Source organism: Tachypleus tridentatus, chromosome 1, assembly GCF_004210375.1.
Source record: "Tachypleus tridentatus isolate NWPU-2018 chromosome 1, ASM421037v1, whole genome shotgun sequence".
Taxonomy (NCBI): domain Eukaryota; kingdom Metazoa; phylum Arthropoda; class Merostomata; order Xiphosura; family Limulidae; genus Tachypleus; species Tachypleus tridentatus.
In genome coordinates this window covers 53,328,788-53,470,709 of record NC_134825.1, presented here as the reverse complement: position 1 = coordinate 53,470,709, position 141,922 = coordinate 53,328,788, and the positions used below count along the sequence as shown (strand labels likewise).

Here is a 141,922-nt window from a genome sequence, read left to right as displayed (position 1 = left end):
GGCTCTCTATGGATCCTCCAACCATGCATCTACTAAGATAGATTTTGCTACGTGTTTCCTCCCAAACTAACATTGATCCCGAAAACTAGATATTGATTCTGACTCATCTGATAATATTGACATCACTGTAGTTTTGGATACCCTTTTTTGTTTACTTGTGAATTTTCTTACTGAATTCCAGTGCTACAGCAGTATGTTTATTTTTAATTTCGTGCAAAGGTACTCGAGAGCTATATGCACTAGCTGTCCCCAATTTAGCAGTGGAAGACTAGAGGGAAGGCAGCTAGTCATCACCACCCTCTGCCAACTCTTGGGCGACTCTTTTACCAACAAATAATGGGATTGACCATCACATTATAATGCCCCCACAGCTGAAAGGGCAAACATGTTTGGTGTGATGGGGATTCGAACCCATGACCCTCAGCTTACAAGTATGTCTGCAGACCTACAACTCTAAAATCTAGGTTTTGATGCCCATGATGGGCAGAATACAGATAGCCCATTGTGTATCTTTATGCTTAATTATAAACAAATAAAATTGAATTCAAACCATCCTAGAATAAAAATTTATTAGAATTTACAAATTTTTCACAGTGTAAGTCAATGTGCTGATTTAGGTCATTTTTAATTATCTAATATTAAATGTAAGTGCTTTGGCTGTATTTTATTTGATATTTAAAGTATCCTTAACTTTTTTGTAATTTCCTATTTTTTTCTCTGGGAGGGCGAGCATGTTTAGCGCGACGCGGGCACGAACCCGCGACCCTCGGATTACGAGTCGCACGCCTTACGCGCTTGGCCATGCCAGGCTAGTTCTAAACCAACAATTAATTTTGAAATGAGAAGCAACTGCAGGGTGATTGTGTACCAATAAGACCCTTCCTATCTATAATTACGCTAACAATTACAATAAAACTAACATTTAACCATTAAACTTTAAATAATCAATAAGGAATTATCAGTTATACATAAAAACCTATACTCTCCCTAATAAAGAGAGTAGATAATGATTAATACTCTTAACAAAAACTCCCTTAATGCCCTACTAAATTTATCATTAATGTTCTTAACTTCAGACGTAACCCTTGATTACTAGTAATGAAATCGATATTTACTTATAAACTGTATTATCATTATATTATATTAAATGGTTTCCAGTGTTTTGCATATTTGGCTGGTGCAATGGTAAGATCTCATAGATGCATAGATAGGTATCCATTCCTTTGTGCACCATATTTATGATCACATCATTTGGTAATTCTTGAGTGAAAAGATTTACGCTGTTATGTGTTGGTGTATAAATGCCTTCCTTTGTAGGCATCAGCTCCAATGGATAGATATGCCTGAATCTTAAGGGGTAATTGGCCTGGTAATTTAAATTGAAGATACCTATGCCTACATATTTGTCACTGTCATTAAGTCAACAACAAATATTTTGGATAAATGTTACGGGTTTCTCGCTGCTAATGGTTAAATCAAAATAAAGAAAGTGCCAAGTGTGAGTCAAAATAAGCAATAACTAAATGGCTAGTATAAATTAGCATAGTATTACAGAAAAGTCAGTACAGATGAATACTGCACTGGTACTTAAATGTTCTAGAAGTATATCCGTAGGCTATAATATCAAACAATGAAGTTCAGTTTTAAAGAAACTGGTTTTAACTGCAATTTTTGTTATTCTAAGATACATGAATTTCCTTGAGGTTACGTGTGAAGGACCCACCAGAATAGGAGATTCAGTGGATGATATATCACAGCTTATAGATTTGTTTCTCGCTGACTCTTATGACTGAGTATAACACAAAGAATAGGGTGATGTACAGATATACATGAATCGCAATTTTTATCAAATGAACAATGGATATAACGTTAAAATGAAACATAAGTAAGTATTTACAGTATACATGTGTTGAATCACAAAACTTTTTTTTCTCTCACCAGTTCAGTGTGAACCTCTTAGTTCTGTGTTGTAACCTTGGATGTGACCATGTAATATTCGTGTAATGATATTATTTCGTACTGAAATACCTTCTGGGTCTTTAAATCTCGTAAGACATTTCAGCAATGCATAGTCCAGGTGAAAGGTGAACCTGATATCAGTAGTGTTTAATGAAGACTACTTCTGGAAACAGTTCTTTCTTTTCATTGTAGTATCAGTGGTCAGGAGCCATAAGCATATGCAATTCCGTGACTGCGACAACAGTCATAGTTCTATTGTCGCTAGCATCTGTATCCAACAGGAATTTAAAATGCTATTATACTAAACGTGGGGGGCATTTTTATGTCGCGTTCAGTGCCACTATTCGTTTGTAAAAAAGTATCCCAAGAGTTAGTGGTGGATGGTGATGACTAGCTGTCTACCCTCTAGTCTTACACTGCTAAAGTAAGGTCTGCTAGCGCATTGTTTCCTCGTGTAGCTTTGCACGAAATTCAAAACAAACAATTAAAATGCTGTTGCAAATGCTAATAAAGCAACTTTTGGTAAAGAATGCTTTAGGAAGAGGAATGCATGCTCACATTCTTTAGTCTACTTAAAATGCATTGATTTGCCGATCTTTGAAAAACTGATAATACATCATGAAATTAAAAAAAAAAAAACTTCAAACTTTTTATTTCGTCATGGATTGAGGTCTGTCTCATTTTGCTACTATCTTTACAGAGCCAGTCAAGATGCTATTTCTCCCGCCGATATGAGAAATAAATTCTACTCACATGAACATGAGCACACATTTTCTGACCGTTGTCTTCATTGTTAACATTCTTATCTGCTGCGGCGTCATGTTTAGATTGATTGCATAAAACTTAAACATATGGCTAAGTGTCAAATTATCATTCATATAGATAACACATCTTTTCCATTGTGATTCCTTAAGCATAAGTTTCATTATTCTCTCTAAAACGGCTGGAGCAGTACTTAGGCCAAATGGCAAGATTTAAAACTCGTACAAATCGTCTCGAGTGCTTAAAACAGTTTCGCTCTGTTCTCCTCATCACCTTGCTTTCCGGTATCTGGAGGCGAGTCCTAACTGACTAAATCATTGAAAACATTCCAACACATTCACACTGTTTATGGCAATTGAAATTCAACAACTTACAGTATGACATTTACCTGGCAGAATTCAACCAATACTTTCTTATGCCATCCTTTTTTACTGAAAACCATTATCGGAGATGAACACATACACACTCACTAAATACCATGTGGTTCCATTTTTTAACATCTTCTGTATTTTGGTGTTTATATCTCTTACTTCTCTAGGAAAGTCTCCACAGTAGCTACTTAACCATAAATGTCTCACAGCTATCTAGGTGGTGATGTGCCATTATTGTTTTATAAATAGTTTGATAGACTTCAGATGTATTGTGAGCCAATACTGCTTATTCGATATGTTGTAGCAGAAGCCAAAATACCACTATTGCCAGTATTAGACACTTCCACTTTACTTACAGTACTATGCAAAAGTATCAGGACAAAATAATATTTTGTTATTATTTCCATTTTGTAGGGCTAATTCTTCCATGTCATTACAATATGTAAATATTCAAAACAGTGATAATGCTTCACTGATCCCTATTGACAATTGAATGAATCAGGGTGAGAATATTTATCATTCTTTAGAACTTCCATGTACTTGTACTACGGGCATGTCATAAGGGTTCTGCTTGGTTGAACATGCTGATCAAACTTAGGGTCTGAAATAACTGTTGTGGTACTACATATAGTGTCTTAACTATATAGAGAGGAGAGCTAGCATATGGTACCAGTATATGCTAGAAGAAATTAATTTACTAACACTCCATAAATAAGGTTTTATTAAAAAAAACAATGCTTAACTATATAAAGTTTTGTTGTCATGCCGTGGCCCAAAAAATAGGTAAGAGAATTATCAGTAGAACAGAGAATTCACATCAGTTTCACATGATGCTGGTCTGACTCTCCAACAAATTTCTGAAGACTTGAAATGCTCCCCAAAGTTTGGGAAAAACACTGTAAGGTACACCCCAGAGCGTGCAACTAAAATAGGTAACTTTGAAAACAGGAAAGAAAGAGACAGAACGCATGAGCTCAATGTTACTGATATTAAGTATCTTCTTTTATGCAGCCTTCGTGACAGTAAAGAGACTGCCACTAATCTCGAGCATAAGGTAAACGACCATGCACCAAATGCCAGAACAGTGTCCAGGTCTACAGTATAAAAAAAGATTAAACGAGAATAGAGCACTTGGTCACAATTTGAAAAAAAACAACAAGAATCTTTAATTCGATCTCCAAATATTATCAAGAGACTGAAACTAGTTTTAAAAAAAGAAAACTGAATTCTTGGAGATTGGAAAAGGTTGTATGGACGGATAAGCGGAAGTCTGAAATATGTGGTTCAAAGCATAGGTTGTACGTCCAACAGAGGAAGGTGAAATGCATATCGCCTAAAATGAAGTATGGGGGAGGCAGTGTGATAGCTTAGGGGTGTTTTTCTGCTGAGGAGACAGGAGATATTTCCAAAGTTGATGGAATAATGGATCAGTGCAAGTACCATCAGGTACTGAACTGTCATGGTGTGCCCAGTGGTTTGCATATTACTGGTAAGGGATTCTACTACCAAGACGATAATGACCCCAAACATTCATTCGAGCTACTTAGAAATTACTCAGCTACGAAAGAAGCTGTTGGAGTCATTCAAATAGTGCAATGGCCCCCACAGAGACTCGATCTCAACCCATTTGAGCAAATATGGGATTTGATGGTTCAAAAACTTGACAAATAAAAAATATTATTTCCGAAGAAACTTTATGAGAGTGTATTAGTGACGTTTAGAGTAAAATTTCAAAGGACACTTTGATCAAATATGTTGCAACCATGTTTGAAAGACTGTCTGCAGTTATGAAGGCAAAAGCGGGACACATAAATAATAATAATAATAATAATAATAATAAATTTATTAAGCAATAAATTAGACACAAAAAATCAAATATCAATATAAAACCATCAACAAAGAGTTAACTCGTCCTGTGATGGTTAAACACATAATAAAGTAAAATCAAAACTTACAAAATCAATATAAAGTTCCCAGAATATTATCATCAGTATTTAAGATCCATTGTTTTAAGTATTTCTTTTGATTAACACGATTAATAGAAGATCTTATACTATAAGGAATAAAATTATGAATACGAGGTGCCAAATAAAGATATTGATGAAGTGTAACTGTTTTACGTGGTGTGGGTACATTAATTGGAAAAAAAGATTGAAGTCGTGTAAAATATGAAGTGACTTTAAAAGGCCTATTAAAAGAAACATGCAATGTAGATAAAGCTAAAAATATAAATAAAGTTTATCATATGAAAGAGGGAGTTAAATTTACTGAAATCGGTATCAAGCCTATGAGTAAAAATAAGAGAGAAAACACTTTTTTGCAACTTGTGAATAGGAATTAAAAAGTCTTATATGTGCCACCCAAATTGAAATACAATATTGTAAGAAAGATTGAAAGAGAGCATAATATACACTTAACAAAATATGATAAGGAGCACAATGACTAAGTTCAAAATTAGCATAGAACTATATTTTAATTTATTAACTAAAGAATTAATATGAAATTGCCAATTTAATTTTCGATCTAAAATAATTCCTAAATATTTAACAGAGGAAACTTGAGTCAATTTGGGACACTTACAATTAGGGTAAGTATAACAATCACTAGAATGATAAAAATAGAAGGAAAAGCTGGAATGACACCATAAAGGTTAAACTGAAGAAGAAAAGATTTAGATATATTTAAGGATAAGTCATTACAGAAAAGCCAATTTTAATTTTATTAAGATCACTAGAAATAATGGCTTCATTAATTAGATTTGGCTTACTATAGACAACAGCAATATCATCGGCATAGGCTTGGATATCTCCAAAACTGTTGGTAAAGAATATCATTTATATAAATGAGAAATAATAAAGGGCCCAGAACAGAACCTTGTGGTACTCCAACATTAATTGTAAGCCAATCACTATAATTATTATGGATACAAACCGATTGCTTTCTATTGTGAAAGTAAGAAAAAACCAATCAAAACAATGCCTCTAAAACCATAATAAGATAATTTATTTAACAATATTTTATGATTAACAGAATCAAAAGCTTTGGCTAAGTCAAGAAAAACAGCAATTGGATGAAGATCAGAATCCAAAGCTTCTGTAATACTTCCCACAAGTTTAGCAACAGCAACCTCCGTTCCAAGCCCAGGCCGAAAGCCAAATTGAGAAGGAGACAAAACTGAATGTCTATCAAGAAATGATAAAATTCTAATCTTCATAGATTTTCAAATAGTTTAGAGAAATGTATTAATAAGGAAATAGGTCTATAATTCGTAAAATCAGAAATATTACCAGATTTATAAATAGAAATGACCAATGATAACTTTAAAGCATTAGGAAACTTCCCTTGAGTAAAAGATAAATTAATTAAAAAGTCAAAATTGGTGCAAAAGATTAGCATTAGCTTTCAAAATCTTAACCGAAACACCATCTACACCATTAGAAGCTGAATTTGATAAGGAGAAAATATTATTCATAGTTTCAGATACAGTAACAGGATATAGATAACAAGAAGAAGAAGGAGCAGGAGGCATGCCCTGAGAACAAAATTTAGGATTGGAGCAAGTAGATTTAGCAACATTAACAAAAAAATAATTCAAATCAGATAAATCAGTAGTACCAAAATTACAAAATTTCTTTTTTTTTTTTTAACATCAATAATAGAGTTAACAATATTCCAATTCTGTTTAATAGTTTTAGCATTCTTAAACAGGTTATGATAATAAGTCCATTTAGTCTTACGGGTCAAGCTAACAACATAATTCCTTAAACACTTAAATCTAATCTTTAGATAAATATCATCAGGAAATTGATGTACTTTCTTTTTTAACTTATCTCTTTTAATCATTAACAAAACCAATTCACTGGTAATCCATGGCTTAATTTTTCTAAACTTTCGTGACACAGAAACAGTAGTAGTACAACTTTGAATACAATCAGTTAACACTTCAGCAAAATTATCATAAGCAACATTAACATCAGAACAATTCATAATACAGGACCAATCTGAAAAATTCAAACAAGAACTCAATTCATTAAACTTAATCTTTTGAACATTTGAGACATGTTCTAGATCCGATAAAATGTCTATACATAAAACAATTGGAAAATGATCGGTCAAAAACTCTCAACAATATAAGAATAACAATTTTAACAGTATTTCCACTAATTAAAAATGATCAATACAAGAATTAGTAACATTGGTTATCCGTGTAGGAGAAGAAATAATAATACGAAGATTGTTCTCAGACAAAAACTTAAAATATGCATTCTTATAACAAACATCATCAAATGCCAAAACATCTATATTAAAATCACCAACAAGTATATTAATATCATATTTGTATAAATTCAATTCTAATGAAAGCTCATCAATAAATTTCAATACAGGCAATCTAGGAGATCGATAAACAACAAAGAGATTAAATTTCTTATTTTGAATCATACAAAATAAAATTAAAGCATCAGACTTAATGTACTGTACTTCTTTTATCATAAAACATTAACATTTTGCTGAACTTAAGAACTTCCACTGAGTTCCTGATAAATATTAAAAATTAATAAAATGTTGATGTTTCGCCTGTTATTTACCTTCCCATGTTCTTTGAAAGTAGCTTGAAATCTAATCTTTCAGTGTCATCTTAAATTTAACAAATACAAAAAAGCCTAAATTTGAAGCCCCCTTTAATGTTTAGGCTCGGGCCATGTGGCCCTCTTGTCTATTTCCCTTTAGTTGGTCCTACCTGTAGGAACCTTTATTTATTTTATCTCACAAGTTCAGTACAAGTTTCTTAAAAGCTAAAACTACAATTTAAAGCAAAAATCCAGAAATCCTCTAAATTACAAAACAAAAGTATAGAGTGGATGAATAACATCTTAAAATTTGTATTTTGCATAAAACTAGAAAATGTTCTTAAAACTGTCATTACAGGGAGCCCTTATTGGCATAGTAATATATCTACAGACTTATACCACTTGAAACCGGGTTTCGATACCATTATTGGACAAAGTACTGTGAAGCTTTGTGCTTAACTAGAAACAAACATATTCTAAAGGGAAGTGTTTGGCTTTATGCACAACACAAGCAAAGCCAAACTGCTCACTTCACATACCCAATTCATGTGACTCAAGACCACTCCAGCTTCACACAGAGAGAATCTCCAGACTATTGCCTGATTCACCGATATAAAAGGGAACTGTTTATTTTGGGACATTACGAATAAAATTACAGCTATCTTCCCTGCAAGAATGCACGCCTAATGACCAAGAAGGTTGCTCCAGAGTCCATGCATAACGTGAGTAAAGATAATTTAAGTTGATTATTTGATTAACTTTCTAGGCAAAACTCAATAAAATAAACATTTTAACAATTATTTAACAGGTAACAAACATGTATGGCACCGTCCTGTACAACACAAGCAAAAGCAATCATAATACAATTAATCAACAAATATTTTAAAACGTATAAAGCTGGGTCCGGCATGGCCAAGCGCGTTAAGGCGTGCGACTCGTAATCTGAGGGTCGCGGGTTCGCATCCGCGTCGCGCCAAACATGCTCACTCTCCCAGCCGTGAGGGCGTTATAATGTGACGGCCAATCCCACTATTCGTTGGTAAAAGAGTAGCCCAATAGTTGGCGGTGGGTGGTGATGACTAGCTGCCTTCCCTCTAGTCTTACACTGCTAAATTAGGGACGGCTAGCACAGATAGCCCTCGAGTAGCTTTGTGCGAAATTCCAAAAACAAACAAACTTATAAATCTGTGGTTCTGTTTACTGTTTGTTTTATACAAAGGGCCGGCTGTTCGGGCATAGTTGTTCCTAACATTGAACTAATAGACTAAAAAATTGCAGATAGTCAACGGCTCTAATCATAAACTCTTGAGCTACTCTTGCATGATCAAATATCGAGGTTTGATCATTACTCTTACAGTGCACTTACGAGTCAAAAATATGGAGCACATGTTTTATAGAAACAAGTTGCGAACCAAGAACCCTTGGATTCACAGTCCGACATGATAACTACTAGATCCCTCTCGTCCATGTAATCATAGACAGTTACAAAGAGAAGATACTACCTGTAGTCCTGTTGTTATTCCTGAGAGTATAATATATAGTCCACATAATAAATTGTTTTTGTCTAGTTTTTGCAGGAAGGGCTATTTGCATTAATTTGAAATGATAGAATAAAGGTAAGTTAGCTAGTCAACAGCAACCCTCATCAACTCATGGGCCATTTTAATCGATTAGTCATAAGTGGAATTAAACCTCACTCTCATAACGCACGCACGGCTCCAAAGAGCACAGGATTTTTTTTTTTTTCTAGACGTAACGGAAAGCAAACCGTAGAGACGGCATATTGATCTCTGAGCTACTTACTATTCGCTCAATATTTTTAAAATGTTTGTATTGGTCATCCCATAAGTAATGTCTGAAAATTTAATACAGAAAGTGCATCATCATTTCTTTCTTTGTAGAAGGCTTTACTGACTAAAATATGTAGTAGGACACGTAAAAAAAACGTTCAGACAAATAAAAGAAACTAATCCAACTCCACTTTTTCAAATCATCAATCAAATAAACCCTTATGAAGACGGGTGTGTCTGAGGACACATTAGGCATGTAATGCTTTATGAGTTTATAAAAGGCAACAGTGGCATAATCTCCAAGAAACATTCAAGATGTTTATGGTACAGAGTCTTTCAATGAAAGAAAATGTCGAAGATGATTTCAGAAGCTCAGATCAGGTGACCACAGCTTAAGTGATGCGCCACGTTCAAGTCATCCTGTTGAGTTTAATGATGACTTGCTGCTGGCTGCACCTGATGAAGATTGTGCTATAGCACTTGAAGAACTAACACATTAATTTAACCAATTTAACAGTTCACCGTCATCTGAAAAACCTTGAGAAGGTGTCAAAATTTGAAAAATGGGTCTCCTATGATTTGACAGAAGCCAACCTTAGAGTAGAGTGGACATTTACACTTCTTTGCACTCTCGTGAACGTAATTCATCTTTTTTGGACAGGTTTTCTGGAAAATGGATATTTTATAAAATGTTAAGCGCCACAGACAATGGCTCAGTGCAGATAAAGTGGCTAAATAAAGCACATCCCAATTGGACCTTCACCCTAGGAAAGTCTTGTTAAGCATTTGGTGGGATATTATTGGTGTGATCCACTTTGAGTTGCTACCACCCAATGTAACGATTACACCAGGCTTTTATTGTCAATAGTTAGAGCGCTTGAATGTCGCAATGAAAGAAAAGAGGTCTGCTTTGATCAATCGTAAAGGTGTTGTGTTACACCAGGATAATGCATGGCCCTATACAGCAAGGATCTCATCTGCAAGGATTGAAGAGCTGGACTGGAGAAAACTTCCACATCCTCCTTAATCTCTAGACCTTGCCCATCTGATTATTATCTATTTCAAAGTTTGCAGAACTATCTTGATGGAAAAGAGCTTGGAACACATGAAGATGTCGAAATTATTCTCTTCATACTCTTTTACTCCAAACCCCAAGAATTTTAAATAAGTGGCATTCAGAAGCTTGTGAATCGTTCACGGGAAGTAATTATTAATGATGGAATGTACATTAGTGATTAAATAGCATTAAAAGCGTTTGAAATTTTTTCTCTTTTTCTGAATCTAAAATTAGACATTACTTAAGGGATGACCTGATATAATTTTTTTATTGAAACAAAAACTGAGAGAAAGAGAAAATCACACAGTTATTACAAACAAAGTCAGTTATTTTTCAGTAGTAACCGAATGAACTATTTATAATAATGATAAGTTTGTATGTGTATAAATTCTAATAAAACACCAGAATATTGCGAAAATGTTATTTGTGTTACAAAGTGAAGGTGTTATGTATTCTGGATGGTTGTCTTTGCTAATCTGGTGGTCACATACAGATTTACAATAATTTAACAGCTGTTAAACCTAACTGTAGATGTAGTACAACGAGTAGAGAAGTTATAAACGTTGTGAATATAACATATTAGAAGATTCTTAGTTTAATGTAACTGATATATGCAAGAGATCTGTTAAACTATTGAAAATAAGGTGTGATTAGTATTAAAAGTTAACACGTGATTATTTTTAGCAATTAAATTTTTCACGTAAAATAACCTGTTCATATTATTAATTAAAAATGATAAGCGCAGCTTCTACCCTGTTTTCTGCGTATTGTTAGCAATACTACAGCTATTAATATTGTTATATCTGCGTTATATACCAGAGATTATTATTAATCATACTACTAGTACTAAGGAATCTAGATTTTAATGATATCTGTAGTTAAGTAGTTTTTGATGACGAGAAACCCACTTGAAATAAAAATGCCTCTCAGAACGGCTGGAATGAATATTAACACTTATTGATAAGGAGAGAACGTTTCGGCCTTCCTAGGTTATCTTCAGGTTAACCAATAGAAGTGTTAATACCCATACCAACCATTCTGAGATACATTTTTGTAGTTAAGTAGTTTTTATATTTATATATTAAAAAATCAAAGTTAAAACTCATTTTGTTCTGCTTTTACTTATTAGTATTAATCCTGGAGCATAAACTGATCAAAGATGCAGTTAAACACAGATATTAAATGTACTACGTAACTCTTCACATGACTACAAATGTACTGCTGGTTACTTGCCCAAATATCAGGCTAAGTACTTGGTGGTACAAGAAATTATAAGATGGGTACTTAGTCAGATATTTGGATTACACATGAAAGTTCAAGTGTATTTAGATTTTGCTGCCAAAGAAAAAAATGTCAATGCCTATTTATGGTCATTCTTCACTTTTGAAGAAAGCAAATACAAAAATGAAATGCAGCTACAGTGCTATACATCAATGAAATATTACTATAAAAATATAATGAGGTAAAGCAGTGAAATATTTCTACAATGAAATACTTGATTCACATAAATTGACATTAAATATTTTACTTTTAGTTCTTGATTTTTGCAAGACTATTGACATGTATACTTGAGCATAAATCTTTCTTTAGTAAAAATTCATACATCTGTTACATTTTTATTTTATTTTTCCATAAAGAATCTCAAAATCCCTTCATTTCTAAGAATGGTTTCAGTAAGTTGTGAAGTCTTCCTTATTGGCTTCACCCATAGATTAACAGATAAGACTGATGTGAAATTTACCACTATCTTTTACTGAACAAATCTATTGTTTTGTTCATTCTGAGCATTTTCTGGTGGTGGATTTTTTTTTTATTAATAAGTCAGTTCATCTACTTTCTTATTTATGAATGAACTCTTTGAAAGGAAGAAATACATTATTTTCAATCTAATAAATATTTGAATATCAGTATTTAAGTGTTTAACTCTTAGCTTGTTCCACAGTCTTTCTCCCTCTTGAATTCACCAAAGAAAACCCTACCTTACTAATCTGTTATTATTTTTGTCTGAAATGTTACTTGTTATCTGGATGATTTTGTGAACTTAAATTTTCATATTGGTAGGGTTAGTTAATTGGAGTGTAGGGTTGTTGAATGGGAAAAAAACAACAGAATGTTATTAATGGAGAACAATCAAACAACATTTGTCACTAATGAAATACTTCAAGGGTCAGTGCATAGGTGTTTGCTTTCTCTTGCTTATATTAGTGATACTGGTAAGGGTATAATTAGTAAATTCATGAAGTTTGCTGATGAAATTAAACTTTTCGGTATTTCTAGTTGTATTAAGGATGTTAAAGTATTACGGAAGAGCTTGGATCAGTTGGTTAGTTGGACAAATGTTTGATAGATAAGGGATTATCTTACAGTAATGTGTTAAGATTGTATGAATGAATTGCTTTTGAGAAAAGAAGGATAAGAAGTGATCTCCTAGAAGTTTTCAAGGTTCTATGAGAGATTGATAGGATAAAAGCCTTATATTTCTTTGTACTATATTCTGAAATCAATAAGACAAGGGAACACAACTTTAAGATTTGAAAGAAAATGGGGTAGGCTCCAACTAAGACAATTTCATTTTTTAACAAGGTAACTGGCTTGTGGAATGATTTGCCATTGGTAGAAATGGAGGCTATAATTTTATAGAAGTTTAAAAGGAGAATCAATGGTTTCCTGAAAAGTAACAGGGGGTTTACATTTTTAATTATCTTGAGGATAGATGAGAAAGGATAGTATTGAAAGGCAAAAATAACCCTTGTCCATAAATATGTTACTTTACAGTTTCTGTAAGTTAATCTCAGTGTGATTGTTATGTAGAAACACTAATGGCCAGTCAAGTGGTTTTGCACAACATTTTAAAATGTAATCTTTTCATTAATCAAAACAAGGTCTAACATTCTTATTATAAAAGGCCTTTCACATGCTCAATGATTAATTTCTCCTAAAAACTTAAATTTTTTAGCCTCATAGCAAGAGCACAAAGTTTTGCACAAAGTAATACACCTGAACTGAATTTTTTAAAAATAAAACACGTATTGTCAGAGGATACTTTAAAAAATTATAACTCAAAATGTAGGTTGAACACCATCTTGATTTTTTTTATAGATCATATTCAGAGATGTAAGAATATATGGTAAAAATCTGAAAAGGCTGAATGACTGGTGACATGGTCAAACTGTAGCCTGAAGTAGGGCTATTTTTAGCTAAATCATAAAAAGTTGCATGCAGCTAAATTTTGTACAGGAGATCTAATAGACGTTTAATTACAACAATTGCTGATATATCAACTGATATGTAATAGGAAATTTGAAAAAAATATTCAGTTTTGTATCATATTAAGTCTTAGAGCTATGGCTTATTAAATAAACCAATGTTTTTTACAATTTTGGGTTTTGGGGTGATTTTATAGCCTCACTATAAAAATCCTGAGAGAGATAAACTTGGTTTGAGACCATTCTTGAATTCTGTGAGATTAATTCAGTCAGTGTAGCAAATTTCAGCCTTCTACCACCATTACTCTTGTAGCTTTAAGCAGCCAAAGTTGCTCGAAAATGAATTTGCCAAAAATAACAAAATATTAAATTTTACATGGCTGTAAATCAGAAACTATTAGAGATATTGATCTAATCTTTGGCAGTTTTTCATTATATGGGTAGATGAGTACATGTGAATTTTTTCAAGGCATTCTGAGGGGGTCACCTGCAGCTCCCTGGATGATTTGACATGGAATGACCCATAACAAACCTGGTTGCTACTATAGTATGTAGTTTGTGTCTCATTGGACAGAGCCTCACTGGACACTTGTCACCTCCATATTCACTGACTCTCACTGTAAAACAGAGTAAATTTTGATATTGCATTCCTATTGATAAATAGATTTTGTATAAAAATTTGGTATTTTGTTATAAAAAATTGACATTGCTTTGATAAAGCATAAGATGCATACTTTGTGGAAAATTATAACTAAATATAAGTAATTATAATCAAATTGATCACCAAAATTTCTCTACTTTTTATAAATATTCAAGAAGTTTTTGAATGATGTTTTAATTGTAGACAGTAGCTCTAAGTTTTTCTTTACATGAATTGAATTGTCGTATTTTTTGTTTTGTGTTCAGACAAAAAATTTTTTTCATGTCATTTATATTTTCAAGTCATTTTTTGAGAATTTTTAGTCTCTTGTATGTGACTGAAAAATGTGTTTGACAATTGTTTTATTGAAATGAAACCATTTCTTTCTGATGAGATCTCAATTTCATGTAACAAAGTGCAGAATTTTTTGCAACAATGTATAATTTCTTGTCTTGAAAAATACAAGCTCTAATTACCAAATTACTTACCTAATTAGATTCTCACTTTGAAACAAACTAACCTAAAATTGCAAACAAACAAACTTTCAAGATGTCTTCAAGAAAAGTAAAAAAATAAATAAATTAAAAGGTAGAATATATAAAAATATTTGGGTGAGACATGGTCGTTTTTTTCCAAAACCTGGTGAGACTTTCCATATCATAGTCTACACAGATAGAATCATCAGCACTATTTTAACCTTCGTTTATTTGCAATTGGCACCAGTTACTGTAAATAATGCTTTTAAACCAAGAAAGTACACAATACCATTACATAATGCTTTTCACCAGAAGGAAATAAGTTTCAATAATCAAAAATAGTGCAATGATTACTTAAATTTCAGGTATTTTTTGGAACACACAATTTATTAAATTATTAATATTTACTGAACAATAATGTGGATAGATATAAATCATTTAGCAAAACATTATGTTTTAGTGGATCATTAAAACAGTGATAATGATTGTATCTATGTGGACAGCATGCTGTAATGTAAATATATTTGTAGAATGCATGTTGTAGTAGCTACCAAATCTGTTTGTACATAGTTTTATCATTTTGAAGAAAATAACTTGAAATTTAAAAAAATACCAATTTAAATATTTTATTCATCACAGAGATCAATTAAAACACACAGTGTCCACCAACTTTGATATTATATGTTGATGTTTCATAAACATTCAGCCATACTCTAAGAAAAGATGAAAGACTGCCTTTTTAATTTCACAATTAATCATATGATTTTAAATTATTTTAAAGCCTCACTTATAAACTTTGTTTTCTAGCCAAGGCTCTAAATATCACTGATATCTAACAGCAACTAAAACATCCTACTCTACAAGTCGCTGCAGATATTAGTAATATTAATGTAAAAAATAAACTTGTTTTGTACTTGGTAAAATAAGTTACTAGCATTGTGTCCCTACATAGCCAAAGTTAGAAAGTAACTTTACAAAGACTAATGAAATCACTAGTCTCTTCTCCGAATGCAGGGTTTCAATAAAGTGCTTAAAAAGACCACATCAAAATCATAACCTAAAGGCTCTCCTGTACCTTTAAATTTTCTAACAGGTTTAGCCTACTTGCCTGAATATTTTGTCACATACTTCTTAGTGATATATTTACTATTTTTGTACTCTGTTCAACACTTCTAGTCTGCAGTTGGTTTGAGTAACAGCTTTCAAAAAAAATACTCATTGATTTTTCTGTAAATTATAAACTAACCAAGTAGTTGTTTTTTACTTTTGAATAACTCTTAATCTGCCACTACCAGTACACAAAAACATTTTGTTTTTTAGGAAACTTTAGGAAATAAATAATCCTATCCAAAAAAAACAAAGAAATTTGGATTTGTGTTTAAATCTTATATGCCCTACTTGATATATTGAAATTACCATTACTGATATAATCAATTTTAAAATGCAGTATGGTTGTTGTGCATAACTTTTCTCTACATGTTTTGTGTTTAAATCTTATATGCCCTACTTGATATATTAAAATTACTATTACTGATATAATCAATTTTAAAATGCAGTATGGTTGTGGTGCATAACTTTTCTCTACATGTTTTTTTTTCAAAAGTTTGTTATACCAACTGTAATAGGGAAAAGAAATTTGAACAGAATAGTTTTGCATATTGGCTCCCAAGTCTATTTTGCTGATACTTTCCAGGGTTTCACTAGTCATTTTACAATTACTTTTTTTAGGAACAGTGTATATGTAGCTTTTGTGTCCCAGCCAGTAAGTGGCCATTTAAAAAGAAAATAGAGCACAACCCATCAGTAGGTTGTGTGGGAGCCAACATGTTAAATAAAATTAAACAGTGCATTATGTAATGACGATAACAGTAGTTTTTATAATATTTAAACTTCTACTTCTGTGTAGATCTCAGAATTTGGTTTTCTTTATTCTACAGAACCAACTCTGAAGGTTTTATGTTTTTATACATGTATAGGTTATTTGAGAACAACAATAGGCTTGTTGGTCTGTCTAAGCTGTACCATTCATTGATCTAAAATGCAAATAAAATTCTCAAAGCCAACCCTTATAATTTCAAATATTTACCAAGCCTTTCCTTAAACCCTCTTAAATTTGTTCACCACCACTGAAGGTAAACAATTACAAAGACAGCCTACACTATAAGAAAAGTGAAATTGTCTTAACTGAATATGACTCCTATCTTAACAAAATTTATATTTGTGTATACTAGTTCTACCACTTTCACCATTAATTATGAAAAAGTATGAGGTATGAACACTGTCAATTCCTTTAAACACTTAAGTCAGGTCTTCACCACTCTCTTTTCAAGAAAAGAAAGTTTTACAGACTTTAAGCTGTTCTTGTATAACTAGTTGTTTTTGAACACAGTACTCCAAATATGTTCAAACCAATGACTTGCACAATGAAATTATAACCTTTTTAGACTTGTATTAAGTATTTTTGTAAATAGAATCTAAAATCCCATTTTCCCTACAACTAGCAACAGCATATTATTTGAATTGCTTAAGAGATTAATCAACTAAGACTTTTTTTTTCCCCATAACATTGTTAAGCTTATTCACATTAAAATTATAATTATAATTCAAATTATGATATTACTATTAAAATTACATTGCATTTATTATAATTAAAAGACATCTATAATTTATTTCCTTGGCTTGCCAGTCTTTCTTTCATGTAGCTAATATCAGTAGAATATGTTTTTATCAATAAGGTGCTTATTGCTGAATATTGAGCCAGGATATAAAGAATTAATAGCTTATGATTATTTTATAAGAACTTAGAATTAAAGAACGAGGTTGTAAGATGATTGTGAAGACTTATTTGGATCAGTGTGTAGAGTTTCAGTCCCGAATATAAAGAAAGGTTATTAACATGTTAAAACAAATGAAAAGAGAAACAAACAAAATGCCATCTTAAGTTAATTAGGCTAAATATTGGCTTAAAGCTTCAGACTTGTTGATCATAGAATGTAGAAGTGTTAAATGTTTGTTATGAATTATAAGGTGTCTCTTATGCTTTTGTTACTAATCTAAAATACATCAAAATATCTGTACGAAGTTAGTATAGTGTTCTGTAAGAATTCAAGCTAGATGTCAGGATCTGTAACTTTAATAATAATGCTATTATTCATTAAATACCTCTAATTTGTAGAAAATGTCAAGTTTCCCTAGATTATTTTCTAGCCTTTGTTTAAGGCCTCATATTTACATTTGTATTCACATCATTAGCTGTTTTTGCAGAGTTAAGCACTTGAAGATGGAAGTTTGATGAGATACCATTCAAATTACAGTCCTATTAACTTATAGTAATTTCTAATACTTCAACAAAAACTGATTTCACAGTGCATTTGTGAAGCAATTTTGGTTATATTTTCTTTTAACACTATTAAAATAACCATTACTGGAAAGATTGGTTATGTTGGAAGTGCATACAGGTTTATTAACAGACTTGTGATGTTTCATTGCTCTTTCAAAGAAAAGAGATTTTTGCTTTGCACTTTACATCACAGTGCTTAAATTGAATATTTCTCTTGGAAAGTAGAAAGGGACAAACCATAAAAACAGTGTGTACATGATTTAGGAATTTTGTTTGAAAGAAGTTCTGTTAACCAAAATCATTGTCTTTTCAAGATTTAAAACTTGCATGCTATTGAAAGCAGTATTTTCTAACATAAAGCAACCTAAAATCTGAATTCCATGAAATTTTATCTTATTTGCTTATTACAGGTGTACTTTAAATTATGTAGATCAGAAAAATTTTTTTGCACATTTTTATTTTATTTTTCATTATGGTGACTAAATTGATGAAACCTTGAAAAATCAAGTACTTATAAAATTGTTTCTTTTTTAATCCATTTTTATCATGGATTATAAAGTTTTATCAGGAAAAGATATGAACATTTTTAGGTTGAGATGACAGACAATCGACATAGAACCCCAATATTTCAAGGAGGAGATAACAATGAACATGAAAACTCTGATCAAAAACCTCATCCAGTCAGTGAAGGACATAAGTTTTGTGACAAAGATCATACCCAACAAATTGATAATTCATCAACTGTTCTGGAAAAAATTGCTGGTTTGTATGCTGAGCGGCTGCTATCTGACATCACTCTCGAAGTTGGAGGAAAGAAGTTTGCAGCTCATCGTTTAATTCTCTGTGCTTCCAGTGATGTGTTTCAGGTGTGTATGTTTTTCTTCAATTACAGTAAGTCACAGTAATAGTCACGCAGAATACTTAATAATTGCAGTAAGCAGAACTTGTACTTTATTTTCAAAAAGTCATATTTTACCTCGGATAGATTTTTTATTGTCATTTCTCTTCAACATTTTAACTGTTAATTACATTTGGAATAATTCTGACCATATTTATCAGTTAAATGAATGAACATCCATATCTAAAATCATCACACATAAAGATATCGGATGTGTCATTAGGATGGAAATTGGAGAGCAGAAAAGTTCTATAGTAGTTAGTTACTGTTAAAGCACCTTTAAAGGTGGCAGTAAGGACTTTATGAGAACTGTTAATAATTTTAAGTTGATGTGTGTGTATTAAGCTTTCAATCAACTATAGCTGGTTGTGAACACAATTAGATGGCTTTCAGTAACATAGCAGCAAAGAAACTAAACCATCTCAGAATGGGCTAAACAGCAAAACCTTTTACTGTGCCATATGATGTCTTTGAAATTTATAACCCGGAAATGGCAATAAGGAAATAAACAACTGCATTGGTTGAGATTTAAAATTAGCTATATACTACCAATACTAAAGTCTGTGAAATCAGGAAGAGAAATATAAAATAATGATATGATGTTAAACCATTTATTTTTGGTAGAATTATTCAGAACTACTAGATATAATAAAAAGGAAAGAGCTCTTCTGAAAAAAATAAAAATAAATCATCTTATTGCAATAACATAATTATATTTATGTCTTGTAATTTTGTGCAAAGCATAAATACATTTTTGAGTCTTAAGTAAAGATTTATTTCTAACAATATGTTTCGGTATTTTTGCACTAAGTGTTTTAAATGTAGGCACTACCATTTCACGTCTGTAACAAGCATTTAATAGACTAGTAACCTTCACATTAGTGTATTTTACAGAAGAGATTTTGGTATTTATGTGTGCTTAAAAGTAAATTATAACTTCATGTCTATCACATGGTTTAAGTTTTTATGTTTGTAATATGTGACTTATCATTGGTTTCATGAACTTTTTCTATAATATTAGATATTAGTCAAGATAACTTTTCCCAGATGTGTTTAAGAAACTTATGAATTACAGAAGTGTTATGATTGTTGTTTTTCTCATGTTTTTTCCTTCACTAAATCTAGGTGATGCTGATGAATCCTAATTGGACAGAGTCACAAGAAACAAAGATAGTTCTACAAGAAGATCCTGCTTGTGTGTTAGTGTTTCCAGACTTCCTGAAGTATTTGTATACAGGCAAGATTCATATTAACCACTTCCTAGTGCTTCCCCTGGTCACCCTGGCTGATAAGTATAATGTAAAAGATTTAGTGAGGCTTTGTGTGGACTACATGTGTCGCCATGTTGTTTCAGCAACTAAACATAATCAGCTGGTATGTACATAGTCTTGTCTAAATGAAATGCACTCAAGTTTAGTTAAGATTAAAGAAGTATATCTTTATGTATATATAGTTTGTTACAAAGTATGTAGTTACAAATATAAAATAACTTAATTGTAACTATTCTCAGTTCAGTAACTGTCAATATGTAGTTTTATCAAAATGAAATGTGCACTCTCTAAGGTGTTATCTTTATTTTATTTTAACACCTAAGCATATTTATTTAAAAATACACATACATTTAGCCATTTCAAAATTAAAATATCACTAACACCTTTTTACATGCACTCTCACCATCGGCTACATTGCACCGGAAATGAGATACTCACAACAGTGCACAGAGAAATAAACAATTCCTGGAAAACTGGATGACCTCATGATGTCACTAAACATCCTCTATATGTATTACTCGTTTAATCACACTGCCACTCTCACTTTGCTTCTAAAGAAGAAAGGTCTGCCTTTTGAAAGCACTCTTGGACCTACGTGTTTTTAGAACATCATGAATATTTTTTATCAAAATCATTTAATGTTTGTGCATTTTTTTACAAAGGTTTATCAATACCATGGAAGAAATTTTTGAAGAACTGGAGAAATAAGAATAAGAATTAAAATTTTATGAAGTGTTTTTTAGATTGTCCCACTTGCCTCACCACATGATTTTGTCTATACAACAAAGGTGAAAAACAATACTGCTGCTACTACTACTACTAATAATATTGGGTTGAGGAATAATTCGTGAGCGTTTTTTCAAGTTAAACAAATGTATTCATAAATGAAACGCTTTCGCAAAATATTTCATATCATTTGGTAGATAATTTTTTGCTCTAATAGATGGTGTGTTTGATTTTCATATGTCTTTAATTTTTGCTTTCATTTTCAGCTCATTAAATGGACTGTCAAGTGGACAAAATCGAGCATTTTTGACACCATCTGCTTTTCGAATTTAATTTCTTGCAATTTCGTTTAAAACAATGCATGCTATATACCTAGGTATTACATGAAATAAAGTATCATAATAAATGTTATGGGTGTAATGTGTTCATGCATTGAAGTATTGTATAGTCTTGCATGTAATGCTTGAATTAAATTATTTAAAAACACTCACAAATTATTCCACAACCTAGTAATATTTTAAGTTACTTCAATTTTGTGATTCTTATTGAATAAAAATTCGTGCTTCAATGTATATGAATCCTTTTGAGGCCTAGATGCTCCACAGGAGTTTTTCTTATCCTACTTAAATGACAAATGGAGGTACTTTGTCAACTGTGACCAGTGTTACTGGTAGTATACATCAAAGAACTATCTTTATCCTGCAGTTTTCCAAGACTCACTGCCTTTTATTTCTGTAGCCACTACTCAGTCTGATATGTCTTTGGACAAATTTTACTCTCTTTTCTTCCCACAGTCTGAATTTGATTCTGATTCTTCTATCATTGATGAGGATCAAGTAACTCAACTTTTGTTCTTCACTGTTCTGATCACTCAGGTGTATGATGCATGTTTTTCTGTTTCTCCAGTTGTTTCTGATGATTCATGAGTGGGGAATGGTACAGTTCTCGAATCAGAGCTGATAAGTCAGGTTCAAATCTGTGCAATATCCCAAAACCATTATTGCATTTTTATATGTAAATACATTACAAGGACAGTCAATCCATTATTGTGAATGGTGGATGGTTGTGTGTTGGTGCCTTCCCTCTTGTGAGTTGCAAAATTATGGATGAAAGCATATAGCTTTAGTAGATTGGACATAATCATAGGTATCAATTATTGCTATGTACAATATTCCAACAACAACAAAGCTTTACTGGGAAATGTCATACCTACCTGATCACAATAGTGCCTCAGTTTATTCTTCTTCTGAATTTGCCCAGTTAACTTTATTTCCTAGTTTCAGGGATTTGATTGGTTAGGATTCCCTCTTGTTTGGAGCTTGAGTCCATCTCTCAAGGAACACACTTTGGTGTACTTCCTTCAAGACAAAGTTTTTGTTTCTGAGTTAATCATCCTGCCCTTTTTTTTTGTGTGTGTATTCCCTCTTGACAGGTCAATTGTGGCCTCACTTTGTTGGGAACCCTGCTTCACATATGGGCTTTCTCTGTATTTCAGGGGTAATGCCCTATCTGAAGCTTCTAGTTTCCTGAGCCCTTACGTCTCCTTTTCTTCATACATCAGAGATATTTTATGTTCTCTTGTCTCTCTAGAACCCCTGCTTCTTTTGCATGTGGCCATTTGACTCCTTTTCAGTGATGTCTGTCTGATCAATGGAATTATTCCAGTAACTCAACAACTTTTATCATTCTTCTCCCTCCATATTTTCACCTGTCACTGTGATGTTGGCTCAGTTGTTTTCATCTGACCCTGAGTATCATTTTTAATTTGTCTTGCACAAATTTGTGTGTGTTTATGGAAACCATCTGTGGCTGGGTGAGATACAGTTCTGGGCAACTTCACTATCTGTTTCCATAATTGATTATACAGAGGAGCAAATTCTCCAGATCACCTTCTACAAAACATTGGCTCCCATCTTCTGTCACATTTGTTATAATCCATTTGTATAATTTCATTTTCATTTTTTTGCATGATTTGGCATGAAGGTACTTGAGATCTCTGCTTTCTTGCTCTCTGTTTCCTCTTTTTGGCTCACGACCACAATACTCTTTTTGGCCTACCATATTACAGAAGCTTTGTACTTCATAATGGATCAGCTGTCTTACCCATACTAAACCCTTTATGGAAAGTGGTCCTCACATCTTCTGGTGTTTCAGTAGCTTTGTTTCCTCTTTGAAAGTCCTCTTGTCATTGCATATGTAATTCCCATTCATGCCAAGTTTTCGCTCTTGGTCATCAGCTCAAGACTCTGTGGCCCCAGTGATAGACATTTTGTGTCTGGATTGGTCCAGTCTCTTTCAGTATGTCTGTATGTCTCATAATCCTCTTTATAGGGTGTTGTCTGTAATTAACAGCACTTTTTGAGAGTTCTTTAATTTTTCCCCTTCATGTTAGCTGGTTTCAGTCAAGGATTTCCATTTCTTCACCCCATATGATTCAGGAGTATCTTCTTCTTCCACTTGGACTTGGACTTTCATGTTTTACCATGACATGACATGCCTTTTTTTTCTTTCTTTTTTTTTTTGCATATGACTTTTGTGTGGATCCTTACAAAACAGGTAGGTTTTCTTGCAGAATAAGTTACTCTTGGTGGCCATCCATCCATTTGATTTATTAGTGCAAGTGAATGATTTATCAATACTGGTCCATCCATCACTCCTTCCCTTTTGTTAATCTGACTAATTACAAACTGGAACCTCTGTTTAGTTCTCAGTGCTGTCATATATCCTCTGTTTAAACTTTTGACCACCATTTTCCTCCTTCATCTTTCTTTTCAAGTATAATTCTTCTCCTTGCTCAGAGGAGATATCACTCAAATTTTACTCTTGCACTCATTTTTTTTCACAGTGATAGGTTGACTATATTCCTGGCTGATCCTTTTACCCCAAGACTTGGGCTACCTGGGAAGGGGATCAGAAGTTTTATTCAGTCAACTTCCCATTAGTTTCTCCTGAATATGACTTGTTGTAACCCTTGTGTCTTCTTTTGTGTATGTTGTGTGACGTTATTAACTTACCTACACACCACTGTTTAGAGGCAAGCAATATTTTCTTTTCATGCTTTGGGACCCCTTATTTCTCAAATTTTCTTTCATTCCACTTTAATTGCATAAGTTAAGGAACTCATCTCGCTTGTCTGTTCCATCACTTTTAGACTTTATTCATGTCACATAACATCATGTCAACATCCCCAGGTTGATGCTGTACAAGCAGGGATGTGAATGACCTTGGACAGTATTTTGTCACAACATGGTCCCATCATCCTCTGTATTTTGTCTCCCTCCATATGCCATTTACCTAGAGGCTCTGCAGTATGGTGTTGTTTATATGACAAACAACAACAACAAGAGAAGAAAAAGAAAGAAGAAGGGTTTCTCAAGTATTCAGTTTTACCTTATAGATTGCTCCTCTATCTCAAAATATTTAAATAGAGGATAACAGAAAATATTCATCCTGACTGCCTCTGCTAAGTATCTACTGAGATAGAGTTTACTAGATCAACAAGTAAAAAAAGAGTGGCTAAAAACTCTGTCATCTGAACAGCTCCTGCTGTTTCTATTCATAGTAACTAATATTACTGTCTTTTAGTGAGGAACCTTATGCTGGTGAACTGATTCTTATTTGGTCCATGAATCTGTTTGATGTTTTCCTCTGTGTGTCTTTTTCCCTCTTAATTTTTTTTTAGTGGAGTGAGAAAAACTTTGCTTCCCCAGAACCAAGCTGCTAGAGTGGTCTGTATAGAGTTCTTTGGGTTTGCATAATTCTCTTGGAATGAGATCAAATGAAAGCATTTCTTGACAAGAAATAAGGCAGAGGTATCACCCTGGAAGTTTAGGTCAACCCCTACATATAAGAACTAGACCATTCCTGGTGGCTCTGACTAGCTGGATAAGTCTTGAGTTTCCCTCAGGATGCAGATTTGGGATGATTCATCCTTAAGTCTGCAAAGTCCTGTTAGTATTTTTCCCATACCTTGAAATTACCATAACCATTCTTAATTTTTTATGGTATGCTGGCCACATAAGATTTAAATGTAGCTCAGTTAAGCAGCCTTCAGATTCTGTCTTTGTCATACTTAATGAACAAACAGAACTATTTTTGGAATGGATGCAGTGTGACAGTCTAACCAAGGTTTGATAAAAAGAAAACAATTTATTAAACTGTAACAACACTTGAAATAAAATTTATCACGTAAACATGGTTAATAAACATGTGCCTGGCTAGAACTTAATACCAGTATTAAGGAGCATGAATATCAACACTAATTATTTCAAATAATGGAATCAGGAAAAAAAAAACAGACAAAATAAAAACCTAATTCCAAGAAAACAAATTATTCCACGATATTCCAAAATCTATTTTCTATATTAATAACATTATTGAGTGATAAACAGCAATAATTCACCAGCTGTTTTGTGACTCAGTTTGTGAAGCTTATGGCAAGGTATTTATTTATTTACTCCATTAGGTCATGAGAGTACGTAATCATAAATTTACATGTCTTTTTGTACATGAATAATGTTTACATCATCACTGGGGAAGCTGGTCAGTTTCATAATATATATTTATTTACTCAAAATAAATATGATCACCTTAGAAGATGAGTTAGCATTTTAATGTACCTAAAAATTCATAGATAAACTAAATGTTAGAAGGAATTATAAATGAATTATAAACAAAACTATAAAAAATATTGAATTCACTCAGTTTGTCACCAAGTGCTGCTCCCACTACCCTCCCTTATCCCATGGGAGACACACTCCATGAGTCTTATGCTTGCTGAATTCTCAGAAATGGGATCATAATTTACATTACTTTCTTCTTACCTGTCTCCATCTTCTCACTGTGGGACTCATAATTATTTTTCTGTGGAAAGGTGTGTATCTATCCTAAGATATGCTTATAGGTAAGAAAAATGTTAACTTCAGACTATGTTACTTACCTTTCCACAGAAGAGATAGCTTGAATCATACACTGAGATGAAGGAAGAACTGGTGTATATAAAGTAATGTAATATAATGAAGAGGTGAATAGAATAGTCTGGATTTAGCATTTTATTTAACTAAAAGCATATTACCTAACCTACCCACTTTCAGTGTATCTCATTTGCTTCATCAAGAATGAACTTTTGGTTTACACAAAGTACTCAAGAGTAGTGTTGTTAAAGAAAGATGTGTCACCCTCTATGTAGGGTTAAAAGCATGGTTTTATACAAACATTTATTGCAGTAACACCAACAGCTAGCTCTTTGTTCTGTATATAGGTAATTATCTATCTGAAATATATTTTCAGATGAGGAAAATGTTATCTTTAATGTGAGATATCAAGTTAATTATAAAATGAAAAATTAAACATAATGTAGGTGAAAATTAGATTGAAAACGTAAGTACTCTACTGTATAATTTTTGAGCAATTTAATTTGAATTTTAGTTTTTAGATGTTTGTTTTATAAAAAAATGTTTAGTTTTAAATTGCCCCAAAATAAAATCTTGGAAGGGCTGTAAGAGAAAATTTTCATCCCTGGTTTGAATGGAATTTTATACAATCTAAATGAAATACATTGTTAAAGAGATGAATTACATAACAATTATTTTAGATATTGTTCTACACAATTCTGCAATTCTTTGTTTTACCAAACATAACAAGAGTAGGAGTCTGATTGGAATAGAAATTTAATCATGATTCCTTTTTATGGTCCTAATATTTTCAGAAATTAAAACTGTAGTTCCTTGTAATAGGAGGTGATTCATTAAATTTTAAGTTTTATTATTTCCACTTATTTTGTTCTGTACCTTCTTGCTTGATAATTCTAGGTTTCTTGGCTTCAGTACACCCTCAATTGTGGACATACAGCTGTTCACAATGCTTGTAGTAATTTCATCACATGGAATTTTGAACTTGCTGCACAAATGGATGATTTTGGGTGTCTTGAAACTGATGTTCTAATTCATTTTCTCCAGAAATCTGAACTAGTGGTTAAGGATGAGCTCACATTGTTCCAGTAAATATGTTTTTATTTATCTACTTTTATTGCAAAATTACTGTTTAATAGTTACCTTAAAGGAAAAAGTATTTTGATAATTCTTAGCATGAAGTTATGATTTATATTTACTTTTCTATTTACCCTCTTGCTATGGTCAGGACAGAGTGAGCACGTCATGAGTTCCTGAAGAAGTACATTCAAACTTTAGTTAAACTACTTTATCTTCATGATATAATAAATTTGGTATAAATAATGTAATTATTAAATCAAATTTTTAATGTTACATAAGTTTAATGTCTTAATTTTATAAGAAAATATTTAAAAAGTTTGTCAGTCTCACCCAAGTAGATGAATTGTGACATTTGCTTTCTAGGTATACCCTCTTCTTTAATTTATTTACCTGTCTGGCATGTCCAGGTGGTTAAGGTACTCGACTCATAATCCAAGGGTTGTGGGTTCGAATCCCCATTACACCAAACATCCTTACTCTTTCAGCCATGTAGGCATTATAATGCAGAGATGCCAAACATTACGATTTGAGCATAATCATCACAATTTTGGTGTATACTTTACGACTATACACTCATACAGACAAATATTACGACTTGTTGCAACTCCCAAATTATTATATATTATATAGGACTATACAATAAAGTGATAAATTGTTCCCCCCAGGGCTTGAAAGGGGTGAAAAGAAAATTTCTAGTGAAATACAGATAAATTTTGATAATAAATAAATGACATAGTCCAAATGGCTACTTGCTGTAATCATGTTTGTGCTTGAAATAATAAAAAAATTTTGTATCTTCGACATCTACCAATATTTTGAGTGCGGTGCTTCTCCATACTGGGTACGTGGGGGAATCCATAGTTACATCATCAGTGTTTGTCAGCCAATCAGCACTCGCGTAGATGGGTCTTTCTCATTTTCTAAGCGACATAGAAACACCAATGTGATCATTCACAAGATGGAAAAAAATAGGCGTCGTTCACCAGATTGTCTTGTTTCTGGCAAATCTAAAAGCACTAAAACTGTGAATCAAAAATTTAGGAAAGAGTATAGTGCAAAATATCCAGTCATTGCATCAAAAGTCAGTGATTGTCTTGTGTTTTGTACAGTTTGTCACATTGATTTTTCTGTGGCGCATGGCGGGATAAACGATTATTTCAGACATACAAAATCGGCATCTCACCAACAAAAGGCTGAGGAAAAGACGAAAACGATGCAGATTACAACATTTATGAGTAAGAATTCAGAATATGAAACCATAAATGCAGAAGTGATGTTCGCGCAATTCGTCATTGCTCATAATTTACCCCTAGCTGTAGCTGATCATGCAGGACATCTATTCAGAAAAATGTTCCCAAACTCTGATATAGTGAATAAATATGGCTGTGCTAGAACCGGAACTATAGCCATCGTTCAAATGTTGGGTTGTGAAGACGACAAAATGATTTCAAGCATACTTACTAACAGTGTTTACAATTTAGCTATAGATGGAACCACAGACATGGATGACTCAAAACTGTATCCAGTCATAAATAAGCAATCTATAGCAGTAACAAATAATAATAGTTATAATAATAAACAGCTTAGAGACATTGGTCAGGCCTAGTAGCCACAAATGATAAAGGGCTTTGTCTACAGTCATTACGCTCAGTTATTTGAAATAGTTGACATCTCTGATAATGTGACAGTCAATCCCACTATTCATTAGTAAACGAGTAGTCCAAGAGTTTGAGGTTGGTGGTGATGACTAGCTGCCTTCCCTCTGGTCTTACACTGCTAAATTAGGGATGGCTAGCTCAGATAGCCTTTGTGTAGCGTTGCACAAAATTGAAAACATAAAGCAATTTTTAAAGAAAATTATGTATTTTGTATTAATGTGTTCTATTGTTGGATGAGTTCATTTGGATTATTTGGTGAAAAATAATACCAAGCAGATAGCCCTCAAGTAGCTTTGTGCAAAATTAAAAACAAACAAACAAACAATTTATTTACTACCCCTCTGAGAAGTACAGAATTTAATGTAATTACTCATTATAACATCGTTATTACTCAGGCAAACCATAATTTTTATAGCTTTTATCTTATTTGTTTATTAGACCATAAAATAGGAAATCTAACTCCTCTTGCCATGCCCATCTGTCACATTCTCTAACTGATTGCCAGTATTTTTTTCTGATGTTTAATACAATATTACTTATAATCAATAGAAAGCCAAATTTTTAATCTATTAATTGATATATTATGTTCTTTTGTACATAGAACTGTATTTTATTTCCATTTCAAACTATATTCCCATGGAAAATACATTGATGAACTTAGTTGAATTATTAACAGCTCTTATTGCATGTTAGAAATCCAGAAAAATTATGATAGTTACAGGATGTTGTCTGTGTTATTATTCTGTGTTCTTATGTGCATTATTTAATAAAATAATTACTTAGTGTTGTAGTGACATTAGTATATAAAAATAGGGTTAATTTTCATCAGCAGTTGACAACAAAAAAGAAGACCCAAATAAATATTTTTTTGTTTTCAACTGTATTTTTCTATTATTATAAAACTAACTAAATTTTATAAATTGGAAACTTATTAGGCAATATTAGGTAAAATGAAGAAAAATGATGATGATAAAATTTCATGAGGTATGTTTTCAAGCAGCTCAGGAGTAGCTTATGCTACAGAATTCAAAATGGCTTGCAACTTTTATCGTGAGGTTATTAGTTAGACAAGGTTCAAATGGCAAATAAAATGTATGTAGCAATAGATGTATGCTGCTACTAGCTTTAAGCTGTTTGAGATAAAGAAGTCTAGTTACCTTCTAAAAGTCATTCTAGAAGGAAGTAACTTGTATTTACTGCATATATTTTTTTTTATGGTGATTGTGAGGTCATTCAAATTGCTCGACATTAGATAGGGTTAGGGTAAAGAAAAGAACTGATAATATATGAAGTTTTACTGTAAAAAACTTTAAAATTTATGTAGGAGGTTTTATAGATTGTGCAAATGAAAGTTGAAAATTTTTAGAGGAAGAAGAATATTTTTAATGTCAATATGAAATCACTTTGCACTTAAAGCAGTCAATGCTTTGACTTGGTATATTCACAGAAAATTTTGGTAAATGTACTTCATTAACATTTTGATACTTTGTCTGTAAAATCTTTAAATGCTTACAGAAAGCTTGCAAAAGTTTGTGAAGATACACAAAACATATTAGAAGTTATTATTGTATGGAATCTCTAAAGATCAGTTTGGTGTCAAGATTTAGGTCAAATCAACTGAGCCCATAGCAAGAGAGCTAATTTTGATTAAAATGTTTTGAATACATTCTTAATAAGATATTTATTTAAAGCTTTTGACCACATAAGTACTTGTAGAAAGTAATTTAGTAGTAGAATAAGGGATTTTTGCAGCTTTTAAACATAATACCACATAGTATTTCCTGTATTGTGTAATTGATCATTATTCAAGAAATACTGAAATATTGTTTCACTGGTTTTGAACAATAAATAAAAACTAGTATTTTTATATGAGTATGCACTTAACTTCATTTGTGTTCATGTACTATCTTTAGATTCTTCAGTAACCTCAAAATACAAAATTAGTTTAGATCAGCCAATTCTTGGGTTTCTCCATAAATGTAAAATTTTTGTAATCGAGACTTAAACCTTACTGTAATTTGTTTTTGAAGAAACCTTTTTTGTAAATAAAATTCACTATAAGTTAAGAATTCTATAATTAAAAACAGTTCTAGTTTCAATGAACTCAGTACTTATGTATTGTGGGTGGGCTGTTAGGTAAAACACGTAGTAATAATACAGTTTTGTGTTTCAGATGTGTTGCCAAGTGGCTTCAATTTCAAGAACACCGTTTAAAAAGCACATATAACCTAACAGAAGCTGCAGAGCACTTTGCAGACTTAGCTGTGGAGGTAATGTCACATATACGTTTTCCCATGATGACCCCTCGACATCTGGCTAGCCTTCTTATCCACTCTCTAACCAGCCGATTTAAAGACTTTTTTTTTGAGCACATGGCAGTTGCTATGTCTTTTCACTCTGGTGAGCAAGGGTTACGTTTCTGGAAGGTTCTGGAGGATCCAGATGGTCACCTTTTTTTCACTCCTCGTCTATACACCACTGAAAGATGGAGTGCGTCTCTGATCATTGAAAACTATCCTCTCCTTCCAACGTACAGTGTGAGGACTTTAGTATTTAATACTCCTGCCAGCTTTGCAGAGTGTCAGAGTGATCATACTTATGAATGGACAGTGGACATCTACCCTAAAGGAGTCTGGTTCAAGAAGTTTTATTTAATTGTATGGCAAGGAACCCTGGAAATGCCAGAGTCAGTAGACAAAACTGTAAGGCTTTCTCTTACTTCCAAGGATACAGAAGAAGTAGCTAGAGTCTCAGTGGGTATTTTGATTGGTGGAAAACAGGATGGGATGGAACACGTACGGAAGGTAGTAAAACGTAATTTTGTATTTTCAAAGGATGAGAGAATTCTAAATATAAATGATTTAATTCCCTATGATGACCTCAATAATCTTAGAACTGGACGGTCTCCATTTCTGGTTGGACCAAACTCTGATGTTCTGAAACTGCATATTGTCATCACGCCATTATGGTCAGTATGAATTATTTGTTTGTATATCTACTATTGACTAAACTACTGCAGATGTATAACCAGTATTTTTTGAAAAATAAAAATAAGTGATATAACAAGAGACATGATATTGATACTGCCTCTCAATACTCTTGTCTACTGTGGTATTAGAGATACCTTGGACAGTATAACAAGAGGTTTGCTTAATTTATTGGGTAAATAGTGTAATTTAAAAAGAACAATGTTGAATGATTTTGTTAGTCGAGAACATATTTAGTGAAAATTGACTTAGAACTATTCTATGTTCACTTGACTGTTCCTGTGTGATAGAGCACACAAAGCTTGTTTTATTGCTGCAGAACATGCATATAAATGTATGCTTTCTTTTCAGCATAATAAAGATTTATTGAGACTTTTGTTGCATTCTATTTTATATTAATAACTTTATAGGTAACACTTGTAACTACCAGATTAATATTACTTCAGTAATAATTTTCTATTACCACTCTGACTAAATATTTTTTAAATAAACAACTTGTGACAATATTGTTGTTTCGTTAGGAGAAAAAATGACTGAACTATATGGCATTCAAACCTAATTGCATTCTAGGCTGGAACTTATATAATGATGTAGAAAGAGGTATGGCAGTTTTAGTCTCTGCATTTAATAATTCACTTTTCATATGTTTTACACTGTAACTGACATTCTTTTCCACCTCAGTGATGTTTCATCTTCATTGTTCATGTCCTACTTCTCTTTGTTCATATCATTTTTACATTTTCTTTATCATCAAAGTGTTTCTTTACTTCTTGGGTGTCTTGTATTTTTCAAACTTGTTGTAATTCATATGCATATCTCCAATAGCTTCATCAGTCAGATTTATTAATGATTTTAGTTCTCCTTTAAACATTATATCTCATTCTTTGAATTCTTAACTTCTTGTCCACATGATGACAAGTCTTATGTTTCTTTCCTCTTCTTCCTGGTCTTTTAATTTTCTGTTTGTTTCTTCTAAATTTTTTTTCCTCATTGTTCTTCTCTGAATGCTCTTTCTGTTTCTGTTTGTTCTTTTTTCCCATTGTTTTATCCTGTGGCTTTGTGGTTATCTTGAATAAAAGTTGAACTTTAATCAAGGTTCTAATTCACTTTAATTAAAATATTACATTTCTGAACCAGTGTTGTAGCATTGTTGTTTTAAAAGTCTCTGAAAATAGTTCAAAGTCCAGTACACAGTATCATGATAAGGCATTGTAGTTCTACCTTGACATTTCTACAACTTGTAAGCTTAAGTTTGGAAACGACATTCAAATGGAAATACCTCTGCAGGATTATTTTAAATATTACTAAGAAACCTGTTGACCTTGAAAGAAAAACACTGATACTTGTATTTATAATATAGCCTTGTCTCTCAATATTCCACAAATGTATTAGATTTTCTCGGTGTACTCCCAGAATTGTAATGCACCCTTTACTTAACAACTGTATTACATTACAAATATAGGTTGTAATAGTATGATTTCACTTTTAAGAGAGGACACTTCATAGATTGTAGAAAATGAGAAAAAGACATTAGATGCCTTTATTGCCATTAAAATTTTGTTTAATCAGAAACAAATAAAAATATACTTAAAATAAATGTAACATGTACAATTTAAAGAACTTGTTGTGTACGTTTTGTCAAAAAGATAATTGTTTAAGATATAGCCCATATTCACAAATTGTAAAATTTGCTCTTCAAGTTTCACAATAAACCATCTCAACAAATTTTTTTTATAGAAAAAAGGATAGTGTTTGTATTTGCTAGTATAAATTACCTGTACTCTGCTGTACAGTTAAAAGGTCCCATCATGATTCACAGATGCTCAAATTAATATTAACTTTTAATCACAACAGGCTACCTTCTTAGAGTAAAACTAGTAGTTAAGCTGGTAATGAGTATAGCTAATTAAATGTACTTTTCTTTTGTTCTTACTTTAAGAACTAGAATGCATTATCTTATCATCTGGGTAACCTTGCTGTTATCAATTCCTGTTAGACCTGCTTAGCTTGTGATTAGGTGGTATGAACACAGTTTGAAACTTAGCATCTTGGGATCATGGGAAGAAACAGTATTCAGTGCAATATTTGTGTTCAGCAATTCTGAAAATGAACTCCTAGATACTCATTAAGCATGGGTGAAGTTTTATGTTTTAGCCCATATTAGTTTGCCTGTCAAGTTTGATTCTGCTAGCTCCAAGACTGTGAGAGAAGTTCATAGACAAACAAATTCACAATCTTAATTAGTATATGATCCTTATGTGTCTATGTACAACCTAACATCTTCAGTAGAAACCCAATGCGTAAGTTAATGTCTTGGAGGCTAGGTTCCATGAAAATGTTTACTATTTATTAATTTTTGATCAACTTTATTATTGGTAAATTAAACAATATATTTAAAAATGTATCAAACTGATATTCAGAGGTTATAAGAAGATAATTAGCACTAGAAGTGGCAAGCAAACCTTTGACAAGTCTTCTTATTTAGCTGTAAACACACCTGTGTTATCCAAAAACTTAAGTTTCTATTGGTATAAAAGTATAAGTGTCACACTTATATTCATTAGATAAACATGCCAAGACATAAACAATATAGTATGGCTATATTTTCTGTAACCTTTCATTTAATAATGCATTTCTGTGTATGAGTTTTGCTGTAAAACTTAATATAATGTAATAATTCTAACCTTTTTTTTTTCCCTGTATCTCCAACTGATGTATTTATTTCAGCTATAGATTTAAAAAGAATCTGAGGGAAATTCCCATGCTTTTTTATGGTTAAATGTTGTTTAGCTCACATGATTATGTCATGTAACTACCTTATATCTTGAGCAGGAGTAAATATATATAAATCCTGAGCTTGTACAATTACTTCTAAAGTTGCATGTTGTTTAGTCATGATAAAGTTGAATAAAAAAAGAAAGAATCAGCTATTTTTTCACTTGTATAAGAGGTTTTTCTCCTTATCATCCTAAAAATATAGGAAATAAGTTTGAATACTTAATACTAGTCAATGTATGTTGCATGTATTATACTGGGATGAATAAATTATACAGCTGAGAGCAATAGACCTAAAACCTGTGCAAGTGAAACTTTGAATGCTACTAAAAGGTGAACATGATATTAAAATAAATGATTAACTGTGAAAATACAAATTTGTTTTAGTGGCTTTGAAACAATATAGAATAAAATGCAGTGCTCTCAATAAAATTTCCAAAAGATAGAATTATTCAACACTACATTACTGTAGTGATGAGATTAAAGTTTAGTGTCATTACAGTTTTTCTTTAAAAACTAGAATCTGCTGTAATGGACAGGCCAGGAAGCTAGCCATTGGAGTTCAACCAGTCACAATTTATTTATATTAAGTGAGGACTGCAGTGGTGAATGGATCACACAAGCACTAACTTGAGAAAGTTTACAGTTAAAGAATGTGACTTTGAAACTAAGATTAAAAATAATAAAACACTTGTAATGTACTTTTCACAACATTCTGTCTTACAATCAATTTGTAGAATAATTTATATTAAACTAACAAAACTCTTTTAACATAACTAACAAACGTTCCTGAATTATATTTCCAGCTTCATTACTAAATTCAGTTGACAACTTGTTAACCATGCTACTTGATGCTATGAAAGATGGCAATATGTTGCTTACAGAGAGTTAGGTGAGAAACCCTGGATAGCTCTGTCACAAGGGTAGTTATCTTTTATCTGGCTGAATTTTCTGTCTTTATTAACTGCAACTAACTGATTTCTCTAGCTTCTTCTCTACTGCAGTTTTTTCTCGATCCTTCGACTGACTTCAAATCTTTTGAACCTCAAACGTGCATTTTTATACTAAACCCTTCTGGTATTCTTACAATCTTCCAAATAGTGTACATAATTGTCTGCAAGTAGGTCTGACACTTAATTAGTTATTTTGACTTGAATGTTTCGTAATTCTCAAAACAAGAACCAAAATCATTTATTCATTGGTTGCAGGTAAATTCAGTAAACTGGCAGCCTTCTCACTTGTATCCTTACACACGTTTTTGATGTGGATACTACATCAAAGTTCTGGCATATTCCTTTCTTGGCAATGTTTAAGCATGATAATGTAAACATTTGCTGTAACTTTCTTACTGCTGCAGTGGTACAAGTCTAGATAATGATCTAATTTCCCAACTCTAGTGAGGCTTTCTTGACCTTTCTCATGACCTCAACAGCATCATTTGGGAAATAATACAAACAAAGATGTTACTTAACATGTCTCTCTTCTTAGTCAATTGTTGTTATACAGTCTTTTTTTTGTGCCTTTGTGAGCATGTATCACTCTTCTCTGTATTGCATATAATTCCTCTATACACGAAGCATTTTAAATGCCACAAATCAAAAGAAATTGATTTATACATGACCATTTTAACAACTAGGGCACTAAAGTCATGTACTGAACTTGTAGGAAAAGTTGTATAAAACAACTACACATCTACTAAAAAGGAGTAATTCAGGACAAAATGGAATGCACAACTTTTGGTTAGGAGAATAAGAGTTTTCAGTACTAAAGCATCATTTGCATGCAGTAAGATTTTATTGCACTAAAGTTTTTTAACATTTGGAAGTAAAAAAGTCATACTGTAATCCAGTAAAAACAATATTGGTCTACTACTCAGTAGTATAATTTAAAATGCTTTGAATCAGAATTCATGCCACATAACTTCTTGAATCAAATAGTTAATTTGAACAAATGTGCAAAACAATAAACTTTTCTGTGTATTTTTATTCAGTCTAACTTATGGCTTTTTAACCTGCAGGATATGTTGTTAATGTAATAACTTCAATCATAATAACTGCTAAAATTCTAAAATAATTATACTCAATAATAAATAATTTTAATTATAAGTAAGAGGCAAATTACAAAACGTTACTATGACCATTTTATCATAGGTTATCAAGTGGATATCCAAACTCTAATACATTAAAACCAGAAGCACGTATACATGAGTGTAACCATAAATTATTTAACTGTTTTAATTGATAAGATCATTTCTATAGGGCACTTGGGGTTGAAGTATTCAGTTAGTAATCTGAGTATTTTAGGATCGAAATTCAACGTGCTCACACTTCCAGCTGTGGGATTGTTATAACATGACAGTCGAACCCACTATTCATTAAAAAGACTAAAGTGTTAAAAAATGATATTGTTTAAATATAGCAGAGACTATTTTATCATTATAACTATTGTTTTCATTGAAGTTTCATGTCCATCTTTTTGTTGTTTCAAAGAAGTTAAGCCTTCTATGTGATTCAGTTGTATAACATGCACAAGGCAGCCATCGAAGAGACTACACTAATGTCACTTGCACCCAATGAAAAAAGTATTTGCTTATTACATTATTATATGAAAATTACATTTCTGTAGTTAAAGAACCAATAATGTTTTGCTTCACTGAACTTTATACATTGGCCAGGTGGTTAAGGTGCTTAACTCGTAATCTGAGGGTCGTGGGTTCGAATCCCCGTCGCATCAAACGTGCTTGCTCTTTCAGCCGTGGGGGGTGTTATAATGTGTGGTCAATCCCATTATTCATTATTAAAACAGTAGCCCAAGAGTTGGCAGTGGGTGGTGATGAATAGCTGCCTTCTCTCCAGTCTTACATTGCTAAATTAGGAATGGCTAGCCAAGATAGCATTTGTGTAGCTTTGCCTGAAACTCAAAAAACAAACTTTATACATCATTTAGGAGAAAGTGTATATCAGACTATAAACTAGAAATAAAGATACCAACAAAGAAAAAGAAAAATACTGGCAAATGCCTAAGGCCAGATTCAGGGTCTTTGGGGCCGTGGTGAAATTTCATTTTTGCAGAACCCTTTCATCCCTACATCTATTTTGCCAGGTTGACAGTTAATCATGTGAGTTTAAGTTGTTTAATCCTAAGGCAGAGAATTTAAACATGTAAATTTTGTCCTGATATACTCACAATAGATATCCACCAGCCCAAAACGTACTTTGAGCTGTTTGTTTTAAGCACTTCCCTATTATTGAAAAGGACTAACAGTGTAAAATCATATATTTATTTATTTCACAAAGGGGGATATGCTTATAACTTAATAAACATCATGTCTCAGTGGAAAGTAAATCAGAAAGAAAATTTGTCTAAAAAGAAATGTGTTCCAATCAAAGGGCTGCTATGAATTGCAACATGAGGAACTGGATGACTTTATTTCAGTTGAAATAACATTTAAAAGAAGCTATGGGCTGAAAAGATATTTGAACTGAGGGGTCTGTAACAACCAAATATGCTTCACGAGATCACAGTGAACAAGGCCCAGAAGGGTGGCAAAATAAATCGTGAAAGTAGAAGTGGCACCACTTACTTTGTGCTGGGAAATATTGAACAAAACATGATACTGAACAAAGTCCCATCCCTAAATCTGGTAGTACAAATGGCACCAATAACATGTGCCTAATTTCCACCTCTTTAGACTGTCAAGAGTGAACCAAGCTGATGTATTCATGATTAAACCAGGTTATATAAGCCATAAGCATTTCAGACTACCTGCCAGGTGAACAGGAAACATCCATGACAAATGTGTTACATGTACATGTATTACTTGAAGAACAAACCTAAGTATTTGTTATGCTTGGTATTGTCCTCTTTGTGAGAGCTTGGTGTTGCAAAAGGAGAGGATGTGATCAATTATTCAGAGAGTGCACATATGCAGCAGTAGAAAGATTAGAAAAAGAAAACTTGGTAGGTCTCACAAGCTAAGTGATGATAAATACTTAAATCTGACTGCTTGCTTGCTATTAAGCATAAAGCTACACAAAGGGCTATCTGTGCTTTGGCCATCACAGATATCAAAACTTGGATTCTACCTTTGTAAGTTTGTAGACATATCACTAGACCACTGGGTGACAAATCTAATAGTAATGACCTGGTCTGTTTTTCAAGAAAACATATGAAAAATCTGTGCAAGTTTTGTTTCAGTCCTTTACCTTAAATTCTATACAGGGTTATTGAATAGAATTGCATCTACCATCTTTGACTTTAGAAGAAAATTTTGTTGTAAAGAGCATTTAACATGAGTCATTCTGATTTCATGAGTAACTTTGTAACTCTGTACCTTGAATTTAAACATATTTTTCATCAATAATAATAATAATAATATACTTTAACAGTGTACTTCTGTTTGGCTCAGAATGCTGGAAGATGATTTCAATCACCAACAAACTTGAAACTTTTGTGATAAAATGCCTCTGAAGCATTTTCTGACCTAACACAATTAGCAGTGAAGGATTGCCGAGAATATAAAGAGCACAACCCCTGGAACTGCAAGAGAAGAGGAGTTGATGGAGGTGGCTGTGCACATGTGCAGAATGTCATACTCCATGCTCTTCAAAACAGATCTTTGTTGGAAATAGGGTCATTCATAAGAGACCTAGAAAAAGCCAGTGGAGAGAGAAATGAAAAAATAAAACCTGACCTGAGAATCAGTTGGATGTAAACTAAAGGCAGTATGAATCCCTCATGGAAGCTTTATGTACCATCTAGCATGAAGAGGCCCAAGTGAATCAACAAGAATTGATATCTAATTATGTCCAACCTTTTACTTGTGAAATTTGAGCAAAAGGGCATAACAGAATTGGTACTCTAGCTTTACGTCTAAAGCTGGTGAGTGTATAAACTGAAATGGACTGCATGACACAAAAATCAGTAATGAAAATACTACTATTTCCTGAACAAAAGATTCAACTTTTCCCCTTTTCAAAGAAGGTTTACATTATTCAACATGGTAAAGTGACCCTCACATGCTGGCTTGGTACCATGTCATCCAAGGGCAAGAGAGAATGATGTGTATGCATGGAATCAGTTTTTGATTCCTGGAATGCAAGGAACACAGATTTACACGACCACCATTTGAACTTAAAGTTGTTCAGGCTGCTGTGACCATCATAATATTTCTGAAGAGTCTGACAATAACTGAAGGTGGAATGTAAACACTAATTGTACATAGTATGTCAAATGTTATATTTTTATGGGTAAATATGAATGTGGTTTTCAGGTTTGCCAATATCCACAAACACAGACTGTGGAAATGTTATGCACAGAAATAAATACTTCACACACGAAAGAAAAAAACAAAGGTGAACAAATAAACTAACATTTGTCATAAACTGTATGTAGATGAGTTATTACTGACTGATTCACTATTCTTCTTTTGCTCTTAATAGTTAAGGTGAAAAGAATCTTTTTTTTCTTTTTTTTTAATTCCCAGAGAAAACAGAGGTTTAATTTTCACCTGCATGGCATAAAGGAAGAATCCTGATTTACAACCCAAATTTAGAAATTAAAAGTAAGGTATACCAGAATTTAATGCTTCATAAGTAATTTTTCTAAGTAACATTCATAAATAGGAAAACTCCAAACTTGTACATTTATCTGTCATCCACTGACATGGGGTTGCCCTTTCTTAGGAGGGACAGATGTAGACCAAAAGCAATGTGTGTTTCCATCCAATGATACATCCAATCATTACCTGAATATAAGAATCGGTATATTTACGACCTTCTGGCATTCAGTTAACAAAATGTCATATTACTTGATAAACATCTTATAGTCCATTCTTATCGTAATAGACAAATAGGGTGGGTGGTGTAAAGTTACTGATTTGGATCTAATGTAAATATATTTGATAAAACATGGTAAATTAACATTTTACCCACCTATCTACAGTTACCAAAATAAAAGATAACTGAGCAAGTAGTTAGAATGATAGCACTGATGTGCCTATGAACATTTATATCATTGATAAATTCATTGACATTTTCTGAAAACCCATTTAAAAGTGCTCTACTCATTAAGGATTATTTAAATTTTTAACAGTTTTCCATAGAACTAGTGCTACAAAATTTCACCTGTAATTAAACATTTTAAACAGTAATAACTGATAGAATATTAAAAGTTATGACTATATCAAACTACCTCAATTAAACTGAAGACAAAGAACTGCATATTCATGATGAAAACACTTTAATTTTCTAATTTGTTTACACATGCAGTAAAATACAGTTTACAACTTGAAATTTTGAAAACAGCTTAAATCTAGCACACTTTTGCAGTAAAACAAATCTTCACACTTTTATTTATTACTAATACATGTTTTAAACACATGGAACATTCTTTTTCATTAAAAATGTTGGAAACATGACTGACATTGTTTTATTTCCACCATAGTACCACATGCATAACCTTGAGGACTGAAAGATAGCATTATAATTTATTTTGTATTAAGGTAATTTTTAATTTCATCTTTCGTATACAAAAAAATGTAATATATATACAGATTTATCCAAAAAATAGTTAAAAAAACAAACTTGTGCCAATTCGCTAAAAGTACATCTTTAGTACTTTAACAATAAAATTGAAATTTATAAACAATATTGTATTGTTATCATTCCAACAATTTTAACTAGAAGTCCTCAAATGTAATGTTTTACAGGTTTTATCAAAACATCTAAACTAGTAATGAAAAATACATTATATGCAACTAGACTGCATGACCAGAATACAAATATTTACAAATGTCTAGCAAATATATCTATCAAAAACACAAATTGCCCACAACTTTGTAGTGGTTGACACTGTTTAACAACATGCACTAAACAGCTAAGTGGGTAATTTGAAATCCTTTAAATGTTTTTGTGATGTTCAATATTTACCAAAAAACTTCTCTTGTTCCTCAGCTTCTGGGATCATACTTCATTTCATGTATTACTTCTCAAATTCATTGTATATCATTCTGTAACTTTCTAATAGACCAAACACTATTAGTTTTAGTTTATATCATGCAAGGTTTTTTTTACATCACCAAGCAACTTTTCAAATATCTAAACTTGACAAAAACAACAAACACAAGAGGAACACAATGTTTTAAATTTTATATTGCTTTGTATCATAAGAATTGAAAAATTATGATGCTAAAATAAACTCACAAAATGCAAATTTATTATTTACAATCAAATACTACCACACCACTGGGTTATATAGATAAAATATAGTTGATTTCTGCTTGGTAGCTATTACAGAAATAAGATCATTTACACACAAATTACCTTTGATAGTTTACATACAAAATGATCTAATAATTCAAACATATGTAAATTTGTGTGCATAAAAAAATTATCTCTATGAACTTTCCAGTTTCTCCTCATTTATGTTAAATATAGAGCAATATATTATTTCTATAATGAATGTAGAACTTTTACCCCAGTAGGAGTTGACAATATATATATATATACACACACACACACACACACACACATTACACGGTTAAATCACAATAAAGTTGTTTTTTTTTCCAGATTAATATTAATACTATAAATTTTCAGTTGATGTTTAACTAAACTATACCACTAACAAGTATTAAAAAATATCAGGTAGGAATAAATGTCAAAATAAATCTGTAGTCTGTTTTAGTTGATATCATAATTACAAAACAATTAAAATAAATCATTTTAAATTTGTTTTTGTCATTATTTAGAGTATCTGATATATCACTCACTGAAATATGAACTGACAGTTTTGTGAAATAGTATCAATAAGTGACATGAATAGGAGTAATGCTACACTATCAATAAAAAAAAAATTACTTGCACTTGTTTTTACAGTTGATGTTACTAGGTTGTTTAACATTTTGCACAACACTAAATCACTCATAGTTAAGTACAAATTTATTTGACTTCAAACTACAAACCCAAAATTAATTTAAATACAAAAACAAAAGATGATACTGCAATTAATAAAACATTTATGACAGTAACAGATTTCTTTCCTGGAGAATAAACAATAGCAGGATTATAAAAAATAATAATAATAATTACATTCTAATGTAGTTAACTTTGAGAGAGAAAGCACATTTTCTAACACAAAACTATTCCTTAACATTTACTATATGTAACTGTTTTAAACCATCATAATATATGGACAAACTCTCAACTACAAAATTTTTTGAAAACCCCACAGATTTACATTTAAAATCCTATTTAACTTTGAAATAGTGTCATTCATACACATTTTGATCAGTACTTTTACACAAACTTGTACAACGAATGCATGGTGTTCAAATTTCAACCCTGGTTCTATCATTTGTATTTTTACTGTACCAGAAAAAATGTAAACTTGTTATACGCCTGTGGTTTGCAACATGTTAAACTGGTGACAACAGCTAGGTTACTAGTCCTCATACTTGTAGGATAACTGAAATTATGATCCAGAATAACAATCACTTATGAAGTACATCATTGGATAATTGTTTAAATGACTCCAAACAATAAACATACTCGAAAACAAGACATGACCGGCTTCTTTTTCATCTTTCTGTCACATGTTCTGCTATACTGTACCATGGGTCATCTCCCCTGGAATTTGAGGAATCATCATAAACTGGCCTGGCTGAATAACTTGTGGAGGACTTTGGGTCACTGGCAAGCTCTGCTGTGTGACTTCCACTTGTAGCAAGATATTTCCTACAGAAAAATCAAGTTCAAGACTTGAATAGGGATACAATTAACACATTATGTTAGTTTTACAGTAGTAATTATCAGTAATTAACTACTAACTGCAATAAAATCTGACACTGGCAATAAAAATAAGCCTTTCTAATTTCAACCTAAGATTTGCATGTTACATTATTTGAACTCTCTTTATCTTGAACATAAGAGGTATGTACAATTCCTCATATGCCATAATAACAATGTGCTGTTCACAAAATGTTCACAGTCTTTATTTTATGACAGACTGTATAATGGTAGTAAAGACGGTTTCAAAATTTCAGAAGTACTTTTCAGGGTCTAGACTTTTGAAAAGAGCAATTTTAGGTACTTTTAAGGTTCTTAAGAACTCATATGAACCTTGTAGGTGATATAAAATTCAACAGTACTGATACTCATTAGAAAGGTTGGAGTTCATTAGATGAAGTATTTATATATAAAAATAATTTGTCTATTTATTATCATTATTACAATTAAGTAAATACAAAAAAGTTCACTACACAATTGGAAAACAAAAAAAATTAAAAATTACCATTTATACAAGAATAACAGGTTCTAGAAAATTATAACGTTTTAAAAAATTACTGCACAGAAAAATATAATACATACTAAGTAAGAACCATATAAACTTTTTTTTAAATGTTTTTCATTCTTGTATTACAAAGATATGGCATATTCATTATGATAATGATATTCATATCTTTCTATTTTCCTTCTCATGTTTAACCCTTTTCCTTACAGGCTCACTTTCCACTAAAGGTTGATTTTATCAACGAGTATAGGACAGTTGTCATATAATATTTCTCACCTTACCTTCCTTTTATAGATGAAGTAGACACTACACATTTATCTTGTGGACAATGCCTAGCACCAATATAAAAGTAGTGGTTCATAAACAGTACAATTTGATCCCTGCTAACTTTATTAAAAATCATTTGCACTTGAAGATTTAATTTTACAATTTATTAAGAAAAAAAATTAAATACTTTGTAATATTAATTTTCCCCACAAGCTTTAACCCAATCATTACCAGTTATTAACTTTCTGCTTAGCCAACACAAGTCTTGCTGCATTTTGTTCCAACAATAAGTGCACATAGTTAAAGAAACAAAGCCTGCTACTTTTGATAAGGTCAATTTTTTTTTTGCACTATGGTTTTTAATATCTTTGAAAGTTACACTAAAAAATGGTATTTATGAGACTTGATTATGATGTTTGTATCTGTTCTAGATTTGAATGTCTTACTTTTTATGTTTCACTACATTATTTTAAAATTTCAAAACTTTATCATCCATAAAATTCCAATTTTTTCTATTTTTAACTTTTTATAATTTCAAGTAATATACAAGACTGTATAAATTTAAATTTATCTTCAAACATCATTATATAATACAATTTAGTTCAAATAACTGAATGTTAATCTAATTTGTAAAATAAAATCTGAAATCCAATAAAAGATAAGTTGTCTATAATTTTGCAAATTCATAAATCTGCTTTTGCTCTCATAAGATAAAATGGCCTTGGAAGGTAAGGGAGTAATGCAAGTGTGTGTTCTAGTCTTAATTTGCAAAGTAACACTGAATATACTGCTGAAACAGAAATACCTATGGAGAAGATTTTGTAGCTTAATTTAAAATACAAACTTATATTTGAAAACAAGTTATACATTTTATGCTACAAATAAACTGGTTTCACTAAGAACATTGTTCAGAAAAATTACTATTAAACCTATTAGTAGGATACACTATAAACATAATAAAAATATTTTAATGGGAACTGATTTAAGAAAAGCCACTGAAGACAACAGGTACTAATAAAAATGAACATGTAATAACTTCCTTCTGCAGTTTCATCTGAATCTTACGCATCACCAAAAATGAATTTTTTAGAAGGAATGTTATAAGCTAAGTTCAATAGCCATTACACATTCCAAGCAATATACTGAAATTCTTGTCTGATATAAAATAAACATGCCCTACTACATTAGTTATTAAATTTTACAGATTCCTTTAAAAGTATAAAATTCAAATAGCTTATATAGAAAATCCATTTTTCAAGCACTTTCAAGTCCTGTACTTATACCATATTTAGGCACTTTAAAAATGTTTTAGAACCTGCACAAACCCTGTAATTCTTTTTGAAAATAAACACCAAATTTATATACTTAAAGAAATAACTGATATAAAACTACAATTTTCATTTATCTGTATTTCACTGTAACCTACAATTCAAAGACAAAATAAGAAATAAGGATATTTACCTTTTTGCAGCTTTGAATAGCTCTTCTTTCCTATGAGCTAACATGCTCTCCCTTTCCTGAGGGGATTTTGAAAACCTACAGCCATGACCCATGGATGACAGTGCATGTGTAAGACTACTGTGGGAATAGAATGACAGTTCATAAATTATACAAATATGATAACTTGATTAAAAACAAGAATACTAATATTTATAATACATATAACATAAAGAACTAAAACACACACACACTGCTGTGGAAAAGTCTTATACACATTCAGGAATTACAATATATGTTATGAACATCAACAATCTACTTGGTCTCTACTAATGTTGCCTACAATTAAAAAAAATATATTGACTATTATTAATAGTTTAGATTGGTTAAAAGAAACCAAACTTGCCATTCAGAAATCTTTTAATCACAGTGATCAGAATCTTCAAAATCTGTGGTTACACAACTCTATAAGAGCAGACAGAATAAACACTGTAGTAGATAAACTTACATTTACCAATCAAATCTAACTGATGACACATTGTAAGATGTTTCTCATTATTAACATTACTTGCTCCTCTCTGTACTTCAATCACAAATGTAGGAAGCAAATTACAAATGGAAGGGCCAAGGTTTATTTACCTGAGCAAAGTCACCAAAGATATTTGGTTCTGTATTACATTTTATGTATTTTCCTGTCTTCCCCGAGTAGTATTTCTTGCTAATTTTGTTGCATTTTTACTAACACAGACTAAAAGGCTCGAGAGAGGGGTTGAGCCCTCTGCTTCCTCTGCCCTCCTGTCCATAAAGCTAAAAGGTTAAATTTTGTACTGTAAAATATGCAATTAACTGTTAGTTTAAAACAAAACTGTTACAAGTTTAGTAGCATGCTGCCACAGAATTGTGTTTCTGCATAAAGAAAGAAAACAAACAGAGCAAAATAACTTACACCACTCAATTTAAGATGTGGTATCCAAAGCATAATCAACAAGTACAAAGAAACGTTACGTGTAATTGGCAAACTATGGGGTTAAAATTCCAAAACCCATTCTAATAAGGATGAGCAATACTTCAAGATAAAAGTTACTTCAAGAGTACAGAAACTGGACTATGACACAATGGTCAAAGGTGTTTTGAGCATGTTGAAGTTGCTTGGATCTAATCAAAGACAGTATGTGATACAACAAACAACTGAGATTTATAGTGTTTTGCTTGAAGCCAACAATCAAGCATGAAGATTCATGGAGGATGCAAATTGCCAAAAATAAATGGTAAATTGACTGCAGTAAGGTACAAGCAAACTTTAATCCACCATTCAATCCACTATTGTGCAAGGCTTACTGATCCAAACTTCATCTTGCAGCAGAATAATGATCCAAGACACTCCATTGGAATAATTAAAAGTTATCTGCAAATTAAAGATAAAGCTGGAGTCCTTCTATGCATGGAATGGTCCTCTCAAAACCAATATGTCAGTATCACTGAATCTGTATGATACTATCTTGACAGAGAAAAAACCAAAAAGAATTCCAGCATGTCAAATGATCTTTGGAAGGTCATGGAAGAATCACAGAACAGCATTCCATTGGAGTTTATAACAAAATATTTGAAAGTGTTTCTAGAAAAATTTCAATGGCTTTGAAGGACAACTGTGGACATACTTGCTATTAAGTGTATATTAAGGTATACTGTGTATAAACTCGATTACTAAACAAGATTTTTCTTATAAAGGTGTATTTCCACCAAACACAAAATTTTAGCTTCTTTATACATTAGAGTAAATATATGCTAAACATTAAGACTTTTACAGAGCAGTGTACTTATTCAATTTGAAGTTTGTTCTTAACAAGCACAAAGTTGGCTAAAATGAGTATAAAAGCTAATTATATGAAGACAATGTAGACTTTAAGTATAATACTTAAAACAAAACTGTAAAAAACCTCTGAAGATTTATCTAATACATAACTAGATTAAAATTGTATCAGCTCACATTCTTTAATGTTACCTATTGTCTAAGAACTTCTTACCTTTAAAAAAGAACAACAAAGCACTTCTGCCAATGAGGTTTAATACAAAAGGTTAATAAATAGTCCTTCACTTTCTTTAATTAGGCAGGCACAGTAAATAAGTTTTGGATAAATTTCTATATGTTGAACACAAGGGTAATATTTACCAAGGGTTTATAATAAGTGTAGTTGCAATAAAATTACACACAACTAGTAAACCTAATTTTACTTGCCCATTATCTTCACCAGAGCTTTCAGAGGTGTCTTCATCTAATGAAAACACAGTGTCTTCAAAGAATTTCCAGTCTGATGTTGATGCTGAAGATTCTCTCTGATCTGGTTCTATCTCACTGGTAGCTGTTGGTTGAATAGTATAATTCTCCTATAAAAGAATAGTTTTAAAAATTACTTTGTATATATGGATGTAGATAAATCAAACTCATACTCAAAGCAGTGTTACAACTCTTGTGGCATCTTAAGATGTGCATTCAACTTAAAATTGTTTTAAAATAATTACACACATAAATAAGGATATGCATTTGATTAATTTAGTATAATGTTCATTAAACCATGGTATGTGAAACCAAATAATAATAAAAAAAAGTGGCAGCCCAGCCAGTTGCTTTCCCTCTATTCAGCAGTTCAAAGAGAAAAAAATGTTAGCAGTGACAACTTATTTAATCATGATTTTGATGAATTGATTAGTTTATATGAAACTAACATGTAATTGATTACATCAGTTAATTGATTAACTCACCAAGCTCTATAAACAAGAGAAGCCTAAAAGAGTCACCTGTAAATACATCAATATAAAACTCCAACTTACAATTGTATATCCATGTTATCCACAACACAGAATACATCAAATTATCATTTATAGCTAGACACATGTCAATGATCAATCCAACAGTTATAATGATATATCAATTTATATAAAAAAGGGAAAAGTAGCTAAACTGAGCCTTGGTCACAATAAATAGCATATAAATGTACTCTGTATTAATAACAGAAGCAGTTGGTAAACTTAGTCACAGTAGCACATACAATTTATATGATCATTAGAAACAGAAAAACTGATCTATATTAACAAAGAAATAGCACACAATATATTCTCTAACAGCAACAACAAATGAAAAGTGAACAAACAACAGATACAGCAAGTTACAGTTAATCTGAACAAACAACAAATAAACTGATTTCTATTAACAGAAAAAGCAGACTAATCTACAATAACAGAGATGCCAACTATTTCAAATGACTGTGTGTAATGATTGTAGACATAGCCCTTACAGATATCGTACAACCACTGGATACAGTTTTGAGTCATCCATGTCCATGGATTCATCAACTAAGTTCATCAATGTACTTTCCATGGGAATATAGTTTGAAATGGAAATAAAATACAGTTCTATGTACAAAAGAACATAATATATCAATTAATAGATTAAAAATTTGGCTTTCTATTGATTATAAGTAATATTGTATTAAACATCAGAAAAAAATACTGGCAATCAGTTAGAGAATGTGACAGATGGGCATGGCAAGAGGAGTTAGATTTCCTATTTTATGGTCTAATAAACAAATAAGATAAAAGCTATAAAAATTATGGTTTGCCTGAGTAATAACAATGTTATAATGAGTAATTACATTAAATTCTGTACTTCTCAGAGGGGTAGTAAATAAATTGTTTGTTTTTAATTTTGCACAAAGCTACTTGAGGGCTATCTGCTTGGTATTATTTTTCACCAAATAATCCAAATGAACTTTTCCAACAATAGAACACATTAATACAAAATACATAATTTTCTTTAAAAATTGCTTTATGTTTTCAATTTTGTGCAATGCTACACAAAGGCTATCTGAGCTAGCCATCCCTAATTTAGCAGTGTAAGACCAGAGGGAAGGCAGCTAGTCATCACCACCCACCTCAAACTCTTGGACTACTCTTTTACTAATGAATAGTGGGATTGACTGTCACATTATCAGAGATGTCAACTATTTCAAATGACTGAGCGTAATGACTGTAGACAGAGCCCTTTATCATTTGTGGCTACTAGGCCTGACCAATGTCTCTAAACTGTTTATTATTATAACTATTATTATTTGTTACTGCTATAGATTGCTCATTTATGACTGGATACAGTTTTGAGTCATCCATGTCTGTGGTTCCATCTATGGCTAAACTGTAAACACTGTTAGTAAGTATGCTTGAAATCATTTTGTCATCTTCACAACCCAACATTTGAACAATGGCTGTAGTTTTGGTTCTAGCACAGCCATATTTATTCACTATATCAGAATTTGGGAATATTTTTCTGAATAGATGTCCTGCATGATCGGCTACAGCTAGGGGTAAATTATGAGCAATGACGAATTGCGTGAACATCACTTCTGCATTTATGGTTTCATATTCTGAATTCTTACTCATAAATGTTGTTATTTGCATTGTTTACGTCTTTTCTTCAGCCTTTTGTTGGTGAGATGCCGATTTTGTATGTCTGAAATAATTGTTTATCCCGCCATACGCCACAAAAAAATCAATGTGACAAACTGTACAAAATGCAAGACAGTCACTGACTTTTGGTGCAATGACTGGATATTTTGCACTATACTCTTTTTACTAAATTTTTGATTCACAGTTTTAGTCCTTTTAGATTTGCCAGAAACAAGACAATCTGGTAAACAAGGCCTCTTTTTCCATCTTGTAAACGATCGCATTGTTGTTTCTATGCCGCTTAGAAAACGAGAAATACCCATCTACGCGAGCACTGATTGGCTGAAAAGCACTGATGACGTAACTATGGATTTCCCCACGTACCCAGTATGGAGAAGCACCACACTCAAACTATTGGTAGACATTGGAGATACAAATATTTTTTATTATTTCAAGCACAAAATGATTATTGCAAATAGCCATTTGGACTATGTCTTTTATTTATTATCAAAATGTATTTGTATCTCACTAGAAATTTTCTTTTCACCCCTTTCAAGCCCTGGGGAACAATTTATTACTTTATTGTACAGGCCTATATAATATACAATAATTTAGGAGTTGCAACAAGTCGTAGTATTTGTCTGTATGAGCGTACAGTCGTAATGTATACACCAAAATCATAATGATTACGCTCAAATTGTAATGGTTGGCACCTTTGCAATAACAAAAACTCAAGAAACAGCAAATAAACATATTTCTACCAACAGAAACAGCAAACTGATTTGCAGTTAAATTAACAAATGTAAACAGAAAATAAACTTATTTGTACTAACAAAAACAGAAGATAAATAAAATATATAATAATAACAAACTCCAAATTAATTAATGAAATATAACAGCAAGAGTAAATACAATAATAAATACATATTTCCCTCACAAATTGACTTTAACTGTGCACATTAATATCCTGGTGTTGTCAAATAGACTGCACTTTATATTATAGGTAAGTGTACTATAGCAATTAATGGTCAAAATGAATTTGAAAACGATTAGAAACACGAAGCCAAGTCGGTTTATCAAGAGTGGTGAAATCTCAGAGATGTTTGGATGCAAGTTACTTTCCTCAATATTTCCATATCAAGTCGTACAAGCAAATGTACAAAATGAAATAATTTAAAACATTTTCAAACAGGATAAATAAGTAGTGTACACAGTAAACAAAGGTATTTTGTGAAAACAAAAGTCCTTTCACTAGGACTTTAGAATTAAATATTTACCTTGTTCTCGGCTAATGTTGTTTCAGACTAAACACAAAACAAACATGACATTTTTCTGGAGCTACGATCCTGTTGGACTCACTTTTAAAGATACTGGTACAAATACTAAAGTAATTTTATGTGATATTACTGCAGTTATATCCATGTTCATGAATATAAATATGTTTGAAGGTAATTTACAACCTTACAATAAACTCAGGAGTATACATACCTGAGAAGAGTCCTGAGTGGATATTGCTGTATGGGTTGTATTAGCTTGAAACATAGATGACTGGAACCATGACGAAAATGATACATCAAAACAAGTTCTTAAATAGTTTGACAAAGATAAAATTAACAGTTTTTAATTGTTTTCACAAGTCTTATAAAACATTATTTTTAAAAACTTAGATGACATGAACAAGTGATATACTGCTTTAATCATCTTCACATTTGAAAAAAAAATCATTTATACATATTAAACTTGTAGGTCATGTATAGTTTGTACATTATCATTAAAAAAGATCAAAGTGCACACTTAACTGTTATATATAAAAGTGTATGTAGTTGTACAACTAAATGCCACTCTAGCTACTTATAATCCTGGGACTTTAACAAGTGGTATCTTGTGCATTTTTTTCATGGGAAAGACTGCAGAGATGTTGATAATTACTATGTAGAAATGGAGAATGGTCTTTTCCACTGGCAAGTCAGGTGATACTTTGATGTTACAATACGGCTTCTTTAATTGGAAAGACTAACAACCACTTAAGTAGCACATATGCTAAGAATACTAACATTATCTTGTGTATATAATACTGTTTCTTTCAGTGTATAATAGATTCTTCACAGATATTTCACCAACTTCCAGGTGACATTCTGAGAGTTCTCAAACTTCCAGTAAAGGTGTTAAAAGATATATTTATTTCGATGGTTTTTTTTTTGTTAAATAAAAATTGTTTCACCCATCAGTGTCTCCAGTCTCTTTCTTTTCTACCAATTCAATAAGAAATTGAGGAATACAGTTTAAATTTGCATGACATTTTAAGTGAAACCTCTTGTTATACTGTAGAAACTACATGATTACTCTAAGGGAAGTTAGTGTATCTGAGAATACCAAATATAAGAGCTTTTTATTTAAAAACAATGTAGCTAACTGAAACATATATGCTTTTCAAACGTAATGGAAGTGTTAACATATCATGTATGTATAATACCATTAGTTTCCATACTTTCTGATTCACTTCAAAAGACATACTGCAGTATGGTCTGCTTCATAATGCAACATGGCAGCAGTACATCATTTTAAGATTGTCTACATTCCTTGTCACAATTTATAGGAATCATTAAAAATGGGTCAAAGGCTATATCATCATATTTGTTGACTTGCATTCAAAATTTTATTGAACTACAATTTTTATGAATTTATATCAATACATTTGGAATCAAATTTTACATTATAATTCAAACTTTATTACTATATATAAATTATGTACTGAATGAAACACAGTGATCCCATTCACCTCTGTCCATTTTTGAAAACGGTCCCTTATATATACTTACTTTAACATACGACATGTAAATAACCAACCAACAGCATAGAATGTCCCCTAGTGATTTTCTCAGGCATTTTAATCTGTGAAAAGTCTATCCTATTCTTATGAGATAAGATATCAATAAAGTAGGTTGTGTCTTTAGTCTGCTCAAAGTTTTATATTTTCTAAAATATAAATTCATCTTAGCTACTAAGCTTAATAAATTATAGTGAAATTCTATGGTATCAGTATAGTTATTTATGATTTTTTGGTTATTCAACTGTATATGTTTATTTTTTTTTTTTTTAATTAATGATGGTTACGAGTTGGTTCAAGTGACAGACCCCACATAATTAAGAGCATAGAGAATAATAAGATATATAGTCTTAATGAAGACAAATGTTTGAAATGTGTTCAGAAGGTTTTAGATTACATACAAATAATATACGAGATTTTGCGGAAGAAGAATAGTTTTCAATTATAACATGAAATCATTTTGCACTCAGACTAGTAATGAAACAGACTTATGTTTTCACAAACAAATCTTTAGTAAAAATATGTCATTAAAAACCTGATTTTCTGTGCACAAATTAGTTGTAATCTTTCCTAAAAGTCTAGCAAAATGTTGTGCAGATACACATGCTGTATCAAAAGTTATAGTACAAATACATGCATATTATACTGCGTCCATCATGAAAGGGTTAATTAAGCAGTCAAAACAATACACACACATCTACTGATTTATCATTAATAGTAAGTCAGAAATAGCTTTTATAAACATAAGAGGACACAACCAGTGTTCCTACTATCCTTTAATCTGCTACAGCTGTGATGCCACTTAACTATATGGTCACATAAGCCCTATCCACATACAACGGGTGATCTGTGAAGGTTTGCCTAATGTATGGTATAAAAGTAGCCTTACTGACCTATGTAAGCGATTTTTTATGATGCAAATCACAGTGTTGAGTATTATCATTTAAGGATGTCATAAGGATAAACAATGGAGCATCAAGGACAGCCCAGCACCCAGAATGTCTACTTATAAAATGCAGTTAACCTTACATATATCACAACTATAATGTTATTGTTTTACTAACCCACATGAAGATGTTATGTATTGTAAACTGAGAAAATAAAATTATTCATTTTATTCATAACGTCCAGAGGCAATGAACTGAAAGCATTTCTTTGTTTTATGCTCCATTTTTATTAAAAATGTTAACCAAAAGACAACTTACAGGGTGAGAAACCAAACGTTCATCCAAGATGTTCTCTATTGTCAATTCTACAGCACGAGTGGATCTTAAGTCTTCCATGATTAAGTTCAAAGGCATGTGTGGAAACATTTGCTGAACTTGACGAGCCTAGTGTGTAGCAGAAAATAAATTAAGAAAATTTTTAATATTAAAGTTAATGACACATCACATAATTTAAATTCTGGAACTTAACAATTTTTTGTATTTACAAACCAAAGATCTAAAATGTAAAGTTAAATTCATTACCACAAAATCACAGTTTTCATTTTTAAATTCATGTAAATAAATCAGTATTAAAAAGATCTAAGCTGCTTGTATAACATTAATGAGAGAAAACTTGAACTAAAATTAGGTTATACATAAAACTTGAACTAAAACTTCACAGTTAGTGAATTCAATGGACCTTAATAATGAATGACAAGTTATTAATTATAAGGGTTCACTGCATTACATAAAAAAGTTAATGTAAAGAAACCAAGGTAAAATATTACAAGCATTAGAACTTTTCAACAGAATATAAATTTAAAAAAAAATCTTCAAAAACACATTTTATCATTCATAATATCATTAAGTTGTTTTAGAATGACTATTACAGACCACAAATATAAAAACATAAATTTCAGAATAAAAATTTAGAAAAAATTCAATGTAAATATTTGATAATTTTTACTAACCATGTTGTCTAACTGGGAGGTCTGGACTGCTGGCAGTTGTCGATTGCCCAGAAGATTTGTGTGTGTAACCTCTACTGAAAAGCTAGGAAACCAGCTCACGTAACGAGACCCTAGAGAGACGTGATTATTTAGTAAATCATCTGAAATGTATAAAAGTGCTTAGAATTGGATAAACCAAAAATATATGAACATGATTTTTTAAAAATTATCTAACAACTAAACTCACCATCAAAATGAAAGAAATGATTTGTTGTTTGATTCCCAGTGTGAGTAGGTTCCCCTTCTTGTCTCCCTAGTGCTCCAAGTAAATTGTTATGATTGTCATCACCTGTAGGAGTCCCACCACTACCATCTCCATGCACAGCTAGAGACATTCGGCATGTAGGACAAGAAGAGTCTTGCTCCAACCAAGATCGCAGGCATGAACTAAAAAAAGCATTTTAATTTAACATTGTGCAATGAGAGAGATAGAAAAATAGAATAACTATCAATACTTATGATGTTAAATACATCAACAAACAGAAACTGGCAGAGCTAACAACTTATTACACTGGAACTTAAAACATTTTCATTGAGTTACTTTTTTTCATCCTTGTTATAATTATATATATATATATATATGTGTGTGGGGGGGATATTTTCCATTACAGAATATAACTCTCTGAATACATTTACGTCAAAGTATGCATATCACGACTTCTTTACACAGTTACATTTAAACTTTAATTAAACAACTTTGTTATTAATGCATGTCAATAAGTTTGGCATCAAAACATAGTTTATAATGCAACTTTTGATACAAGTTTTAAATTATTAATTTCAAAATGATATATATTTAAATAAGTTCACCTTTATGTATCATATGATACTGCCCAAATTACACAGTTGTAGTATAAATATAGCTAAAACAACGTATATTTACAGCCTTCAATCTCTTGCTTTATATCAAGATGTAAATCAGACAGTAAAACCTACACTCAAACTGTCCAATTACATTTTGTCTTTCAAAAATAAAAAAAACAAGATGAATCAAAGAAACATTGTATCTTTTTATTCTTGAATATTTTGTATTGTAAATTGCATATTAAATATAAAAATCACAAAGTACTACCAACAATCCTACCAAACAGTAGGGTTAAATGTTATAGATACTTGAAAAATACAATCACTACATTTCTTATTTTTTTAGCATATTTCTTTACATACTGTTATGAAAATAATTAAAATGTAAACATTAGAAATGCTATATAAAAATATTAAAATAAGATAATACCATAAAAAATAGCAGCATGACTATAATTTAATCATGGGTGTTGGTAAGGATGAGACTATTTAGTGAGATGAGCACTCCCAGAAAGCAAGTCAAGCTCCCTTACCACCTAGCCATGCCAAGTCCTGTTACACAGTAGATACAAGGTTGATAAAATTGACTGAGTTTGTATATGTAGAGCAAACAAGCTTAACAAAGAGGACTTTAAAACCAAGGATGGAAGAAAGCAAGAATACTAATATCTTTTTTCTTGTAACCTTACTTGTGGAAAAAATGTCCACATGGGAGTTTTCTGGCCGATTCCATATAATCCCAGCAGATTGCACAGTTTTCACTGTTGTTTTCCATCTCTTCAGGGGAAGTCATAGGATAGCTAGAAATGTATTTAAATATTAACAAATAACTAACAAGTGTGACATGATAAACTCCTGTCTTAATTCAATCATACATTAATGAACAATGACCTTCTTATTTTATGACATTCCTGAAAAATTACATTGCTACTTTAATCCAGACTTACTTGGATTCCATGTGACGGACCACTCGCAGGTAGTTCTTATGCTTCTTCAGACGATGCCTAATTTCATGGAAAAGATATCTGAGTTGCATGCAAATCACCAAGCTGGCCATAGACAGGAAAATGTTGCCCCACAGCTTTAAAATAAACATTTACAAAACATTGATTATCTCTTCAAAAAATACTTTAAATACTACTTTTAACATAAATGTATATTGTCAAAAGAAGGCAACAATAATTTAATAAAATGTCTAGTGAGAAACCATGTTAAAAGCTTAAAATGATAGAATGGCATTAATGTAGACAATTCAACTAGTTGTAAACATATGAATGTCTTTTTAAAGAATTATCAATAAAAGTTAAATTCTTAAAATGCATATACCTAAATGAGAATGTATAGACTTGGATACCTATTTACAAAACCTGTGTAGGACACAACTAGAATAAAAGAACATGTAAAGTTTACATGACTTTTTTTTTTTTTTACTAAATATAAATATACTTTTTTCTACTAATCAATATCAATTACACAGTACACTATACATATGCTCTAACTTAATAGAGAAAATTCTTCTACTGATCAGTGTATGAGTGAACCAGCATGAGCTGTAAAACTTAGATTCATTGTTTAATTTTTTTTCATAAAAACATTTCATGCTTAAAAGTTCTTTTCACTAGATTTTTAAAATACTTCACCCAATATTATTATTGTTCATAAAGAACTGATTCATTCATTTCAGAATTAATTTTACTGTTCGTAAAGCAAAAAGTGTAGTTTATTTCCTAATTTTTATGGTGGTTACAAGATCAGTCAAACTGACCTCAGCTATAGAGTTAGGATAGAGAAAATAACAGATTAAATATTAAATTTTACTGAAAACAAACATCTGAAATGTGTCTAGAAGGTTTTAGAGATTACACAAATGATATATGAAATTTTTGGGACAAAAATACTTTTTTTAATCATAACATGAAAATTATTTTGCACTTTGACTACTAATTAAACAGACTCATTACATTCATAAACAAATCTTTTGTAAAAATATTTCATTAAATATTCTAATTTATTGTGTACAAAAGATTTGTAATGTTTACTAAAAGTCTATCAAATTTTGTGAAGATGCACCTACTGCATTTATTCTCTCATATTTTGCACTCTGTCAATTTGACCAACCATGTTACCTCTTTGTTCTCATTTAAAGTCTTCATAGATTTAAAACTTGTAACATTCAAAATAGTGATAACTTCACAAAATTTGACAGTTTTTCAATTAATATTTCAAGTTTTTCACAAACAAAATCATTTCAGTGATATATTTTTAATAAAATAAGTATTTGTTTTGAATAGACCATGTGCAAAGTAATTTTTATGTTAAAATTAAAAAATATTTTTGTTCATCTCGAAAATCTCAAATTTTCTGTGTAATTCATCTAAAAATCTAAATTTCTAGAATGATTTCAAATTGTAACATGAAACTACATTCATTTATTCTAAGTACATTTAAACTTTTAACAGCATACATCTATTAATAATTGAATTTTATTGTTTTATTGCCTTTTGAACTTTGTATAACTATTATCCATGCCACTATAAGTTGTAAATCACATGAGGCATGTGCAGGTCATATTATTCCCACTTAAAACCCACTTGAAATAAAAATGTATCTCAGAACAGCTGGTATAGGTATTATCAATTTTATTGATAAGGAGAGAACGTTTCGACCTTCCTAGGTCATCTTCAGGTTAAGAAAGAAAGAGTTTGAATGTGAGTTTTAGTCCCTAAGACAAGAGTATAAACAGGTATGGGATTGTAGAGGGCATTGCAGTTGGATATTAGGTTATTAATTAGTATAGATATAAATGTATTCTTTATATTGGTTTAATTTTGGTTATAGTTGCTGTATAAGTATGGTTTCTTTGATTTTGTATTTATTTACATTTGTTTACCTACTTAATATCTGGGAGTTTTCTATTATTATTTTGTGCTTATTTGATTTGCAGTGTTCAGAAACATGTGAAGGTGCTTTTATGTGTTCTTTAATTCTTGTTTCCATTTTTTCTACTTGTTTCTCCAATATAGAAGTTGTGGCAGTTGTTGCATTGTATTTTATAAATTATGTTGGTGTTGTGTTTGTCAGTGTAGTTTTTACATAGTAAGGACCTCAGTTTTGTACCTGGTTTTTGAATAAATTTGGTGTTTACTGGAATGTTGTGTTTCATTATAAGTTTTTTTCCAAATGTTGGTTATTTTTCTCTGATGTCGGGAGCATATTTTATGCAGCAGTAGAAGATTTTGTAGTTTGTTGTATCTTGGGATTTACTGTTTGTTTGTTGTTGGTCTAGGTATGTGGATATAATTTTTCCATGGTTTTTTGAGGAAATTTGTTGATGTTGATGAAGTGTTGTTTTATTTTGTTGATGTCACCATTAATTTTATCAGGTGAGCATAGTTCTGTGACTGTTTATTTGGTTTCTTAATATGTTGAGTTTTGTTTCATTTCATGTGCAATGTATAATCTAGAATGGGTGATTTTTCTGTGGATTTCTGTTTTGAATTGTGTATCCACAGTCCAGTGATCTTGAGGTTAAGAAATGCTATTTAGCTAGTTTTTTCCTGTTCACAGGTGAACTTAATGTTGTGGTGTATCAAGTTAACATCATTGAAAAAAACTAACTGTATGTTCTGTAGATGTGAATCCAGCAATTGTATCATCAACATACCTGTACCAGTTATGTTACACTGATTGGTATTTCTTAAACAAAAAGTAGTTTAATAAAATTTGAATGTAAGACTTTGTATCGTGCACAGTAAAGGATACCTGTGGTGAGAAGATTTAAAATTATAGTACAAATTCTTAATGTGTTTACAAACTCATGTATTTTACACTGAACCCATCAAGAAAGGGTTAACCTTCTATAACCAAGGAATCAAATAATGTTTGTGCAACCAACATTGATACATTCTGAACTCAACCTTTCTAATCATCAAAGAACTTTTACCGAGGGTTAGAGAATTATAATTCTTAGACAGTATGGTATGTGATTGTAATGAAACACTGATACATGTATTCCTAATAATAATAGTTTAATATGATACATCAGTTAACTCATTTTTTACAAAATTAATTTTTAGAAAATCTTTATCGGTAGAAATTGAGTTTCGAGAATGTTTGTTATAAATCTGTGCTTTTTCGATTATTTAGAATTTTACAATGCTTTCATTAGAAGTTCCTTTAGACATATTAATGTAAGGAAATCTTTGGAATCAAGCAACCAAAAAGAACTTACCAACATATGAAGATGGTGAATGAAGTCAACAATTAAAGCAGTCAGTTCAAAAATCAGTTCACTATAATACACATAACTTGTTCTTTTTTCCCACACACCTTCATGATTTATGTCCCATAAGTGAATAAAGTATCTGCAAGATAATTTATAATTAAATTATTTTTAAAAAGCATTAAATTTATATTACATTCAAAGAAACTTATAACCATACCATTAAAAAAAACAAAATAACCCCAATACTTCAAAAGTATCTCAATTTAAAACTTATTTGAACATAAGTCATCACTTTAACATTACATTTACAAAAAGATTGCTAAGGAAAAAAAGAGTAGTGATATGACATCACTAAGTCTAGATGTTTGGTGCTACAAATCCAAATCTTTACAGTAATTTCTATTTCAAAACTGAATAAGATACCAAGATTTGACAATAAAATGTTCAAGTCCTGTTCAATAAGAAATCTTACCTTGTAATGATGTATAATGTTCTGACTGTCACAAGGGCACACTGTAATGAAAAACAAAGTAAATTTATATTTCCTCTACCAATTGTTCAATTTACTTTTTCATATAAAAATTAAAAGCTTTGATATTATACCACTGATAATTATTTTTTCTATTCCTGTTTTTATCTTGACATGCATGTGAACACTTTTAGAAATACTGTCTTATTGCAGTTCAGTTGAAATATATATTTGAAAGTGTAAATAATGCCTAACATCCAACCCTTGTAGGAAGAGGTGTGTGTGTGTGTGTGTGTGTGTGTGTGTGTGTGTGTGTGTGTGTGTATATAAAAGGACTGATATAAAGCTCTCTTGTTCCATGATTATAAAGATCTAGAAGGTACATACTGTTAGCATCAAAAGAAAGAATATCTGTGCTGTGATGTTCAGTCAAGCTGGTAAGAAATGAGGTGTGAACTTAGCATGTAAAAACAGGATACTAATCATATGTCAGAGAAAGTTTAATAGCTTGTCACCTAAAATAACTCAAGAACATAGATTCCCTGCAGCAAAAGCAGGAACCTCCTTTGGAACTATAAACAAGATACACATCATGTGATGTCTACAAAAGCAACAAATCAGCCACATTCATAAGCTTCTTCCAAAGTACAGCTGTGGCTGAAAGACTAACCATTAAAAGCTGTATCAATATTATCTGGTATGTGACAAATGGAAGAGTGCCATCATAATAGGTGAAGTATACTCTAATTAGCCTTTGTAAGTGTGAGCAGTTTATTATTGTCCTGCTGATGACAATCTTACAAAAATGGTACAGATTAGTTCACAAAACTTCTTCCAACTTAAACATCTAGAGAACTGATAAAAATTATAAGATGAACTTTTCATACTATAAGGTTAACTTGGTGAACCCATTAAGTCATGAGAAACCACAATCTTTGTACAGCTTAAACATCCATGAAGACAAAGCATTCAGCTACACATTTAAATCACATCAGTATTTCTACAAGTTCAAATGAAAAATAATTAATAATCAACATCTGCCATGGACTGTCTTTGAGATGCTCAAAAGATCCCTCAGAAGCCACCATTCATGCACAGTTGACAGACTGGAAAATGTATGGATGAAGGAGACAACACTGAAAAGAAATGGGATATAGTAGATTAAGTGGATTCAACTGGATAACATGAAGTTTGCTGATGATCTGGTACTCCCTTCAGATCCACAGAGAAATGCAAGAAAAAAACACTCTCCTAGGTAAAAACCATGCTAGTGAACTACACTACTACCAACAATGGTCTTTTCAGAGAAAATCACACCTACACTTACCTAGATATCACTGACAAGCTGGGTGGCATAAAATCAGAAAGCCAAAATTTGCAAAACTAAAGCAGCATACTCAACTTTGAAAAACATATGAAATTCCAAAGAAATATAAACTGCCACAAAAGATTAGGATTTTCAATTCCAATGTGAAATCAGTGATTTTGTAAAGATCAACAACAGGAAATGAAAGATGACAAAAAAGTTTAGAACCATCTCCACGCACTTGTTAATAACTGTCTGTGTAAGATTCTAAAAACCCAATGGCATAAAAAAAGTCAGAAATGAAAATATACATAAAAAAGTCAAAAATGAAAATATAAGCAACATGACTTACTAAGAGCCTATTGAATAACAAATACAGTACAGAAGAAGCAGAGTTGGATGGACCATACCCTAATGAAGACAACATCCGATATCACCTGCTAGTCTCTAGCAAAGAACCCACAAAGTAAACAAATGAAAGGTAGATCTAAGAGCACTTGGTAAATAGCCACAGAATTAAAGACAGCTGGGTACACTTGGAGAGAGGTATAAAGGACAGTACATACGATGACAGTCTTAACATGTTGGCTGCTGTGTGATCCAGTCACCCACCAGCAGATTACACCTAATTTGTACTGGTGTGCCACTTGACCAGCTCATAGGCTGCACCACCCACTAATTTCAATTGTAATTTTCTCCTTGGCATGTAGTGTAAAGTCATTTCCAATGCCAAACAGCAAAATCAGGAGTGCCTCATCTTTTACCTCTTGTAATTTTTCAATATCTTTTGAATGGAGGAAAATAAAAAATAACAAACATGAAGGTTTATTTTTTCTATTAAAAAAAAGCCAAAAATGCATTGAAATAAAATAAATTTATGGTATGGTAACTAAAAATTAATTTTTCCATGAAAAAGGCAAAAATTATAGAAAAAAATGAGGATTTCTGTATGAAAATTGTGAAAAAAGTTAAGTTTTACATAGAAAAGACAAAAATTTATTTTTTATGCAAATCAAAAAATGCAACTTCTGATCAGAAAATATTTCTAATGCTTTTTTTCAAAGTATTCTGAATAAAAAGCAGGATTGTTGTTGAGAGGCATTTATTCCTGGTATGCTTGGGCTACCAGTGAAAGGAAAGCTTTTTCGATGTGTTCCATCTACTTTATGCCAAACACTGGTTGGGAGTACGGCATCATCGCTTTCATTGTCAGTAATGCCACTTTGACTATGAGATTCCAGGTGACTATAGGCATCAGTGGATTTATTAAAGTCAGGATTAGATGGTAAATAACCATTTGTATCAAAAAAATAACTAAATGGCGCATCACTATGTGAGAACCTTGTTGAGATGATAATCCATAAAATGATTCAGATGTAAATGAGGTTTTTTGCATGTTCATTTAGAATTCAAATTTTGCATATTCAACTAGATGTTGGAATCTAAAAAGAAAAGAACAGTGAGTTAGTGAAACTGCTATAAAACGTATACGATGAATTTCAGTGCGACCTGCCAGAAGGTCATGAGACACACAGGAAGTATTATATTACTGTGCCGTGTGACCCGCCAGCAGCTCATGGTATAAATATATGTACCCACAGTCTAGAGTAGTCAAATATTACCATACAAAACCACAAAATAAAATTATATAAACCTAACTGCTTTATAATGTTGATGACACAGCTGTAATAACAAATTTATAACATTGCAGCAGCCATGTTAAGCTGGTGAGGAGGACAATATTGACTTCAGGGTATTTTATAAAAGCTTTCTGCAGTGGAAATTGCAGTAGTTCATACCCAGGGCTATCACATGAAACACCCTTGTTTGTAAACTAATTTCATTTAAAGCAATGCACTCAACATTGTACTGTTACTATAGGTAGTGAAGTGAACACCATTCTCTGTAGAAAATAATGTTAGAGATTGCCCCATCATTATATGAGTTAATTTCAATATTTAAAATTTACATACAAACTATTACAAATTATAATTTTTTTTTTATTTTTAAATTAAACAAAGTAAAACTGAGATTGACAAAATTTTGAAAATAAGTTACCAACCTTCATAGAATTTTATAACAATTTTCTAAAATTTCATGGAACATATTTCAATGAATAATTATCAGTTTAATTTTTATTTTACTACTACTGATGTGTTCACTGCTACACTCTTGTCCATTTTCTTCCAGATAATAAGTATACTATTCATGCAGGAGAACAGTTCAGGATATACATATCATTAAATACTATTATATCTTAAAGCACAATCTTAATTAGCTTTGTGAACACCTTTTTTAATTGCATTTTTAATTTTCCTTATGCAAAAATATTAATCTAATTATGTTTTTAGTAAAAAATTGATAATTATTTTACAAACAAGTATACACAAGTTAGGCTTTTGACAATGTTTTTTTTTAAAACAAGTTAACTTTATAATCACTTATCACATGCATAGGTAAGTATTTCAATCATAAGATTTGGATGTTAAAGCATGTCTTTTGTTTTTCCAAAATGTATTTTAAGTAAGTTTTATAAATATGTAAACAAATGAAAAATATACCTCAGCAACCATAAAAGCAAAAGTGTTGAGACCAGCTTGAAGACCCACAAACACACAAAGAACAAAGAGGCTTGAAGAGGATATTAATATGACACTCAGTAAGGCTAGTAACCGAACATGAGTCCATCTTGATGTCATCGGTGACAAGGAAAGCTGTAACAATTATTGTAAAATTATGAAAACAGTATGAATTTTAGAAGTTCTTAATATAGATAATCTAAATAAAAATCAAATATCTTATAACATCTAAATACATATTTTATTATGTATACTTTACAATTCTAATATGATCAGAAACTGAGAGGTAACTGATTCATCTTCACAGTAAACTGAAATAGCATATTAGTACAAAATTATTCAGTGCTTCTTGTTCCAAACCTTATCCAGACATAAAAACCTAAATATCTGTTAAACAGCTTTGAACCTTACATGCACTAGAAGTGGCCCCATGACCTTTTACAGAGTGCCATTCGACATGTTATTATGTATTTAACACAATGGTTATTAACTATTCATTTTACATTGCCAAATTAAAAACAATTCATGGTAAAGGAAAGTAAATACCAGTTACAGTACACAGGAATACTGAGAAAACTGTAAAGATGAATCTTGGAGGATTTAGAACTTGTGCAAACTGCACAACAGATAAAAGTATTTTTACTTTTAATATGAATATCACCTTGCACTCCAACTTCTCAGAGTCTGAATCAGCCTATCATCAATTCAAACATATGCTGTGTCCAACCACTTTTGTAATAATTTTTGTATACAACAGATTTGAATATTTTATTAAATGTTTGTTGTAAATATGAAATTATAGTCAAATTTTCTTCTTCAATGGACTTACTACATGTACAACTAGTTAATATTTTTCATATGAGCTTGGCCAATTTGACCAGCCCTGTAACCACAAAGTAATCAGTTTCTGCATAATATTTAATATGGTATGTGTATCATCATGAAATTTGGCAAGCTTTAAATGAATGTTACAAGTCTTTTGTACACTAAAAATCAGTTATTTTAATTAAGTACTTTTACTATGTGAATATTTGGAATCAGCCTATTGACAGCTTCAAATGCAAATTTGCATGTTAATATTAAAAATACTTTTCTTCATCTAAAAATCTTCAAATTTCCTATGTGTAATTTCTGAAACCTCTGAAATAAACATTTTTTTTCATAAAAACTTTATATTTTGTTATTTTCTCAATCCTAACATTAATATGTAACTACCTTAAAAAAATATGAAATCATCATTTTTTCTGGAATGACTGCAAATTACTACTGAGAACTACAATTGTGTACCTTAAATAGCTTAAAGCTCATAACAGTACACATCTATTTATATATGATTTGATTTTATCGCCCTTTGAAGCATGTTTAACTAATAATCCCACTACACAAGTTGTAAATCACTCTGTGAACACTTAGCTCACGTTACCTTATTGAAAAGCTGTAATGCACAAACTGCTTAAAAGAATAACTCATAATGATTTTCCTTTTTCCCCATTAATTTATTTAATCAAATAAATTTCTAATTTTACATTTTAGTCACTTTTATAACAATAAATAAATAATATACAGAAAAACCAAGAAATATAGTACTTACCATTGCCTTTTTTTGCTTTGCCAATAGACTTTAATGTTATAGTAATGATACTAATCAATTAGGTTTTTTTCTTTACTTAAATGATGCAACAAAGAACACAGAAAAATAACAAGCACAAAGCAAACAATGTCCTGTAACCATCATAATTTGACTGGTTATTTATGGCATGAAAACCTTAATATTATTACTTATGCTTCTCAATCTAAACTGCATGAGAAAATTTTCAGACATTACTTGGTAATGAAAACAATGTAATGTCCTAAGATAGCTTAAAAAGATAATTTTCCTATACTGAAAATGTAATACTTACTTTCTCTCACATAACTAACTAATCTTGTTTGGTGCTGTCCTTTATATTCTTAAAACCAACATGCCACAAGCTTTGATGCTTCCACCCATCCAGTAATGACCAATTCTGTCATGTCTCGCATGCAAATCAGATGACAACCCTCTACCAATAAGATTGCAACATACTCTGTTAAAACATGCAACTTTCTCTATTCAATTCTACCAAACTATCACTTGGAGTTTAGTTAGAAAATGAAAGCACCAGTTTTTAGTGGGGAGAACAGGTGGGAAGTTTGATAAGAGGTAAGTACCTATCAGAAATAAATTTTCAACATAGGGAAATTATAACTACCAATATGGTACATTACCTGAATAGCTATAATCTCACACTGAACAGATGGAGGGAGAAAAAGAAGCATCCTTTGAAAGCATCTGAAGGACACTCCCAAAGAACCCTTTGGAATCAAAGATTATATGTACTAGAATGCACCACTTCTGTACCAGTTATACTCTTTGCCCAGTGTAGAAAAAGGTACTGCAGATATGGGAAGACTTATGGCTGGATTGTTATTTGAATCACACTAAACATGAATCTCAATCCCATAATACATTAACGTGGGTGAAAGTAAAAGTATATACCTCTAGGTATTGAGTGGCTTGGGTGTGACAGACCATACATGGCAAGCCAACTACATCCAAAACCTGGAACACCAGGAACAAGCATACATGTGTGGGAGTGGGGGATTAAGTAATAGGTAAGAAAGAGGATAATACCAGCAGCAAGTGAACCACAATTTAAGAACCAGCCATCTGGTGAAGGTAGGAGAGAGGATCATACCAGCTTTACCTCAAGTTCATGAGACTGGAGGGAATCTTGTAACCCCCAACATATGAACAGGACACTGGTAATAATGTGAGAAACTGATCTGAGAACCCAACATTTGGTCTCAAAAATATGTATGTGTAATATAAGGCATCTCACTTAATATCTAAATGACAGGAACCACCCCAAGTGCAGTAACATCCTCAAAATATTAAGAATATCAAGGAATAACACAAGGGGAAGAACAATAATAATCTGCAAGTACCTCCAAAGTGGCCAACAGATGGAGGAACAAGCATATAAATGAGTGAGTAAAGAAACATTTGTAATACATTTGCGAGGACTTAAGTTGATTCGTTCAGCTCTAAATCCAAAACTCAGCCACTGAAAACCAATATTCACATGGGAGTAGGTTGAGGGGTTCTAATCAAAGGAGTGAACTGTAATTTTGACAGCTTATTCCAGTGTTACATAGTGGAGGACATTTCATCATTTACACCATTAGAACAATACAGCCATACTCTCAACTGAATGGTTTTATTATCATTTATGTTTATTTAGTGTGTATTTGTACACATGCACAATATTTGTTTTTCACTAATACATTCAGGAAGATGCCTCTAATGTCTACCATCTCACAGTTTGGAACTGGAAACTGGTGAGGACTCTCAAAACTCCACTAGAAGAAAAAGGAAGAGAAAGTAAAGTGGAAATCCCAGAGAAATGACAATTCTTAAGACAGTACAATGGGTAAACACAAAACTTTATTTGAAAAGCAAACCATACAAAGTTATTCAATACAAGGTATGGCAGGGATGGGCAGTTATCCCCTTTTGCTTTTCTCACTAAGTCCACAGGTAATGTACAGTCTGGAACAGCCATTTTAATGTAAATATATTGTGAGGATAAACCTACAAGTAATTTGTGGAACACCCTACCTCAAAAGTGTGTATTTAGCAGCCATGAAAGGATAATTGTTAAGTCATCAAATAAAGTGCTTCTAACAGATAACAGGTTTGATATGCAGGGATAATGGAAGGTGCATGATTGGAGTGCAAACACCAGGAATTAATTAATGGTTTGAAGAAGGATATAATGAATAAAATACCAACTGAATCATAATCCAAACCCAAAACCCAGAGAGGCAGAGGGGAAAAAGAATCACACACAAAGCAGTAGGGTAAGGAAAGGAAAATATGGGAGAGAGATTCAACAGAAAAAAAGAAAACAATGAAGCAACCTAAAGCATGTACCAGACCAACAAAGTTATCTGGAACGAATCAAGAATAAATGTGCAAGATGTTATGAAATGGAGTTGTAGGTTCCAAAGAGCAAGGCATAAAATTGGGACCAACTGTGGTGAAATAAGATAGTATCCCAAGAAATGGAAAATAAGAACACGTACCATGAGCATTCTCAGACATGCAGAAATAGTAAACCCAAATGTGATCAAAGACAAGACCTAAAAAGTGATGAGACAGAACCTACAGGTTCAGAGCACCAAAACAGCATCTAACATACAAGATGAATGGAGAAAACTTGTAGGTAAAGAATGGGAAATTGTCAACTGTGGAAAAAAATAAAAATGGCAATATCTCAGAATGAAACCAAAAAGGAAAAAATAAACAACAGACATAGCACGGCAGATACCCCACATGACACTAAATGTGCAAAAGAAGACCATTAAAATGGATTGGTGGAGAAAAAAATCCAACTGGAAGACCACCCTATCAGCAGTGGATGGTAAATAAACAATGGTGTCCCATCCAAGAAAATTTCAAAAGGAAAGATGCCACATGTGGAGAGAGAAATGAATATGGCAATACCCTCAACATGGAGGGAAAGAGGAGGAAATATTCCATGAAAATCTCCAAATATAACTAAAACAACTAAGAAAGGAAATAAATGGTAAACATTATCTGTAAGAGAGCAGGTAGTGTAATAAAAAGCTGAAAAACTACGCAGGTGAGAAACTGGATAGGACTAAAGGAGATCTGAAGAACATAAAACCACAAAGAAAATCTGCCTAATGGTAAGCTGTGACAAAAAAAAATTAACCCCTGTATATGGTGAGGTGTGCAAGTATCCAGTCTCAAAAGAGAAACAAAAAGATCATCAAGAAACAATGTCAAGAGAAGGGGAATATACTCTGAAACATATCTGAAACAAAATAAAACTAAGTTAAACCTAGCAGATCTTGCAGCAGAGCCTGAAGTGCAATTTATGATAAGATGGGGAACTGACAAAATCTGGGCCATTTGAAATGGGTTCAGCCATTATAAGAGGAAGACGAGTAATACTTGGAGCAAGTAGTATAGGACACCATCACTCACAATTCCAAACAAACAAAATTAAGTGCAAGAATTATCAATTACAAGTTAAATGAAATTAATGGTAAGAAATTGATAAGAGAAAGAAGCATATGTAATACATGGAATGTGTTGAAGAACAACAGGATTGTTAACCAAATTAATGATTCATTTTTAAGTATAACCAAAGGTAAGTTGAAATTAACAGACTTGTTAAGCCTAATCAAACAGTGCAGAACAAAGGATATTACTAAGTTCTAAAATAAAAATTTTAACCTCACAATAAGCATAATAATAACAGAAATTAAAAAGTCAGTATGTATTAACAATAACCTATCTATGGAATACGATGTATCGAAGAAAAACAATACAATTAAACAAATAACTGACATACCAGTAAGATGAATTACAGACAGTCCTAAAACAACAAGACCCCCTAATATCAGCAGTATAGGAGAAAGAATACACGTAAACTTAACTTGAACTGGACTAACAAAACTTGTTATAGAACTTAAACAACTACACGTAATAACATTATAAATAAATTTATTCACAAACTATAACAATATAATGTCTGATATTTCAAAAGTCAGCAAACTGTGTAGCAAAATGTGTGGATCCCCAAATTCAAGGTGAGGTTCAGCAAATGCAATTTCATTGGATAATCTACTCCTCAATGAAGTGAAGCCAAACATCTTCACAGGAAGTACAGGAACCTGAAATCTGGTTAAAGGAGCTAATAGAACATATAACCTCCAAAGTGATAATGTAGAATTCATAGTGCGAAATAACATAACACAACTGTGTCGGCAGAAACAAACAAAAAATTTGGTAATGAAGTAACTGGATAGACATATAAAATAATTCAACTTCAAAATAATTCAAAAAGCTAAAAATATCACTTGTAAAATAGAGTAAACCTGTTGAGAGAAAATAATACAAAGATAGGGAAAAAATTAAAATAAAACACTTGAAGAGAGCACAAACTAAACATTACAACACAAGTACTGCCAAGCAAGAAATGCTAGTCCAGTACAAATGAACAGAAAAAGTCACATGTTAAGAGAGTGTATGTTGTGCTCTTACTGGTGAAGAGTTTGTCGCACAAATAGTTCTATGTGAGGTACGTTTGAATCAGTATGCAGATAGGTTGGAGTTTCAAGGCTTGTAGCATGTCCAAAACTTTTACACATAGAGGACAGCACTGAATGAGAATATTTATGTGAGCGGAGGTGATGCACTTTATTGAAACTTCATCTTTATATTCATTATAAATAATATTGTATAAAATGTCAGAGAAAACTACTGACAATTTGTGAAAAAGGAAATGTAAGAGGTGGGCATGGTAAGTGTGTATGATTTTCACATTTATGACTCCGTAAAAAATTCGACTAAAGGCTACAAAATTTAGACTTTCCCTTAGCAATACCTACATCATAATGAGCAAATTATATTATGTACTTAGAGAAGGGTGATAAAAAAATTATAACAGGGAAAAGACTAAGACAACAAACTTCAAACTCTCTAAAAGGTTGTGACATACTCACTCTGACCTACCTATAGCAAGAGGGTTGAAGGAAGTAAAAATGTAGCTATGCAAGCCCATCTCTTTCATATTTAGTAGCTCATTAGACAGAAAGCAAGTGACTAAGGGTTTAAGCATTGATAATGTTACTCCTATAAAAGGGGTAATGAAGATTGCAATGGATATTATAGGCTGGTTAATGTTACTTTTTTGTACTGGAAATAGATTTCAGAATTAATGAAACTTTCAAAAATCATTTAGCGAAATATAATATTGTAAAAAAAGAAAAAAAGGATTCATTAAATGACATCTTGTTTTATAAATTCACCATTTCTAGTATGCCATCTGGACAACTGAAAAAGATGTGGACTTGTACACACTTTCAAAAATCTTTTGATAAGGTGATACATTAAAGGTAAGAAAACCACATCAGTTGAGGTTGAATAAAAATAGTTACATGGACTGTAAGGCAGCTAAATGAGAGAGAAAAATGTTATTACTAGAGTTCAGTCATACTGGACCCTTGTTATCAATACAGTATCACAGAGGTTATTACTTGGACCTTTGTAATTTCTAATTTTAAAGATATTATTAGGAATATAATTAGTTAATTAATAAATTACCAAATATGACAAAAACTCTCAAATGTTTCAAGTAATATGAGTGTATTAAAAGAATTATTTGGATCATTTGATAAATTGAACAAATATTTGTTAAATGACCTTTAATTATAGTAAGTACAAGGCAATGCATTTAGTTTATCATTTGAATAACATTTTTAACAAAGGTGGAAACCCGGTTACCAGTGTGATTGATGAAAATCATCCCAACATAATGGTAAGTCACTTAAGCTACTTAAACAGTGCTTTTTTTTTTTATCTGTAGTAAAGCTAAAAGGAACTTAGAGTGTCTTTATAGGCATACCAATTATAAGTCAACAAATGTAATTCTCTATATATAAAAATCATTAATTAGAACTCACTTGCAGTACTACGTATGGTGTCTCCCTATCTAAGAAAGAATGTTGAACTATTAGAAAGGGTTCAAAAAAGGACTATCAGAGTATTTCCAGGAAAGGGAGGGTTATCCTATAGTGAACAAGTTAAGATTTACTTTTATCTTGAAAAAAGTTTAAAAGGTGATCTTATTGAAATTAAAAAGATTATCTGTGGGGATGGGAAGTTAACAAGATAAAGGACCAGTGTTTCAAATGAAAAATTATGATTTCCTAAAAAATAAAGGATTAGTTTAAATTTTTACTTTTTTCAAGGACAGTCTTGAAGGACTAAATAGTCTGTTGTTTTCTGTACGTTATGATATATACAAAAACATAGCTCTGAAATACACACATCAGTCAATAAACATTTAGTTTTTGTAACTTTTCTTGAGCTCTAAACATATCTTTAATCATTTAGACTTTTAAGTAATAGAAAACACATGTATCGCTAAATGTTTATGTACAAGATGCTTGATAGCCTTTCAATAAAATAACTTACATTCAAATTGATAACGATGTCTCTGAAAGAAATTCACTCAAATGGTGATAAAACACAAAACTTACATATTCAAACCTGTCCTTGCAGAGCTGAGAGAGTAGGTGAAGAAATCCTAACACAGAAAACCAACCACACCAGAGAACAACTTCATCCATAAACTGGACATTCATAACTCCAAAGATGAAAATAAACTTGTAGAAGACAAAATTCCAAAACTTGTCTTTGATATGCTGTGAGAAAAAAAATCATATAATGGTAACAAAACATATTAAGAACAATTTATAAATTATAAATTCAGCAGATCTTCAAATTACTATATAAAGTAATTCAAATGTATAATGTCACATTATGTGGATTCATACAACTAAATTTCTTAAGACCTCAACTTTCTCATATATATGTTGAGATGATAGCACTTCCATTTCTAAAAAAGAAGCTAAAATCTGAATCCAAGCTCCTATCACCACACACAATCCTTCTCCAGGAACCCCCCTATCCCTTCACACATGACAATAGAATACCAGCTGAAATGTATAGTATAAATTAACTGATAACAAAGAGAAAGAGAGCAGCCATTCAGTAATTACTTATGTGATTGTATATGTAATAAACAGACAACATTGTATGCTTATTCAATACTGCTGTAAGTCTATGTAAAATTGCCTTATACTTTAAGACCACTTATAGTCTCATTACTTTTATAATGCACACTTGATGCTTGAAAACAAAAGTTGACCATAAATGTGCATGTTCTTACCGGCAAACTGTTAACCTCTTATGAGTGGATCTCATATAACCTGAAGAACTACTATATCTTAGCTAATTATCTATTTTTTATGTTATAAAATGTATAATTATAAGTTACATTTTTTAAACATACATCATACTTTGCTTCCATTCTCAAGGTCCACTATATTATGTCCTGAACAAAAAATTTGCCAAAAGGTTGTACATGTCTTCCAAAGAAATTAATATGCCTCAAGAGCACCACTGACTTGTCTTGAAATTAACAGTAGGTAAAGGATAAGAAAGGAAAATAAAACGTTAACAATTAACTATGTGAAAAAAATTAAAAAAATATAACAAAAAGAAAATCTTTAAAGATATTCTACAAAAAGTTAGAAGATATATTTGTTTTTTTATTTCCTAAAAGGAAGAGAGAATGAAAAACAATATAAACATTTACCTTAGAGCTTTTGATATCCTTTTAAGAGGTTCTAGAGATTATGCCACAAAAATGTTAAAACTATAAGACAATGAGTATTTTTAACTTAAAATAAAAATCATCTTGCACTAAATTTGTTAATATTTAAATGCAAGTAACTACAATAGAAAAATAACATTTTTAGTAAACAATTATAAAACCATCACTATTTGTGTAAAAGATACTTATGATCATTAACAAAATCTTACCAGTTGTTGATGATACTCTAAGAAAATTCAGAGTTACCACATGTATTGATGCACAAGTGAAATTCACACAACTAAATTGCATGAGCCTGTATCAAAAAAGTTAACATACAAGCAAAGCTACAAGGCAAGCATCCTCAACAAGGTAAAAAATAAAACTTGCATTATATTTTCATGTTTATTAAATATTCTGATGGAATATTAAACTTACAAGTAGTTTACCAAATTAAACCTGATGCATAAACTGTTACATTCTGCCCATATGATATTCGGCTTCTACAGAAAGTCAACATTAATGCTTTCAATGTATAAAAGGTTATATTGTTTAATGCTAGTAAAATACAGACCCTTAACTTTGTTTTCAAACACTGATATTTTTCAAATAACAAAAACTGACTTAATTTTTTAGTTTGCTCTGTATGAACAAGTACTTAAACTATACTTGAACTAAAATGAAACTTCACATGGCTTGACACTACTTGTTAGTTCTGGTTTTCAATCAAATTTTCATGAAAAAGTTTTATTAAATACACCAATACAATGTGAAAGCTACTTAACATGGAATTATCAATAATTTCAATGTTCTGTGCAAAGTACTGGAATACCCATTATAGCTTAGAATGTGCATGTATGTGGTAAAAATATGTAAACAGACTGACACGAGTGTTTGAAATAAAATGGGGAGAGAGAGTTTATATGTTAAATATTAAAAAAGAAAAATAACTGGAAAGTTTTCTTCTCCTTGCTTGTGACAGCATTTTTTTTGTCACTGTTCTTAACATTTACTACAAAATACTACAGTTTTTATGACAGTTCTTCCATATGTCATCACTAATTTTGAGGACTGAAACTATGGCTGTGTATAAACAAGTCTACTGATAAAACTTAAACAAGAACTGAATAAGCAAAATAGCACAGTTAATTCATTATAAAATCTCCAAGTGTTAGTGATACTAATAACAGTGGCAATGACTGATATCTGGTCACCAACCCTTTAGAGCAAACACTTACATAACTTGTTTTTTTTAAGCTTGTTCTGTGCACATTGTCAAGTTGTAGATCAAGCTACAAACTACCATTTTCAACAGAACTCTAAAGTGACGATTTTTTTCTACATTAGGTGTGAATGTATTTAATTGCAGTAACAATTTTGCATGTGTATACATTGGCCTATGTTGTAAGAGTTTCTAAACATTGATCTAAGTATAGTGAGAATAAGCAGGAGTTTATAATATTGTATGTGTTAAAGTTCTTGCTTAGCAAAAGCAGTTGTATCTGAATAATGTATGAAAACAAAGTTGTATAATATAAATTAAAACACTAATTTTTTAAATCAAAAAATTATCAAGTTTCCAGGTCTGTTATCTATCATAATTTAATAAATACTGTTATAGCATGTACTTCTTGCAAAACACTGATAATCATTAATCCTAAAAGGATCAAAACAGGAACTAGGTATAGTTTCTAGTTTGTTTTTTTAACATCACAAGGCTGAGCTTATAGGTCAATAAAAATATCTTTAAGAAATGCTTAAAAGATGAAATAGACATGTATTAATCCATTTCAATCAAAATCAAATTGGCCACCTGATAAGTCAAGAACTTTACAATAGCTTAATTTTATCAGGTAATAAAATATTGTGAGACAAATTTGGGATAAAAACAACCTATGTGCTATGCTTTTGGTTTGAAATAAATTTAGCAATGTTTTGTAAACCAACAGAAAGTACAAAAATTACAGGTTTGAAGAGATAAGCAAATTTGGTTCTAAGGTGTAACATGGGACTATATACATAAATAAAAAAACAGATATGATTTTTTAAAAGATAATGAGTAAAAGTTCTTAACTTCAAAGTAGGAAAGTAGTACCTGCTGTTCTGATACTCGTAGCTCACCAAACACCAGCTTTTGTATGAATTTCCCAACTAGGATCAAACAACAGTAGGCCATGTTGATTAAGGTCTGTCACATAAAAAAAAACTTATTAGAATGCAACTCAAGTTTCACTGAGCACTTTATAACAATTAACATTACTACAGTTACTCAAACCATTACTCATACTTGTAATTTGTACATCTCTAGAAATATTATGCAGCATGATCACTCAGACAAATGCCTTTATCAAAGTTTTATAATATTAACATAATCTAACAATGTACTTAAAATCTTGAGGAAGACTATACAAATTATACTTTGGAATAGAAGACATTCTAAATATTTTTCTTTGACTAAATCTAAGATTTTCTAGAATTAAAAAGGATATTCACTTGCAATAAAGTGTGTGCAGAAACTAAATTTGATTTTTAATTTATTAAACTCACTTAGAACCACATATATTATGAAAACTATGATAATACCTAAACATGTATTAAAAACATGAAACTAAACTTTAGTAATACAGTAAATGTAACAGATAACCAATATTCAAAATTCCATTTTTAGAAATTGCTTCTAGACTACCTGCCCTTGAAACCTTTGAGATTGCCACATGCTGTGCAGTTTTTGAGCTAGTCATTATATCTTGTAAGTTAAACTTTAAAAAATGTTCTGGCTTTTCAGTTTATATTTGTAAGGCTTAATTTGGCAAACTCACATTTTAAATTCTACATTTTTTTTAACAAAAGGATTGATATATTTGTCCTGGCATCATCCCAATGCTTATTTGGAGTCATTAGAAGACAAATAGGAAAACCATAAGAAGCTGTAGCTTGCAAAATACTTTATTAAATACCTAACTGTACATGAATTTCTTTAAATATTGTGATATCTAGTGTTTTGTCACAAGTTTATCCTATTTCATGCAAGGTGATGCACTGAGCCTCATTCAGTAATCACAAAATTCATTCATTTTAAATATCTAACCACAACCTTTTGTAAAAAGTGATGACACTCCAACATCAATAAAGCACTGCAAAAGTTCTATATTTCCAAATCGCAAAGGGTGTGATTAATTTCCATGAAAAAAAATAAATCACCCAAAAGCAGTTATACATTTAAAAACGACTGGTATAGGTAGAGAAAGCACTAGTAGTAGTTCACTCCTCTACTAGTGCTTTCTCTACCCATACCTGCTGTTTTTAAATATATAATTTTCTCTACAAGTAGGTTTTCTCATCATCATGGATTACCTTCCAGCAGTGTCCTGAACAAAAATTAACCACAAACCTGAGTAAATTTGAGTGCACAATAAAAATGCTGTATATATATATACATTTAAAAAACAAACACTGGATGATGTGATGAAACTAAGAAAATGGGGATCAGCATATTTACTAGTTATAATACATTACTTGAATATTATAAAGGCAAAATTGTGCTTAAAATACTTTAAATTATTTAGATTTCTTTTATTATATAAATACAGAGCTACAGAACTATAATCAAATTCAAATTTGCACATTAAAAAAAGATATATTCTCACTAAATAATCACACAAAATTTTACATTTAAAAAAAAAATCAAAACTACACAAATCACTAAGAATGTCTTTTTTAGTTAAAGGTAAGGGGAAAATATGAATATAGTAAGCATATGAACTGGTACCAGCAGGAAAATCCCAGTTGTACAAGTTTAATAAATAATTTAAAAATGAAAACAATTTAGGAAATTACTTCAGTGTATTTGAATTACTTTCAAGCATAAAAATGCCTGTCAGTGAAATGCGTACTGGAGGTTTTGCCTTGAAATATTTTAATGAAGCCAAAATACATCTCATATAATACAACACCTGAAAATATATAGTTTTTTATTTCATTTTTGTAAAAATAAAATAAAAATGAATATATCATTTTGTGCCTTGTTACAAATATATTGAAAGTTTTTTTATTTTTCTCCCTCAAGTATGACTCACTATGATTACATAATTTTTCTGCCTGTACAGTCTAGTTCTACTTGTACTAGCAAGTACGCAGCATATGAATACCAAGTTTAGTTTTAATGAACTTTATTTCTATACATACTCACTGGTAATATGGTCACATCACTCATTCCAGTCAAACAGGAAAAGTCAACACAGAAATTTCTGTTGCTACAAATAAACATGTTTATGTCCTAAAAGTATGTCACTAGTTCATTACTCTTTGAAACATGTAAACTTCTGTAAAAATCTTGCAACGTCATTACCTAATACATATTACTAAAAGTTTGTAACAATGTAAAATAAATAGAACAGAAATACTGTAGCATAACTTCTCATGATTAGTGATCTAAACATTATCAACTCTGAGCAGTTTTTGCATTATTCATTTTAACAGTTAAAAATTCATTCTTATCATATGTTTTGCTACTTTGCTAATGACTAATTATAAAAATTAATAAATTCATCTGAAACACTGACCTACTGACCTCTCATGAGATACTTTATTTTCTCCAATGTCCCAACATATATTGCCATTATATAGTTTCATATTAAATATAAAAAGAACCATGTAAATAAAGATCTAAAACTAACCGTATCAGATTAGAATGAAAACTTGCACAAATGTAAGGTAAGAGATTGCTAATACACCAGTTCATACTTTCCAAGAGAGCAGCCATTAAAATGTGTGGACCTATATGTTAACTAAACAGTAGATTTCCTACATTAATCACTTCTTAAACAGTTTCAGATAAATATATATATATATACACACACACATTATTAACTTACCTGATAGTATAATTCTATTTATACAGGCACATGCAGTTACCTTACATATTTCACCATGTAATTCATATAATACGAACAGGCAAAAAATGTGTGTACATATTCCCTGTGCATTTCCTAGTGACTAAGATAAATTCTTGTTTTGTCAATCTTCTCCATACTCAAATGATTTTTTACTAATGTTATTTAATCAGTTGTATTACGTGTATCACTTCTGTCAGTAGCCTTAACTGCTGATGTTTGAAAAAGGCAAGGCTGTGCTTTGGTGATTATGATCTTATTACATGTACCATAAAATAAATATTAATAAAGCATTTCAGTGTCCCTGCTCTTGTACATATTGAGATGGCAATTAATCCCATTATCCAACAGACCAACACCGACTAGATCTTTCATGTCCATGTAGTGGCATGATGTTTGACCTGTAGTATGTAATACATGTGAAGAAATAGGATGGAACTATCAATGTCTAAGAGATATTCATGAACCTAAAACTCTGCCTATTTCAGCTGATGAATGTTAGAGGTTACACCATGAAAACACTTCTCAGTAAACTTAGTAATAAGCAGTTACATGGTAGTTTGTTAGGTTCCCCTACTCAACACTCTCATGCATTTCAACTGATTGAAAAAAAAAGGAAAAAATTTTCTGTGCAAGTCTTCTCTATTGTTTTTGTTTATAGTGGTTGAAATTCACTTCACAATGAACAAAATCTGTTTGTGATCTCCAATGTGAAAGATATATAAATCAGCCAAAATTTTATCCAAGGACTTCATTTGTAACTCCTTTATATAATTTGGACACACTATTTCTTGCTATATATTTACTTATTTGCATTATTCAAATAAGCAATTAAAAACCAAAATAAAAAAAAACAACTTACTTTTAGCTTATTTCCAAAAAACAAAAAAGAGCCTTACAAGAAAAGGATTAATTACTTTTCACAAACTCAGGAGCCCACATAACTTTGGTCACAATTCTAGAATAATTTATTTACACTTTCACATCCTGTTTTTGCCCCTTTCCAAATGATCTGACATTTCAATTTTAAAACCTATATGTAAGAAGTCTACACTGTTAACAAAAACCCTAATTAACAAATAAATCTCCACTTCAAAGTTATTCCTTAAATCATAGTTGATAATATCCTTTCTTCATGATATAGGTATCACTGTTCTTATCATTAGATAATACATTCACCTACCTGTAGATATAACTACCACATGCTAAATGTCAAGTTATGGCACTTTATTCCTATTATCCACAAATTTTTCATAAACACAATATCTAAGATACAATCAAATGACAGAAGAGCATAAAATAGCATCTACATTCCCACTAAACATCAAAATAATCATAAAAGTCCAAATTGATACAGTTCTGTAATGATTTTCAGATGTGCAATGTTTCATCACTAACCAATAAACCCACCCATGAATCAGAAAGTACACAACTAAGATGACTGATGTGGAAGCTTCCGTATGCTTTACACAGTTCTACATACAGTAAAGATTATGACTGTTTCTCCTTTTAAATCATTAAATCCTACAAAACAAAAATCAGCATTCTGTATTTTATGTTTAAAATGCTTCACATGCACAAAATTAAAAACTGGATCACAACTTTTCTTTAAGGATAAGCTATTATTTTGGCACCTGAGATTTCTTGGTTTACTAAGTATCAGATATCTGTTGCCCCCTTTGTATGACCACCACTAGATTCACCAAAAGTCTGTATTTATGCCAACTAAAGCTTCTATATTGGAGAATGTTAGTTTTGCTCTACTTGATAAGCAAGAATGATAGCTATACAATAACCACCTGTAAAATGAATCTAGACAAGCAATTTTTTTTATGATATGAAATAAAAGCCTTTCTCAAAACAATGGAGCTTGAGATAATTTGACAAAGTTGTTTGCAAGGGCCTTTATAGACACCCCTGATTGTTCATACAGATGAAGTGACACACTGTGCAGAGTACCTTCACAATCAGGTATGTTCTTAGTTTTACTAGCAACAACGTAATGTAAGTGATTATGAAAAGTATCCATATGTGTCAAACATCAGTTAACCTGATGTAAATGCTGTTTAGTAGTTCCAGTGAAGCAATAATAGTCAGCATTATCTAATAACTACAGGGTTGTAAATACCTGTCTTGAACCTGGTGTGATATGGTTTTTACATTCTAACTAATAGCATATACATTTACTCTTTGTGATGTTATAGGCAACTTGTACAGCCCACCTTAAGTGTATTTCTCAGTCATATACCTTTTACATCTAATCCCATACACATTACTCATGAACCCAAAATATATAGTTTTATAATATTATACATAGAATGTTTCAAAATGTAATTAAAATAATACAGCAAAAGATTTAAATATAATAAGCAAGTTTTATTATATCTTGTATAATAAAAAAGTGTAATACTATGAAACAATGATGTGTCAACAACAGTTTAAGGACACTGACAGCAGTCCTTGCAGTACAATAGGTATTACTTGAATGCTAGTCAAGGAATATATAAGCCTGCAAGTGTGTTTTGTAACTGGAAAAAACTTTTACAGTATGAAATACTAACTGAAATGATGTAAAAGAAAAATATTTATACTGTAAGGTAAAGAATGCAATAAAACAATAGATTTGTAGACTGTTAACTGTCATTTCTCATGAATCCATTATAAAATGGGAGATCAGCTAATATACCACCAACTGTTTTCAGATGGGGTTGGAAGATAAACAATGTCTTAAGTATTTACCAACCAGTTAGTGTGTAACTTCAATGGTTGAAAGTTTAATAACAGTCCATAATTAATAATAGTTTTAGAATATTTACAGATAGAATGGACTTAGAAATAAAATATTGGTTTTTTTCAAATGCTATATTTAATCTAGAAAAATAATGTAGTGGATTTGATGTACACAGATTCTCAAATATTTTTCACAAGGTGGTACATAAGACTTCTTGCGAAAATTGGATCTCTTTGGTAAAGAGATAAACTAGTTAAATGGCTTGAGTAGGTTGAATGGTAGAAGAGAGAAAGCTGTTATTAATGAGAATGCAATCACAATGTTACAAGTAGTGTACTTCACGATTCTGTGCGTCATTTGCCAACTCCCATTCTCAATTACAGTAAAATAACTTTCAGATCATATTAAATTAAGAAGTATTTTAAACTGTTGAAGATGCTTTAGTTTTAGAGACATTTGAACCATTTTGTAATTTGAGCTAACAACTTCCACATACCTTTTGACATTAAAGGCAGTATATGTATAAATGTTGAGTACAAGTAAAAAAATGTCATGGTTTACTCTAAGGTGTTGGCTACATCTGTTAAGAAGTTGTAGAATATTCAGAGAACACCAATTATGATTTCAAGTTTGGAGAGCATAGACTGATGTACTTTGAGATGTTTTTGTTGGGCTGAAGGAAATTTTAAATTCTTTTAGAAGCTTGAAATCTACAAATCCTGATAACATTTCATAAAGGGTCTCAGATTATACAAATTGATGACATTAGTTAAAGCACCATTACACTTTTCTAATAGTGTGGTTAGCCTATGAAGTTTGCTTTCAGTCATGGTAAAAGTTACAAAGTTTAAGAGGTTACTGGATGAGTATCTTAGACATCAGGGTTGGATACAGGAAATTATCACATACAAGTGTAATTTGCATTTCATCATAAGGCTGATATTCAAAGGTCATTAAAGAAAACAAGGTAGAAGCTTTGTGTTTATTAATGTGTTGTGACCCACAAAACAAACTGCATGTAAAGAACCACATGATACATGCAAGGGAGAACATGAAATTTTATCTGATGGACAGCTTTGCAAAAATGCACCACATTACCAATAGAGAAGCAGAGGTGGCAAAGAATAAATAGACACAGGTCATATTTATGGCTAAGTATTAGTGGAGTGCAAAACTGATGAGTTCAGCTTCATCATTCAGTTGCAATAGTTCCTTAAGCATATTTTCATCACAATACAACATTAGACAATGAAAAAAAACAACTTAAAATTTAAAAATTGCGTGATAAACTGATTTTTTTCAAAATGTATTTTTGCAAGTACTCTAAGGAAGTATAATCTACACACTTTGGAGTTCTAAAAAAGCAGATTTCCTCACATACTGATGTTATGTACTACTACTATACACAGAATCACCAGACTGAAGATGCTCTTGATACAATAGTTGCTAAATCAAGTGTAAAAATAATCAATTAGTAGAACACACTCTTGTTCATTTTGTACAGTATTAGCTAATTATGGTCTGGGAACTCATGTAGTTTAGGCTCATATGAAGCGAGTTCTTATGATAGAGGAAAAGTTTCGGTAGATACCATAAACTTATCTTAGTAGTGAAACCACACCCATCTCTATATGCTTTTGAACAGTGATCAATCTATACTTCCTTGTATCAAAATGATTACTTGAAATATTTCAGTGAATACAGAAATAATAACAGGATTATCAAAACTCCCTTTTCATTTCTGCTAGAGTGCTGATATGCCTTACTCTTTTACTTACATTTTCAAGATTCACTCAGCAAAAAAATGAAAAATACCACAGGTAACAATCAGTATCAGTATTCTTTTCAATGACAATTTATTAGTAATAGTACATTTTCATATACACTTTCTGTTCTTAAGAAATAATTTATTAAAGATACCACAATACATGAAACAGTTTTTAGTGATTTAATGAAGTCATTAATTCAAACATAATAGCTAGCAATATATCACCATCTACATTTTATGTAGCAATGACGAGTTGACATTTACTCAAAGCCCCCAGCCTCAACGAATCATCTGATATACCAACTATACCAGACAACTCACCCTTGTGACAGACAACTGGTGATACACAGTAATCAGTGGTATACAGTTCAGAGAAACACAGACAACCCAATAATACCCACAAAAGTATGCACCCAATCTTATAAAACCAAAAACAACTATGTACAAACATTTTCACTATAGTGTAGTTAATTAGTTTATGACATTTTTGAAAAGAGCCAGTAACCAAGCATGTTCATTATATCCACTGTTAAACATTTTCTTTTCATGACTAGTAGAAACCATAGATATAAAAAACCTCAATCTAAAATTCATGGCTAGAATAAGAAAGCTTTTCCTGGCCTATAACTTGGTACAAAAAGATAGGCAAACTGCTTCAACTGTTCTTTTTAAATACGACTTTCTGCTTAACCCCATCTCCTTCTGCTGTTTCACTCTTTCTAGAACTTAAGGTATTAACCTGTTTTTCAAACAGGTTCAATGACAAAATATGTGACATCAAAAAAAAAAGTAGATAGAAATGTATATTATTAAAACAATGTGTTTGGAATTTACTTGTTTATCTTTTCTGTGAAATCAGTTGCTAAAGCAAAACATTTCAACTTCTAATAAAACTATTTTAATATATTGAACTTCTTAAAATCCTGTTCACAAACACTTCTTAGTAAGGTAACAAAGGAAACAATTTTATAAAATAAATGTCATTTCTTTAACATTCATGTAACACTTCATTTTAGTAATCAATATTTAAACAATTGGTGATAAAGTGTTCACACATAAACAGGATAAAATAACTTGAATTTGATGAAAGGTGTTATTTGTACAATATTTAGTGCATTTTGGTCTCATTCACATTATTAGTGATAAACAAATGGCTTCTCTTTTAACTTTGAAATTTGTTAAGCCACTACTTTTTACTTTGGGTCAAATAAGTTGTCATTTTCTTATTAAAGATTAGATAATGCTAGCTATGCTTATTGAACTGAGTCATATAGACTTGTTTTTGGCAGTAAAGAGAATAAAGTGAAATTGTTTTTCTGAATATTATGCCACACAACTCACTCACTAGAACAACTCCACATGCATATTACAAATGTGTCAAGGTATTTTCTATAGAAGAAATCCTATCAATGCCAAGAAAATAATTATGAAAACTACAGATAGTGTTTTTGAAAATATCTTTTTTGATTAGATACACCAACAACCTTGAAAAAAAACTAATATTATTTCCATTTTCTGACTGACCTTATTCTATTACTACAATCCTAATAATTCAGTTTTGTTTTTACATGATCTTTAAAATTTAAACTGCCTTTTGAATCCTCATAGTCTACTTATGATGACTGCATGAGAAAACTGTGATCCACATCAGACAATATTTACTATTAGTGTAGCAAGACATTACTTGTTTGGATATTGTATAAATACTTGGAATACATCACAGTTCACACCACTTAAGCTAAAGTCACCCATTCCTGTTCCCAAAGAAACTTCAGACAGAGTATCACTGATTATACTGTTTCTTTTTCACCTTTTCTTTCTTAAAGAGATGGTGCCACTTGCAACACTAGGAAATGCAAATTGTTCAGGTCTCACTGGGACTTGCAGGAAGTTACTAACACCATATAAAAATACTAAGCACAACTGAAATAACCATAAATCAAATTATATGACAGTAACCATAAGAACAATACTGGTTTGACTGTATATAAAATAATATTAAAATCCTATATAAAGGTTTTCAGTCTACAACCATTGGTGGAAGTTACATAATGACTACGTGTGTATTAAAAGAAGCATCTTAGATCCTATTATCCACTAGGTGTCTTCAAAATTCCACACTCATCCATTTTTGATGAAAGATATTAGATGCAATGTTATCAAATAAGATTTACCTTATTTAACAGTTATGTTTATACAAAAGATAATATGTGAAGGTCTTATCCTGAATAACTCTATAACCTTACTATCTGTATACAATGTATTACAAAAACAAATACTTAGCACTGAAACCAGAACTTGTAATAGATCCAACTAGCACACCCACTCTAATAATGAAGAAAATGACTAATGAAATGATCAACAGTACAGACTAACGTAATAATCTAAATTTTCAAAGCTTTCAAACTAAAGAATAAAACTAATTATCAGAAGGTGAGCATGACTCAAGTAACTCCACCATCATAAATTCCATGCAAGTTTCAAACTCAACTGAAATAGGAAAAATGTTAGTACAAGATATTTTCATAAATCTCTGATGAAAATCTAGTTTGTCATAACAGAAAAAATTAGAGCTGCAACATGTTTAGATCTTGAACAGTCAATGAAAATTCTTATTAATCAGTGAAACTGTTTAATAGAACATCACCTAAAAACAATTACTTTGCTGAAGACAACTCCAGTAACTGAGCTAAACTTAACAGGAAAAAATGAATTTTGTAATGGCTATGGAATTTGGGATCATAACACAAGTCCAACAACTTTGTACATGGTAACAACAGAAAACTAAATGTAAAGAAGAAACAAAAACACACAAATTACTCTGCTTATCAACCATTCAGAACAAATACTCAACATACTAATGAAAAAATCTTTTAGTTTATTAAAAATACTTTACTGAAAAATATGATTATTTTTTCATACGTGAAAGACATACAACATTAAATGAAAGAGTGCCAAACTTTTAAAGATGTAACACATTATTAAAAGTTATAAACATTGTATTTATGAAGACTTTAAAAGAGTATAAAGATGTCACATGTTTGGTTAAATTGACCAAATGTGCACTGAGAGAGTTAACAAAGTTTATAACTTTATTGGATAATCAATATGACTTCAGTGAGGGAAAATCTTGTTTATAAACCCTTTGATATTCTTTAAAAAAGTTACTGCTTATGTAGATGAGAGTAAGGGTGTAGATATTTGGTATATCTGGATTACCAAAAATCATTTAACAAGGTGTCACATAAAAGGCTTATTAAAAAAAATATCTACAGATATGGGGAGATAAATAGCAAATTGGGTAGAAGAGTGACTGACTAGAAAAAAAAACAGAAGGTTTTTACAAAAGGAGTTCAGTCAAGCTGGGCTAATGGTACAAAGTGAGATACCTCAGGGCTTAGTCTTAGAACCTTTGCTCATTTTGATTTACATTAATGATACAGATGAAAGGTCAATAAATTACCTTTTTAGATGATATTAAGGGCTTTGGTGTTGCTTGCTGTGAAGAGGATGTTGCTGATTTACAAAATGATTCAAGTCATTTCGTGAGTTAGGCAATTAATGGCAAGTGAATTTTAATTATAATAAAAGCAAGATAATGCACCTGGATTATTATACTTTGAATGGTAATAATATTATAAATGTCATGAAAGAAACAGATCTTGGTTTAATTAATGATCAGTCTTAAGCCACACAAGCAGTGTGCTGTTGTTATTGATAGGTCAAATAGAAGTTTAGGTTGTATCTACAGAAATATCAAACATAAGACTGAATAGGTTATAATTCCATTGTACAGATCACTGGTTAAGCTACATTTGCAGTATTGTGTTCAGTCTTGGGCTCCTTAAGAAAAACATTCAATTTTTGGAAAGGGTTCAGAGATGGTTGGATTGAGCACAAGGCACCTTATGTCATATAATTTGGCATAAATAAACTATATCCTCCTGACAATAATTTGCTGTACATTATATTGTTGGGTGTAGCTATGAATAATGTATTAATTACATCATGACATGACATACAATGGGTGGAAGTAATAACTGATGCATACCTGCCAATCATGGTACTTCAAAACTTACAACCAATGTGATTATAAAACCTAGCATATTCTTTCATAAGTACATTGGTAAGACAATACTTTATTACTAACATATGATTATGGAGAATTTTCATTTTATTTATTCACACACACACACACACACACACACGTGTATGAGTTTGAAATGAATGGACTTAAAGAACCACCTTTTATCTTGCCTTGATAAGGATGTCATCCTGTATAAGGTTACCAGGTAAAGCAATAAACCACTGACATTTTGTTAACATTGTTCAAATGGGAATATAGCATATAAAGCAAATGGTTGATTAACAAATACAATTTCTTTTATTATTAAATATAAGCTAAGTAATTGAGCCTACAGTGTGAACCTACTAATTTGCAACTGTGGAATGCAATGTTGTGTTAATATTTTTATTTTCATTGTACAAAAACCACTGAGCCCCCAAATGCTAAACCAGAGAATGCTGCTTGACCATCTCTAATTGTTGCATAGAAAAATTCCACTATTTCAGCCAAAACACTAATTGCTTTCGGAATTGTAAGTGTTAGCAAGTTTTAACTTTTACTACATTAGCTAATAATAAAAAGTATTAAAACCATTTACCCAAATACACAGAGGTTCCTGAATCATAAATATCACAATCTCGAGTAAACGACGGAAAATTATATTTTCCAACAACAGTTCATCAAATGATAACTCTTTCCGGTTTTCTATAGTCTGATTTTTGATTCCTTCATTATTCTCAAATTCAAGTGTTGCATTTAACTTCCACTCAGGATCCGATGTAATTTGCACAGCATAATAAACTGAGCACGAAAGAAGTACAACACTAACAGCAGTGTAGGCTTGTAAACTTGGGAGTGGTAATCTGTCAAGGAATACAGCAGGCATTTTCAAACGTTAAGATAACTTAATGTAATTATTATGTCTTATAAAACTTGCAAGAAAAATAATCGTTCATTAAGAAAGCTGGTAATGACCGCTTTCGTATTGATTTTTCTTAGGCCTAAGATACTATTACAAAATCACTTATTTCATCAAAAATCTCCTCTCACACCACTTCCGCAAAAGTCAAAATGACGAAATCATGACTAATGACGGTTTGACGTCATGAAGTGTAAAGTTTGCTGTCGGTGTGAAAAAATATGACAGCCCTCTTATACAAAATAATTTCACTGTTTCCTATAGAAAAGTAAATGTCAGATATCATATCTTACGTTAATGTGTTTATATGAACTATTTATATATATATAATTTTATATTATTTTACATATTAATTTGAAATGAAAAGAAACATAATAAACATACAAGTATTTCACCAAATAGAAAGAGAGTCTACCAAAAATAGGAGTAGGCAAAAATATCTAAAAATAAGTAATGATTTAGATAAAATTCGAAAACTAAATATTAAAACAATTTTAGGTAAAAATATATAGTATAATAATTTTGGCAAAATCACCTGGATATAAAAGAAAGACAGCATGACTTACTTCACTCTCTCTCTCATACTTATTTGGGTATTTATATTTATACACCCAGGAGGATTAGGTTTCGTCGACCTCTTCCTCCTTCTTTTATTATTATTTTTTTTGCATCTGTCATATTATTAGTTCATGTTGTTTGTTTTTAATTTCGCGCAAAACTATACGAGGTCTATCTGCGCTAGCCGTCCGTAATTTAGCAGTGTAAGACTAGAAGGAAGGAAGCTAGTCATCACCACCCACCGCTAACTCTTGGGCTACTCTTTTACCAACAAATAGTGGAATTGACTATGAAATTATAACGCCCTTACGGCTAAATGGGCGAGCATGTTTGGCGCGACGGGGATGCGAACCCGCGACCCTCAGATTACGAGTCGCACGCCTTAACGCGCTTGGCCATGTCGGGCCTTGCTTCTAAGCTTTTCGATCTAAACGATAGTTCGTAAGTATCAGTCAGTAGGCCTAAATATACATGCAAGTATCGTGGCAACAAGATTACTCTTTGACTGCATGTTTACAGCTTTCAGGTTCACGTAATCAGAAATTACCAATTTGCAATTTGAACAGTCTACATAAGTGGTTGAAAAATCATCCTCCCATCGGGTGTAAAAAATCTACGCCCTGCTCTTAATATTCTCATTCATCATGTTTTAGTTCGAAATTCTTAAAGAATTTTATGTTGTATATAATAAGAAAACTTATAAGAAAAACCTATTAGCTGTTGTTTAATTAGTATAAAGTTTTTCATTGCTTAGTAATCAGAATTCATCATAATTTTAAGTGTTTTTAACATGCCAGTATATTATTAATATATTGTATTAATCCAAATACCTAAAACTATGCAGCGCTAACTACACGATTCCTTAATAATTTGGAGAATAACGAATATTAAACTTTGACTTGTCGAAAAACAAGTATAATAATTATGAATCTCAAATGTTCTTAAATTGTTGGTCAAGTGAACATTATAGAATATAATGAAGAGGAATGTGAGGTGGTACACGTCGTATTTTTATGTACAAATTAATATATGTAGCTACGACTTTTATGTTCAGGATACTTCTTGTTTTAACGTCAAGTTTAACGTTTTAACCATGACTACAATCATACAACGAGATTTTGAAAAGCTCTGTTGGCCAGTGTTTTCTCTGTGGGCACGTTGTGACGAACGCTTAACCTATATTTTTAAAACCGGCACAAATCACAAGATGAAGTATATCATGTGTGTTAAATGTAGTATTCACCCGATTTGAGCTATAAATTGTTTTCAGGCCTTCATTGAGAATTCAGAATTAATTTAAGTTTAAAAACCGTATCCAGCTTTCTTAACAGCCATGTATTGTTTATGAATTATATGGACTGGCTTTAAGAAGATTGGTAAATCGTTTGAAGAACATCCTAATTCTAGGTTCAAAAATAATTGTTCACCATGCATTCAGTGAAAATTGTGTTTTTCCCAACCCCTAATAAACTCGAAAATGAGACCATGTTAGTGGTGAAAAAGATGATTATAATCCTTTAAATGTTTATTTCTTTGACTCGAGGCTCCCGAACTGCTTATTCACCCACTATAATAAACAGTTACTGAATTTTTATTCACAATTTAGGTAACTGAACGTTATTCAAATTTTCGCGCTCAATTGTGCAATACTGTTGAGCAGGTGTTAACCTTAAGAAAACTAAAGAACCGAACTTAGCAGGTATGTAGCTGAAAGGAGTTTCTCATGAAAACATTTGTCGAATTCACGATGTGGCTTGTAACTCGTGAACCTTTTCCAGTTTCAGATCATTGTATATTACCTTATTAACCGTACAATGAGATATACCAAAATTCACCACAATTAATTTTGTTTTGGGATAGTTAGAGGATACCTTTTTAGAAACCATCGTAAATTTGTAGGTTATACTTTCCTTTGAACAGACTTCATGTGTCGTTTCGTAGCCCAGTGTTTTACTACTGGTATATTTGGACGATTTGTGGAGACCTCCATTCATACCCATAATATGACCAAAAATTCCATTTCCTTATGCACAAGTGTGCATTTTTTTATTTCACTTTCAAAGCTATCAAAGTAGTCCAGACATTTTTTTCAATTTAGCCCATTCACTATAAGCTTCATTAGCCTCTCGTAAGGGGGAGGTATATTACATAGTTCAAATAGCATGACGCGAAACTCGTACAAATCATATCTCACGCTAAAAGTAGTCTTATATCTGCTTTAGTCATTTAATTCAATCTCCCAATATCTAGATGCGAAATCTACACTGCCGAATCAACAGTAATCTCCTATTACATCCAGACATTCGTCTGTTTGTAAACAAATGTAAATGCGAGTTATCTTGTTCACCCATTTAAAATGTATAAAGAACTTCTCTTAAAATCTCTGCTGAATATGTCAGCATTCTCTGCAAGGTGTGTGACTCCACCTTTTAACATCTGCTGAATTTTAATGCTGAATACATCCCTAGTGCTCCAGGGAAACCTACATGGGAGTTGTTTAATTAGACATGCATCAGTTGTACCTATATTATGATAGGCTATGGCCCGGCATGGCCAAGCGTGTTAAGGCATGCGACTCGCAATCTGAGAGTCGCGGGTTCGCATCCCCATCGCGCCAAACATGCTCACCCTTTCAGCCGTGGGGGAGTTATAATGTTACGGTCAATCCCACTATTCGTTGGTAAAAGAGTAGCCCAAGAGTTGGCGGTGGGTGGTGATGACTAGCTGCCTTCCCTCTAGTCTTACACTGCTAAATTAGGGACGGCTAGCAAGATATCCTTCGAGTAGCTTTGTGCAAAATTCCAAAACAAACAAACAAACTATGTTAGGCTATTGCTGTGTGACCCAATCTGCCATTTGATCCCTAAAATACATCAACACATTCAATCAAAAATCCACATAGTTGCTTGTCACTGTGCCGAGTCCAAATCGTTTACACAATCTTTAATAAATAATTCCAGATGTGTTGGCAGCCATGTGCTTGTTGTTGGTGTGACAAATGTAATTCTAGCCTTACTGTATTATTGCTTGAAGATGAGATCTTTAACAGCCACTAGAAACACTATCCATATGGACCGATGATATGGTAGAATGATTCTTGTTTAGATTTTAACATGTGGTAATTTTACTTGTTTTGGCTGTGTGAAAGGTCTACTTTATGCAGCATTTAATTTGCATTAAAAGATATTTTTCTTGTATGATATTAAGTTTTGTAACTAAATTTTTAACGTTCAAGTATGTTATCATGTCATATTCTGTGTAATATTTTATTTAGTGAAGTTTTTTTCTGTTGTATTTATATCTGTTGTTTGGCAAGTTATTCATGGGTATGAGAGTAAGTTACGTCATTTCCTTGGCTGGTAAGTGTGATATTTCAGTTTAGACTTGACTGGATCGATATGATAAAGATAAGACTCGGAATGTGATAAGCAAACTTACTAAATTTTCTAACTCTCAGTTAATATCTAAATTTTCTTATATTTCTGTAAATACTATACTCGTGATCTATGACGTTTAAAAGGAGTAACTAAGCTGGTAAAACCAGATAGTTTGATTAAAATATCCGATGTACATTTTTACAGGAAAGATCACTGTAATATTTGGTGTGACGGGGATTCGAACCCGTGACCTTTGGATTACGAATTGATCCAACTGACCATGCTGGACCTCCGAGATTTGATTTCACATTGCAAGAAAACACATGTCCACAGAAGATAATATGCAAATTGCTCATTTTGTAGCATCATACCAAGGAAACGTTCTATGCTTTCAGAACTTTTACATTATTTTACAGTAAGATATTGGTGTTTTGAGATAGTAGTTTGATTTATTTAATTAAAGAGCAATTTCTGAAACAAAAACTGCACCAAACTTACCACATACAAATACAGGACAGCTGAGGTTGTTAGATGTAAATCCTAGGAAAACTTACATTTTAATGACAACTTAGAATTCTGTTCAAAAGGCTGAAAAGACTTTGCAGTCTTTGTTTCCCAAGCAGTTAGTTGAAAGTTTTGTGACCAATATTGGCAGACATTTACCTGTAGAATATTCTTCAGAAAAATTACAGATAAGCCATCATAATATTGTGTTGTAGCTCTAGATGACAAATGTGTTGGCCTGATTGAAATATACCAATCTTTCTGATGGAAAATCAGAACTTGTCAATGGGAACCTTTTCGGACTGCCTGTTATTTATTGCATTTCTGAAAATACTGTGGTAAACTTTTTTTTTTTGTTCTCAACTCCAACAGCCACCACAATAATCGCACAAATTATGAACCAGCCTGCAATTTGGAAACATTACAGATGTTATTTTTAAAAAATATTTTATTTGTTCACTGATATTCAACAATCCTAAACTTCTGTTTTTACAGAACTTTTGGCTTTTCTGTTAGACAAAGTGTACCCAAATACTATACAGATAACTGATTATGTAATTATAGATACCAATTTAAAATGCAAGAAAAATGAAAACTTATTTGTTCTAATTTTCATTTCACCTGCCAGTGGTTGGCTTACAAATATACACATTATTATTTGGTAATTGTTTTAATATCAATTGCACTCTTCAAAATAACCCTTAATTACAAAACAAGTTTCATGCAAATTAAAACAAATATATATGTGAAATGTCATTGGCTAACAAAACAAAACAAAAAATCCCTATGTTTCTGCCCGTTTGCATTACCTGATCAAGGTTTGCCTTACACTAAGTTAAAGTTCTGTACGTGATTTATAAAAAAACTTTACATTTAAAAATGTCAAAGTAAGTGAAATGAGATACAAACACATATGGTTCACTCTGAACTTTTATTCTTCATGAAATCAGTAAACAGGATATCTAAATATTTCATATACCTGTGCCACAGAATGTTAAACTTTTTTTTTTTTATACACGCAGTGTTACACAAAAATTAGGTAGGAAGAGAAAGAAGAGGTAATGGGGTAAAGCTGAATTTACTCTATGGTAAGTTTTGGTTACACAAGATTCATAAAAGACAAATATTTTAATGGAATAACAACAGTAGGTTTTTAACCCCATTTTCCATTTATATGATTACAAATGCCAAACACAAAACAAAAACAAGTTGTATAATATATATTAAAACTAAGAATATAAGATATGAATCAGTATTTTTATTATTTCACAAATAATCTTTACAACTATGTTTTCTTTTAAAATATTAAAATATATAACAAATATTTGTAATGTAAGTAACAATTACACACAATAGGGGAAACAAAATTAATAAATTGCTCATAATATACAAAATACTCATAAATATATATAAAATTGAACAATAATATAGTTTCCTTAAAATAAACAAAGTTTACACATTTCCACTTATGTACTGTAAACAGATACAATGTTTAAATATGTTTCCCAATTTATACAGAAAACATACTCTTTGTGGCTTGTGTTCAAAGTACCCTACCACCATAAAAGAAAGTGCCATTTGTTTTAACTATTTCATGAAAACCATATATGTAGCACTAATCTCTTAAGATTTAAAATTTTCACACTAATACCTACATTTGCTTGTAACATCAGACAAGCATCCATAACTTCTTTAAATATGAAAGCCACCTTTCTGTTGAGAAGATATACACGTACAAATCTGTTTTGTTTAGGGCTTTTTGTGTGTGTGTGTTTCCTTCTCATATTCTTAAATCCAGTAACCTGTGTCAAGGTGGGAATACACTGTGTGACAAAACACCTATCACTCTGGCCTCTCAAAATGCTTTACAAGGGTGAAGTCTCTTACATAGCATAACAGGACTTTTAACTTTGAAACTGTCTGATTTATTCAGTCAAAAAACAGTTTTGAACTAGTGTCGACCACTAAATGCTCGAGATTATTAACATAATAAGGATTGTAGTAAATTTATTTTCTGTTATTTGAGGTTGAAATAACTTGGCTAGAAAGTTTTTATAAAAATATATTGAAAATTTATTTAACAATTTTCATAATATGCAAACTTATGGCACTCAAATAAGGCATGGAAAACAGACAATTCTTTCATTATTTGATTTGCAATCCCTCACTGATCTTTTAATGTGAACAGTGTTCTATTTATAAAACGCATGAAAAAACTTTTTGTGTCAGGCTTCATAATGTTCTTTATCAATTCTCAAGTTATGTGGACAAATGGACACAAAACTGCAACTATTACTGAAGGTAAAAAAATATTTTTGTTTGTTTAGCTTTAAATATTCTTTATTAAGAAACCAACAAAGAGAACTTCTAATGAAATGGAAAGTTTTCACTCTACAAAAGATATTTCGACTTCTATGTCTTAATCTAGATGATTCTGGAGAAAAATATCCACAAAGAAAATACTTGAATTAACACCATTACCTCTCCTCTCTCATAACAATTAGTTGTTTTTTTTAATCTTATAATGCTATCTATCATTCTATTCTCATTAAAAAAAACAAGGCATTTTTAAGTATTAGGCTTAAAAGAACAAAGCAATTTCTCTTTTGCATAATATGAACAAGTGATAGTAACACTCATATGCAGTAACTAGGGGAAAAACTACAGACTTAAGATGGTGGTAAATGTCTGTTAATAAGGAAACCAACCTAGCTGAGTCATTGTGCTAAGGCACTACAGTACCATTGTAATCCTTTATAAAGGCTACCTACAGGATTTGTTTAAGTGCTGTGAGAAGTGCAAGGAACTATCCTATCCTAAAGCAGTTTGTAAGAAGCCTCAGCTCTCAATTTTACTGACTAATGAGTTAATTGTGTCCTTCAGTGTTTGATTCTACACTCAGCAGGTTGCAGCATGTTGGTCAATCGGATTCTCCACAATATGAACTTCGTGATGAAAGTCTGAATCCATGTCAGTTCTTCGTTTACAGGAAGTCTCTACATCAACAGAGCGCTGCAGGGGAAGACTAAGTTTCCTCACTGACAGAGTGGAAGCTACATGGAATATGCACACAGTTCAATTCGTTTGTAACCATAGAAAATTCATTCAAATGAATATTATAACTACATGGCATACATATTTTTGTAAAATATATATAAAAATTTGTAAAAAAGTATATAATTATTTGTTTATTCAGCTTATATCAGAGTTATGATGATTAAAACAATTACTAAACTCTGCAGTTTCAAGTTCATAATAGTTTTATTACTTCATCAGTTCTAGAGCAGTTTGGATAATATCTTTAACATGCATATGACCACATGATATGCTTGACATTACTTATTAAGAAAATGATATTAATATCTAAAACTACTGTTGTTGTTCATCAAATTGCTTTTTGTGTCATCTGTTCAGCTGGTAAGTGCAGTGTAAAAATAATTACAATATTTCATGAAATATCACCTACACAAGTTATTTCTTAAATGCAGGATCTTCATCAAGGAAAGATAATTATAAGAGCACATCACAAATATAAAATATGCCAATTTCAATCTTTTGTTTTCAGGCAAGTGTTTCAAATATCAGCTAAGGTAACTTCTCTTAAAAACTATAGTTTTTTTAAATCAGTACACACAAATAAAGAGTCAACATTTCAGAAATCAGTCTTAAAACAACATCAAAAACTCTAAAATTTACAAAAATATTGTTTAGGATTATCATACCTTTTCATCCTTTCAGTGTATGGTACTCCACACATGAACAACAATATAACACTACCAAGTAAAGGCATACGTTTTTCATGCAAGTCAAAAAGCTCATAACTACAACAGTATTATTTCCTAGGTTGCAGTCCAAAAGTAAATAGATAAACTAAAAGAGTACTAAAGAAATGCACTAAGAATATCTACTAATTTAGCTTTTAAAGTACTACTTATGAAAAAAAGTGAACAGGGGAGGGTTCACAGAAATCATGCACACAAACACATGGGTTGGGAGAATGGAGCTACCACATAACCTGTATTACCTTCACAAGAGGAAGAACTTGACAACCTGAGTTCAGACTGGTTCAGTGCTTGCAAAAAAATGGCATTCAACATTAGTACTTAGACACTTTGTAACATCATAGAAAACTCTGAACACTGCAAACTAGTTGCATAACACAAAGCTTTAAGTATTTGCACCATTTGTTTAAGATTACTTAAAGCTTGACAGTGGTTCTATATTTGTTTGTTAATCACAATGATCAATATTTCAAAAGGTATATATTTATACACATGTTCACTTTTTTACGAGTGTTAGTTTCAACCTCAGAACGTCTTTTTTAGTACTGGTTTGTCAATTCAGACTACTATTTATTAACAGTGATTTCTTACAGTACTTTAATTAGACATTTAATCTCCTATCAGCTTCTATAGTTATAAATTTTAATGGTGTGAGACAGAACACATTTTAGACACACTTTTAGCTGCTATACTCCAGCTCAACTGCAATCCTGGTATTAAATAACACACCTACTTAGCAAAACTGTGTGGCATATGAATCACATATAATGTTATTCTATATTTTTGTATCCATAATAAATTACTAAAGATGAAATTACTGCAATAATAAAACAATGACATTAAAAAATATATCTCATTTGTTAGGTATAATAAGGTACCTTATATAATTAAAATGAAAAACAATGCACATATCCTTTAATATAAATTAATTTTTCAGCTATTTCTAAATAAACAAAATACTAATTTTATCAATATAAAACTAAAAATTATACATTAAAATCATCAATTTCAGGTTGAAAATTATTTTTTACTTCAATATATTCTTATAATTTAAAGAATATTTGAAGAATACAGTAACAATGAATTCTTAATGATTAAGAGAAAGTAAAATATACTGAAATTCTTGGTAATTTTTACTTGTTATAGCAGTTCATATGCTACTTTCAACTAAACTGAAATAGTTAAGCCAAACACAACTGTTTGAAATTCATATCAAATTTATTTTAAAAAACTGTTACAGACACACAACATTTACATCATGAACTAATCCAACAGATGCTTTCAGTAGTTTTATATAACAATAGCTATACTATTAATTCATGCAACTAAGAGACTATAAAACATGGAATGTAAGCAAGAAAATATTACTTTATTAAAAATAATAGTTTTTGTAAGAAATAGTACACAACTAAAGTGATTAATTTACAGGTCTGAGAAATGAATCTCTTTTGCAAAATGGAGCAAAGATAAATGCACAAAATTTGAAAACTGGTGAAAAAAAATATTTATTGTTGTTGGTATTTCCCCATTTCCTCAAATAATTGCAACAATATTGGTAAATAATAATTAGGTATTTTTAATGAGTAATTAAATGATTTATTGTACTTCTGCAAAAAATAATAGCTCATACTTTCTCAGTCATACCTACAACAAAACCATCAAGTTTTTGAAATGATTTAATTATTATAATTTAAAACATCACTTTATGCAGTAAGGTGCAAAAGAAGCAGTGTTATTTACTTTATAAATATATTAAATTAATGGTAAGCAAAATGTAAACTACTGTTGTTATGAGACTTACTTTCTAGTAATTTCTTGAACATACACAAACAAACAATATTTACTGATTACCACCCCAAATAATATTTATTGTAAATATTTATATAGTTGAATATGTGAGTTTTCCAGATTTAAGATATCCCTTAGGTTCAGTTCTTGTTAAATTTCAAGGTTACAAAATGTAATTCAGATCTCAGTTAAACTTTTTCCAATTGAGAAAATCAAATACTGCTTGGGTTTTTTAACCACTGAAATAGTTTGATCCAAGTTCCACATAAAAGCACAATACTGAGACATCTGTCGACACAATAATACAGTATATAGATACAGACCTATCTAACAGTTTCTTTTACCTACAAAGACACTTAAAACTGATTTCAGATTTTCAGTGCTTAACAGTATATAACCAGAAGGTACAGTTTCTCCTGCTTGTTTGTCAACTAGTGTTCATCTTTGAACAATAAACCAATATCTTTATTACTTAGCATAATTACAGAAAATTTCAATAATATGAATGACAGTAGAAACTATGATTAATGTTCACTTACATCAACTGGGGTTTGTTTCTTTTGTTATTAATGAAGGGGGGAAAATGTTGGGTAGAAAATTAGTCTAATAAGGAAAATTTTATTTTTGACAAATAAACAACCATAGATTTGAAGAATTGGATGAATACACATCATAGATTGAACACTGAAACAACTAAATAGCTGTAAGTGTTATACTTGGAACAAAAACAGAACATGCCTATAGCAAGCAATAATGTTCTTGATGTGAGTGAAAAATAATAATTTTTTCCTCTACTAGCATAAAACAGTGAGTTTATAACAAAACTTTATGGCTGATATATCTCAGAATAGGATTATTAGTAGCTTGATTTGCAATACTTGCATAAGAATTGAATTCAGTACCAAAAACCAATTTCTACTTCTTATTTATACGTATACATATTATACATAAACAATGACATAAGAAAAACTAATAACATCATCACTTAAAGTTACAACAAAAGATTTTTTAAAAGTTCTTGAAGACTGGTAGTTTATGTTACAAAAACTATCAATTTTCATTTGCAATTTTTATAAACATTTTAGGAGAATTGAGTTATGATATTTTGACTTAAATTAACATAAAATGTCAAGGGTAAAAAAATTTACCATGTCAGACTCGACAAAATTATTAAATTTTCCAGTCTTTCAGATGTACAACTTTAATAAACAGCAAAGAAACAAAAACTTCAATAAATGTATTACATAAAATATGAAAGAAATAGTGCAATTTCATTTGTTAGGAGTGCTAAATTAAACTGGAATAAAACCAGAATTTTGACTTATGCAGTTAATTCTTTTATTATAACATAAAATATCAGTACAAGAAACAGTTCAAACATGATGTTTATACCTATCAGAGAGTGATGTAATTTAACTTGGTATCCATAACTACCAGTGTATGATACATATGATAAAGTTCAAACATAAAATATATTACTGTGATATATTACAACTAGAGTAACAATATTACTAGTGCATCTTATAGTTCATATATTATATTACTTAAAAAATTATATTTATCTTGCAGAGGTGAAGGCTAGGTCTGAAGCACAGCAGTACGAAACCACTATAACAAATAAACCAGACGATAACTATTGTAGTTATGTCACAGGTTAAACACAGATATATAAAAACAAATATGCCTTTTCATTCCCCATACCATTTAAAATTATCATTACACAGTACAGTTCAATAAACAACATTTCTTACAGAATGGATACACAAGAACTTTCAATCATAATTGATTCACATACAGAACTGTATGCATTAACCATGATGAAATTGCAAAGGTGACACGTTCGTTCAAATAAAAAGTTATTTTATAATTATCTGGAGTATAAGTGTTATTTTTCTCTATCCTTTTAACCAAAATATGTAAGTCCCTCCAGTTTGCACTACAAACTTTGAATGACAATGTAACTGATTCAACATTTTTTAGATTGATTTGAGTCAAAAATGGAGGAAAAAAAGAGAAATGTTTGTTACCACAACTGTATTTTTACTGAACTCAATACTTAATTCAAAATAACTTAAACTAGTATTAAACCATATTTCTTCAACTCATTCTGCAGCTAAGTGTCAAATTTTGCTCAATCTACTACAGTTTTACTTCCAAATAAACAGACTATAAAATCCTTTCACTTTCAATGAATTCTTAATAACTTCATCACTAGCAAGAAATTTATGTAAAAGGTACATAGAAATTGAAAAAATTGAAGCTTTTAGGTTGACAGTGCTAAACAAAAACAGCACTCAACCTACAAAAGTACTACAGGAAATAAGACAATATGCAAGTAAGAATGTTGAGTCTTTTTCACTTTATACAAGTACAGTTTTTATATTTGAAAAACAACAGTTTAACACACACACACACACACAACCAGTGTATATGAAGTAACAACAGTTCTGGGATATATCAAAAACAAATAAAAAAGAAAATATTATATATATATATATATACGGCAAACTATTTCAAAATGCATATTAATTTCAAAAATTCCTTCTAGTTAATAAAATATATGTTGATTGACTTGATTTTATAATATATGTAACTCATAATTTTATGAAGGAAGACACTTGGATAAACATACATATACGCACTAAAGCTGTAATTCTTACTATACCATAGCTTTCTTGAAAGTTCTACACTAAAAACCAGTGGAATTCTGATAATACATGTATGTACCGGTCCCCATCAAATCTTACCAAATCCAAGACCTTGAAGAAAAAGCCTAAGAATCTCGCTAACTTTTCCTGGTTGTTCTTCCAAAACCATTGCACAGTCTGAGAGCTGGTAAAAAAAATTCAGTCATAGTAACTATAAAATGTTTTATTGCAGAAAGCATGTTTTAATACTGAAAGATACACTTGTTCTTTCAATGAAAAGACTATATTTATATTAGTAATTAATTCATGGATATTTTTCAGACATTTTATTTCATTATGTAACTATAAAAATACTGATGTTTAAACAAAATTAACTTTAGAGCATAAAACAAAACTGGTATGAATTTCAAGTGAAACTAGTCACACTTCTACATTTTCATAAACCAAAATGAAAGAAAAATAAGTCTAGAAATGAAAATGCAATTACAGTGATAAATAAATGATAACTTACTTATGGATATGTTATGATATCCAAAAATAAACTAATCAAAATCAATGTTTTACTGATAATCAGTTCAACAACTGGAATCAGTAAAGCTTGTAAAGTTTCTCAATCACAGAAAACTGACTGCAGAGAAATTAAAAATAACACCACTCAAACCACTTTAATTATAATATTAACCTTCTGATTTGTAAGTATCCTTAACAATCACAACTGAACTGTTTCTTTTCAACACAAAACATCATTCACCACAGAATTACATCAATTAAACAATCTCTGTTTCTCATTTATTTACACAAGCTGATACACTAAATGACAGGTTAAAAAACAATGTTCTGGTACATCACAAAGCACACTAATTTATTTAGAAACTGTACATTAGCAAATGGTTGATAACAGTACTCAATGCACAAAGACAATACACACTGTGTGTTTGCCAGAGATCTACATGGACTTTTCTCACAAAATTTTCAGAGTGATACAACATGTGGTTCCCCAGTAGTACTGCACTGTCTGAGGAGGTTGCCAAAGGATGGATGACAGAGAACTGGAAACTTGAAATGTCCCATTACTTTCCAATATTAGGGGTCTTATGAACTGTTTGAAATGCACATCATTATCAGCTGAAAGTATGTCATACCTGAAGATGACCTGGGAAGGTTGAAACGTTGTTCTCTGCTTATCAATAAAAGTGTTAATACCCATACCAGCCATTCCAAGATACATTTTTATTTCAAGTGGGTTTCTCGTCATCAAGATTTATATGTTTATCAACAGTAAAGGTTATATTTCATAATTTTAGATAAATGTTAAAACTGATAAAGTGTAAGTACGTAGATCTGAAACACATTTGATGAAAGTATGTGTGTCAAGCTGGGAGATTATAAATTTTAAATACTTGAACCAACACAATGTGGGACTTCTTTATCATAATATATTTAAAGTTGTAATTTCTTTTCTTTTTTTTAGGTTTGTAAAATTGATCATTACATACACAGTAAAGATACAGGTAATGAACAATATGTTTGTCTCTCATAGTGGTCACGTAATGTTATGTATTAATAATGTAACAGCCACAAGGTCAACCCCAATTTTTACTTTTCACTTTTCAAATAAGAAATGAAAAAACATTGTATTTCTTTTTTGGCATGACACTTATTGGTAACTTCAGACATTTCCAATTTAATGAAGCTTCAAAGTAAATTCTCTGTTATTGTTACACTTTTTAAAGTTAAACAATACTACACAATGAAATCATCAAGTTTACAGTACATAACTGGAATCACAATGAGGCCCATTGTGTTATATAATAATCAGTAATCAGTAATTTCTGATTGTGACATGATTGATAATACAGTATGAGAATAACTTTCAATGATCTATTTGCAATGGATTATTAAAAGATTTTTTTGTAAAGCAAATAAGACTTAAAACAAAATGTTAGCCATGTATTTTACCCACAAAAAATTACTACACATTATGTTTTATAGAACAAGTAGCATGGTAATGTTTGAAAGTTATTTCTGTAGAAGAGAAACTACAATAACCACAGGTACATCTATCAGTGCATCGAAACTGATACTGTGCACCAGGTATAATATATATGCAAAAATGGCTGGTTTGGGTTGATTTTTTTTTTAATGTAGATGACCTTCTTTGGTCATCGTCAGGTTCACAAAGAAAGAAAGAGGTAATAGCTGACCACATGTTTGAAGGGGGTTATGTAACTGAGTATAGGAATGTATAGGGCATGCTTCAATGTTTGATTATATTTATTAATATAGGTATACAGGTGTTCCTTTGTATTGGTTTATTTTGGGCTTCAGTTGTTGTATAATTTTCTCGTCATCACGGTGCACCTGGTAGGTTTAATTTCTATACTCTTTACAGTTAAGTATAAAAGATAAATTAAGTTAACATGGATATACTTGGTAGTTTAGTCTACACAGTATGTCTCAAAAAAAAAAAGTGTTTTGTCAATAGGACTGCATTTTGATTGCCACAATACTTAAGGTTTCAAACAATGGGATCTGTTTTTAATTTTGCAAAAAGTTACTAGAGGGCTAACTGCACTAGTTGTCCATAATTTAAAGTGACAAAGGAGAAGTAAGGCATCTAGATACATTATCCTCTGCCAGGGGATTGACCATCACATTAAAACACCTCTACATCTTAAAGGGTGAGAATGTTTGGTGATGGAACTCAAACCTCAAACCAACAGAATGCAAGTCAAGCATTAGAACCAAGTAGCACTAACAAAAACAACAACAAAATATTCACAGTAGGAAGATAGTATCTATATAAAATTAGTTACTGATACAATTTCAGTTTTGAAACAATGTGTAAATCTTTCTTTAGAAGTAAAAAAAAAACATCCTAATAATTACAAAATAAATTATCAACAATATTTTTCACAGCATACAACAAACACATATAAAGTATAAATTGTCAAGTTTAAAAAGGGAAAAAATGACCAATAATACATTACTTTTAGGGCTGAAATCTTATGTTTTTAGTAATAAAATTCAAATGGAAAATAAAGTAACTAAACTGTAATCTTATAATTTACTTGACTAGCTGTTCTTTTAGGTCATCAATATCAATACTCATGAAATAGTTAACTAAACAATAAAAAATAAACTTCTAAATGGTTATTTACTACTACAGTAACCTTAAAATATCCTTTCTGGAAAACATAAATTAGTGTAAATAAAAAAACTATTCTAATTACCTTCATCCATGAAGAGTTAGATGGATCTAGTCTTGCATTCATATCAATAGTATCATCCAAGTGGGGAGATAGATCTCCAGCCAACAACAGTACCTGACACCTATTAAAGTCAGAGAATAAAAAACAACCAGGTTATAAATTTATAAATGAAATATTATTCACTTAAAAATTCAGTGTTAAAAAATTAAGTTTTCACACTATCTTTATCAAAGAAACAAATAAAATAATTAGAAACCATAACATCAGAAAGCTTTTATTTAAACTTTACAGATATACTTCACTTCTTCTATACAAGAATACATAAAAACTAAATTTAGTTAATTCAGTATTACCTCTTACTACAGGCTTGATTCATACTGACTCAGTGATCTCAGGTGGACCTTTATAGTTTCCATATTATAACTTCCATGTTTTATGCATTTTCATAATATTTTGCAACCTTTCAGTAATCAAGAGTCATTTACAGACAAAAAACAGATTTTTTAATGAAGCATCTTCACTTTCTCTGTGTATATATGGAGTCAAAATGTTGATTGCTTCAAGTGCAAAGTGATTTTCATATTAACCTTACTGACACAGGTCAAAGGGCATATCATCGCATTTGTTGATTCACATTCAAAATTTTATTCAATTATTATTTTATGAATTTATGTCAATTAGCTTGGTATCAAATTGTAGATTACAATTCAAATTTTAGTATTACACATTAGTTAAATTCTTAGTTTAAAAAGTAAATATTAAAGAAACACACTTACACTTGTGTGTCTCAGGGCATGTTGAATGCAGCATTGATTCAAATTAGATGTCTGTGATGTCCAAATATAAAGTCTATAGTTTCTTACAAATTAGGAACTCATATTACTGATATTGACAAGCAAAAATATCTACATTTACCAACACATACACAGTACCCACACCCATCTCTTTCCATTTTTGGAAATACTTACATTCTTAATACTTCTGTTAATGACATGTGAATAACAAAGTGAAAGTTCAGAATACCTCCTAGTGATTATCCCAGCTTTTCTGAAATATTCACTTTTAAAAGGCAAAACTTTTATTTTTACACTAGATTCCTAGCTGTAATAATTTAGTAAGGTAAAATTTCGCATTTCTTTAAGACCCAAAAACAGCTTAATTACTAAGCTTGATAAATTATAATGGAATTCAATGGTACTAATATAGTAATTTACGATTTTTGGTTACTTCAAAATGTAAATATATACATATATAAAACCCTAAAAAAATTATTAATTTCAGGAGCAAATGAGTACATGTTTTGTTTTTGTTCTATTTCTTTATATACTATACTATGTTTTAAAAAACAAGTTTAATAACTTATTTGTAAACAGACACAATATTTGTACACATATATAATGTATTACAAGTAAAATATGACTAATTAACAAAATACTAGACCACTAAAACAGAGCCAAGACAAATCACTTTGTACAGGCCAGTTTCATATTCTTGGATATAGTAGTACAAGCATACATGTGCCTTATAATTGTAACTTCTGTAAGTGGGGTATAGTCAAAAAGTCAATATAATAAAAATAATATATATAAACGGATAATGAGATTTAAGCTATTTAGACTAAACATTTGTGTTTATTCTATATCTATTTTAATACCAATGTTTGTTTAAGTTAAATTTCTGTTTAGAAATGTACTTAACTTATACTTTTAAGTCTGTATTGCAAAATTCCCACCTATTCACTAAAACTGCAGAAACTTCTTGTGTGTAAGAATCAATAATGTGTGTGTGTGTGTGTGTGTGTGTGTGTGTAGGTAAACACTGGTGTACCTTCTATATTGTTGTGTTAGCTTAAATTTTAATAAACTCTCCTCATGTCTAAGTATAACCAATGCAACTTGCCAAGAGACAGTACATATATACATATACACATATTACTGGTTTGCTAGAGAAGATACAACTTTGATTGTTAAAATGCTTATTAATTGAGAACATTAGCATTTTTGCAAAAACATATAACTGAACTGTTAGATACCTCAGCATGTTGTTGAAGAATGAAGAACACAGAGCTTGTTAGCTCCATGTTAAGTACATAGTATCTACATCAACTGAAAATTAATTCACTCATCATGAATCTTCAATACAATACCAAGGAATTTCTGGACCAAACAAGAGACTCAATACTGTCTGTAAACCTTTTGTACATAGACCATTATTGTAAATTGTGTTATTGTTTGTATATTAAAATACATTTTTATTTAAAAAAATGCATATTAATCTTGTTGGTAAGTATCACAGGTTGGATACATATGAACATTTATTTAACTTCTAAATGTAAATTATCATTTAACTCATTTTGAGGCTATTCAAAATTATAATATGTTATGTAATAAATTTGAGCTCAGCTTGTATCTGAATTAGAGACAAAATCTGATACAAATTAAAACTAAAATCATATTTATATTTATATTTATCAGTGCCTTCAAGATTTTATGTCTGGTCATCAATATTTACTTGAATCATCCTCCATTTAAAAGCAAAGAGAAACCCAAAATTTTGTTTTTATATTGCCTTATAAAATTAAAAATTTATATACTATCAAAATTTTGGTTATTAGTTATGTTTCTAAGTCAAACTTATTTGTATACCATGATAAAAAGTAGCTTAATTAAATTTTGAATGTAACACACTAAAACCTTATGACAAGTACAGAAAAAAAAAAAGCCAATAGCAAAAGCAGTAAAACCAAAATTAATATTTGCCCAATAACGTTGAATGTCACATAATTTTGAAACAGCTACAAAGTGAAAACGTTCTACAACTAACTTGAATCTCCGCTCTGACTTCTTCTTTGCTGTATCCAATTCTCGTTGTATCTGCAAGTCACTCCTCCTAAAAATATTAACTTCTATTACAAATATCTTTAAGAAATTGCATGATTCTTTTCATGTATATCATACTTCTAGCAGTGATTATATTTATAATAAAGGTATAGATAATAAATTTTACTAATATGACCAGAAAACAGCCAGGTAAACTTAAGAATATAAAATTCAGATGTTTCATATAATCATCTATTTTTAACATTTTTCTAAGCTGCACAGTACTTTCAACCCATGGTAGTTTAACACTTGTTTAGTTCACTTAAATTTGGTACAAATACAAAGAAAAAACATACGGAGTGCTATAAATAATTCACTCATCAGATGACTAAGGTATCTTAGACATACATCAACCTTGTCTTTTTACATCAATTATTCAAAGAAGTCAGTTAATAATACTAAATTGTTACAACTATTACTTTAAATACACCATATAAGGATAGAAATACATATGTAGAAAATCTTACTAAAATAATGGTTAATGCCTGATAGTGTGACATCATTAACCACTGATGTTCATATTTTTTCTAGCATATTTAAAAAATAATGGACATATGTACTTGGAAACTTCTGCTATAACCATCCATTGAAAGCATATTCTATATCTAGTCACTGCTTCTACATCCATATCAAACTTAAGATGCTATATTCTTATATGTTTAAAAGATGTTTCATGTGTAAACACATTATGACATTTTGTACTTACAGCCTTCTGAATGTTAAACATTTATTATGCCTATAACATCTTCTAAAGAAAGAAAACAACTTTTGTTACTATAATAAATATTACTTAGTAACTAAGTTTAATTTAGCTATTAGAATTCATGCCAAAATTAACCTGTACAGGTGTACAAGCTAATAACTGTGGGAGCTCATTGGAAGTTAATGAAATATTTAACACTGAGTTACTGCAATAGGCAATTGCGAGATTGAACCCTGTTTTGCTTGGCAAATTTAGTGTAATTAGATCTTGATAATATAACACAGTACCAACATGCCAACGTGTCTAAAAGTCCTTGCCTTTTAACTCCATTAGTCTCACATGCAACAATGAAAAGCATCTAATATATGGTTTATCACATTTTGGATGAAACAGTTTAAAACTTCTGAACTTTCTATAGGTTAAGTGGAAAATGAACCATGCATACGTGTTGAAAATAGCTTCCTGTTACTCAATCCACAGCATCTTCGCAGCCCATGCACTTTAGAGTAGATAGAAGTAATATTCATGATGAATTTGCTAAATTATCCAACCCACATTGCAATTTTCTCATCATGTGTTGGTCACTGCACGAATGTTAACCTTTCCAATACAGAAAGAAAAGAAATTAAACCTTATAAGCCATAAGAGGTTGTACAGCCAGATGTCACTAATTTCCACTCAAGCCAAGAATCACAGTGCAGGGTCTGGTTAGCTAGGTGCATCTTCTGATAAACTCATGTGTGACTTCCAAACCTGTGTTGATTATGGGTGATATGTGCTTGGTAGGTGCCACATTCTTGATGCTGATTTCCTTCTCCAAGAGCATTTGCTTTTGTGAATTTCACTGCAACTTAAACTATGTTGTGAAGTGACTACAAGTTTCATAAATAATTTATCTTATTTCTTCAACTTTTTATCAGTTTCTTTGTTTAACACCCTCACATTTATAGAATCTTAATGCTCCACAAGTTTCATTATCAATGATTTATAAGTTGCATTCAGAGAGAAGCCACTGTAAAAAGACAAATGTCAAACATGTCTGACATGCAAGTTTCAGTATCAGCTAGTAACACTTGTTTTTGACACTGGACTAAACTTTCTCATTTTTAATTTCTTCACCTATCAAACAGTACATTCCCCAACAAACAAATTTTGAATTAAGGATATTAGAAAAAACTAACTCCCAAATACTTAAGGTAACCTAGTATGTGGAATCCTGAAAATTATAAGTACAAACCTGATGTAAGAATCTATAAACAGGGAAAGGTTGTAGGGATTGACAGCCTTTGAATAATACTGCCTGTAAGCTTGAATCAAATCATGATTACGATCCTCTGTTACCTAAAATAGAGAAAAATTAGATTGTGCATCTATGGTTTAAATTTTTCTCAAAACTAAGAAGGGTATTTGTGTTACATGATGGATTTTGTGAAACAAGTTCAGAATTCCAATTTACAAAATTACAGTTTTCAAACTATTTATAAACGTCATAAGATCATACATAAATGTTGTGCAGTATATTAAGAATATATTTGAAGTAAGATATTTAAGACAAAATATAACTTTGCATAAATTAGGTTAGTAATGTAATGTGAAAATCAAATCTTGGATTTTCTTAAAACTTCATTTTTAACATATTTATTTACTTACATAAGACCATACACTCTTACATGTATGATGTTTGTTTCTCATTACTGTATTAATGCTCAGAAAACTTACTGATTTGTTAATTGATTGATTATAATATCAAAGCTCAGAGCACTTTTAAAGTTCTTAAAATTCATTACTTCTTGCAATGGCTAATATTTGAACAGGAAGTCTACAACTGCTGAAACTTGTAGTTAGGTTTCATTCATATTCTAAACACATGTATCAATCACATAAAGTTAAAAGGTATGGCTAGAAATATACAACATTCAGCACATATGGATTTTGTATGATCATTAAGTGTACTCTTCTTCAAATTTTCCCATGTCTACCAGTTTCAATGAAGTAATAAAATATAAAATAATAAATCTGATACTGAAAAAGTTACTTGTCTTTAAACATTGATAGAATTAAAATCAGAATGACTTACATTACCCTGTGATTTACTAATATATTCTTATTCAAGGTTTACTTGTTTCCATTTCTTAGTTAACTTATGTTTTTATAACATATTTTATATATAATTCCTATATTCTAGTCCAAAACTCACCAGCCTGAGTACTCCAGGCATTACATAGGGAAACGAGGACATGAAATTTTGAAAAGCTATCCCCAAAATAAAATAATTGATATATAATGATAAAAATTTTCTTTTGACACTAGGTTTACTAGCATTTTTGTGAAATAATTAAAAAAGGAAAGAAAAATTGAAATTATAGTGTAAATTGTTGTTTTTGACTTCCTGTTGGAAATTTTATTCAGATGGTGGAAATCAAGTTTCCCACCTGTGCAGAGACAACCTATCAATAGACAAACCGAGACTATCAATGTGCATTTTCCAACAACCTTAAAACTTATTTTTAACTCAAGTAGTCTTAAAACAGTGAATGTTTAAAGTAAGTGATATCAAAAACTGTAAGATTCAACAATTCACATTTTTCTGTAACATTTTGGTTTTTAATATTGTTGAAATCATATCTTCTAAAATTTAGAATGATTTTATTTCTTGTAATTTGTTTGTTCTAAAGCTTTCTCACTTTCTTATGTAGGTAGACAAGAATTTAAAATGTATTTTGCTACCTAAAGTCAACTGAACATGTATAGAGTTAGTATGGGACTTTTCTACTGTAGTTTAATTGTGGCATTCCATTATTTGTAAACCATAAACAAATAATAAATTAACTTAATCAATTTTCCTGCATATTTATTTACATTGTTGAAATAATTAACTTGACAGTTACATTTTTGTATAAATAGCTTTAGTTTTTTAACTTGAGCCAATGGCAATGAAAACAACACTAGGATTGCACTTTGCTCTTGGTTATTTTTTTTTTTAAATACGTGTTAGATGTATTATTAAAAGTCATCCATTAAATAAATCCTACGTATAAAATAGAATGAAATTAAATACTATATTCATATTAAATATCTTAGATTATTTTTATACAAAATATTTTACAGCAAAGTAGCATAACATACACTTCACTAGCCCTACTATGGTATATGTATCGAAACTTTCTATCAACTCAACTATTACGTCATACCTGTGTAACAGCTTTATAAATAGTTATGTTATGCAGTAGTTTTGACCGTGTTACAAATCACAAGTTTAGAAAAAAAATTCACTTTTCAAAAGATGTCACAGATATGTTATTTGTTTGAAATGTCCTTTTCAGATTTGGTAACTTTTATGAGTTATTAACACTTAATATTTATTAATGAAAATATAAATATATCTTTTATTCCAAGTTAACTAGTGTTACCCTGTATCAGAGGACTGCTATTTTTTCAATATTAAAAACACTTATTTCAAAGATTACCATAAAAGTATTAAAACACAGAAACTAACTTTTCCAAAATGATGCCACAACATGTATTCTAGTGCTGAATTTGTCATTCCTGAAGAACGGAGATACATAGCATTTATTTTCTGGTATCCCCACTCAGTCCAGCTAGAAACTGTGGAAGTGCAATTGACCAAAAAGAGCCCATCTACAAAATCTGGATACTTAAGCTACATGTGAGGAAAGACATCAAGAATTAGTAAGCTCTCACAAAATAACTAGCAGGAGCTGCTAATACACTTGATACATCACTTAATATTTTTTATTAAATTAATTAGCAATGTACATTAGATAGCTCACTTGGAAAATATAAAAACATTAAACATTATCATATACTGTGCATTTTTTAATATTTCAACCTTCTTTGGAAAGAAAATTTGAGTCAAATTTCCTCTAAATGTTTCATCTCAAAATTTAATTTAAAATGCAAAGAGAATCATTTTCTGCATTTGCAAGCTGAATATTTTATAACTATTTAATGCTTATCTAGTTTATTTCATAAATAAACATTTAAAAATTTTCATCAATTACAAAAACTGCATTCCAAAATTTTTATTGTTGGCTCTTAAGCATTTCTTTCTTTCTTTAATTCAGCTTTGTCCAACTGTAAAGTTACTGATTGAGCCCACAGTTACTGCATTGTTGAAAAGGATATTTACTGAGAACTAACATTCAATGCATGAGTCAATCAAATGAAAATGATAAGTTTTAGGGGGGGAAAAAAGTCCCTACCCACACTAGGAATTTGTTTCGCCAAAAAATGACTAAAGTTTGAAAAAGGGAATGATATGAAAACCTCAACTTCCAAAGTTTTTGTGATACAACATCTCATGCTCATAACACCAGGAGATAAGGAGGTGAACTCTGGAAGGGGTGGGTAAATCTCCTGTGACACTCACTAATAGTATATGCTAGGACCTTTTTTTGTGATTGGTGTCCCATTCAATGCCTTATTATGAATGGGTTATAAGAAAACTAAAAAGACAATTGGAAAACATTTGGAAACTTGTCCACTCCTTTTGTTCTTCTGCTACAGTGTCACAGAATAATAACTTTTCTGGTTCTGTCTGTGAGATGATAAAAAAAACAACTGCAACAAGTACAAATGCATCATATCATGATTCTCATTTTCTATGCAAGTAATATGGCTTCAGCTGCATTTTTTCCACTTCTTTTACCATTTATTTATGCAATTCCTTCTTGTGCATGACAAGCAGACACAGGCTACCAAATAGGGTGAAATCAGAAAAGTGGGAAAGGCACACAACAAGAACAGCATGAGTATGATGACACATACAAGGAGAGAGAAAAAGAGACAGCCAATCCATATAGAAGAATAATACAATTACACACACACAGATACAGAGAGAGACAGAACTAAGACAGATAAAGAAAGACAAAGATACTGCAGGAAGAACAACAGGGAGACACAGGTGCAATCACAGCAGATATCAGAGAGGCAAAATTACAACAGCTTTCATTGCATAATAAGTGATGTGGAAAAAGCCTTATTATAGCATAATACATTTCTTGGGGATTTCCATCCACAATGTTCTAATTAGCAGCATGCTTAAGCTGAGTAGTTTTGGATTTGATATGATGATCAAACAGAAATCCCTTGTTTCCAATCTTATCCTTGAAGACTTTGAGTCCTGCACCTAGTTTCTTGGTTTTTCATTATAGGTGTAAACTGTATAAACTCCACCAAGACAGATTGTTGAAATGTGGTGAATATCCAACTCCAAGAAAACTTCACAGCTGTCTTATATATTTTCAGCAAAAGAGATATATCTGTTGTGATTTTATTCTCAGCTGGAAGAACACATTTCCTTGGATACTTCTTTAACAGATATTCTAGTATCCTTCCTGGGTAGTGGAATCTACCATACCAAGCTCAAATAGCTCTTTGGTATCCTCTCAGAATTCATGGATGTTACACTGTGCATTTTACATCTGTGTGGTGAAATTACCTACCCACCCAGACAGAACTGTACATATTCTCTTTGCTATTCCTGACTTCATTAATGACCATTTCCCCAGAATGTCCCCAAAACAGGCCTCTTCTGATAGCATAGGACCAGATGTCACATGACTCAACTTCATTCTTATCATTGGCATCAGACACAATGCATTGTGCTTTCCACCTACACTGTCTCTGCCTCAGCTGTGCCCATGTAAAGATGCTCACACCAGTCAATAGACCAACTCTAAGATTTGGCCTGAGCTCTGTCACAACCACTATAGTTATTTGTTGATTATTGATGTCTGTCTGTCACTGCTTGGCATCACAGACATATCTTCACATGCTCTGTCTTTCTTTTCACCCTCATTAACTTCTTCCTCTGCATCTTCTCACTGTTCCTCTCCCTGGGGCTCCAGACTTCAGGATGCATTGATTAGTTCTGAAACTGATATCCACTTAATATATTTGAAAGTTTGTAAAAGTGGGATGTTTTGTTGGGTTCAATGTCATGAATAGTCACAAATAGTCAATGACAAAACAGTGTGGACTTAGAATACTGAGAAGTGGATATGCTCATTCAATTTTGCAGATATAGGCAAATCATTTGGTATATTCAAACTAACTGTAGTTTTAATTCTACAAAGGGTTTTCTGAAACACTTCCTTAATAAATATCTGGTTGATTTGTGCATCAGGTGTTAAGTAGATTTCAGCTTTAAAAAGCGACACAACCAAAAGTCAATAATGATAATAAAAAGGATATACTCAACTTTAAGGCTACATAGGCTAATTTAAAACAAAAAACCTAAAAATAAAATATAAACACTAAAAAATTATTTTATTCATATAAATCATTCTATGATCACAAAATACTATATTAGTTTGTTCAATAACTTTAACAATACTCAAATGTAGCTCAGGCTTTGTCATGTTTCCTGCAGTTATCATAGCTGAATGTGGTCTATTGCAGTTCCAGTGTTGAAATTATTTTTGCTTAAAAGTGAAAATTCATTTTATTTTACTACACAAAAGCACAGATAAACCTGAAAGAAAACAAGTCAGCTCTATGTATAAGTAGTATAAGGTTAATATTTAAATATTAACACTTCACAGGTTTATTAAAGTGTATCTTAAATACATTTTGATTAGAAGAAAGAATGGAAAATATACTTACAGCAAACCTTGCCAAAATGTTAGCACCAGCACCCACACCTAAGCCAACAAAATGCTTCAGGCTAGAAATAAAAATTAAATTTTATTATTATTATTTTTAATGAAACATTTATTAACTTAAAAGTACTGAATGGATATATATATCATACCAAAATTTGAATTTGAATGACAAAGGCTTGACACATGATGGTGTAAAAAAATAACAGTTACATCTCCAGCTACCAAAGTACAGTTAAAACAACTGGAAATTATTGGTTATGAGATGTTCTCCTACAGGCATATGTTGTTAATGCACAAATGAATGCCAGTCAACAAATAATAATCTTAGGTTGCTCTGAAACACAAACCAAAATTCTCTGTTTTCAACTACTTATTCAACCTATCAGTGTGATTTAAATCAAAAATAATTTTAAGAAACAAGCAGTGTGGTGCAAGATACCCAGTGGAAATAAAATAATAAAATGTATGCTTGATGAAAGAGAAAGATTCATAAAAGAACCCACACTGTAAGATACAAATTAACTGGTTTAATCTGTATTCCCTGGCTTCACATTTGGTACAAAATTAAAATTATGAACAATTGAGATGGTCAAGCAAACTCTTATAATAGTGGAAAAATAGGTATATGCTTCTAACAGAACTAACAAATATATAAAAGTACTGATAGACTGCTATAATTTTTGTTTTAGAATCATTATCTTAAAATGCTCAAGCTCTTATCAAGTCTGCTGGTATGTATGTAATTATTTTCTTAAAGATGGAAAAGATATCATATTCACTTTGGGTGCAAAGTGATAAACTCACATTTTAAAACTTTAACTACAGTTTTATTGAAAAACACGTTAAACACCACAATCATGCAATTCAGGAATTAACTACTAACTACTATTCTTTCTTTTTTTTTTTTTTATAAAGTTCAGATAAAAATAAATACCTGTGGATTAGTATTTTTTATTATATGTACAAGTTTCACAAGTGATTGCAACTTACTTATAAAACTTAACAGCACATAAAATCATCTCTGCTAGTTGGTCCATTGTTGGATAAACGTGCCTGAAAAACATGTAAACTTATTCCGAATAAGATGATTTCTTAACATTGTAACTATCAAATTAGTATTTTTACATCAAATACAAGTACCAAAATAATGAACATAAGTAGTCATTAAATTAATAAGATATCCAAACAGATCTGAAATATTGTTGTTTTGTTTTAGTACAAAGCCACACAGCTGGCTTTGTATTCTCTCCACTGCAAGGAATTGAATTCTGTATTTTAGCACTATAAATCTGTACACTCACTGTTAACTCACTGGTGAACAAAAGAAAACTACTAACAACTTTTTAAAAACTGAAATACAAAATGTTTTTAAGATATTCGAAAGTTCAAAACTACAGTTGTACACAGATCTAATGATCTTAAAACACCACATAAAGAAATAAATTACTTTTCATAGTGCATATTCAACAATACCTTACAATTACACATGCCACTAACCTGAAACTCTAATTAATTTAAGTTTGATTCTACAGAAAAACAACACACTTTCTCAGTATATAATGGAAAAAAAAAATCCTGTAATGATTTATGATGTAAAATATTTCTTACAGAAAAGTTAAGATCTCATGTCTTCCTATATTTGACTGAATAATGATACTGCATAACCGTTACACACTACATACAGTATGTAGAATCCTTAATTGTGACAGCTACTTATATTTGTTGAGCTTGTGGTAACAGATGAAAAGTGCCTCAACCCTTCTGTGATGAGTTTGGTATAATATTCACTAGTTCACATACACATTTGCACACATTAAGTATTTATACTATAACTTTTAATGCAATACGTGTAATCTTCACAAAATATGATAGCCTATTAGTAAACATTAAAAGGTTTTTGTACATAATAAATCAGATTTTTTTAATGAAGTGGTTTTACTAAAGACTTGTTTGTTAATATATTGAGTTTGTTTTGTTACTAGTCTGAGTGCAAAGTGATTTCAATGTTACAAATAAAAATATATTTTAAACTTCCTTAAACTTGAAATCATTAGTGAATATGCCATGAAGAAAAATATCACAGTTTCTTTTCCTTTTTGATTTGAATAAGGGTAAAGTAAAAAATGGGGCCTGACCTTGTGGCTAGTAAAAGATTGACAATTAACATTATGTGACCATTGTGACAAAACAAACAAATCATTGAGTTCATTGCCTAAATAAATCATTTTCTTCAGCCATAAGTTCAAAGTTTTTGCTATAATTCTATATATTTTTTTAAGTAAACCACTTTCTAAGCCAAACTATGTATTCCAACCAAAGGTCAAATAAAGTGATAACATTGGAAAATTTGCATTTGTAGAGGCCAGAATTTTCAAATTAGTTGCTGAAGATTTTTTCTTAAATTGGTCATATTAAAATATTACAATTTTATTTTTATTTTTTATGTAATGATCACCTTTCTAAACTTAAAAAACAAAAACAAGAAATGAAAACTAAAATGTTTATGATATAGAAGTCTCACATTCTGTTGGTTGAATTATTTAAAATTTATCATTTCCCGACTCAACACACATGCTCTCCTTGTATGTGTTCCAAATCTCAGAATATACATTGCACAAATTTTGACATTTGTCCACAGTCATGAAATATTAACTTTTGCTGTTAGTAAAGATTATACACTTCCTTCTAAGTTACATGTGTAATGGGCAATCATTTAGGACAATTGCCCACCTTTGCAATTCTTTTTTAACTATTTCCTTCCTACTTGAAAAACCTAAAATATAGTTTTTCCCATTCAGAAGCAATCCAACCAATCAGCAGTCACATTTGTTAAGCCAACTTTAAGGTACCTTCTTGGAAAAAAGCATATTCATAAGTAATGGGACTCTTAAATGATGAAATGTTCCATAGATGTCCAATTGGTTAGTTGCATTGCAAATATCTGTGTATACCTGTTTACCACTTTCAACTGATAATGAAATCTCTAAAATTCAAACAACTGACAAAATCTCCACATTAAAAAAGTAATGAGATGTTTCAAGTTTCAAATCTCTCTGTTGTATGTGTTCTTGCACAAACTCCCCAAATAATGAACTAATACATCATGTGATATTTATGGGGAGCTATACAGTGTATCATCCCAAGACCTTTGTGAGAAATGTCCATGTAGATCTCCAGCAAGCACACAGCATGTATTAACCCTGTGCAATGGGTGCTGTTATCAACCACTTGGTAATATAGGTCCATAAAGCTATGTGTATGCTTTGTGATGTGTGAAGTACTGTTTTATAACCATTCTTTTGTCCAGTACAGAAAGTTATGTAAATAAATGAGAAACAAACAGAAATTGTTTAATTGATAATATTTTATTCCTTGGTGAATGATATTTTGAGTCAAAAGAAAAAGGTACAAGGTCATAGTTATAAGGATATGTATAAATCAGAAAGTTAAAGTTATAAATAAAGTGATCTGGATGGTGTTATTTTTAATTTCTCTGCAACCAGCTTTCTATGACTAGAAAATTCGACAGATTCTACTAATTCTGACTTGCCCAATTATGCAGTAACTGGCCTGATTCTAATTGCTGAACCAGCTGTCAGTAAAACAATGAATAATATAAAATAACTTTAAATGGCCATAAAATAATGATTTAAAAATAGGAATAATAATGCAATAGTTATGAAGGTTTCTTTGATAAATGTTCTACATCTATGTCAATATTTAATTTCACCACGCATAGCAAAAAAGGCTAGGCATGTACTACTGCTATCACTGCAATTAATATGAGCTACTTAACACCGGTGGCCTTTTTGACTCTCTACCAGCCAGTTCTGCTGAGGCACAGGAGGAATTCAGCAAGATGAGAATGATCAAGACCAATCTGAGATCTTGTCTTGGATCTGACCAGATTACTGAATACTTTCTGGTCACTCTCCACTCACTTTTGATCCCATGACATTCATTCATCTTTGGAACTCAGAATCACTTCACACAAGGAGACCAAATGCTGGCAGGAAAGTGGAAAGAAGTGGATAAAGGAAGAATCCACTAAATGGATATTAGGACAAGATCGAAGGCTTTCATTATTTCATTATTTGTTTTGATTAGGAAAGGACACTAACTCACATTTAGTTCACCACCACATAAGCCATTTTAAATGTATCTGTATGTTTTCCTTACATTTCTAGTTTGAGGATTTTGCTTATTAGAAATTCAAATTTATGAACTAATTAACAACTGTTTCAGAATACGAAAAACTGACTGCTATAAAGTTAGTGATATTGTAAATTATATAACTCTTCATCTCTCCAATTAACTTTTGATTTGTCAAGAGTCTGACCTATCAAATCCCAAATTTGTTCAAATGGGTTGAGAATGGGGCTCTGTGGGGGCCATTGCATAATTTGAATGATTCTAGTAACTTCTTTACAATCTAGGTAATTTCTGCATAGATTGTACAAGTGTTTGGGATCATTATCTTGTTGGTAGTAGAATCCTTTACCAATAATACACAAATCACTAGGCATACTATGATGAATAAGTATCTGATTGCATCTGCATGGATCCATTATTTCACCTATTTTGAAAATATCTCTTGTTGCCTGAGAAGACCCCCCCCCCAATATCACACTGCCTCCATCATGCTTCATCATAGGTACTATGCACTGATATAAATATCTTTCACCTTTCTTCCACCAGGTGTACACGTTACACTTTGAACCAAATATTTAAAACTTGGACTCATCTTGGATAATTTTTCAATCATCAACAATCAAGTTTTGTACTTTTAGCACATTTTAGTACCTTGATAATATTTGAAGATTGAAGTAAAAGTCTTTAACTGCTACATGACCAAATATTCCATTCTCAACGAGTCTTTTTGATACTGTAGCTTTGGGCATTTTTCTGTCATTTGATATGGAGTCATTTATCTAAAGCTTGAGGTCAGTGACAATCTTCCTTGTGTCCAACAAACTACATTAAAGAAGATAATTAACATCAGTGTCATTGAGTTTAGGTATTCTGTCTCTTCCTTTCCTGTCAAATTTATCTGTCTCAGTCTCATTATCTAGGTGTATTTGACAGTGTTTGGGGAACATTTCAAATCTGCAGAAATTTGCTAGCGTCCAACCACCATCAAGTAAACTTTCATGTGAACTTTTTGTCTTATGACTATTCTCTATGCTTTTTTGGCCTGTGGCATGACAACAAAACTTAATATATAGTGTTAAACACCGTTTTTATGAAAGTTTATTTGTGGATCACTATTAAATGGATTTCTTTTATCATATACTGTAACATGTTTCAGCTCCTTTCTGTATAGTTAAGACACAGTATAGAGTACTATGACAACTATTTCAAACCCTAAATTTGATCAGTATGTTCATTCAAGTAGAACTCTTGTACTATGACAATTATTTCAAACCCTAAATTTGATCAGTATGTTCAATCAAGTAGAACTCTTGTACTATGACAATTATTTCAAACCCTAAATTTGATCAGTATGTTCAATCAAGTAGAACTCTTATGATATGCCCTTGGTAAAAGTATGTGGGCATTCTAAAAAATTATAAGTATTCTCACCCTGACTCATTCAATTGTCAACAATGATCAGTGAAACATTACAACAGCGTTGAAATTTACATTCTGTAATGGTATGAAAAAAATTAGCCCCATAAAATGAAAAGAATGACAAAATATTATTTTGTCCTAGCACTTTTACACATTGTTATTTATGTTTGACTTATTTTAATATATTATTTTAAAACAAGTGGACTGTGTGCTGTTTTTTTTTACTATTGAAATTTTTTGCCAATAAGTTGCAGACACCTACTGTAAATAATTCAACATATATATTAAAACTAAAATTGGTAGCAACCAAAGAACATGAGATAATAACTTAAATGTAAATTTAAAATCAGCAAAAGTACATCTTACTAGTATAATGTACAAATACTTATACTACACAATGTTACAGCACCAACTCAAAGAGTGATAACAATGACCACACTGAACATATCCATATGTGAAATTTTCATACCATACTAAAATTATTAGACATCTAACATTTTCTGAAATTTCTTCCATGAAAAACTGACAATATAGAAAATATAATTCAATAGGATGTACCCATGATATATTTGAAAAGTATATTACACAAAAAAAATGAAGAAATCATTATATAGTACAAAATTCAGCCTAAAAATAGTAAGCTATAATGTTGTGAAGTACAATATTCCAATATGTGCAATTATTGGTGTTAAAGCACAAGATTTAACACAAAGAATCACTTTTCTTTCATTTTAGTGGCTAAAATATTAGAATAGTTGAGAGTTTCACTTTTGAAAATTTTGCACATCAACATCTTTGCTTGTGAAATCTTGTCCTCAAATGGATTAAAATAATTTAGATGTTCAAAAACTGTAATGAAATTTAATTTTAAAACAATAATTAGTTTCCAAAAACTATCACTTTTATAACAAAACACTTTAATTCTGAGCAACAAAAAATGATGCAATAACTAAAAAGCAAAACTGAGCGATAAATGATTCATCTGAAAAAAACAATTGTTGATATGAGTGTTTGGACCAGTTTCTTGTTTAGCAACTTCTATTTTTGAATCCTATACTTTTTCTGTGTGTCATGAATATCCTGATTATTGATTCAATTCAATGTTGACAATTTCAACTGTTTCTAATACTGCAGCATAATAATATCACAATTGTTTTTCCAAACATAATTTTATTTATCTAGTTTATTAATAAAACCTCATTTCATCACTGGATAAATGTTTGAGTGTTAATAACATAATTTATCCTCTGTATATAAAGCTACTGAAGATATTCTGAAAGTAGCTAAAATTATCCATTATTTAACAATGATCTTGTAACCAAACTAACCATTGGTTTCTACACTATAGATTTTAATATGTCTTGTGTATCTTTACAAAACTTCGCAAACTTTCAGTAAATAATACAAGTCTTTCATACATGAAAGATCAGATTTTTATTAAATATTTGTACATGAATATATAGAGTCAAAGTATTGACTGCTCCAAGTGCAGAATAATTTTTCTTCATATTAACATTTTCAAATTTGTGGAACCTCTTAAAATACCCAAAATAAATTTGAAATTTTTTTTTCAGTAAAACTTTATAATTTATCGGTTATTTTTCTATATCCAAACACTATATAAACTTGGTCCATTTGGTCGACCTTGTAACAGCCATAAAAAAAAAATCAAAATAAATCTCAATCACAATTTTTTTTTTTACTCTAAAATGATCAATGACTAACAGAAAACTACAATTGTTCTAAACAGCTTAAGGCAAATAACAGTCCACATCTGTTTATACTTGATTCTACTGTTTTATTGCCCTTTGAACCTGTCTAACTATTAAACCCACCACTACGTGAACACATAGCTCAAGTTATACTTTTGAATAACATAATGCAGGAACTTCTTGTGGGCATACTTTGTGAAGAATTTTTCTTATTATCATTTCTAATATAACCTAATAAGTTTCTGACTCTTACAGTTTAGTTACTAGTATTAATAATATATAAAGAATAAACATTAAAATCAAGAAATATAGTACTTACCTTTGTCTTCCTCTTGTTTTAAAATTGTACTAATACACTAAATTTTTATTTATTTAAATAATACTCCTAAGAACACAAAATAATATCACACAAAGAAAAAGTCCTATAACTATCATAACTTAATTGATTTTTTAAATTATGGCATAAGAGCTGTAAAATAATTATTCACTCTACTTGATCTGAACATTGTGGGAGAAACTTTCAAACTGAAAACAAAATTTTGAAAAATGTATTTAAAACAACATACAAAATATGACATGTGACAGATTAAAATGTTGCCTTTTTATTGATTATAAATAATATTGCATAAAACATCACAGCAAACAACAGTCAATTTGTAAACTAGAGGATGTGACAGGTAGGTCTGATTTTCTAGTTTATAACTCTGTAAACAAATAAGATTGAAAGCTATAAAAATTAGACTTTGCCTTAGTAACATCCATGTTATCATTAATAATTTACTTTAAATTCCATATTTTAGAGAGGGGTGGTAAACAAACTAGAGAAGGAAGAAGACCCAGAGAACAAATGTCACAATTTTCAGACTGGGAAAGATAATGGATTTTTTTTTTTTCAAAATTATGAACTTCAAACTTGCATAATGTTAAACATTATTTGTTAACTATGTTTTGATACCAAGTTTATTTATACACATTAATAACAGTATAGTTTATTAAGCTTTGAATGTAACTCTAAAAAGGCATATTGTGTGCTTTGACCTATCCACAGCAAATGTGTTAAAAAAAAAGTTTACTGAATGCTCACAAAAAAACTCACCATTTATGTTTACATTTTCACAAACCTATCAAAGCTTACCCTTCTTGAAAAGATAGTGCACCCTCCTCTTGTCCTGGAGCATTAAGGTGATAGATACAAAAACTTTGTGACAGTAGACGCATGTCCAAATAGTTGAAGAATGCTTGAAAGTTGGAAACATCTATAAAAAGATGTATGTATATATAAATATATCTTACACCTTAAAAATATTATAAAAGCAGGTCCATTAGACTAAACAGTTATCAAACAAATTCTTTTATTTTATTACATTTCTTTTTGATAAAAAATCAACATCAATATGTACAATAAATACCACATTAATATTTTTGTTATGCAAAGCCATTTTATATTACTTACACAATTTATTAATATTTATAATACTAAAAAGTATTTAATGTGAATATTTCTTGATTAGATTTATTTATTATCTTTGATGAAGTGCTTTATTTTGTTTTATAATGGGCTAGAACCTCGTTTAAACCATTAGAGTAACCTGTCATTCTACATAATCAAGGTTGTTCAGCAGACTGATATAAAATAATAATCTTTCACACAGATATGTGTATAATATCTGGATTATCATTTGTCTTGTATATAACCTTTTGCATCATTTTGAAATTCCTTATGGTGATGGCTTATTACAGTACCATGGTCACAAAAATTTTAGCCCTTTCTGATCCTCAATACTTTATAGAGCAAAAAATATTTATTTATTATAATAAATTTATTAACAGTAAAAACTTGTTTTAAATTATACATAATAACAAATCACTGATGAAATCACATCTTTGCAGTTTTTAAGCTGAATTACATAAAAACATCTACACAAATTTAATGTGACCAAATTTCTATTTAATAAGAAAATACATGTTCAATTAAAAATAATTAATCAACTTGAAAATGACTTGAAAAATTATATATCACCTTGAAAATTTGAGCACAAAGTTGAATTTCATGAATCACAAATGCACATGTTAAATGTTGATTTCATTGGTAAACATTCATTGTAAATTAAGTTTTGAATAAAACTAAGTAAAATTATGGAATGCACAGGAAAGAGTGGCTGTAATAAAGAAGTTGAGGCCATTCATCAACAACTAGAATACTAGAGGAAGTTTAGAGAAGAGCATAACAAGATAGGGCAATGCAAAGAAGAAACAGTTTGATTTACAATCAACGAAAAGTTAGCTTTGGAAATGATCTAGAAAAGGAAGACAGGAATAGGGAAATATATAAGTAATAAGAGAAGTATTGTGATAGATGAATTCATTGTTGAAAATTAGAAATATTCAGCAATAATGTTCCATATGATGAAGAAACTTGTATAATGTGAAAAAACAAAGCTATGAATAATAAAAAAAGCAGCACATAAATTTTTTTTTTTTTTTTGCAAAACAGTATAGCCAGAATGATGAAAACACACTGTGTGGTATGAACATCTCATTACATGTGATCTCATTATTATTGTTCAGCAAAGGACACATGGAAATGAACTATAGAACAGATTAATACTTTTGGCCTTGGTTGGTTTACATCACTTAAAGGTTTATGACTAAACAAAAGCTCTCAATGCACTTACGATTCAAGCCAAGATCATGGTAAGTAATCATTGCCTGTTTGTTTCGCTCTCCTTGAACAGCCACAAGCATAGTACCAAACTCTGTTTCAATTCTGTCCTCCTTAAATAAAATAGATATTTATTACTAAAATACATCATTTAACTTTCTGATCCTCAATACTTTATAAAGCAAAAAATATTTATTTATTTATTATCACAAATTTATTAACAGTAAAGACTTGTTTTAAATTATGCATAACAAATCACTGATGAAATCGCATCTTTGCAGTTTTTTTAGCTGAATTACATAAAAACATCTATACAAATTTAATGTGACTAAATTTCTATTTAATGAGAAAATACATCTTCAATTAAAAATAATTAATTAACTTGAAGATGACTTGAACAATTATACATCACACTAAAAATCTGAGCACAAAGCTGAATTTCACGAATAACAAATACATCTGTTAAATCAAACAGTTCACAAGAACACAAAACTAATAACTTTCTGCTTTTTTAACCTTATGAAGTTTATACCAACATATTAACTTTACAGTAAAGACCTACCCACATATGCAAGTTTCTCACACACACAAAAATTCTTTTAATACTACATTTGAGAGTGCTTGATATTTCATACTGGCTTAGACATTATGAATCTCTATCAACAAGTTCATAATATTTTTATAACTCTTAAGACTTGGCAAGATTCTGTCACTTTTACATTTATGTGTATTACCTGGTACATTAACAGAGGCATATAACATATCTGAAACAGCTCTGACAGTTTATCATTTACAATGCTAAAAACAATGTCACAACTCATCAATTACATAGCACTTAAACTGGGCAGAATAGTTATGTAGCTAACTACATACATACATACATACATACATACATACAATGACACAAGATTTTATCAAGGATTGATTTGCTCATTTCTTTCAGTAATACTACACTTGTGACAAGCAGCACTGTGTTTGACAGACATTCATAAGTATAAATATGAAATTTTTTTCAAAAAATAACAGATTCTAATTGCTTACAAGTGAATGAACAGAAATATAAAATATTTTTGAAAGCTCTTGCAATTTATTATATTAATACCTTGGTGAAACATTTCAGTTCATGTCATATGGCAAAAAAAAAAAAAAAATTAGTTATTTACTTACATGTTTCAAAAACTCTGGCAGTATAAGGACAAGTATGAAAGGACTAATTTCAACTACAGCTAACTTACTATTACAACTAACCTGAGAATAATTCTGACTTCTTGACACATTCCTCATTAAAGGGATCTGTAGCTCAATATTCTTTAGTTCTATGTCATCCATTGTATCTATTGGCATTCTGAAAAGGAAAAACTGAAAAGTTAAGTTTTCAGAAGTGACAAATGTCACTTAATCCAGAATTAATAATTTGGTCAAAAGAAGAGAAAATCCATTTACAACTGTTTGAAAAATGCATTCAAAGGAAATGTTTTAACCCAACTTACTGTAGAGCAAATAGTAATACAAATAGTTATAATGTGTTGCACAGTCCTTTGCAAAGAAACTCAGTTATTTAGTCAATTATTCTCACTGTCATACATTTTCATTAAAATTATCTGATACAGATTAAACCAACTTTCAGTCAAAGCAGTCAGTCTTATTCTTATTCATGCATAATCCTTTGATTAACCATAAGCAACAATGTAACATATGAATTAATACTGGTTATTACTGATGACATGACAACAGATATATTGTCATAAAATGGGGTAAACAAACATCTTGCAGTTTAATGTTCTTCAGAAAACTATTAACACTAAACATTCCTTGTTTTTAAAGTAACTATTGATTCAGAAAACTATACTAATACACATTTTCAAAGTACGAGAAAATTAAGAATAAACTCAATTCTATTTTAAAACAGAGCAACATATTTATACTCTTTGTTAAATTTAAGTTCTCCAAGACAAGATACTTCTAACTTTTTAAAACTGCCTCTAACGAGTATACAATATGTAACCTTAAGAACAGAAATAAACCAGATTTGTTAACATTCTTAATAAACTACGTTGCACAAACGTAAAGCATAAAGAAGTGTTTTCAACTGGGAAAACATAGCTAACTAACACACAAATAAAAGATGCAGTTTTATTTACACAACCAAAACTTGAATTTTAATGGATACTGTCACTGATTATAACAGTCATTTGCAAAACTGTTGTGTTCTGAACTCTTTATGAAAACAAAACAATCTATTAAGTTGTACATTAAGTTTTGGTGGTGAAATGTCAAGCACAAAACAATATATTTCTGAGGATGAATAGAGAGAGAAAAGAAGTTATGCTTCTTAGGTTAATTTAAACCTGAAGAGCACAGTGCAAAAACAGCAAAGTATAAAAACTGTGCTTATTATTTATAAAATATAAAAGCTGCCCACAAATAATTACATCACTAAATAAAATGAATGAAATAAAAATGAATTAATGTGTTAAAACTAGTTTCTCTCATTTTCAGAGTTTTAAGTTTTCTTTTGCTAGCCTTTAAAACTGTTCACATGATAGTGTTCTTTTATAGCATGTTTTCTTGAATTTATTTGAATAGTGAAGAGATAAATATATAATTTGAAAATGTAGGCATTCTTTTCTATTTCTAAGAGAAGATAAATGGTAATATTTTAGTAACACATGCTTGCTAGTTAGAAGTTAGCAATTAGTGATATTTGTTAATTGACATGCTAATCAATCATTTATATTCGTTACTGTTAATATGTAATTTTTGAAATAGTATGCATTCCCTCATACAAGCCTTAGCAATAAAGAACAAAAAAGGAGGTCCACTATCTTCATCACTTTGTGATCTTCTGCATTATTTTAATGTGGCATTAATCTTCATATTTTCACCTAGTGTTTATTTATATTTTAAGAAACAACATTCAATAATTAACATTCATTTCATATGACAATCATCTTCTGAAGGCTGCTATTTATATGTTTTTCAAATAAAGCTTTTTGACTAACAAATAGCTTTTAAAGATAATTATTTGAACATTTTACACTTGAATACAGTTGACTACATGGTAGCCACTATTATTTTTAATATATAGTTTGTGTTGTGTAAATCACTTAAACTAATATTTAAATAACAAAAAGATGTTTAACTACCACCAATTACAGTAATAATGTTTTTATTTAAAACAAACCATGAGTGCAATTGGAAATAACTTGCTAGTTAAACCAATTTATTTACATAAACTGTTCCACAAGGATAAACATGAAAATCTAGAATGAAAATCTAAAATATATGTATTCAAGTAAATGTTTATTAAACAGCAAACTTAACTAATCTTATTTGATTTGACAATAATTTGTTTTAATTTGGTAAACAAAAAATCCTTTGTGTTTGTTTACAAACAATGAAGCTCAAAAAAAAAATTATATACTGAAATTTTGAGATTATAATGTAATTGTATAAGCTATAATTGGTTAGGCCACATCTGTTTTCAGTCTTGGACTCCTTACCTCAGAAGGAGAATAGAATTATTGGGAATGGATGTCACCTGAGGATAGGTTAAGATCTCTAATTATTTTCTCTTCAAAAATGAACAGTTAAAGAGGATCTGTTTGAGGTCTATAAGATTGTTAGAAGAATTGATGGCATTGATCCATCTCTTTTTTCTTTTCTTTTCCCATAATTAATAGTTTACAGAAAGGTAAGATTAGAGAGACACAAATCCAAATTTTTACAGGACAAGAGCTGTCTTTAGCTAAAGCATGCATAAGTTTTCTAACAGCATATTTGGCATTTGGAATGGTTTACTTTCAGATGTAGTAGATAAAGTTAATTTAAAGGAAGACTTGATAAATATCTGAATGAGAAGGACTGGATTTGAATGTTTCATTTTAGTATAGGACAGTGGAGAGGATGGCTTAGATAGATCAAAAGGTTCCTTGTTTACATTATATTATTTAAGAGCAAAAAAACAGCATATTTAGACAAAGAAAAATCATCAATCTTAAGAATCTCCAGCCACAGGACTATTTCATACTGTAATCTATATAACTTGTTCTTTAACTGTGGAATATAGTTTTTCTTTTAAAGGCAATAAATATGGTAGAATCTTGTTTTTAGTAAAACATATCTGTTATTTTAAGCTTTATAATAAGTAACTTTTGCTAATTAATCAACTGACAGACTTGTTAAGGTGATTATCTAATTATCAAATTAAGAAAGAATTCTGGAAATAGTATGCATTCCACTATGCAAACATTAGAAGAAAAGGGTGCACTTTATAAATTTGTGAAATAATCTCCCATTAGTATTGTGTAAATCATACAGATTGATGATTATGAAAACAAAAGTTTAGTATCATAATAAGGGTAATAATGTTTTTATTTAAAACATACCATGACTGCAACTAGAAATAAGTGGCCAGTCATCACTTTATTCACATATTTATGAATAGGTAAAGTACTTATATCTGATGATGACAAATACTTTCAGACTTTATGCATTAATCTCTTTCATTACACATTCAAACCATTTCTAAACTATCAGGTCATCCCATAAGTAATGTCCAAAAATTGTATCATCATTTCTTTATAGAAGGCTTTTAATGAGTAAAATATGTAGTAGGATGTGTATAAAAATTGATCAAACAAATAAACGAAACTAACACAACTGCATTTTTTCAGATCATTAATCAAATAAACCCTTATGAAAATGGATGTGTCTGAGGAGCACATGAGGCATATTATGCTTTATAAGTTTAAAAAAGGCAACAGTGCAGCAGAAACTACATGAAACATTTAATGTGTTTATGAAAGAAATGAAGAAAATGCCAAAGATGGCTTCAGGAGTTCATATCAAGTGACTACAGCTTAAGTGATGTGCCACATTCAGGCCATCCTGTTGAGTTTAATGATGACTTGCTGTTGGTTGTGCTAAATGAAGATTATGCTTTAACAGTTGAAGAACTAGCATAGAAGCTTAATTCAACCCATTAACAGTTCACCATCATCTGCAACAGCTTGGAAAGGTGTTAAAACTTGGAAAATGAGTTCCCCATGGTTTGACAGAAGCCAACCTAAGAGCAAGAGTGGATATTTGCACTTCTCTGCATTCTCATGAACATAACTCACCTTTTTTTGGACAGGTTAGTGACTATAGATAAAAAAAATGAATATTTTATAAAAATGTTAAGTACTGCAGACAATGGCTCAGTGCAGTTAAACTGGCTAAAGCACAGCCCAAAATGGACCTTTATCCAAGGAAAGTTTTGTTAAGCATTTGGTGGGATATTGTTGGTTTGATCCACTTTGAGTTGCTGCCACTCAATGTAACAATTACTTCACACTTCTACTGTCAACAGTTAGAGAACTTGAATGTTGCACTGAAAGAAAAGAGGTCTGCTTTGATCAATCACAAAGATGGTGTTGTGTTACACCAGGATAATGCACAGTCCTATATAGCAAGAATCACATCTGCAAAGACTGAAGAACTAAACCAAGAAAAACTTCCACATCCTTCTTATTCTCCAAACCTTGCCCATCTAATTATCAGCTATTCCAAAGTTTGAAGAATTATCTTGGTGGAAAAGAACTTGAAACACATAAAGATGTCAAAACTACCCTCTCTGCATTATTTTCCTCTGAGCCCCAAGAATTCTACAGAAGTGGCATTCAAAAGCTTGTGAATCATTGGTAGGAAATAATTAATAATAATAAAATATACATTATTGATTAAATAACATTAAAAGTGTTTGAAATCCTTTCTTTTTCTGAACCTAAAATCGGACATTACTTAAGGGACAACCTGATATATAAGCTTATCTTACTTTAAGTTATTTGATGTTTTCTAATTGAAACTTTCTGTAGCTTTCAAACAGAAAAAAATACACACACACACATTTTCCCAATTCAAAAATGTACAAACTGAAACAAACATCTAAAACTATAAAAAAAATCTTAAACCTCTACACTTACTCTATTATTGTGTACTAATCTAATTCTTGCTCTGTCTAATCAAATTCAAACTTTTTATAGCATTTTCAAAAGCTGTGTTTCATTAATAAATTATCAAATGCCTTGACATTGCACCATAGCAAATTTTCAATCAAGACATGTATAAAGAACTACAGAAAATACTTGAAACTCAAGAAATGTGTAATGTGTTCTCAAGTAGAAATAGTCTCTCAGCAACAGTAAACTTATTCTTTGTAATAAGTAGAAAAATTCTACAAAAAATCAATAATGGTTTATTTTGAGGCAAAAGTCTATATTTGAGCAGAAATTAATTTTCTTCATGAATTACATTAAGTACAGAAAATGAGAAAATATTGATTCATAAATAGTTTTGAGTTCATGTTGTTGACACAGAGTTAGAGTTAATAAATAAAATAAATTTTGAACTTTATCTAAAAAAAATCTGTCATGGCTTCTGAGTTCAGGTGCAAGAATTAAGTTATTTTAATCCTAAACTTTGTACATAAAAATATACCACACATGAATTGCAACTTCACTGTTTAAAAGTGGGAAACAATAAGATTTATTTAATAACCAGTCACCTGTTGCAACAATACTAGGTATACTTTTTCAGAACTGTTGTTTCAGGCATATATTATTATTTTATGTGTTTATAAGCATGTTTAAAATAATGCTAGGGCCTAGACAGTTACTCTTTGTAACCAACTAAGAGAAATGAATAATCATAAGTAAATTAGGACTTAGCAAAACATTCTGCTAAACTGAAAAGGTATATCCAATAATACTTACCTCTGCTGTTAATATAGCTATTTCTCAATCTCCAGAGTTTCCTTTCTTTGTCCACCTAAACATTGAAAATGCTCACCCTAGCCTTTTATACCCTACTTGCCTTTGGGCAAATCCTAATTCACAAAATTCTCCCCCAGCTTCAATGCACCCTCTGTCTATATACATATAAGTACCTTATTCAAATAATGTAATCACTTTTTTTCAGACAAAACCAGCTTTTAGTGTATGATGAGAAAGTATGATGGGAGAGTGTCAGCAATGATAAGTATTGCGGGAAATACATTTTATATTCAGCAAAATGTTAACTTCCAAATCATATTTAGTATCCACCGGCTGCCAGTCTTAGGGAGAAAAGACCTATCAGGTTTAAAAAAAAAAGACTCACTGTGGATCTGTTGAAGGTGCAAAGACAACAGGCTGTGCAGACAAAGGTGAAGGTGATGTAATTTGAATGAGTAACCCAGAAGCCAAAATATGGAATACCCATGCAACCCTGGTGAAAGAACTCCAAACATCCAAGAAGTGATGTACTTGTGCTCCCACTGCTCCCCACCCAAGGGACAGTCACTTTCACTGTTATCAACAGTCCACCTGTGCTGAAGATCCTAGAAAATATGGACAGATATTATGAGAACCAAAAGATTTGGGAACTGAGGGAGGAGTTTGAGAAACACTATGGATTGATACTCCCAACTCCAGAAATGCAATAAGCCAATGACAATAAAGAAGAATGTAAACAGGTTGTATCAATTCAGGATTCTAATGCCCCTGAAACTCCAACAAATAACATGGTATGAAGAAAAGGAGCTTCTAGTAATTCTCTGAGGGCAGATGAGAGTAAATGAACACTTTCTAACAAAGCATCTCTACACCACAAATCCCAACAACAAACCAGTCAGGAAACCAAAAAAGAACTAAAAAAAGAATCTTAGGTAGATGTAAGCAAAATCCCCAATTCTCCCTCAAACTGCTGAGGGGAATATTAATAGACTTAAGACAAAAGTTGGATTGCAGACAGACACCTCAGGACAGTTGCAAGAGTAAAAGAAATCTGAGAAAACTGATTTATTTAGTGATCACAGGTTTCAATCTACAGTCCCACAGATCCAAAAGGGGCTCTATCCACTGAGGTATCTAAACAGATCACCTCCTAGCAGTGATCCAAAAAATGTTCTGGATAAGACTTTGCTATCCTATCATGTAACCGAGCTAGAAATCTCCCAGCATTAGCAGCAATATTATGAGAAGGAGGTAAAACCAAGAAGTCACTTGCTGTCCTTTCTGCTACCAAGACAAAAAATAAGAGTCAAATACAATAGAAGAGACTTCCAAAAACTCACATATCCAGGTACCAACTGGAGAAAATGATCCCCTGTTAAAGTTGATCAAGTAAAAGAAAGAGCCAGAAAAACAGTCTAAATCCTTGCTACTTGTTCCAGGGTCATATGCAAAGGCCATCTCAGAACCCCTTGAAGAGACACCCTCATTCCATTTATATGTCTCTATCTCACAATGGAAGTATTCACAAACAACTTCAGCAGATGGTAGCCTCTCCCTTGGCTATTGACAAACATCAGATAGCAAAATAGGATGGAAAGAGGTTTGGTTGACCTCTGTAATAAAAGCATTAACACATGAATTTATACCCATTAATAACATTTTGTTTGTTATGTAATTTATAAACATAAATGAAAAGGTAACCACAGATATGCCAACTGCATTCAAAATAACAACACAAATAATGAGTAATCACAATACTCCTGTTAACATGAACCCATGCTGAATGCTTTGTCAGGAAAAAAATGATCACATCACTGAATGAGTTGTTTATATAACAAAATTTGCTTGCAAATCAAGAAATTTTGTGCCCCATGAAATAAGTAATTACAAAAAGATTATTTTTTAATTCTAATACATATAGTAAAAAAATATAAATGTAAATAAACATTTCTCAGAAAAAATTAGAATATTTAATATTTATACATATTTTTTTTTAAATACAAGTTTGTCATTGTTTTGGAAATAGTGTTTAAAATTCATGAATTGTTATCAATCTATCACTTGCATATTATTTACCTTTATATACCAATTTTTGAATACTGTGTATGAATTATGAAAATTTAGATATATATATGCATATACACACACAGGTAGAGGGTGCATTTAAGTTGGGGAAGAATTTTGCAAATTAGAATTTGTCTAAGGCATTCAAGTGGGATATAACAAAACTGGAGCAAATGTTTTCAATGCTTAGATGGACAAAGAGTGGAAACCCTGGAGACTGAGAAATATCTATACTGTAAGCACATGGTAAGTATGTTTTGGAATTAGGTTGATCACAGTGTAACAGTGATTTCAGAGCTTATATCTTTACATCTAGTGATGTGATTAATATCAAAATAAACAGACAAATATTTCACATTTTAAATTAAACTTAAATATATATAATAATTGATAATTATATTCAAACAAAACAATAGCATTCATAAACAGGATGTCTATTTTCAAAGTATTTTAAAGGAATGTTTTAACTAAGACAGCTACACAGAAAAATCTTAATGAGAATTATAACTACTAAATAATGAAAACATAATTTACTAACAAGTTCAAGTTACAAAAGCTACATATCCCCTACACAGTACTAACTTTGATGAAAACTTAATTTGTTGTTACAAAAGTAACAAAGACAAAAATTAAAAACTTATTAAAAAAATTAATAAAAATCCATCATAAAGTAAGTATTCATGAACAGTTTGTGTGCTACACTATTAATTAAGGTGACATGAGGTACATGTTCTGTAACACATGGCAAGATCGTTATTTAGTCATGGTTCAAAGGGCACTAAAAGAATAGAATCAAGTATAGAGAGATGTATACTATTACAAACCTTAAGGTATTTGGAATAAGCAATTTTGGTTTTCTTTTACAATCTGCAGTCATTTTGGATACAAAATATATATATATAATTGATATTTAAATATTTTTTACAGTGCTTACAAAGATTGTCAAATTGGCTGAGTTCATATAGAGTTTCGATACAGGAAATATAAAATGAAATATATAGATTTACTGAGGAAAACATTTGAAATTTGTTCAGGTTTAAGAAGCCACACAAATGAAATTTGAAAATTTTCAGTTGGCAAAAGGTATATTTAATCTTAACATAGAAATAACCACTTGAAACAGTCAACACAAATTCCACATACTCACAAACAAATATGATTTTCCATGTACAAAAGACTTGTTACACTTACTGAAAGCTTGCCATATTTTGCACAGATCCACAAAATATGAGAGGTTATAGTATGGTAACTCTGATGCTTACTTTGATGTTACAAGGTTAGTCACATTGTCTGACTCTGCACGTAAAGAGTTAACAGCCCAATTAAAGAAAAACACTAATATATAATGTTTCTTTTTAATATATTATGGTAGTGTAAGGGCATCTGAATTTGTTAATTTTCAGAATATAAAAAAGAGAGGTCTGAGCTCCCAGAATCTTTTCCCTTAATCCTAGCATATTCCTATAGTATCAAAGAAAATTTCATTTCTGGAAAAATTGGGGCCCAACCCTCACCCATGGATCATACCAATAGATTTATCTGGGTGTGGAAACAGTAAATGTAAGGTAAAACATAACAAATATTTAAATTATGAGGGCTGGCATTAAGGTTTTTTTAAATGTTGTGTTAATTCTAAACTGTTATTTATGAAAATTCACCATACATGCAAAGTTGTATGAAACACATAACAAGCTGATAAAACAAACATAATTTTGTGGGTTTCTCCATAAAAATATCCACAAAATTACTCAACTAAAACCATATTATTTTTTGTTTATGAAAATAAACTTTTAAAAAGTTATTAACCATTAGAAAAATGTGACTATTACACCTTGTTTATATGTTTGAAAAATGTTTAAATATATTCCACCTTCAGAGTTCTGATACATATATATTATTCTATAAATATCACTATTGTTAGTCAAATCTTGTGCATTCTTGAATGTGTTTACCCAAGTAGTTTTCAAAACAGTTTAAAACATGAATGCCATTAACAGACAAAATTATTAATTACATATTTTTTTAACCTTTGAGGACTTTTCAGGTAAATAGACTTAATATAAAAAGTTTTGAAAATTTTCAGAAAATGTTTATTTTCATAAACAAAAACTAAGTAGTTTTAGTAGTGTAAGTTTATAGAGTGAAACCCAAGGAATAATATTATTTTCATTCTGTTTACAGGTTTTCACTAAATTTCATGTACAACAGTTTAGAATTAATCCTAAGTTATTTTACTTGATAACAATGTTTCCACTGATTTTTCATACCCTTTTATAACAAATTTTTAAGTAAAGTTTATGTTATTTCAAACTATTTACACAATTTATAACTCAAATATTTTTGAATTGATATATTTTCATTTTTTAACATTTAGTTAGTAAAGAGAAAATTTAATGACCAAATTTTCATTTCTGCACAGTTCTGATGAATTCTACTTCTAAACATCACACTTGATTATTTAAAATGTTTCTGCCATTTCTAACAACAGTTTAATTTTTGCTAAAAAACTATCACTCTTTGAGAATATATTGTATATTACTTAACTTTCAAGCATCTTTCTTATTTATTTCTGCTTAGTTTTGTAAACATGCCTTAGTTGCTACCCTCTTATGATGTCACATCCAGTAGTTTGACCATTTACAAATAAAAAACAGGTTTGCAAACAGCTGTAATAAAACTAATAAACCAGCTTTACTTAGCTTATCGCTATGTTCAGTCATTTAAACCTTGTCAATAAATGAAAGTAAACATTTAATAGATCAGGAAAGTCTAAGCAACAAAAGAAATAACTCAAAGTTTTTATACCAAAAGGTTTTAAGTTGGTAAACCATAAACTGCACATTTAAGTAAAATATAAATAAATCTTATCAAATTATGAAATTGAAAAAACAACAAAAAACACCTGAACTATTACTGAAAAGTCATTTGGTATAATCAGTGTTACTATATAATAAAATTCAAAGGATATATAATAAGGGTGAAACAAGTTTGTTTCTACAGAATGGTTATTCGATAAAATTTAAATATAAAAATGCAATAGATAATAGTGCAATTTCAAAGTTCTCTTAACTCATACTCAAAAGTATTTCACATATATAAAGTAAATCATATGGGTTTAACTTTGTACAGAAATGCTTGTTCACAAATCTAAAATATTAAAATTAATTAATTTTACTCCTTATTTTGTCTCCATACTGCATACTGTTGGTTACCTAGAGTTGCATCTAGTGGAGAGAAAATAGGGATTTGCAGTTTAAACAAATAATATCTACATTAGCTCGAGTGTTGTTAGTACTGAATCTTTAATAAGCTTTTTGCTCAAACATTCTATTAGGGTTTTGTGCAATTTCTATTAAGAACCATTATCATGGTTCATGATTAACAAAGAAATTCGTCCAACTTCTGTTATTCGTCAGTAACAACACTAATATTGATGTATATAAAATTATTAACAGAACAATTATGAACAATATTATTACTATTTCATAGTTCACAACTGAGTAAATTAAAAAATTAGTATTATAACGGAGTGTAAAACCTCTGCACGGAATTTTATATAAAAGGAACATGTTTTACCAATAATTACATCTTTTGTTTGGCAGCACTTTTTTGTATTCAACACGACTGGACAAATCCAATTGTGTGGGAAATTCAATTCTATCTGAAGTGAATTTCCCAAACCAAACTTCCAGTTCAATTAATATTAATGCTGTACTGCTAATAATGTATCAGTACTACCTGTTATAGTACTAATACAATCGCAGCAATAAATATATTAAGCCGAACGTAATGCTTTAATACACACACACATATATAATTATAATACTAACACTAACAGAATTACTTGTGACAAAAACAAAACCTAATTTCAAAACAGTCTAGTGCTACTATTGTGGTGTAAAATGAAATATTAGTATTACTGGGTATTAGAAGACACGTAAAAAATATTACCTCCAAACCTTTCAACAATTCAATGTAAACTAGCAAATACTAAAAGCCATACGATTAACTACCACGCACAAAATACCCCAACGTTTTACAACTACACTTAACTAAACTAACACAGTCAATATATCTTTTGGTTTCGCAACTTATACGTACTATGACGCAGTACTTTTGGTGTATACGTGTGGCGTAATAAACTTCAATTGATTTGACAAAAAATAAAAGCACGCGAATGTTATTAAACTGAGAGAACCACAGTAACCATGGAGGAACTACAAAATAAATAGTCTCAGTTTTCACTTTTGAACGAACCAAAAAATGAAAAGCCAGTTTTAGTTGTGACTATTGTTGGCGCTAAAGTTAGTTTTTGGTGAAAGGAACGTTGTTTTTTATAGCGTTTTAAAATCTTGTTAACTGCAGCTCCAGTACTTTCTCATTTCCTTTCTCTTAACTCTTTAATGATAACTCAGTCTTCTAAAATATAAGAATTAGTGTTCACGTAGTGCATGAAAGTGTTTGGAATGAATCCATAAGCTGAAGCCTACCCAGCAAGTAAAGATTGAACGAGATGAAGATGCAGACAATGATGAGGTTACCACCCAAAACTGTTTTGATCTGGTGGAAGAAAAAGAAGTAAGTAAACATTAAATCTCCTCGAGTATTAATTAAGATTTAGAAAAAGATGAAATACCACCTGAAAATAGAATGTCTTCAATCTCATTGCCACAGCAACGAAGAAGACTTCCTAATCACTATGTCTGAAAATGAAGGATAATGTAAACTCTAAGGACGGTTGTGTGATCTACGGCACGGATGACCATATGATCAATAGCCAAATATGCGTCACATATATTGTTTTCTGAGCTACTTAGTGAACAGAAACAGGATTTCTTTGGTATGTGGAAATGTATGTGAATATATATATATACATATTTACACTGCTGGCCAAAATCTTAAGGCCAATGAACATAAAGAAAAATATGCATTTTGCGTTCTTAGACTCAACCACTTATTTGAGTAGAGCTTCGAAAGATGGAAATAAGACGAGGGAAAATAAAAATATAAACTTTTATAACATTTAATAGGTAAAATGTGAACACTATGAAATTACCCTAAATACTAGCTGGTCAAAAGTTTAAAACTATACCAAAAAGAAGTCTTAAACAGGGTAGGAAATGCCTAACAAGAGGTTTCAGTAGTAAGTTGCAGGCCGTCGTTGCGAATAACTTCAAACATTTGCTTTGGCATGGTCGATATAAGCGTTGCTTAAGGCTGGTTGGAATGTTATTCCAAGTGGTGAAGATGGCTTCACGAAGATCATACACTGTTTGGGATTGGCATCCATTTCTATAGACTTTCCTTGCCATCCACCCCAACAATTTTCAATGGGGTTCAGTTCAGGCGAACATGCTGGATGGTCCAAAAGAATCACGTTATTTGCCATATAAAAGTCCTTTGTTTTGCGGGCATTGTGGATTACAGCATTGTCCTGCTGAAAGATCCAGTCATTTCCACGTAAGCAAGGACCTTCAATCAATAAGAATGCTCTATCCAACATGTCAATGTAGCCAGCTGCTGTTTGACGCCCCTGTAGAACCTGAAACTCCATTATTCCATGGAAGGAGAAAGCACCCCAGATCATGATGGAACCTCCTCCACTGTGTTGTGTAGAAAATGTCTCCAGTGGGATATTCTCATCGTGCCAGTAACGTTGGAAGCCATCTGGACCATCCAGGTTAAATTGTTTCTATCAGAGAACAAAACCTTCTTCCACTTTTCTACGTCCCATGTTTGGTGCTTCTCAGCAAAGTTTAACCGAGCTGTTTCGTGGTGTGATAGGAGGCGTAACCTTTGAAGCCGTTTACATTTTTAAAGACTTTCTCTCGTAGATGCCATCTTACTGTTCTTAAGCTGCATTCTGCGCCCGTAAGGGCCTTAATCTGGTTCGACGATCGGCTGGTGTCTTATCGGACAACCCATCGAATCCTCCTACTCAACACCGGCGAAATTTTCTTGGGCCGACCACACAAAATTCTCGTTCCGTATCCTTCAGGGTCTTTTAATAAATTTGTAACAGCAGTTTTACTACGCTCAATCTCACCAGCGTCGGCACGTTGAGAGAGACCTTGCTTTTGCAGCTCAACAGAGTTCAAACTTTGTCAACTTTTTAGCCTTTGACATGTTTTTACCCAGTGTAACACAGGAGATGTCAGTGGGAGATATTGACAACGCTAATGGTTAAACACAAATGACTAAATTTCGTTACGCGTTTACCGATTAACGCTTTGTTTCAGTATGGTCTTAAACTTTTGACCAGCTAGTATTTAGACTAATTTCATAGTGTTCACATTTTCCCTATTAAATGCTAAAAAAGGTTTTATTTTTATTTTCCCTTTTCTTATTTTCATCTTTCGAAGCTCTACTCAAATAAGTGGTTGAGTCTAAGAACGAAAAATGCATGTTTTTTTCTTTATGTTAATTAGCCTTAAGATTTTGGCCAGTAGTGTATATATTAAACACGTTAGATTTCAAGAATTAAGACTGTTGATGTTAGAAGATGTACGTGGACTTTACCACGGAGGGTTGTTGGGCGCGAATGACCACTTTTCGGTCCTCAACTTCATTTTGACGATAAAAAAATAAATCTGCCAAATGTGATACTATACCTTCATTCTCATAACCTTTCTATTTGATAGTGTATGTCTTTAATTTGATATGAAAGTTGTCATGGACCAAGAACGGCATTATATGTAGATGCTAGTAGATCTAACACATTAGTAGTTAGCAAACTGTTGATATTATCTGCTAGAACAGTGATACTATTGTATGTCGTCAAATAATAATATAAATGTAATAAAGTGATCATACATATGTAGTAAAAAGCAAGTTTGGAGATTTTTGAAAAATTAGCCATTATGATAGTGTTGGAGAAACCTTCAGTGAACAATGTTAAGATCTTCCATGAACAGCTTCTGTACTAACTGCGATTCCTGTTAGAAATAAGTAGAGTGACAGTATTTAGTTACCAATTATTATCCCTTAACAATTTCGTGCGTTGAATCATTTACATCTCCTTTGAGTTGGTAGTATTGGCAGTGTAAACCTGTGAATGGCGTTTTGTTGTGGAAAAAGACACAGACTATTTTAAACTAGGCAACGAAAATGCAAAACACTATATCAGTTCTCTTACAGTACTTAAATCTACAGGTTATCCAAATGTATTAAAGTTTGCCAATACTTGTTTATTATTTAGCATAAACCTACACTACGTGCTGTGTCCACCATAGGTATCGAAACCAGATGTTAAGTGGCATAAGTCCAGAGACTTACTGTTAAGCCACTGAGGGACATCTTATGATGAAAATGTATAATATTGTAACAGTTCCCTTACTGTATTTAAATATAAAACTAATACACGTCACTTTGTTTACGTTATATGCTTATATAGAAGTTGAGAACATAATAATAAAACTATTTTGGAACCTTACCAAGTCGTTACAGTTTATGTCACCACGTTTATTCATCTTTTATCTGATGGTTGCACATTTCGAAAATTTTACAGTAACAGTTTTTATTTCAAAAGGCTATGTCATAAAGCTGTTATATGAAAAACATACATCTACTTCCTCATGTATTCCAAAAGCAATCTGGTATAAGAGTACAACTGTTTTCAAGCCTCAGTTTCAACAGTCTGATTGCACAGAAATTTAGAGATGCTACATCTGGTAACTTGACTAGTAAGTATTTGTATGAAATAGCAAGAATAGCCATTCCATTCAACAGCATGAAGTATGCAATAATAGAATAGGTAAGTCATGGAAACATTATGTGCGCACGTGATTTGTTTTTCTTTTCCACATGAAAATCATTCTTGTTTACGTTGCACGTGAACGACTTCTGTCATAAACCTTTGTGTTCAGAAATTCTCACCCGCAAAACGACACTACATTTTCTTTATGACAGATGGGGTCCTGATGCTTCAAGATGATCCATATTCGTTTGTTTTCTAATGCTATTAAGTATAAGGAGGCTGTTTTCATATGTCAGCTGATTATTAGAGCTGCCCAGTGCCTCTTTTTCACTTACCTCTTTATCTGTCATATCTTAAATACTTAAATAAGTACCTCAGCATCCTCTTCTTCATAAGCTAAGCTGAATTGTATAAAAAAGTTTTATCGTCTTTTGACTTATCAATCTCGACCTCTGATTCGTGGTCAAGGCAATGTACAAGAGGTTAATCAGTAACATACGTTCTTAGCTGGTTCACGTGTTCCACATACTTAAGCGTGCCATGCAAAAGCTGTACCTTGTACGATAACGGACTAATCTAATCAAGGACGAGATAAAGACTTGTTCAGCAAAAGCTAAGTCACTTCCATACTGGAACTTATATTATTTGACTGTTTTACCATCTCTTCTGCTCCATGGTGGCCTTTCCCAGTTGTTAGTAAAGAAACTTGTGTACATTGGCCAGCACAGACCTCAGCGACTCTACATATTTTTGTAAATTGTGTCACAAATCTGCTGTAGAAAGGAGGATCATATATCAAATCCGAAAGGAGAAATATTTTCCAACAAAACATGAGCATGTTCAGTCAACAAACAGCTAATTCCTGTTGAGTTACATAGTATATTATCATGATATAGAGTAAATATTCACCACACTGGGGTTTTAAACTCTCAAAACCAGCTCGGTTAAAATGACGGACCACGTGACCTATTTGCACTCTTTTAAAGTCTTTATAGTTTTGGCACTATTAACTTATAATACAGTATATACATATCTTCGCAAAATTTGGCAGACTTTCAGTAAACATAAATCTTTCACATACTAAAAATCATCGGCCCGATATGGCCAGGTGGGTTAAGGCGTTCGACTCGTAATCTGAGAGTCGTGGGTTCGAATCTCCGTTGCACCAAACATGCTCGCCCTTTCAGCCTTGGGGGCGTTATAATGTTACGGTAAATCTCACTATTCGTTGATAAAAGAGCAGCGTATGAGTTGGCGGTGGGTGATGATGACTAGCTGCCTTCCCTTTAGTCTTACACTGCTAAATTAGGGACACTAGCACAGATAGCCCTTGTGCGAAATTCAAAAACAAACAAACAAAACTAAAAATCATATTTTTAGTGAAGTATTTTTAATAAACTAAAAAAACGTTTGTGAATGCATAAGTAATTTTTAATAGTTCACATGTAAAGTGATTTTGTTTGATTGTTTATTATTAAGCACAAAACTTCATAATGGGCTATCTGTGCTCTGCCCACCACGGGCATCAAAACCTGGTTTCTAGCGATGTGAAACCCTTAGACATAGTGATGTGGGATGGGGGCTGCAAAGTAATTTTGGTGTTACGATTAAAAATACTTTTATTTTCCTTAAAAGTTTCAAATTCAATTTTTTGTACCTTTAAAACCTTCTAGATATACGTGAAATGTTTGTTTTCAAAAATGCTTTATATGTCATCTGTTATTTTCTTTACCCTAACTCTA

At 31.0% G+C, this 141,922-nt stretch overlaps 3 protein-coding genes across 15 annotated transcripts; 1 reads left to right on the top strand and 2 right to left on the bottom strand.

The window, feature by feature from the left end:
* The first annotated feature begins 10,996 nt into the window (after positions 1 to 10,996).
* On the top strand, positions 10,997 to 32,071 carry LOC143248877 (BTB/POZ domain-containing protein 17-like). Of its 5 annotated transcripts, none has more exons than XM_076497782.1 (6): positions 11,040 to 11,151; positions 12,785 to 12,830; positions 18,760 to 19,035; positions 20,193 to 20,441; positions 26,875 to 27,062; positions 30,886 to 32,071. In XM_076497782.1, the coding sequence occupies exons 3-6, from the start codon at positions 18,766 to 18,768 to the stop codon at positions 31,688 to 31,690; spliced, it is 1,512 nt and encodes a 503-aa protein (XP_076353897.1). In that variant the 5' UTR covers positions 11,040 to 11,151; positions 12,785 to 12,830; positions 18,760 to 18,765; the 3' UTR covers positions 31,691 to 32,071. The 5 variants fall into 5 exon arrangements, with proteins under 5 accessions (XP_076353869.1, XP_076353879.1, XP_076353897.1 ...); XM_076497773.1 differs by having other exon boundaries at positions 18,729 to 19,035; XM_076497754.1 differs by lacking the exon at positions 12,785 to 12,830 and having other exon boundaries at positions 10,997 to 11,151.
* Positions 32,072 to 40,697: 8,626 nt separating this feature from the next.
* On the bottom strand, positions 40,698 to 87,823 carry LOC143248860 (E3 ubiquitin-protein ligase AMFR-like). 5 transcript variants are annotated; one of them, XM_076497716.1, is made up of 16 exons: positions 87,323 to 87,823; positions 75,363 to 75,455; positions 72,150 to 72,314; positions 64,035 to 64,187; positions 60,171 to 60,211; positions 59,705 to 59,837; positions 56,421 to 56,554; positions 56,163 to 56,273; positions 54,857 to 55,056; positions 54,631 to 54,740; positions 53,939 to 54,064; positions 51,395 to 51,454; positions 47,706 to 47,854; positions 45,494 to 45,610; positions 43,024 to 43,209; positions 40,698 to 41,493 (listed from the first exon to the last, which is right to left on the bottom strand). In XM_076497716.1, exons 1-15 carry the CDS (start codon positions 87,608 to 87,610, stop codon positions 43,053 to 43,055), a joined length of 2,037 nt encoding a protein of 678 aa, XP_076353831.1. In that variant the 5' UTR covers positions 87,611 to 87,823; the 3' UTR covers positions 40,698 to 41,493; positions 43,024 to 43,052. The 5 variants fall into 5 exon arrangements, with proteins under 5 accessions (XP_076353831.1, XP_076353824.1, XP_076353840.1 ...); XM_076497709.1 differs by having other exon boundaries at positions 40,698 to 43,209; XM_076497725.1 differs by having other exon boundaries at positions 40,698 to 43,209; positions 45,494 to 45,607.
* Positions 87,824 to 92,999: 5,176 nt separating this feature from the next.
* LOC143248839 (protein NDRG3-like) lies at positions 93,000 to 136,611 on the bottom strand. Of its 5 annotated transcripts, XM_076497674.1 has the most exons (14): positions 136,436 to 136,515; positions 133,676 to 133,780; positions 124,914 to 125,010; positions 123,679 to 123,778; positions 122,139 to 122,259; positions 114,711 to 114,773; positions 113,722 to 113,782; positions 110,591 to 110,755; positions 108,332 to 108,435; positions 106,336 to 106,401; positions 103,534 to 103,633; positions 100,400 to 100,484; positions 96,107 to 96,154; positions 93,000 to 95,135 (listed from the first exon to the last, which is right to left on the bottom strand). In XM_076497674.1, exons 2-14 carry the CDS (start codon positions 133,687 to 133,689, stop codon positions 94,981 to 94,983), a joined length of 1,179 nt encoding a protein of 392 aa, XP_076353789.1. In that variant the 5' UTR covers positions 133,690 to 133,780; positions 136,436 to 136,515; the 3' UTR covers positions 93,000 to 94,980. The 5 variants fall into 5 exon arrangements, with proteins under 5 accessions (XP_076353789.1, XP_076353794.1, XP_076353803.1 ...); XM_076497679.1 differs by lacking the exon at positions 133,676 to 133,780 and having other exon boundaries at positions 136,436 to 136,611; XM_076497688.1 differs by lacking the exon at positions 96,107 to 96,154 and having other exon boundaries at positions 136,436 to 136,509.
* Between the last annotated feature and the right edge of the window lie 5,311 nt (positions 136,612 to 141,922).

Bases quoted from the DNA above. Each gene is read 5' to 3' on its own strand.
- LOC143248877 (XM_076497754.1), top strand. From the start codon at position 18,766: ATGACAGACAATCGACATAGAACCCCAATATTTCAAGGAGGAGATAAC. The intron at 19,036-20,192 runs GTGTGTATGTTT...CACTAAATCTAG, and splicing joins CTTCCAGTGATGTGTTTCAG to GTGATGCTGATGAATCCTAA. The intron at 27,063-30,885 runs GTAAATATGTTT...TTTGTGTTTCAG, and splicing joins GATGAGCTCACATTGTTCCA to ATGTGTTGCCAAGTGGCTTC.
- LOC143248860 (XM_076497709.1), bottom strand. From the start codon at position 87,610: ATGCCTGCTGTATTCCTTGACAGATTACCACTCCCAAGTTTACAAGCC. The intron at 60,212-64,034 runs GTATATTTTTCA...TTTTCATTACAG, and splicing joins TTGCTTTTATGGTTGCTGAG to TGTGCCCTTGTGACAGTCAG. The intron at 54,741-54,856 runs GTGAGTTTAGTT...ACGTCTCTCTAG, and splicing joins TCATTTCTTTCATTTTGATG to GGTCTCGTTACGTGAGCTGG.
- LOC143248839 (XM_076497674.1), bottom strand. The intron at 108,436-110,590 runs GTTAGTTTCTGT...TCTCTATTTTAG, and splicing joins TGTGGCATCATTTTGGAAAA to GTAACAGAGGATCGTAATCA. The intron at 103,634-106,335 runs GTTAGTTGTAGA...TGACTTTAATAG, and splicing joins AAGTCAGAGCGGAGATTCAA to GTGTCAGGTACTGTTGTTGG.